A 144,179-nucleotide genomic window follows, 5' to 3' on the forward strand; every position below is an offset into this window, starting at 1 on the left:
CTCGCCATTTCCGTCAGTTCCATGACTGCGATGCCAGGGTCATTATGTGTCCGGGGCATTGACGTCGTCCACCTTGGGGCTAGAAGTGGAAATGTAAGATGCCTCCTGGCGCAACGTGAAGCTAGGTGGATCGTGACTTTGGATATGCTGGCTCCAAAAGGACTTAACAAGTTCCTTCGTTTTTCCTCATTCCTTTGAAGTTTTCCCTCAAGCGTGCTCTCCTCCTTTATTTTTTTACAATTGATATTTTCTTAAATTGTCAGTGTTGGATCAGGTAGTCTTATCTATATATTTTCTTAGTTTGCGTCTCTTTTTATGTTATAATTATTTATTTTTTATTATTTTCTTATGTCATATCTGCCCAGGCCCGGTCCTTCGCATTGGTCACAGAAGCTCTGGACTATGCTATACATTTATGCAGTTCTGCTCTGTTAAATGCATTGTGCTCATATATGAATTTGCATGTATGTTATTTGATGTTTTTCTTGTTTGTCCGTGGCTCTGTGCGCTATATAGATATTTATTCTGTATTTTGTTTTTCATGTCATCTACACTGCGCATAATTGTATGTCATTTTACACTGGTGTCGGTGCTCTGCACTGGTTTTACATTCTCACTTATCTCTGCTGGTCCTGTGGTGTGCGTGCGCCCACCGAGCTCGCGTCTCCGCCCTTGGATCCGGCATCTTGTTTCCGTGCCCGCGCAGCCCTTAGCTGCACGTCCCCGGATGTGACCGCTGGGTTCTCGGTGCGATTCCCGACTTGCGCATGCGTCGCTTGCACAGGACCATTGGCTGTGACCGTATCACGTGGTGCACCATGTGACCAGTCACCTGGGTATATGAAGGTCCTTCAGACACAATGGGGTACCTTCCCTTGATAAAGCCGAATACGCTCCACGCGAAACGTGCGTTGGGAAGCCGTGCTTTTTCTACCTATCACTCCTTGGGCATCCTGTTTTTTCAGGGTGAGTGTTTCTGGTCTGAGCTTATGTATTTGAACCCTCCTATCCGGGATCTTTCCCAGGTACTTTTTACCTATTTGGCCATTTGCTCCCCCAATTTCTTCTTTGATATATATATATATTTACCACTTGGTTTAAGGAGTTTTCGGCCATCCATTAATTTCTGGGTTCAGTATTCTCTTTTGTGAATTTTTATATTTGTCATTATGACCTTCCAGTTAGCCTGACCAGCCCCCTGTATCTCTGGCGCCCTTGTTACTACTACTGTCCTAGCCCTATTACACACATAAAAGTTTTGTATTGTTGATTTTTCATGTATTTAATAGAGTTATTTAATTTTATAAAAAACCTCAAAGCTCCTCATCTTTTGTTTTTTCCATGCAGATTGAGTGGTTTCCTAGTGGCGGCACACACTCGCTTGTGTGTGCTGATGTGCCAGTCACCATTATGCTTTTGGGATATTTTGTACTAATTATGGGTAATGTAGTCTGCATTACAAGAACCATATAGGAGAAGACCTCAATATGGAGGATAACGCAGACATGGCACATCCGCTACAGCAAGTACACAAGGCAGACACAAGGATCTCTAAATGTACGGCGTACGGTGCTGAGAAGCAACTGCAAAGCTCATGAAATAAACCTCCTAAGAGACGGACAATCCTTTACAAGTATCACTAGGATTATTATTATTCTTTATTATTATGGCTCCATTTATTACATGTGATAAGATGCATACATAGTAAAGACAAGCACAATAATCATGAGCAATACAAGTTACTGACTGGTACAGGAGGAAAGAAGACCCTGCCCGCGAGGGCCACAGTCTACAAGGGATGGGTGAGGGCAGAGCTGGTCGTGCAGCGGTATGGTGGAGCGAGGGTTACAGCAGGTTGTAGGCTTGTCGGAAGAAGTGGGTCTTCAGGTTCCTCATGAAGGTTTCCACAGTAGGCGAGAGTCTGATATGTTGGGGTAGAGAGTTCCAGAATAGGGGGGAAGCATGGGAGAAATCTTGTATGCGATTGTGGGAAGAGGAGATAAGAGGGGAGTAGAGAAGGAGATTGCAACATTCTAACATTTGCACAACTTTGGCAACTTATTGGACCGTTTTCTGCGGTCCCCAAATAAAGTAAAAACACTTCATATTTATCTCAGTGCCAACATTGTTGGAATGGTGCCATTCCAGGGGAGATGTGTTTTTTATTTTATTTCAGGCACTGCAGCATTTAAAGGGGCTATGCCACCAATGTTTTGACAACTAATCTGAGATATAATATATAGAGAGATATATAGATATATAATATATAAAATGTGTCACTTATTGGGCTGCTTGCTGCAGTTTTGATAAAATCACTGTTTTATCAGCAGGAGATTATTATTAGAGGACTGCTGCCAGGTAGTCATCCATATTCATGAGCTTTGTATAACCCTGCTCCCACCACTGATTGGGAGCTTTCTGCCTATGCACAGTGTACACACACAGAAAGCTTCCAATCAGTGTTGCTAACAGGGTTATACAGAGCTCAGCATTCGGAGAAGTGGTAAATCGGTAGCAGATAAAACTGTGATTTTATCAAAATGATACAATGTAGCTCAAAATGTCAGCATTTTCCATGTCTTTTGGTAAATTTCAGCAGAACTGAACCTGGACATTACACAATGATAAGAACATTTCATGATTTGGGAACAGATAACTCTGACCACTTTATATTGGTAAACTGCCTGCAGCCCCTCTAATCATCTGCTCTAATTTAAAACTGGTTTTGGTAATTTTTCATTATAAAGTTAGATTTGGAACCATTTTGGTGACTTTATTCCTGCATTACATGTGGAGATATAAAACATGTACAATAACGTTCCCTGTAATTACTAGTTACATTTCTCTTCTCACCTGAGCTTCCCACGTCTTCTTTCTTCTGACCATTGGTCTTAATGATTGGTGTCTTTCCTTCCTCTGAACAGTCCAGTTCGATCCTTCTGTTCTTCGGTCCTTTACTCTGGGCAATGACGTCTTCATCCACTCGCTCCATCTCTGGGGTGGGAGACATCTTCTGTCCTGAGTCTGGTTTCTTCCTCTTTTTTCCCTTCTTTTTGGGCTTTTTGATTGAAGACTTCTCATCAGCCGATGAGTCCAAATGTCTTCTGTTCTTCACTCCTTCACTCTGGGCAATGACGTCCTCATCCTCTCGCTCCATCTCTGGGGTGGGAGACATCTTCTGTCCGGAGTCTGTTTTTTCACTCTTTCTTCCTCTCCTTTTGGGTTTTTTGATAGAAGACTTCTCATCAGCCGATGAGTCCAAATGTCTTCTTTTCCTCTCTCTCTTCCTTCCTACAATCTCCTCTTTCTCCATATTATCGCTTTGATCACAGTCCACAGACAGCTTCTTCACTATCACCAGTCATCTCCAACTGTCACTTTCCTCAACTGTCAACTGAGCGCACGGGCACCTGGATAGCACTGGTCATGTGATCAGTAACTTACCAATAAGATTCCAAGGTATATGCTGCAGTATAAGTATGGGAATGTATCAGTTTGATATAAGAGCTATAATAAAATTAAATCTGTTTCTGTTCTACTGTTTTTAGTTAATTGATTTAAACTTTATCTTTTCCATTTCCTTCACTTCAGTATTATCTCACAGATAATATTAGGATTTTAGGGCCCATTTTAACAATATGCTGTATTATTTATCCACACTAAAATCAATAAACTATATCCCTGACTATTGTACTTATTGAGAAACAGTTGAAAGCTCTACATTAATTGCATCGAGTGGCTGCGAACAAAGCGAACGAGATGAGTTTCTCATCCACTTCTGTACTCAGTATAAGCAGCGGCTGAAGTGACAAAGCTAAGTATAATAATGTTTGTTTTGATTGCTGCCTATGCAGAGCGCAGAAGTCTATGACAAACTCATTTTGACTTAAGTACTTTGTATAAGCATGGACCAAAATGAGCAGCTAATTATTGAAGACAGCTCTAATCATGTGCTGGGCATATGACCAGTGTTCATTCATTAGCTACTCATTTTCTGCTGTCTCAGTCTCTGCCTACGTAGAATGAAGCATTCAAGATGAGTTTGCCATAGGCTGCTGTGCTCTGCGTAGGCAGTGACTTATATGATAGCTCACTTCATTATTCTAAGCTTTGTAATTTCGATCTTTGCTTATGTAGAGAGCAGCAGCCACTGGCAAACTCATCTCCCCTTCTGCGCTCTGCACAAGTAGCATTGGGGGGCATTCGCTTCGCCACTCAATACTGTCTTCATTTATTACATAGAGCTGCTTCTACAGTTTTACCTGTTTTCTAACTCAAACTAGTATTACAAGTAGGGCAAAGGACTGGTTTAGGATTCGGTTTATAGTTAGGGCTATGGCTAGGCTTATGGCCGAGGTTAGGGACCAGATTAGAAATAGAGTTAAGGATAGGATTAGGATTATGGTTAAAGTTAGGAATAGGGCTAAGGTAATAAAATTGTTACATATAAAATGTAATAAGAAAATACAAAGCAAACAAATAAAATAATGTAAAGTTTTATTTATTTTTTATGAATTTTTTCATCTGCAGCCAAAAAAAGAGCAGATAAATATCAAATGCACTACAAACATCAGGCTTTGTTACTGTGTGATAGTTCACTTTAGGTGTGTTTTTGACAAGCCCTAAGTGTGGCGTTTCTTTCATGTGTTTTCCCATAAGTTTCCTTGTAAGACTTAATAAGGCATCAAAAAGACACAAAAATGTCTGAATTGAATAAAATTAAATCTGGAAAAAGCTGGTAATAATATGCATGGACAAACACTTGGCAGATGAGGTTTAATGTAGATAAATGTAGAGTAATGCACCTATTGCTGCATATACATTAAATGGGAATATACTTGGGACTACAAAAGAGGGGAAGGACTTGGGTATTCTGGTTACAAGTAAGCTGAGCAGCAGTACTCAATGTCAGGCAGCAGCCGCAAAAGCAAACAAGATTTTAGGATGTATAAAAAGAGAAATAAGATCCCATGATCCCAACGTACTGTTGCTCCCTTATAAATCACTTGTATGGCCACATCTGGAATATGGGATCCAGTTTTGGGCTCTACATTTTAAAAAGGATATTCAGAAGTTAGAGTCAGTTCAAAGGCAGGCAACTAGATTATTACAAGGGATAGAAGGCCTCTCATATGATGAGAGGTTGGAAAAGTTAAGCTTGTTTAGTTTAGAAAAACGACGCCTCAGGCTAAGAGCCCACGATCCAGAAATTCTGCAGATTTTTTCTGCATCTCCCTGGCAGGAAAAACACATGCGGATTTTACTTGCGTTTTTCCTGCCAGGTAGAAGCGTTTGTCAAGCGTTTTTGCATGCATTTTTGCATGCGGGTTATCAAGCGCTTTTCCAAACGATTTTAGCATCACTTGGAAAAGTGCTTGACAACTTGGTCACACTATATAAATCCATGCAACCGGCATGGATTTATATAGTGTGACCAAGTTAACAGTTGAAAAAAAGAATTAAAATGGTAAAAAATAAAAAATAGAGATTATACTTACCTTCCGATAGCCCCCGGTCTCCTCAGAGATGCGTCCAGTCTCTTGTATGTCTCGCGATGGACTAAAAGGACCTTCCATGACGTCATTGAGTGATGTGACAGGTCACGCGACCGCCTACGTCAGCTAAATGACGTCATGGAAGGTCGTTTTAGACTATCGCGAGTCATACAAGAGACAGGACGCATCGCTGAGGAGACCGGGGGCCATCGGAAGGTGAGTATAATCTTTATTTTTTATTTTAAATTCTTTTTTTTACAGGTACTATGGTACCTGGGTCTGGAGGAGAGTCTCCTCTTCTCCAGACCCGGGTACCATCCGCACATTGAATCGCTTAATATCCGCATGTGCACATGTAGTCATGAGGATATTAAGTGATTCAATGCAAGTCAATGGCGGCAATTACGCTGCGTGTCCGCAAAATTAACGGACATGCTGCGTATTTTTCCGCAATGATAATCCGCAGCGGAAATTTCTGCAGCATGTGCATAGCACATGCGGATTATCATTGGGGACCATGGGGCACGTATTACCAAGCATTTTTTAAGCATTTTCGCTGTGGAAATTCCGCAGCAAAAACACTTGAAAAACGCATAGTGGGCACGCAGCCTCAGGGGATCTCATTTACATGTGTAAATATATGTGTGGTCAGTACAAAGGACTAGAAAATGACTCATTCCTTCCAAGGACCACACTAAGGACCAGGGGGCACTCATTACGGGTGGCAGAAAGGCGATTCCGGCACCTAAACAGGAAAGGGTTCTTTACAGTCAGAACAGTCGGATTGAGGAATGCCCGACCACAAGAGGTAGTAATGGCAGACACTATAACAGCTTTCAAAAAAAAGGGCTGGACCATTTCTCGATTCATATAACATTGTGGGTTACAGTTAAATTAGACAAAATTTTACATCTATAGTAGTATATTTAGTAAGGTAATAGTAATTCCATAGCTAGTATCATAATTAGGTTTGATTCACAGTTCTAAGACTGATCGCCTTTTCTCGGGGTCAAGAAGGAATTTTTCCCCGTGACGCAAATTGGCTGAATGTGTCCTGGGGTTTTTGCCTTCTCCTGGATCAATAGATTTAGGCATAGGGATTTTAGTAATACCATTATTAGAATCACAAGAGTAATACAAAATATAAAACTAATTTAAAAATTATAAACGGGTTCATTTTTAATTGTAAAATAGCAGAAATAATAAAAATTGTAATAATACATTTGTGAGGTCTAGTCCCAGTTAGTTAGTAAGTTAGTATAGTGTTAGTGTAGAAAGTACAATTGGGGAAGGAAGGTTGAACTTGATGGACCTAGGACTTTATTCAACCTACGTTACTATGTTACTATGAAAACAATGGGATTTCTTACAAGCAAAAAAAATCCACAAAAAAAAACTATGTCCACTCAATCGGCATAAAGGACACTGCTCTCTCCTGGTTCTCCTCCTACCTATCTGACCGCTCTTTCACTGTATAGTTCACTGGCTCCACTTCTTCACCCCTTCCTCTCACTATTGGGGTTCCTCAGGATTCAGTTCTTGGCCCTCTTCTCTTCTCTCTCCACACAGCCCCAATTGGACAGACCATCAGCAAATTTGGCTTTCAGTACCATCTTTATGCTGATTACACACAACTATACACCTCATCCCCTGACCTTACCCCCACTGTACTACTGAACACCAGTGACTGTTTGGCCGCAGTTTCTAACATCATGTCCGCGCTCTATCTGAAACTCAACCTTTCCAAAACTGAACTTCTTCTACTCCCGCCGTCTACTCAGCTCTCTAAATCTGACATCTCTCTCTCCGTGTGTGGCACCACAATAACGCCGAGCCAGCAGGCGCGTTGTCTGGGCGTTGTGTTTGACACCAATCTTTCCTTCACCTTCCATATACAATCTCTTGCCCGATCTTGTCGCTTGCATCTGAAGAACATCTCTAGAATCTGCCCCTTTCTCACCTTGGAAACAACAAAAACCCTCACTGTTGCCCTGATCCACTCCCGCCTTGACTACTGTAACTCTCTACTGTATTAATTGGTCTCCCCCTCACTCGACTTTCCCCTCTCCAGTCCATCATTAATGCTGCCGCCAGGGTCATCTATTTGGCTAACCGTTACTCAGACTCCTCCGCTCTGTGCCAGTTATTGCACTGGCTGCCCATGAATTATAGGATCCAATTTAAATTGCTTGTTTTCACCCACAAAGCTCTCCACAGTGCGGCACCCGCCTACATCTGCTCCCTCATTTCTGTTTATCGACCTACCCGTTCTCTATGCTCCGCAAGCGACTTTCGACTAACATCCGCACTAATCCGTACCTCTCACTCCCGGCTTCAAGATTTTACCCGAGCTGCACCTATTCTTTGGAATGCTCTACCCCAAGAAATTAGAACGAACCACAACTTACACAGTTTTAGGCGCTCCCTAAAAACACATCTGTTTAGGGCGGCCTATCACGTTCCCTAATCAAAGTCCTTTTATATTCTTATAGCCCATCCCTTATTTCTCCAAACATAAGTCTCCACCGAACCCAAAAGCACTACAGATACTGGCTGGTGATGAGCTCATCCCCTCAAGATGGCCAGACCATAATTGTAAAAAAGCCATTGTACTTTGTGTCACCCCCACCTCATTGTAGATTGTAAGCTCTTATGAGCAGGGTCGTCATTATTTTTGCTTTAATTATTGTATTATCTTTAGCTATGTTACTTATGACTGTTGAATATCAACCTCTGAATTGTAAAGCGCTACGGAATATGTTGGCGCTATATAATTAAAGATGATGATTATTTATTATTATTATTATTATTATTATTATTATTTTGTGTAAAAAGAGTCTACTGGGGTCTTTGTGCTCTTAAAGCGGTTGTCTCATCTTGTCTTCTGATGGACGCTGCTCTCCTGCCTCCTGGCTTCCTGCTAGCTGGGGATATTGTGCTCTTGCTTAAATGAGTTGTCCACTACTAGAACAACCAATTCTTAATCTGAATATTTGCCCCTGTTAAAACAAAAACACCAATACTCACCTCTGATGCCAGCACCGTTCCAGTAGTGCAGATATCAGCTTCCATTTTTGAAATTGCTCTGATAAAGTGAAAGCTGCATGTGAATGGCTGTTATGGGCAATTGTGAGATTAATTGGGTTTTTTAGGCCGTGTCTGTGAAATCCATCCCTAATGTATCTTTTCAGTGTAAATGGTGATATGTGTGTTATAAAACCATCTTATATTGATTACCAGGATCAGATAACGGTTTGCACTTACACACTGGAGTTACTGTACTGGGTGCATTCATTTCAGAAAGCTTTGTCTTCATTACACCTGGTCGGTTGCATTGTTGCACTTTCCCAGCATTTCTGCTCTTCTACACACATCTGGAATGATTTTGCTGGATAACAAACAGACAACCATAATTAAATAATCTATTCTCCAGAAGAAGTGAGTTGTGGTGCTATGAGTTTAGAGGTATGACCCTCTAAGCGTATTACAGTAATTTCTACAAAAGCTTATGGTTATAAAGCGGAGTCTATGCCTCATCAGGGATATATTTGTAGATAAAGTAAGATAATAATGAATAGGCAGGAGCATATTATTCAGTACTTAATTAATGTGTATTATGAAATCTAATTTATACAGTGGCATGTAAAAGTTTGGGCACCCCTGGTCAAAATTACTGTTATCATGAAGAATAAAGTTCAATTCTTCCTGGCAGCCAGGTTGCCAGTGTGGAGGCTGCATGGCATCAGAGCGCTTTTAACTTGCAGATTAAACCTTTATCTGCAGGTTAATGGCGTTTTTTTTACATGACAGACTCCCTGTAAAACCTACAGTGCAATTTCAATGTCCTTGTTTTTTGCAGACCATGTGTCCGCAAAAGTCATGGAGACATATTTGTTTTTGATCAAAGTCATGGCAAAACCATTCAGCATATGTCACCGAGAGCCCCCTGACGCACGTTTTGCATAGCTTCCTCAGAAGTTGAATGGTAATATTGATTCCTACTGCTTATACTGTTTATACTTTCCGATGAAATGGGTGTGTATGTGCTAATTGGTTCTTTGGCTGCGATGGTCATTATGCTTCACTATGCATAGGTCTCCATAAGGCTACATTCCCACGATAAGCTTCTGATTCGTTTTTGACGCTGTGTGTTAAAGTTTTACCAAAATGAATGGGATTTATAGAAATCTCATGCCCACTTTGTTTCTTTTTAATGCTGGTAAACTGAACTGCAGTGGGTGTTTCAAATCCACAGCATGTCCATTTCTCTTGTGGGTACACTGAGTTTTCTGTGCGGATTTTCCCCATAGGCTTACATTAGATGCAGAAAATCCGCAGCAAAAAAACACGTGTTTTTACTGCATTTCCGCTGCGGAAACAAATCAAAAACATGTGCAATCCGCACCTATATATGTCAATCAAGTTTTATCAAAGCCAAATACCAGGAAGTATCAAAAACAAAGCAGCTTTATTTAAAGCATGACACACCAAAAAGAGACAAAAATGCAATGAAAAACCGCAAGTAACCTAATTTAAATAATAGGAGCAGAAATGGTGCAGAAATTCTACAGCAAGTGGCGTACCGCCAATGGCAGCAGGCCACGCGCCTGCTATGGGGCCCGACGGGTGTTGGGGCCCGGTGACGTCCGACGGCTGCCCAGTGTACGTGCCTTTAAATGTCAGGGATGCGTACAGGCCGGCAATGTACTTTCTGCTCTGCCGCTGGCTCCACTCTCTGGTTGAATTTACATTAGCACGTCCTCTGGATGACATAGATATCCAGCCACAGAGGAGCTTTACGTCGGAACGAAGGCAGCCACTGAGCTCGCTCTGAGCGGGGAGGCGGGGGAGAGACTTGCCTCTGGAGACAGTGAGCCGGGCCCGGCGGCGGTAATAATAGTATTAAAGAGTTTGTCCACTACTATAGAACATGCCCCCATCCATGTAAATGGTGGAAATAAGATTTTTAGCAAATACCTTGCACTGTCAATCTTGCCTGTGAGCGGCGCTATCTCTGACCGCTCGCAGGCATCACGTGACCCCCGGTTGTAGACGGTTCTGACATCCGCTGATGTCACGTCAAGTTCTGGCGGCAACCGGGCGTGACACAGTGACGCGCTCCCCATGATTGATGGGCTGTGGGTGGGGTTTCCCCCCGCACCAGTGGCGTGCGGCCCATAGAGGCAGACCAGGTGACTGCCTACGGGCCGAGTGTTCAGGGGTCCTGCGTAGGCTGTCCTGACCATAGACACGCCCCTCTAGATCACTACGCTGGTGCACAGCAGAGAGGAGCTGAGGCTGAGCAGCCTGAGCGATCATCATTAGAGCTGCCTAGTGGAGGCAGAGGGAGCCGGCCGGGCTGCAGGGGGAAGCCTCTGACTGGCTCACTGCAGCACTCTGCACTGCGAGTGTGAAATGTAAACGAATTTCTTTTATCCTGGGTCCTGTTTTGGAAGTGCGGGTGTTAAGGCATGGGGAGGGGTCATGTTTGTTTGGAATTCTGCCAACTAGCTAGGGTATTTGGGGAGGAGGGCTGTGAACAAATAAAGAGTCAGGAAGCCCCTCACACCGAGCCACTGTCTTGTCACAGGTACGAGTGCTATCCTTGAAGATGATGGATAGCACTCGTATGCGAATATTGCACGTGTGATTGAAGCCTTTGGCTGATGGGAGGAGATCATATACTATTGGAGGTTGTGACTGTCTCCATATCTGACTGATCCCCTCCCATCAGCCTAAGACCTCATTCACACATCCATATTTTTGATCAGTATTTCTATGACTGCTTGTCATGGCTGGTGGGCTCCTATGTATTAGCCAATTTATGCGCTAAGTACCTTGATTTTATAAGTACAATAATATGTATGCATCATTATACTGTGTGGAGGGTTGTGTTGGGGTCACCGTTGGGGCATCATACTGTGTTAAGGTCACTATATATTTCCGGGGGGGGGGTACCGTAGGGTCATCATACTGTGCGTTTGGAGGGTACTGTGGAGGAATTCACTGTGGGAGTACCATATTGAGTTTCGGGGGCACTTTTGTTGGCATCGTACTTTATGGGGGCAGTGAAAGTGGAATCTAGGGGCTTCATTAGGTGTAAAATTACTTTGTAAGGGCTGAAAAATTGTAAGATATGCTCTTCTGTGACCCCACCGAATATTACTATTTTATTTTATGGGGGGCCTAATTAGAACTTCTGCTATGGGACCCCATGATTTCTATGTATGCCCCTGTCTGGAACCCATGAAAAGCGCCCCAAAAGCTCATCCCGGGAACGTAGCCTCAGGGAAACTGCGACTATGATCTACTAGGGAGTGTAATAAGGTGGATACACACACTCTTTCTTTGGACCATGCATACCACACTTGATTTCCAGTGTCTCATACACTAGGTATCTCTGAAACCTATACCTGGTGTGAGGCAGTGACCGGGATCGTATACGAGGGACGATATATATCCCCCAGAATGTGTACAGAGACCTATTAAATCCATTGGAGTGCATTGCAGTCACAGACACAGCTGCGGCTGCAATGCAGGAATGAAGGTATGCAATGACCTGGTCAGACTACCTGGCTAAGGCAGATTAAGTAAAACCCGGCAGGGCCTTCATTTCTTGGAGGAGGTCACAGAAGGCAGTGGGGCGGCCTCCTCCCTCCAACCCGGGTTTTCCAGTGGCTCTTGCCACAGGTCCTTTAAAACTCCTGCACTAACTATTAGTGTTGTTCTATGTTGCAACCTGCTAGGAGCACAGCAGGTTAGCTCAGCAGGCTGTGTGTGGCTGAACCACTGCCTAGGAAGGCTCTGCACCTGTCAGGCTCTGAGCGGCCCGGCGCGGCCGTTGTCCCCGGCAACCGTTGTTTATGGACTCATGTCAACCCGGCTGCGAACCGGAGGACTTTCTGTTTACCCGTGAGTTGCTGAATAAAAGCTGTTTATGTTGGACTTGTTTTGGGTCACTGCCTCAGTTACTACATGGTGTGAACACCGCCGCCTTACATATGGTGGAGAATGCGGGCATTGTGACTAAGGCATACCCCCACCGGCAGCTGCATGGCCACAATCCGGCCGGCCACCTTTCAGCCTAAACCTGTGGATAAAATGGAGGAGCTATTAAGGCAATTGGTCCATACGCAGCGGCAGCAACAGCAAACCAATGAGCTGATCATGCAGCAGCTCACAGCTCTGCGGGAGACGCCGACGGCACCAGCACCGGAACGTCGAGACGCCCGGGACAAGGTTCGATCAGCATTGAGGAAGATGGGACCGGAGGACGACGTGGAAGCCTTCCTTACCATCTATGAACGCACAGCAGAGCAGGAAAACCTACCGGCCGACTAGTGGGCGGAAGTGGTGGCTCCATTTTTGGTTGGCGATGCCCAGAAGACCTGTTTCGACCTCAGGAGGACGCCCGGGACTACCAGAGGCTCAAAGGTGAGATCCTTGCCCGCCTGGGGGTCAATACATACGTGAGGGCTCAGCGTGTGTTTTCGTGGGCCTATGTGGAGACCCGACCTGCCCGGTCTCAGGCTTATGACCTCCTGCAGCTGGTAAAGAGGTGGCTCCAACCTGAGACTTTATCCCCAGCCCAGATAGTGGAGAGGGTGGTGGTTGACCGGCTGGTGAGGACTCTGCCAGTCGCTATACAACGTTGGGTGGGGCAAGGGGACCCCGGCACCCTCGACCAGGTGGTCAGTTTGGTCGAGCGCTACTCGGCTACTCAGGACTTCATTCGAGACTCCGCCCCTTCTCGGCCGTCACGCCGATCCCTGCCAACCCAGGAGTCGGGAAAGGGGTCGCGTCCCTCTACTAGGGACAGTCAGCACCGTACCCGTGCTGAAGGGGAACCCCGGAGTGAGAGTGGCAGGAGACCGGTTCCCTCCCAAACTGTCATAAGACCTAACAGTACCACCACCCTTAGGTGCCGGCGGTGTCAGGGGCTGGGACATGTGATTGCTAATTGTCCCCTGACTACGGAACCCATGGACTGCGGATATAGCCGCCGGATCTCAATGTACGCCCAGACCGTCTGCACAGCGAGTGCCGAATCCCGGGACAGTGAACTCCAACTATGCCAGGTAATGGTTAATGGGTACCCCACGGAGTCCCTCCTGGACTCAGGGAGCCTCGTGACTCTGGTACATGGGTCGCTGGTGGCAGCAGACAACCCCAGTGGACGGTCAGTCGGGGTTGTGTGTATCCATGGGGACCTCCGAGAGTACCCAACTGCAAAGATAGTTTTGTCCACGCCATGTGGAGACATAAAACATGTGGTGGGAGTGGTAAAAACTCTTCCCTATGGGACTGTGTTGGGAAGAGACTTGCCCCTGTTCTGGACTCTGTGGAAAAACAAAATCCACTCTCCCCCGGTAAAATGTATTTCACACGCTGTGCCCGATGAACCTGCCGTAGGGGTGTCCAACCTAGGGACAGAGTGTGACCCCGATAGGTTTCCCTTAGAGGTGTTGGCAGGAGAGGTCGAGGACACCCCATCGATCCCCGAGCTGAAAGTGTCCCGGGGCACGTTTGGGACAGCTCAGCTACGGGATCCCACCCTGACTCAGGCCCGGGAAAGGGTGTTAGAGATAAATGGCGTAGCTCAACAGCCCGGTGCAGATACTGTATTTCCACGCATGGTAATCAACGGTGAGTTACTCTACAGGACAGATAAGATCAGGGACGAGGTTGTAGAACAGTTAGTGGCACCTCAGTCGTACCGTCGAGAGATTCTGGAGATGGCACACTCACACCTGCTGGGTGGACACTTAGGGGTGAAAAAGCCGCTAGACCATATCTTACAGCGGTTCTTTTGGCCTGGGGTTTACGCGGTAGTCAAAAGGTATTGCGAATCCTGCCCCGAATGTCAGTTGACCTCACCCACTGCAAGTTTCCGTAGCCCATTGGTACCTCTGCCAGTGATAGAGGTGCCTTTTGAACGGATTGCAATGGATTTGGTTGGACCCATTGTAAAATCCGCCCGTGGACACCAACATATACTGGTAGTCATCGACTATGCCACTCGGTACCCGGAAGCTATACCACTACGCCACACCTCGGCAAAACTGATTGCACGGGAGCTGTTTGCCATGTTTTGTCGCCTTGGACTCCCCAAGGAGATCCTGACGGATCAGGGGACCCCCTTTATGTCCAAAGTGACAAGGGAACTATGCAAATTGCTAAAAATTAAACAATTGCGCACCTCGGTGTACCACCCTCAAACCGACGGGCTAGTAGAACGGTTCAATAAAACCCTCAAGTCCATGTTAAAAAAGGTGGTTTCTAAGGATGGAAGGGATTGGGACATGTTGTTACCCTATTTGATGTTCACCGTCCGTGAGGTACCCCAGGCTTCCACAGGGTTCTCTCCCTTTGAGTTATTGTACGGCAGACACCCTAGGGGTCTGTTGGACGTAGCCAAATAGACATGGGAACAAGAGCCAACTCCGCATAGGAGTATAATTGAACACGTGGCTAGTATGCAAGACCGGATCGCGGCGGTCATGCCCATCGTGAAAGAGCATCTGTTAGATGCCCAGGCAGCTCAGAGGCGCACATATAATGAAAGAGCCAGAGTCAGAACTTTTAACAAGGGTGATCGGGTGTTAGTACAGGTACCCACAGCCAAGAGTAAGTTCATGGCCAAGTGGCAAGGACCATATGAGATTCGAGAAAAAGTGGGGGGAGGTAAATTACCGGGTGTATCAGCCCGGAAGGAGGAAACCTGAGCAGCTTTACCATGTAAACCTGCTAAAGCCTTGGAAAGATCGAGAGTGTTTAGTTACAGACGTCAACCCGGGCATAACACCAGAGAATTCTCCACCTTCAGACAGGAAAGCATCCACGGGGGAGGTCAGGATAAGTGATGCCCTCACTAAACAGCAGCGACGGGAGGCTCGCTCGCTGGTGCAGCACAATACCGACGTGTTCTCAGAGCTACCAGGTAGGACTACGGTTATCCAACATGACATTGTCACCGAACCTGGGGTACGGGTATGAATAAGACCGTACCGGGTACCCGAGGCCCGGAGGCAAGCCATCACGGCTGAGGTAAAACAAATGCTTCAGTTAGGCGTCATAGAGGAATCACGGAGTGAGTGGGCTAGCCCCATCGTACTGATTCCAAAACCAGACGGATCATTACGCTTCTGTAACGATTTCCGGAAATTGAATGAAGTGTCAAAGTTCGACCTTTATCCAATGCCCCGGGTGGACGAGCTGATTGAGAGACTGGGGCAGGCCCAGTACTTTACCACGCTCGATCTCACCAAGGGTTACTGGCAGGTACCTCTCACAGATTCGGCGAAGGAAAAGACCGCCTTTGTAACTCCAGAGGGTCTATACCACTATGTGGTCTTACTTTTTGGGTTACATGGGGCCCCGGCTACATTTCAGAAGTTGATGGACATAGTGCTCAAGCCTCATCAGGAGTATGCATCCGCGTATCTAGATGATATTATCATCTTTAGCACCAACTGGCATACGCACCTATCACAGGTACAGGCAGTGCTGGATTCTCTCAGAGCCGCAGGGTTAACGGCAAGCCCCAAAAAATGTGCGATAGGGCTAGAGGAAGCCCGATATTTGGGGTATATGATAGGCCGAGGAGCTATCAAGCCCCAAATCAATAAAGTTGAGGCTATATAAAACTGGCCTAAACCGTCAAGTATAAAACAGGTGAGGGTGTTCCTTGGCATCCTTGGGTATTACCGCCGGTTTATACCTAATTTTGCTGGGCGAACGGCGGCCCTGACCGATCTCTTGAAGGGAAAAAAATCGGTAATGGTTTGGTGGAACCCTCAGGCAGAAGAAGCTTTTCAGTCCATGAAGTTGGCCCTGTGTGGACAGCCGGTCCTCATCAGCCCCAACTTCAGTGAAACCTTCATTGTACAGACAGATGCCTCGGAGGTAGGCCTAGGGGCGGTATTGTCACAAAAAGTGAATGGTGAAGAGCACCCGGTCACCTACTTGAGTAGAAAACTTGTCCTGGCAGAGAAAAACTATAGCGTGGTAGAGAAGGAGTGTTTGGCTATAAAGTGGGCCTTGGAATCACTACGTTATTATTTGCTCGGGCGTCAGTTCCGGTTGGTGACGGACCACTCACCCTTGGTATGGATGAGGAATGCCAAGGAGAGGAATGCGCGAGTCACGAGGTGGTTCCTGTCTCTGCAAAATTTCAGTTTCTCTGTAGAACATCGCCCTGGGAAGTTGCAAGCAAATGCGGATGCCCTGTCCCGGGCATCCTGTATGGTGGCAAATGTTCAACCCCACAAGTTTGAACAGAGGGGGGGGATATGTGAGGCAGTGACCGGGATCGTATACGAGGGACGTTATATATCCCCCAGAATGTGTACAGAGACCTATTAAATCCATTGGAGTGCATTGCAGTCACAGACACAGCTGCGGCTGCAATGCAGGAATGAAGGTAAGCAATGACCTGGTCAGACTACCTGGCTAAGACAGATTAAGTAAAATCCGGCAGGGCCTTCATTTCTTGAAGGAGGTCACAGGAGGCAGTGGGGCGGCCTCCTCCCTCCAACCCGGGTTTTCCAGTGGCTCTTGCCACATGTCCTTTAAAACTCCTGCACTAACTATTAGTGTTGTTCTATGTTGCAACCTGCTAGGAGCACAGCAGGTTAGCTCAGCAGGACTGTGTGTGGCTGAACCACTGCCTAGGAAGACTCTGCACCTGTCAGGCTCTGAGCGGCCCGGCGCGGCCGTTATCCCCGGCAACCGTTGTTTATGGACTCATGTCAACCCGGCTGCGAACCGGAGGACTTTCTGTTTACCAATGAGTTGCTGAATAAAAGCTGTTTATGTTGGACTTGTTTTGGGTCACTGCCTCAGTTACTGCATGTGAACACTAGAGATGAGCGTTGTTCGACTCGAACTGTTCGCCAATCTCAAATTCGAGCTGTTTTGGGCGGTGTTCGAGCCGTTCGGCGAACACGAACGATTTGAGAAAAATTCGGCTGTTCGAGGTTATGTTCGATAACTGTTCGTGCACCAAAATCATAACTGGATTTTTTCTCAGTAATGATGAAAATTAATGTTAATACGCAGTTTGAGTGTACAGCGGGGTGGGGGGAGGGGCAGGGGATGGATCTCTGCAGGAATAATGAAGATCTCCATTTTTTTTTCTCTTTCCCGCATTTACAGTGGGGAGGTGCAATCTGTCAGCCTATCAGCAGCGCACACACGGAGCGAAGTGCTTTTTTTCACACAAGCAAGGGCATGTGTCATTGGCAGTGTATGTCACATGTCCTTGCCCTATAAGACCAAGCCATTTTCCCCGTCGCCACCATTTTCTCACTGCTGCAGCTGCGTGTTAGACGGCACCGCTGTTGCTGTGTGCGCTATACCTTGTTAATTTCAAGCCAATTTTCGCACAAATCTACAGATAGCTTTGGAGTAGGGAATAGTTGTGATTGCAGTCCTTTTAAGGACTAGGTTACAGCATTTCCTACGACTTTTATCAGGCAGGTCTGTGCTCTTAAATAGATAAATTGTGGGAGTAAAGACTAATTGTAATTGCAGTCCTTTTCAGGACTAGGTTACATCAGTTCCTATCAGTTTTTGCCAGGCAGGTCTGTGCCAGTGCTGTGCAAGTTTTTTTCACAGCATTTGGCTGAATCTAGCAAAGCTAATCCTTTTTGGCCTATTGCAGAGTGTGTTAGTCAGTGGAGTAGCCTATCTGTGTTGCAAGATATACCACCTGTGTATAGAATACCAATTTTTTTACTGCACCTAGTGAAGTAAAATCTTTTGGGCATAGCATCATTCTATTAGTCCATCTATACTGACCTCCATCAGGTTGCAAATTGAATATAATTTTTTTCTGCATCTAGCTCTGAAAAAATATTTTGGCTTCTAGCAGTGTGTGGGACTTGTTCTATTAGTCCATCTATACTGACCTCCATCAGGTTGCAAACTGAATATAATTTTTTTCTGCATCTAGCTGTGAAAAAATATTTGGGCTTCTAGCAGTGTGTGGGACTTGTTCTATTAGTCCATCTATACTGACCTCCATCAGGTTGCAAACTGAATATAATTTTTTTCTGCATCTAGCTCTGAAAAAATATTTGGCCTTCTAGCAGTTTGTGGGACTTTCTCGATTAGTCCATCTATACTGACCTCCATCAGTTTGCAAATTAAAAATAATTTTTATCTGCATCTAGATCTGAAAAAATATTTGGCCTTCTAGCAGTGTGTGGGACTTTCTCTATTAGTCCATCTATACTGACCTCCATCAGGTTGCAAATTAAAAATAATTTTTTGTCTGCATTTAGCTCTGAAAAAATATTTGGCCTTCTAGCAGTGTGTGGGACTTTCTCTATTAGTCCATCTATACTGACCTCCATCAGGTTGCAAATTCAAAATAATTTTGTGTCTGCATCTAGCTCTGAAAAAATATTTGGCCTTCTAGCAGTGTGTGGGACTTTCTCTATTAGTCCATCTATACTGACCTCCATCAGGCTGCAAATTAAAAATAATTTTTATCTGCATCTACCTCTGAAAAAATATTTGGCCTTCTAGCTGTGTGTGGGACTTGTTCTATTAGTCCATCTATACTGACCTCCATCAGGTTGCAAACTGAATATAATTTTTTTCTGCATCTAGCTCTGAAAAAATATTTGGCCTTCTAGCAGTGTGTGGGACTTTCTCTATTAGTCCATCTATACTGACCTCCATCAGGTTGCAAATTAAAAATAATTTTTTGTCTGCATCTAGCTCTGAAAAAATATTTGGCCTTCTAGCAGTGTATGGGACTTTCTCTATTAGTCCATCTATACTGACCTCCATCAGGTTGCAAACTGAATATATTTTTTTTCTGCATCTACCTCTGAAAAAATATTTGGGCTTCTAGCTGTGTGTAGGACTTGTTCTATTAGTCCATCTATACTGACCTCCATCAGGTTGCAAACTGAATACAATTTTTTTCTGCATCTACCTCTGAAAAAATATTTGGGCTTCTAGCTGTGTGTGGGACTTGTTCTATTAGTCCATCTATACTGACCTCCATCAGGTTGCAAATTGAATATAATTTTTTTCTGCATCTAACCCAGCCAATAGTTTTGGCCTAATACCACAGTTTGGCCACTCAGCTCTGCTCGGTTCCCATCCATTGTTTTTTTGTGCAAACAACTCCAGAGTTGTGAATTAGCTAACCACCAAAATGAGTGGAAAAAGGCCTGCTGCTGGTGGAAAGGGGAATAGGCGTGTTGGGAAGGGGAAAAAAGGTTGTGTCCGTGGGTTAGGTGTTAAAGCAACAGTAACATCTGCAGAAGAAAGACCATCTTCCAGCCAAACTAAAATTTCTACTTCTTTTAGCGGACAATGTGATAAGATCCCTTTCTTACGGCCACGCCAATCGCTACAAATTCCAGATGAGGCACAAAAACAGCAGGTGCTTCAACGGATATCAAGTGCTCCTATAAGTGGGCTCTCCTCCACATCAACTTCAACATCACAAATACTCCAGTCCTCAAAGGTGTCACCCAATCGCACTTGCTTCCTCACAGCTCCCAAATCTCCAGCTGCCCGTCTGAGTATGAGGTAGAACAGATGGTTGAGTCTGCAGAGCTGTTTACTCATACTATAGCCTGGGAATCAGAGGTCGACTCCAGCGCTTCTGTGAATCCAGACGAGGAAATGATCTGCACTGATGCCCAGAATCTTTATGAGTCGGATCCAGGACCAGACGCAGAAGGTTCTGACCATAATGTAGACCCTCATTCCCAAACTGTAACTCCTGTTGGTGGAGACAATGAGGAAGACGATGATGAGACTCAAATACCTGATTGGAGCGACAACTTTAGTTTTTTGTCAGGGCAGGAACAGGTTGGCTCTGAGGACGACGGGTGTGATAACGCACAGGGTGATGATGATGAGGTTGGAGATCCCACTTACTGTCAACCCACAGTCAGCCAAGAGATGAGGTCAGCAGAGGAGGTGGAGGAAGATGCTAGTGACGACGAGGTCAGGTTGCGCCTTCCTGGACAGAGACGTAGTACTGGAAGCACGTCAACAACTGCATCCTCAAACACAACTCTGCCTCTCACCACAAGTCGTGGTGGCTCTTCAGGTCGCATGGGTGCTAAGCCTTGCATAGCCTGGGCATTTTTTCAGATCGATAAAGATGACCCAACTCGTGTTATCTGTAACATTTGTCAGCAAAAGCTAAGTAGAGGCCAAAAAATACATAGTTTGAGTACTTCATGCATGAACCGGCACATGGACATGAAGCATAAGTTGCAGTGGGAAGCTCAGTGTGCTACAATGCGGCCTAGCCGGCCAGGCCAACCAACGTCTGCCATATCTTGTGCATCCGCGGCCTCTTCATCCTCTGTGACTGGGGGGACAGCAGTCACACCTGTTTTGGGGCGCAGACCTGCCACCTCTTTACCCGCAACAGCCAGCGTGATTGGCAGGTCATCATTTTCTTTGGAGGTGGTAACACCAGCTGGTGTTGAGCGCTGTCCGACATCGATAGCACCACCTTTGGATCAAGGCAACCTAACATGTCTGCCTGCATCTTCCTCACAGACCGGCAGTTTGCCGGGGACACCCTAATCAACCCCGTCTAAGCACAATAGCCAGCCCTCGGTCCCTCAGATGTGGACAAGTAAAAGACCATTTCCTCCTAGCCATGAGAAAGCTAAGAGGTTGAATTTCACCATCTGCAAGCTCTTGGCTACAGAAATGCTGCCTTTCCGCCTGGTGGACACAGAGGATTTTCGAGACCTTATGTCCGTCGCAGTGCCCCAGTACCAGATGCCCAGTTGGCACTACTTCTCAAAGAAAGGTGTGCCTGCGCTCCACCAGCATGTCGCACACAACATCACCGCTTCTTTGAGAAACTCTGTGTGTGACAGGGTGCATTTCACCACAGACACTTGGACGAGTAGGCATGGACAGGGGCGTTACATGTCGCTGACTGGGCACTGGGTAACTATGGTGACAGCAGTACAAGGGGCTGCTGTCCAAGTCTTGCCGTCCCCACGAGTTGTGCGTCAATCCTCTTTATGTCAAAGTTCCTCCACTGCTTCTGCCTCCTCAACCTCCTCTCGGTCTTCCACCTGCACCCAAAGCCTGTCTGGTCATGCCACAAGCTTTCTAACTGCGCAGAAGGGATCCTGCACACCTCCTTACTATGCTGGCAGTAGGGCTCAACGTCATCAGGCGGTTTTTACTTTGAAATGTCTGGGAAATGTGAGTCACACAGCTGAGGAGTTGTGGTCAGCTCTGGAGAACCAATTTCATGAATGGTTGTCTCCACTGGACCTGAAACCAGGGAAGGCCGTGTGCGACAATGCTGCAAACCTGGGTGCGGCCCTTCGCCGGGGCAATGTCACACACGTGCCTTGTATGGCTCACATGTTGAACCTGGTTGTCCAGCAATTTTTAGCCCACTATCCCAGACTAGATGGCCTTCTGCAGAGGGCACGGTCGCTGTGTGCTCACTTCCGCCGTTCGCATCCCGCAGCTCAGCGACTTACATCTCTACAGAAGTCGTTGGGCCTGCCACTTCACCGGCTAAAATGCGATGTGCCTACCCGGTTGAATTCAACTCTGCACATGTTGCAGCGACTGTGGCAGCACCGACAAGCCCTGGTGCAATACGTTCTGACGTATAGCCTGGGCCAACGAGATCCAGAGGTGGGGCAAATCACGCTGGAGGAGTGGTCTCAGATCAGGGACCTATGCACCCTTCTGCACAGTTTTGAAATGGCGACGAAGATGTTTAGTGCTGATGATGCCATTATCAGCATGACTATTCCGGTGATTTACATGCTGGAGCACATGTTAAACAGAATTCGGAGTCAGGTGGTGGCACAAGAGGAGGTGGAGGAAGTAGAGGAGGAGGAGTTGTATGCGGAAGGGCTAACATCTGCAAGGTCCAGACGGTCGGCAGCACCAAGGCGGCAGGCATGTGAGGGTGGGGGAGATAGTTTTACCAGGGCGCATGGTAGCAGCCAAACTAGTGAGGAAGGTGCAGGAGCCCAGGAAGAAGTGGAGGACGAACTGATGGAAGACTCATCAGATGAGGGAGACCTTGATCACATTTCTGTTGTGCGAGGTTGGGGGGAGAGAACAGAGGAAGGAAGCATGATTGTTACCTCGCCACCAACACAACAGGGACTTGGTGCTCTTGGATGCGCAACACACATGAGTGCCTTCTTGCTGCACTACCTGCAACATGACCCTCGAATTGTGAGAATTAGAAATAATCCTGACTACTGGGTTGCCACACTGTTAGATCCCCGGTACAAAAGTAAATTTGCAGAAATTATTCCTGCCATAGAAAGGGATGCACGCATGCAAGAGTATCAGCAGAGACTGTTGCAGAATCTTACATGTGCTTTTCCACAAAACACCAGTGGTGCACGTAGTGAATCTCACAGTTCCAACCTGCCAACCGTGGGACCGTCAAGTGTTCAGCACTCAAACCGTAACAGAACCACAGTATCTGCTGGTAACATCAATTTTGCGGAATCATTTCACCACTTTTTTAGCCCATCCTTTGCAAGGCCACAGGAGACAAGAAGTCTGAGACATAGTCAACGCCTAGAGACGATGGTACAGGAGTATCTCCAAGTAAACATTGAAGCCATGACTGTGTCACTGGACCCTTGCTCTTTTTGGGCTTCCAATCTGGATAAATGACCGGAGCTAGCCACTTAAGCCTTGGAGATCTTGTCATGCCCCGCAGCCAGCGTTCTGTCTGATTGTGTTTTCAGCGCTGCTGGTGGTGTGCTGACAGATAAGCGCACGCGGCTCTCCACTGACAATGTAGACAGACTCACGTTCATAAAGATGAACAAATCATGGATCCGAAACGACTTTTCTACCCCTGTGTCATCCTGGGGAGAGTAAAAGCTTGATGATTGGTTAAAATCACCCTGCCAACCGTTTTAAGCTTTCAAATTACTAATCATGTTTATCTGTATCTTGGCTGGAAAATAATTTGGGCTTTGTAGCAGTGTGCAGCACTGATTCTATTAGGCCATCTATAATAAGCTCCACCAGATTTAAAATTACTAATTATGTTTATCTGTATCTTGACTGGAAAATAATTTGGGCTTTGTAGCAGTGTGCAGCACTGATCCTATTAGGCCATCTATACTAAGCTCCACCAGATTTAAAATTAATAATAATTTTTAGCTGCATCTAGCCCGGAAAATAATTTTTGGGCTCCGAGATGCGCAAGACACATAAGTGCCTTCTTGCTACACTACCTGCAACATGACCCTCATATTGTCAGAATTCGAAGTAATCATGACTACTGGGTTGCCACACTCTTAGATCCCCCAAACTTTTCGATCAACCTTTTCATTTTAATAAAGACCAAAAAAATGGTCATTTTTGAAATTAGAAGCATTAGCAGGTTATTAGAAACTGAAATCAAACAGTTTTCAACTCAAAACTTTATTCTAGGTGATGTTACATTTTCACATAGGACCCCTTGTTCGAAAGGAGCTTCTGAACTCTCTTGTCCATTGAATTTGTCAGGTTTTGGATGGTTTCTGCTTCAATTGTTTTGCATGAGGACAGAATACCCTCCCAGAGCTGTTGCTTAGATGTGAACTGCCTCCCGCCATCATAGACACTCCTTTTGATGATGCTCCAGAGGTTCTGAATGGGGTAGAGGTCAGGGGAGCATGGGGGTCACACCATAAGTTTGTCCCCTTTTATGCCCATATCAGCCAGAGATGCAGATGTTTTATGTGCAGCATGAGATGGTGCATTATTATGCAAAAAAATGATCTTGCTGTGAAATACACGGTTCTTCTTCTTGAACCATGGCAGGAAGTGCTGTTTGAGAAAATCCACATACATTATGGAGTTCATCTTTAGCGCCTTCAGGGATCCTAAAGGGGCCGACAATCTCTCTCCACATGATTCCAGCCCAAAACATTACTCCACCTCCTCCTTGTTGGCGCTGTAGCCGTGTTTGCGTGGGGTGTCCATCAACCAGCCATCCTCCACTCCATCCATCTGGACCATCGAGCGCTGCACGGCACTCATCCGTGAACAAAACAGTTTTGAAATCAGTCTTCATATAATGTTTGGCCCACTGGAGCCGTTTCTGCTTGTGTGAAGTGGATAGAGGAGGTCGACAGGATGGCGTATGCACAGCTGCAAACCTCTGAAGGACCCTGCATCTTGTTGTTCGGGGGATGTTGGAGGCACCAGCAGCTTCAAAAACTTGTCTGCTGCTATGACAAGGCTTTTTTGCCGCTGCTCTTTTAACCTGATGTAATTGCCTGTAGGAAAGAGTCCTCAATTTGCCCTTATCAGCACGCACACGTGTGTACTGTGAATCAGCTACATACTTCTTGATTGCCAAGACACTTCATCCTGATCATCGCACAATGTTGATTGTAGTCATGCCTTGACCTAAACACTCCACAATTTGTTGCTTCTCAGCAGCCGACACATCCTTTTTCTTTCCCATTTTGGCAGAAAATGTAGGCTGCTTAATAATGTGAGACAGCCTTCTTAAGTAGTCTTGCCTTTCATTGGACACACCTGCCAAACTAATTAGCACAGGTGTCTGCAATTGCTTACAGTGATATAAAGAGCCCTGACACACATCACCATCAATGAGTTTAACTGACAAACAAACAAATTCTTCCCTTATCACTCCGAAACACTTTTTGCATAATAATTTGGAACACAGTGTACATGTGCTTTTCCACAAAACACCAGTGGTTCACGTAGTGAATCTTACAGTTCTAACTTGCCAACCGTGGTCTGTATGGAGTTGTTCAATAAAGGGCCCAAAATTAAGATAACATAGATGGGAGAGGTCTCTATGAATAGGAATTCCTAAGTATTTGATACCCTGTGAGGGCCAGGCAAAGGGAAAGTTGGACTGGATGGAATCCTATATGGATTTGGGGAGGGAGACATCAAGGGCCTCAGACTTCGCTGCATTGATTTTAAAATTTGACCATGTAACAAAGTGATCTATTTCAGCCATAACAGCATGGATGGATATATGTGATTGAGTGATATATACTAGGACATCATCAGCAAATAGAGAGCACTTGTACTCGGTGCCTCCCACCTCAATCCACCTAATATTGGGGTTATGGCGAATTGATGAGAGCAGGTGCTCCGTCACTAGGATGTATAAGAGAGGGGACAGAGGACATCCCTGCCTTGTCCCATTGGTGATTGTGAAAGGTGATGAAAATGTTCTGATGCACCCCCTGGGCCTTGGGACACCCGGAGCCGGACCCTTTTTGGTGGATGCTGGTGGTTGTAGTCTTCGTGGCGGCGACCCGGTTCCGTGGCTCAGGGTGGTCAAACCAGTGGCGGAACTATTTATGTGGTTTTGATGTTTAAATGTCCGACTACGCCACCCGTGGATTGCGGTCAGAATGAACCGCCGCTGCAGGGCAGACCGCTGAGGCTGGTGTTGTGGGTGCAGCAGAGCGTAGCATAACTCCCCATGGGAGGAGTATAGCCTCAGGGCAGTGTATGCGGAGGATGGGGGTGATGGTGCAGGGCAGCAGCAGTAACGACACGGAGTCAGTGATGCAGTCCAGGGCCTTTACTCACAGTTCTTATTATCCAGACCACGTCTGCAGGTAACGGCTGCCCACGTCATACTGTGCTCACCAGGTGAGGGGCTCAGACAACTCCCAGATAACTTTGGAGCGCTTCACAGGACCCCCTTTGTGTGTCCTTTGTCTGGCCTTTCTTACTAACCCTTCTGTCCGGCTGCCTCGGGCCTCCTCTTGGTAAACTTGGCGCCAGTTTCCCTGACCCTATGTGGTGCCTTCCTAGCGGGTGTAGCGAGGGGCTGCGCCACATAAAATGTCACAGTCTCCGGTTTCTAGCTGAGGGTCGTTTCCTGCCTCCACTAGTTTCGGGGACCGGTCTCGCCCTTTGGCCTGACCCATCCACGCAGGTGGATTCGGGCGTGCGGTGGCGACTCGCCCGTCTGCACCCCTGGGATCCCTTCATTCCTCGTTCCTGGAGCCTTCTCCGCTCCTCTTCCTTCCTTCTCCCTCTTCCAGGCCTGGGCCTCTGTTACTAGGCCCGCCTCCGGAGCAGAGCTCATGCAGAGCCCCTGCTCCCTGCCACTTCTGCTCAGACTTCTCTGCACTGAACTAAGATGGTGCCCACCTTTTATACTCCCTTCTCAATGCACCCAGGAACTGCTTCCTCCCTGCTCCTGCACTACAGGGTTCCCCTTCCTCAGTGTTCCCTCCCCCCACTCCAGCCAGGGACAGGGACTGTCGTGCCCATCTCAGAGGCATATTGGTCGCCCTGCCCCACGGTAATGTGGTGTAATGCATGCAGGTGTCGGGTCCTGATCCACACTCCATCCTTACCTGAGAGTGAGATATCACACCTCTGGGTGAGGTGCAATACCTCTGTAGCAACCGAGCCCTCAGGGTGCTACAGTTCCATTCATCTTCAGCCTAGGTGACGTATTGTGATACAGGGCCGTGATTTTGGCTATAAAAGGGTCCCCTAGACCCCTACCCCAAGCTTTTTAAGAGAATCATATATGGCGTGCCAGGAGACTCTATGGAATGCTTTCTCAGCATCCAACGAGAGTATCTAATTACAAATTTTTAACTGCATCTAGCCCAGGAAATACTTTGTGCCTAGTAGCAGTGTCTGCTAGTCAGCGGATTATCCCGGCTGTTAAGCAAGCTACACCACCTGTAGTTTGGACACTTAATTTTTTCAAAGGAAATGCTTCGGGACCACGGGATACTCAGTGAAGAGCATCAGGAGGCACCCCAAGGCATAGGGGCTGGGACTGGCAGTAGGATGCCTTGCGGTGGACAGCCGAGCTCGATCCTTATAAAAGCTTTTTAACTGCAGCAGCTTTAGTGGACGCTACTGGAGCTGGAATTACGCGGCTGCTGGCATGAGACTTGCCCTCCAATAGATCCTTGTAAATGGATTTAAAGTGTATTCATTCAAATTAGAGAGACAATTTAAATTAAAAAGTTTAGAGCTGCCTCCACCACAGGGGGGCTCGCTCGACCCACCAGCGGACAGGCACCAGTATTGAGAGAGGGGGGCTGGCCGTCAGTGTTCACCGCGGCTCTGGCACAAACCCGGCGACACGGAGGTGGCACGGGCAGGAGCGGACTGAACGTGTCGGCTTCTCACTTTTTGGATTTTAGAAGGGCATGACATGCCTATATCTGTGTCTCCCCCTCCTTTTACTCCTCCACCTCTTTTCTTTTTGCATGACTATATGTACTTGTCACTTTTCCATGTGTTAGTTGTGTCTTCTGAGCAGTTTGTCAGCTTTTGGACACCTTTGAAGGTGTTTTCTATGTGTTTCTATGTGTTTTTGTTTGCCTGCCATTGGTTTTAACGGTGTTCGAAGGTGTTCGACGAACAGTTCGACGAACAGTTCGGCGAACACACGGGTGTTCGACGAACCGAACCGAACTCGAACACTACGGGGGTGGCTCAACACTAGTGAACACTGCCGCCTTACACTGGATATTTGCAAAAGGCCACATTCTCATGATCTGTATTTATCTCCTACTCCTGGTTTTACTTACAAATACAGAAGTGGTGACTTGTTTCTATTATACTTTTCCTCTGACAGTTCCACTCTTGATTTTGAAAATAGAAAAACACCAGCTCACCTAGACTCAGGCCTCCTGAAGCACGGAGTACGAGGGACCACTCGTGGTACAAAATCCAAGGAAGAAAGGGAAAGGATTCCAGCTTCATAAATATTCCAAAATTTATTCTTTAAAAACAGATTCCAAAATCAGAAAAGAGCAGCGTGTTTCGAATGCAACAGACCTGCGTTCTTTATCCCCTCCTGATTTTCACTTACAAATACTGATGTTAAATACTGACCAAATACTGAACGTCTGAACGTGGCCTAACACTTAATATTTATTATTTTGTGTTTCCTTGTTATCTTTGTCTAATATTTAAATCTGTTTTGTGATCTGAAACATTTAATTGTGACAAACATGCAAAAGAAGAAGAAATCAGGAAGGGGGCAAACACTTTCACACCACTGTATGTCCCCCGTTTTGCCTTTGTATAAAAAAAAAACAAAACCCATTCTTTTCACCTTCCGCAGCTCCCATTACGTGCTGTGTCCTTTTCTGTAGCCAGCGCAGAGGCCGGCAGCTGACATCAGCGTGCCTGCTATGGTGACGCATGATGTCATTACCGCACGATGCCAATGCCTAGCATGTCAGCTGCCAGACTCTGGTTGGCCGGCAGCATGTATTGCAGTGCAGGGGACTTGCAACCGTAGGATCAAAATTGTACATGTCGCTCCGATTTTCCACAGACCTCTCATTCCACGAGCAACCACGGTCATGTGATAGCACTCATACCTGTGATAGTCTATAGACTATCTGTGAAATCCACGGCTAGCACTCAGGCTCTCACAAGGTGTGAACAGAGCCTTACAAGAAGTTATCTTATAGAAATGCTGTGCATTTGTAGAAAAGGATGACTGTATTGTTCTTCTATGTCTAACAATGCCTGCATTTCGCATAACTCCATTGCTACATGTCATATGAATATTTAGAGAACATGTCATGAGGTTCGTGCTGTCCAAACCATGAACAGCATGAATCGGACACCGGTTGCGTTACTTCAGCCTTGTATGTTTTACTCTGAAACACTGCAGCATTTCAGAGAGAACCCACTGAAAAGTTTCTCTCTTCCCCTCTCCTCTAGAATGACAGGTCTCCTGTCTATGTATAGAGACCTGCCAGTCTAGGGAGATGGTCGGGACCAGCCTCTGACTGATCATCCACGATTCTTACAGCGTTCCTGAGTAAGACACACACAGCTGCAATAACTCAGTGTCTGATTCATGTTACCTGTGGTTCAGGCAGCATGGATCTCCTGTCAGGTACCCAATGATATTAGTTAATTTTGTATAAGGTATAATTTAGGTTTTATGCCACTGATATAATGCCCATGGGGGCCTCCTGATTGTCCTCAGCAGATGTTGGGTAAAATACTTCAAAATGCCTGATGCTTTCTTGTGCTTTGATATAAGCTATCAGATGTATATGGCAGCCGCCTGTCTCCTTCTGCTTAGCTAAGTGTTCATGTGTTGTAGAGTTTGATTGGAGCCAGCTGTCCTATGACAGAGTGCTTGTATAAAAGCTATTTCACACTAGAATGTTTGTCGTTTAGTGTACCATGAACAAACTTTGCATAAATCAATAGTATAAGCAGAGGCGGACATGTGATTGGTACAACATATCAGCCACACAAGAGCCAACTTTCACCTTCAAATTAGCAGGCAGATCCTGTTCAAGACAAGTTGGACTGCCAGCACAGTGATGTGTCAGGTTACACCTTCTATTATACTCTATGGAGAAGGGAGAAGGAGAGAGGAGCAGAGTGAGAGACAGAAAGATTGTGCTCTGCTTTTTACCAAGTCTTTTACCTCATCCCAAAGCTGGATTTAGATCTACACAGCTCAGGACTATAATGTCCTCCATGCTGCGGAGGAGAGTGAGAGACAGAAAGATTGTGCTCTGCTTTTTACCAAGTCTTTTACCTCATCTCAAAGCTGGATTTAGATCTACACAGCTCAGGACTATAATGTCCTCCATGCTGCTTCTCTCTGCCTTCTAAGGAATGAAGAGCAGGAATCCATCTCTGTTAGATGTGATGTGTATAGTTGACCTCATTATTGCTAATCTCCTCTCGTCAAATTAGAGTCAGATGCAAATTTACCATCCTTTTTGTGAGGTACAACATATTTCCCTCACAGAAAACAGCAACTACTATCCCATGCTGTCCTCCCCTGCCCAGGAGCTGTGGTATTATCAGATGATGTTCCTGCACGGTCACATACAGCCATTAAACAGTATATAGCAGGGGCACATTTATAAGATTATCTCGGTACAGGAACATTTTTTAACAAATCCAAATGTGGAACTTATTATTCCAAAATGTACTTTGTGGGAAAAACCCTTTAAGAAGCATGGGCTGCAGAGGAGAGAAATTAGTGAAAATGCAGGATGTAAGGCTGAGAGCACACAATGCGGTTTTATTGCATTTCCGCGGCATTTAAATCGCCGCGTAAATGCATTAAAACCGCATTGTAAGAGGTCTGCCATGATTAGCAATGATAATCCGCATGTGCTGTGCACATGATGCGGAAATTTCCGCTGCGGATTATCATTGCGGCACAAACCACAGCACAACCAATTTAGGCGCGATTTAGTGGCGAAATTGCGCCCATTGACTTGCATTGAATCGCAGCAAACCCGCATGTATAATATCTATACATGCGAATTTGCTGCATTTCAAGGTAAAACAATAGGTGCAAAATCGCCGGAATCGCGTCGTGGCTGGTACCCGAGTCGGGAGAGGAGGCTGCTACTTCTCTCATTCGACCGCTACTCTGGCTGATAACAGCGAGAGCAGAGTGGATGGGAGAAGTGGCAGCCTGCTTATCCCAGCCCGCGTGCCAGCAGAAGTGTAAAAAAAGAATCAAAAAGTAAAAATAAAAAAATAAACCTTCATACTCACCTGTCCGGCGGCCTCCGGTGTCCTCCTTGGCGATGATGTCCCGTCGGCAGCTCGCTGCACACTAACCTGGGCTTCACGTCAGCTGACGTGAACCCCAACCCCATTACCCCCTGCCACTGCTACAGGGCAGTGTGGAAGAGCGAGGCTAAGCGCCAGATTTGGCGCATCTTATGGATGTGCCATTTCTGGGACTGCTGAGGGGTGATATTAATAGCCACGGAGGGGGCTAGTATTCATGGCCCCGTCCATGGCTATTAATATCAGCCCGCAGCTGTCTAGTTTAGCCTTTGCTGGCTAGATTCTATAGGGGTACCCCACATCAATTTTTTTCTGGGGTCCCCCTGTAATCTAGCCAGTAAAGGATAAACAAACAGCTGTGGGCTGATATTAATAGCCATGGAACATTGTTGGCTAATGGCCCCTTCCGCAGCTAATATCAGCCTCCAGCAGTCGGCTTTACCTCTGCTGGTTATAAAAATGACGCGGGAGCCCATGCCATTTTTTTTTTATTTTAGGCTTTGTGCCCATAATTCAGACGTAGCACCGCTTTGGACGCAAATTTTTGCTGAGTCCAAAACGTTGCAGGTAAATCCACGTGTTCACTGAACCATGCGGATTTACCACATTCAATACTTGCTAGTGGTCAAATTTCTGTTCTGGAGACTAGCGACTCCACAAGAGAATTTGCCATGCTGCGTTCCTGAAAGACGCACCGCATGTCAGTGTCCACGGGTGATCCGCAGCCTCGTATGCACGCATAGTGGACATGGGATTTCTAGACGTAACATCAGGACGCTGCGGGTTTGGCGCTGTATAAGCATGCAGCGTCAAACCTGCAACGACTCCTGACCGTGGCCACGTACCCAATCTCACCCGCAACATGTGAACTTCTGTAGCGGACACGCTAGTCTCCGCTGCAGATTTTGACCGATTGAAGTGTCATTATATGTGGTGGATTCACATTTACCGACAGCAAAAGTATGGCATTATAACTCCGCGTTTTAGATGCAACATAAATACGTTGCATCCAAAGCGCTGCGGAGTGCTGATCGGGGAGGTGGAATGTAAGGGCTAACGAACCAGCAGTGAGATGTTAATTATGGCAAGGGAAAATGTTTGCCTAGTGGCACATTCCCAGGCTAAAAAAAACAGCTCACAGCAGTCGCATAAATTATGTGAATAGAAATGCTAATGAAGATTGGGTAAATGGGACTAGCTGACACCCAGCTCTTTTTTTTGGTGACTTCAAAGTGTCAATCAGACCTTTTCATGACCAAACAAAGCAAAGAAACACACAGACACAGTGTAAACACTTTATTTGAAATACAACAGACCCATTCTTTAATCATTTAAAAGAACCAATATACTCACCCAAGTTCTTGGGTAATCCAAGGGCTTAAGCAATGTTCCACCAACTTTATTTAGCTCCAAAAATCATTTATTGATGCTCAAAAATGCTTCAAAAAACGCATGTAAAACGCGTCAAAAGCGCATGTAAAAACCACATGCGTTTTTTCTGGCAAGGAGAGACAAAAACGCTCAGGAAATTTCTGCTTCAAATCTGCATCGTGGGCACATACCCTTAGTCATGTATGTGTTAGGGGGACGGTTGCAAACAACTTTATTAAATAATGGAAAGCAACCGAACCCGGGGTCCGCGATGCAGCCTGGAGGACTGCGGCCAAACACCTTCTGGGTAAGAAGGTTAAACAACCAACTGAAATAACAATCCTTTCCGTGTTACTGCACACCGGAACGGGAATACGGATTCGCACTATCTCCGTTAACTGCACGAGAGATGTGCGATAAATAATATATCTGTAGCCCTGTTTACAGCACAGGGACTACACAGCAAGCGCTAGGATGCGTGTGTGATTCACGCCGGCGTATACGTGCTCCCAGCCGGCGTGCTACCGGACTGAGGAGTATCTCTCCACGTGGCTTACAGGCGGTGCCGGGAATAAGGCGTCTGCAGACTGCTCGGGGTGTATGGCGACCCCTTTGTCGGAGCCAGACTGTCAGATGAAGCTACCTGCCTCCCTCCATCTAAGGCTGCCTATCCCCCGCTAAACCTGCCTGACAGAAGCTAAAGCACACGTGGAGCCCAAACGACCAAGCGTCCACACAATAACACCATCATAGCTCAATTATGAGAGCGCGCCGCCATGTTTGTGGGCGGGCTATTTAAAGGTTAAGTCCTGCCCACCATCGCATTATTGGTGACGTCACCCGCGACCAATCAGGCGGTGCCAGGTCACCGGATCAGCTGACTCCTACACCACCAATCACGGTCCGTCATGTCACGGGCATGCTCAGTGCAGTGAATCCTGGACTTAGGCTGTAGCAGCCCTGTTTCTCTCCGCAACCTACGCTTCATGTTGGTAGGAATAAAGACCCAAGGGACACCTTGTATATCTCGTGCACCAGCTAGGTGTTGGGACTGACAACGAGGCTGAGCAGCATCACCCCCAGCTGGTCCAGATTGGGAGACCACAGAATCCAATGATGGTTCTGAACTTATTTCAGATCTAGCAAACGCCCGACACCTAATAGTATGTGATGGAAATGTACATACAATGGCTTATTGTGAAAAGGTACTTGAAGGTGTAGATCTACAATTACAGAAAAAAATGTTATTCTATAAGAATACTTCTAGGCCAATTCACAAACACTATTTGCATGAGTTTCAATGATTTTGCGCATTACTAATTCTTGCAATTTATGCCCTTTTGTTAAAAAAATAGCATCCCTATGAGTGGTGTATTTTTTTTTTACATGTGGTTTCAGCCTTTAAATAATCGATGTTAATGAACCTCCTAATCAAAGAATGAAACACAAGGTAAGAAATGGCATGTGGAAAGCTCGGACACAGTCTGTGGACCTTGGGGTGATCTCCATATGCTATATACAGTTGTGCTCAAAAGTTTACATACCCTGGCAGAATGTTTCCTCTCTTGGCCTTGTTTCAGAGAATATGAATGATAACAAAAAAAACTTTTTCTCCACTCATGGTTATTGGTTGGGTGAAGCCATTTATTGTCAAACTACTGTGTTTTCTCGATTTAGAGTTTTTTAAAATTGCGCCAGCGATAGTGGAATGGATTAGGGAGACGAGGTAATTAGTTAAAATTCCTTTATTGGGTTACAAATTATTAAAATGTGTAAAATTGGAATAGAATTGGATATAAGATAGTCCGTAAAAAGTACACTAGGTCCGGGTGTGTACAATAGATTTTCAATAGATAAAATATAATAAAATAGAGTTCGTAGATTTCAATATATGAATATCAGTTCAATAGGCCAGTAGGTAGTTCAATGGAAATGGATCAGTACTGGCATATGATCCCGGTTTTCCTTGATGGAGGTATTGGTGCGGAGACCTGGTCAGACGTGGTGATCGATCCTCAGCGTAGTAGGTTTTTTTATGTGTCAGCTGCATCTTTTTGGATTTAGCTAGGGAGGAGGGGGGAGGGGAAATATTATGGGAGTAAGACGATTTTTTAGTATAGAGTTGTGCATACAGTTTGGTGATCAGGGGTGTGATCACGTACCTCCTGCCGGATGTGATTGGCCCACTTTTTCGTTGATCCTGTCTGTGGAGCCTGTAGGGCCTGTAGACTTCACAGTGTATTAGTCATATTCAACCGCTTTGTCAGATTCAAACATGGCCAATGTCCTGAGAAGGAAGAAGCAGGGTGAGCTGAGTGCTGTCTGGGGAACCCTGTTTAAGTGGGGTCCGACCTTGGTGAGGTACCCGCCCTTTTGTGGACGTGTTTTAGTGTGTAAGTTCACTGACCTGTGATGGGACCAGAGGATGGGTGTCGTTGCTGAGAGTCACCTGGGTCTGAGCGTGGTGGGTGCAGCAGGAGGCCCTGGCTGAGCTGTCCGTGGCGGCTGCGATTGAGGTTAGCGTCCTGAGGGGCTGAGCAAAAGTGAGCAATGGAGGTGGTCACAGAGTGATGCAAAGCAAACACAGAGGGGTTACTGTAGTGCGAGGAGTACTTACACTGAGTGGTCGTGCCTTAGGTAAGCCAAGGGGCTTAATGGTGGTCCAGAGGGGTGTTAGTAGAGTGTTATGGAGAAGCACTCGGTGTCATATAGTTAGATGCTGCAGAAGATGCACTGGGTTTCCTAGGGTAACATGTAGCAGGAGGCTCTGGCTGCACTATAGGGGAACAATGGTAGGCAGTCAAGAAGTTGTCACAGAGTGATGTAAGGCATATACAGAGGGGTTGATGCAGTGCAGGAAGTACCTTAGATGAACTGCGAGGCTTATTGGTGGTCCAGAGGAGTGGCACTGGGTCTCATATGGTCAGGTGCAGGAGGAGAGGCACCTGGTCTCGTACAGTCAGGTGCAGCCAGGTGCAGCAGGAGGCTCCGGCTGCGCTATAGGGAACAGTGGTAGGTAGTCAGACAGTAATTTCACTTTTGGGGTTGGGTAGTATACGTTAGGGGGCCTAAGCCCACTGGTACTCACGGTCCTGACGGTCCTGGAGGTACAGTCGTGACGTCTGATGCCCGGAGCGGGTGCGGTGTCCCGGCCTGTGACTGCCGCAACCCGCGTAGTTCCGGTGTGAGTGTGACGCCCTGCTGTGCATGGAGTCACAGACCAAAGGGGGGTGCATTTCAGGTTTTCTCCACAAGAGGCCCTCAGAGCATACACACACCTCCACCCTACCTCAGAACCACCAGAGGGAGCCCTTTAGGGAGTATATAAAGGAGTGTGGAGGCAGGAAGAGAGAGAGTTCAGTCAGTTGTCTAAGGAGTGAGTCCAGTCAGGAGTCTCTGCTGAGACACAGAAGGTTAGTAACTCAGCAGGTTTCTGCTGAGAGGAGTTGTTCGGAGTCTGCTGCAAGCAGCTCAGAGAGAGACAGCTAGGAGCGTTGCCGACGCTCTAAAGAGCGGCAGAAGAGGCAGCCAGCTTACTGCCAGTGTGTATAGCTTAGTGAGGGCTCAGAGTAGGCCGAAGGCTAGTGGAACAGTAGCATCGGCGACTGAGGTGCTTCATAAGCTCACCCCAGAAGTATACCGGACACCGGCTCCGAGTCTGCAGAGCAGTATGCCCTCTGTGGAAAACAACCGGATCTTTCCTGGAAGACTTCAGGTCTCAGGATAGCCCAGGAGCTGACACGTAACAGGACCAGGAGGCATGGAGGCTCTGCCATACCAGGAGCGTGCTCTTCAGCAAAAGGCCCTAACACCAGGTCAGCCGGCGCAACACAAGGACTAAGTTAGGCCTAGTTTCAGACAGGCCATAAACTACACAAGCGGCAAGGATACAGGAGGCCCTATACCTGCTCACTGGGGAGAGACCTGCAGTGCACCGCTCACCCTACAGTGCTCCGGGCGGTACTGCAACTCCACCAGTAAAAAGGTACTGAAGCCAAACGTGAGTGTGTCTCACATTTTTTTCCTTGGACCCGGCTGGGTCACCGCCATATAGTGCACCTTACCGAACACCGCTGCCCTGAGGCCTAGCTCCACCTGTGGGGAGCTACCCCATCATAGCTGCCGTAACACCGGCCTCAGTGGACTGCCGCAGCGCTGGTGGTCCTCACCAGACACAACAGGTGGCGTCACGAACTTTAATTTTCCATTTAACCCCTTTTTTTTAAGAGAGACCCCAGGGTACGGGCCCGGGAGCCGACCACCGCGACATCCCCCAAGGCCAGGCAATAAGGCCCGGGCGCCGAGTAGTCCCCTTCCCCTGGGTGCCACATCTCTCTAACTGGCGTCACGAACAGGATTGCGTGCCCTTGGCAACGGAAGGAGTTGTGCCCGTTGCCACCGGGTACTGTGCGCCTTAATAAACTGTAAAAAACTCACAGTGGTGAAGCTTTTCCCGCCATTTTCTGGAGTTTCCCGCCATTGGCCGCCATCTTTCCGGTCGCCATGCGAGAAGAAGGGCGTAACCGCGGGAAAACTAGAGAGCGTAACCGCTGAAAGCGCGCGAAGTCGAGGACACGCCCCACGCACTGACGCAGCGTCAGGTCCTGGCAGGAAGCCCAAGCGAACGCTCTGATGTGGAACGTAAGCGACGCAAGGTCCCATCAGAAGACCTCCGCCTGCGGAGCTGCGGCCTACAGAAGGAAGGTAGGCCACGGTTCACTAGGGGGGCGCCATGATGCTGCAGCAACAGCCCGACGTCGCTGACCAGGCTGACAGCCCCGATGATGCGCCCGCAGCCGCCGCCGCGCAAGACGGAGCAGCCGCCCCATTACCAGGGCCTGTAGCCCCTATTGTACCATTGACTTTACCGTACATGCCTGGAGCAAAGTGGCTCCCCCAGTACAACGGCAAGCCGGACACCCTGTCCGGATTCAAGCGCAAAATATGCAGCATCCTGGACATGTATTCTATGACCGGCAAACAAAGAGCTGCAGTAGTTGTGGGATACTTGACTGGTGCTGCGGAGAGAGAAGTAGAGACTTGGTCGGCCGCAGACCAGGAATCAGTGTCCACAATTTTCAAAAAGTTACAGACTGTCTTTGAGGACCGCACTGAGGCAGACCTCCGGATGAGGTTCTACCAATGCTCTCAGAAGCCGGAGGACAGCGTTCGGGACTATGCCTGCCGTTTACAGGTGGCCCTGCGAGCTCTAAAACAGGTTAGTCCAATTAGCATAACCAATGAGAGTAAAATGCTAAAAGAACAATTTGTCCGGGGGCTGAGGTCCCAAGCGGAGAGCAGGACTGTGCGTTGGTGGTCCTTGGACCATCCAGATGCTACCTTTGACATCCTTAAGGACATGGCTATCAAGGGACTGCAACCCCTGGAGACAGCAGATACGTCTATCCAGTTTTACCAGGGTGGGGCCACTCCAACGCCAGCAGCACCCACCTTTTCCCCGCTGGCTGCTGAAGCCAAAGTGCAGGCAGCGCCCCCTACTGAGCTGGACTGTCTGCGCTCAGAAGTGCGCCAGCTGACCAAAAACCTGGCCACTGTGATGAGTGCCCTGCAACTACGGACTGAGCCAGAGACGGAGGGAAAGATCCTGCTAGCCGACTGCCCTGAGGATGTCCCCTGGATGAACCAGAGGAGAAGGAGGACGTCGCCACCCCGGAGGAGGACAACGCCACCCCCAGGAAGGACCAACAACCAGCGCCATCCTCACCAAGAGTTCGTCTGCCACCGCTGCCAGAAGGCAGGTCACACAGTGCACCAGTGTCCTTTAAACGAGCAAACCCTGGGTCTGAGGGCTAGCACCCAGGAATAGACTCAGCAGGCCCCTCAGACTGGCACCGCAGGTTCGTGGGAGGAAGACCTTTCCTATCCATCATACTTGACGGCATTGCGATACCTGCCCTGCTGGACACCGGATCCCAGGTAACAATCATACCTGATATCCTCTATAGCAAATACTTGTCCATGGACAGTCTCCAACCCCCAAACCCAGACTTTTCAGTATATGCCTCTAACGGCCTCCCTCTTGACCTACTCGGGGTTAAGAATGTAGCAGTAAAAGTGGGGAGAGTGGAGTTAAAGGACCAGGGACTCATTGTAGTGAAGACTGTCAATGAGGAAAATGGACTGAATATGGTACTAGGCACTAACATTGTTGGTAACTGTTTGGAGGAGGTTGTGTTTTTACTCCCAACAGCTCGCTAACGTTGCCAGACCAGGGCAGAGGAGAGCGATCCAGAAGGAGATCCGAGCCCTGACGTCTCAGCAGCAAGCGCAGCTGACCGGCGGTGAGATTGGTAATGTGCGGGTAACTGACCCGATACTCATTGTAATTCCCCCAATGAGTGAAATGCTTATCTGGTGTAGAGCAGCAATAGGTCTTAAAGGACAGAGCTACCAGGCGGTAGTAGAACCCCTTAGCTCAGAGCACAGACCTACACTCTTAACCGCCAGGGGGGTAGTAGATGTATGCAATGGGAGGGTGCCCGTCCGTCTTCTTAACTATGGGGAAGACGAGGTTAAATTACCACGTTATGCCACTATTGCCAAACTCTACACTGTAAATAATAACTCTATTCACACGGCGGAGTGCTTAGCCTCCCCAGACCAAGTGGAGGATAATGACCCTACAACACAGGAGGGGGATTGGTGTCAACAGTTCCACATTGGGACAGACACCACTCCTGCCCACCAGAAACAGGGAGCACACCGGGTGGTTCAGGAATACGAGCAGGTATTCAGCAAACACCCGCTTGACTTTGGGAGGATTAAGGGGGTGCAACATCACATCCCCACAGGCAACCATCCCCCCATCAAGGAACGGTACAGGCCTATACCTCCAGCACACTACCAGAAAGCCAAGGAGATGTTGAATGACATGAAGAAGGCAGGGGTAGTAAGGGATAGTTGTAGTCCCTGGGCAGCTCCCCTAGTTCTAGTCAGGAAGAAGGATGGAAGCATGAGAATGTGCGTAGATTACCGTCAAGTAAATCGCATTACACATAAAGATGCATACCCTTTACCACGTATTGAGGAATCCCTGGCTGCCTTGAAGTCTGCAAATTACTTTTCCACCCTTGACCTCACTAGTGGGTACTGGCAAGTAGCTGTGGCTGAAGAGGATCGGGAGAAGACGGCCTTCACCACCCCGATGGGACTCTGCGAGTTCAACAGTATGCCGTTTGGACTCTGCAATGCCCCTGGAACGTTCCAGAGATTGATGGAGTGCTGCCTGGGACACCGCAACTTCGAGACTGTGTTATTATACCTGGATGACGTGATTGTGTACTCCAAGACGTATGAGGACCACTTGAAGCACCTGGCGGAGGTATTTGAGTCACAGTCCCAGTATGGGATGAAGTTGAAGCCCTCCAAGTGCCACCTGCTCAAGAAGAAGGTACAGTACCTGGGACACATTGTCAGTCCAGAAGGGGTAGCACCAGACCCGGAGAAGGTCACTGCCATCCAGAAATGGCCGGAGCCGAAGAACCTCAAGGAGGTGCGTCAGTTCCTGGGACTGATAGGATACTACCGGAGGTTTGTAAAAGATTACACCAAGAGAGCAGCACCTCTGCAAGACCTCCTGGTAGGACAGTCCCCCAAGGGCAGAAATCCCCCGTTCCACTGGGGTAAAGAACAGGCTGAATCATTTCAAGAAATGAAGGAGATCCTGACAGGTGATGAGATCCTAGCCTACCCTGACTACAGTCAACCGTTCCTGCTGTATACTGATGCCAGCAATGAAGGATTGGGAGCTGTCCTAAGTCAGAAGCAGAATGACCAGGAGAAAGTCATCGCGTATGCAAGCAGGAAGCTCCGCCCGACCGAGAGGAACCCAGAGAACTATAGCAGCTTCAAGTTGGAGTTTCTGGCCTTGGTCTGGGCCATTACAGAAAGGTTCAAGCACTACCTAGCCTCCAACAAGTTCACTGCCTACACTGACAATAACCCCTTAACTCATCTTGAAACTGCCAAGCTGGGAGCCATGGAACAATGATGGATGGCTCGGCTGTCAAACTACCAATTCACCATAAAGTACCGGGCGGGCTGCAAGAACGCCAACGCCGATGCCCTGTCCAGGATGCCTCACCAGTCAGACACAGAAGAAGAAGTGGATGACCTGGAAGAGGTTGAACTACCTGCCTTCCACCGGAATGGGATGACCCACGAGCTACGAGCCTCCAGGAGGCAACGTGGTAAGACGTTAAACCCCTTGCCTCACCACAGCTGGAAAGAGACCCAGGACAGCGACCCGGTTGTCAGCCGTATCAAGGAACTGAAAACCCAAGAAGGTTCCTCCCTGGAGAAGGATGCGTCTCTCCAAGCAAAGCAGCTGTGGAATGAGAGAAGCCGGCTGTTTATCTACCGTGAGAAGTTGTGCCGGAGGTACGTCAATCCCAAAACCCACGAGATGGTGTGGCAGATAGTGGTCCCCAAGACGGACATCCAGATGGTGTTGGAGGCCTACCAAGATCAAGCGGGGCACTTTGGCTGGAAAAAGCTAGAGACCCTGTTGAAGTGCCGATTCTACTGGGTGGGGATGCGCAGCTCCATTGAGAGGTGGTGCAGAGACTGTGGACTCTGTGGCCTCAGAAGAAGAGACTACAGCAGCCAGAAGGCACCTCTGCAACCCATCAAGACGACTCGCCCTTTGGAGATCGTGGCCCTGGACCATGTCAAGTTGTCACCTAGTCGGTCAGGATACTCCTATGCCCTGACCATGGTGGATCACTACTCCAGGTTCCTGGTGGTCGCCCCTGTCAAAGACTTGACAGCAGAGACAGCAGCCAAGACGTTTCAAGCATACTTCTGCAGACCCCATGGATACCCTGAGCAGGTACTGACTGACCAAGGCCCGGCCTTTGAGGCTGAAGTGTTCAAAGAGTTCTGCCATCTGTACGGGTGTAAAAAGATCAGGACTACACCGTACCACCCCCAAACTAACGGTCTCTGTGAAAAGATGAACAACATCATCATCGATCTACTGAAGACCATACCACTAGAAGAGAGAAACCAGTGGCCAGACCTACTACCTGACTTAGTGGATCTGTATAATCACATACCAGTAAGCTCCACCAATTGCACTCCGGCATATCTAATGCGGGCAAGACCTGGGAAGTTGCCCATGGACCTGGAGCATGGTGTGGTAGAACCTGAAGCTGATGCGACCACTGAGGACTGGGACACAGCCAGACAGGAGCAGTACAGAAGAGTACAAGCCTGTGTCGAAGACAGTCTCACTCGGGTGAGGGATAAACAAGAGGCGCAATACAACAGAAGTGCACCAGCAGAACCCTTCACACCAGGAGAAGTGGTATTGAAAAGGAAGCGGAGGAACCACAAGCTTGATGACCAGTGGGAGAGAGAACCATACACTGTGTTGAATTCAAGGTTTGACAACAGGAAGATGTGTTTGATCAGCAAAGATGGAGGGAGAACCACTGCAACAGTATCTCGGGACCATCTAAAGTTGTGTCCGGATCTGCTAAAACCCCAAGAAGAAGTGCCCCTCATCATCCAGGAGGAACCTGAAGAAGCAGTAATCCATACTGACTTAGGTGACTTCCCGGCAGATTGGCCTCAAATAGGAGGAGCGGTGATCCTCCCAGTACTCCACTTCTTCCAGCAACCAGAAAACTCTCTACAGCAAGTTGGACCTGTAAGTGCTGCTGAAGAGCCAGCTCAAGAAGGATCTCCGGCTGGAGCAGAGCAAGAAGGCCCAGCCAGTGGTACACTTGCCAGTCCCATAGAGAGGTTAAGGCAATTTTACAACTTACCCACACGAAGGGCAGACAGGGTAACTGATGATACAGACATTGATACCCCACAGACCACTGCATTACGCAGATCAGTACGCAGCACGAGAGGTAAACCCCCTGCTAGGTACATTGAATAAAATAGTACAATTTCTGAGAATGTAGATAGTTACCCCTGAGGTATTATGTATTATACTACATATTGTATTAATGTGTGTAACTTATATTTCTTCCCTTTGAATGGACAATTCAAGTGATATGGACACTTTAACCCTAACCTGTTTATTCCTTATATATGAACTCTGAGGCTGAGGACTTTGTGCAGCCCAAAGATTTTCTTTGTAAATATTTGCGCTCCCTGGAGTGCCCCTTTGAGCAACCTCTCCGGAAGAGACTTGGACTTTCTGGTTTCTCACTGCCTACTGCTTTTGCAATGTATATATATATTTTTATTCATGATTTGTTATGCAATGTTCAAGTGTTCTAACCTCCCATAAAGGGAAGCTTGTTATTTCTATTGTTTACAAAATGTGCTTCAGCCCGGGAGTGCTCACTTTAACTAGGGGGGAATGTGACGCCCTGCTGTGCATGGAGTCACAGACCAAAGGTGGGTGCATTTCAGGTTTTCTCCACAAGAGGCCCTCAGAGCATACACACACCTCCACCCTACCTCAGAACCACAAGAGGGAGCCCTTTAGGGAATATATAAAGGAGGGTGGAGGCAGGAAGAGAGAGAGTTCAGTCAGTTGTCTAAGGAGTGAGTCCAGTCAGGAGTCTCTGCTGAGACACAGAAGGTTAGTGACTCAGCAGGTTTCTGCTGAGAGGAGTTGTTTGGAGTCTGCTGCAAGCAGCTCAGAGAGAGACAGCTAGGAGCGTTGCCGACGCTCTAAAGAGCGGCAGAAGAGGCAGCCAGCTTACTGCCAGTCTGTATAGCCTAGTGAGGGCCCAGAGTAGGCCGAAGGCTAGTGGAACAGTAGCATCGGGGACTGAGGAGCTTCATAAGCTCACCCCAGAAATATACCGGACACCGGCTCCGAGTCTGCAGAGCAGTATACCCTCTGTGGAAAACAACCGGATCTTTCCTGGAAGACTTCAGGTCTCAGGAGCTGACACGTAACAGGACCAGGAGGCACGGAGGCTCTGCCATACCAGGAGCGTGCTCTTCAGCAAAAGGCCCTAACACCAGGTCAGCCAGCGCAACACAAGGACTAAGTTAGGCCTAGTTTCAGACAGGCCATAAACTACACAAGCGGCAAGGATACAGGAGGCCCTATACCTGCTCACAGGGGAGAGACCTGCAGTGCACCCCTCACCCTACAGTGCTCCGGGCGGTACCGCAACTCCACCAGTAAAAAGGTACTGAAGCCAAACGTGAGTGTGTCTCCCATTTTTTTCCTCGGACCCGGCTGGGTCACCGCCATATAGTGCACCTTACCGAACACCGCTGCCCTGAGGCCTAGCTCCACCTGTGGGGAGCTACCCCATCATAGCTGCCGTAACACCGGCCTCAGTGGACTGCCGCAGCGCTGGTGGTCCTCACCAGACACGATAGGTGGCGTCACGAACTTTAATCTTCCATTTAACCCCTTTTTTTTAAGAGAGACCCCAGGGTACGGGCCCGGGAGCCGAACACCGCGACATCCCCCAAGGCCAGGCATTAAGGCCCGGGCACCGAGTAGTCCCCATCCCCTGGGTGCCACATGAGGAGATGGAGAGGAGGAGGTAGGGACGCGCGCTTCCTGCAGAGAAGCGCGCGAGATGCTGGGCGTGTGACGCGGCGTCACGTGGTGCACGGAGTGCACGAGGTACGGAAGCCTGGGTGTGCTTCCTGGTCTGGGTTAGGGACAGTCCGTCCAACGCGTTTCAACAGCTACGGCTGTCTTCATCAGGGATAGCACTACCCAGCAATATGGTGCCCTTATATACCTGGTGATGGTATAGTATACGCAGTCCACCTGTCAATCATTAAAGGCGAATAGCTCCAATTCAGTGTTCAGTCCCTTTGGTTTTAGTGTATTTAATTTGAAGATCCATTCACTTTCTTTTCTAGACATATTTTTAATATGGTCACCCAGTCTCCAATTCCTATGGACTACCTGTATGCCAACTACTTTGATCCCTTTAGTGGATCCACTGTGTTTTTCCATAAAATGTTTGGAGAGTGGGTGGCCCGTGAATTTGTGTTTAATGTTCCTGAGGTGCTCATTGATTCTAGTGTGCATGGGTCATTTAGTTCTCCCTATGTACATTTTTTCACACGGGCATGATAGCCCATAGATAACCCCTGTGGTGGTACAGGTTATAAATTCTGTGATGGGGTATGACTCTTCCTGGTGTTTGACCGTGTGTTGTTTTTGTGTTATTACTGTTTTGCACATTTTGCATTTTTTACATGGGAAGAAACCTTTAATCTTTTGTTGGAATGGGCTATGTGGTATCTTGTTAATTGTGTAGTTTCTAACAGTAGGTGCTACAATGGACCCTAGGTTACGGGCTTTTTTAAAGATGAAATTGGGTCTGTTGGTCATTTGGTCCCCAATTACTTTGTCGTCCTTTAGTACGTGCCAGTGTCTTTCTACAATTTTCCTGAATAGATGAGTATTGGCACAGTAAGGTGTAATGATGGGGATATTGGCATTATAATTGGCTTCTTTCTGTTTGTTTGTCCTAGTTGCACTTAGGAGGTTTTCTCGTGGTATGGCTGTTATTTCTTTTACTGTTTTTTCGAGAAATTGTGCGTTATAGCCCTTCTCTAGTAGTTTGTTTGTTAATTGTTCTGCTTCCATGTGGAAGTCTTGATATTTTGTGCAATTTCTATGTAGCCGTAGGTATTGGCTGCGGGGTACGTTAAGAAGTCAGTTTGGGAGATGGCAGCTATCTATGGGGATATAGCCGTTTGCGTCGGTGGGTTTGTGGTAGGTGCGGGTCTGAATGTGATTGTCCTCGATGTAGATACTGAGGTCTAAGAAGTTTATGGTAGTAGTGCTAGTGGTGGCTGTGAATTCTAAAAAGAAGTCGTTATTGTTAATTTGTTGTAGGAATGTATTTAGAGAGGGTTGGTCGCCTGACCAGATGAAGAGGATGTCATCTATGAATCTCCGCCATAGGACCAGGCTCGTGTGTGGGGTGCCTCCGGGGTGGATGGCTGTTTCTTCCCATCTGTCCACATAGAGGTTTGCATAACTAGGTGCGAACCTGGTTTCCATGGCGGTACCCCACTGCTGGGAGTAGTAGTTTCCTTCGTAAAAAAAGTAGTTATGTGTGAGTATGAATAGCATGCAGTCTTTGGTAAAGACACTTTGTTCAAAAGACATTTTTTGTTGGAGATAGTGAAGTGATGCCTCGCAGCCTTTATGATGTTGGATGTTGGTGTACAGAGATGTGATATCTAATGTACCCAGGATATAATGGTTTTGCCACGGAATGTCATTTAGTAACTGAATTGCGTGTTTGCTATCTTTTAAGTGGGAGGGTAGGGTTGGGACTAAGTCTTGTAAATGGTGGTCAACTAGCCTTGATAGATTTGCTGTTAGGCATTGGATACCAGAAATAATTGGTCTTCCTGGGGTTTTTTTTTGGTCCTTATGTATTTTTGGCAGATGGTAGAAGGCAGCTAATCTGGGGTATCGAATGTTAACGTATTCGTATTCGTTTTTATTGAGGTATCCTTCCTGGAGTCCTTGTTTGGTTAGGGTTTGTAGTTCCTCCTGATAGATTTTTGTGGGGTCAGAAGGGATGACTTGGTTAGTTCTGGAGTCACTAAGTAGTCTTAGTGATTCTTTGTTGTAGTACTCCTGATCCAGGATTACTATGCCCCCTCCTTTGTCAGCACGTCTAATGACAATGTTATTATTAAGTTGTAGTTGTTTCATGGCAATAATTTCAGATTTATTCAGGTTGTTTCAGAATTTCTGGCATTTTTTGATGTTAAGTTTACGGATGTTGTCTGTAACGTTCTTTTCAAAGGTGTTCAAGGCTTCTGAGTATTCTTGGAGGGGGTGAAAGTTGTATTTGTTTTTTAGAGAAGTGTGTATATATTGAGATTCGTAGGTTGGATCACATGTTTTTGGTTCTCCTTTTTTAGCATAATACTTTTTTAGGGCTAGTTGATGCATGAATTTTTTAATACCTATGTAGGCCTGGAAATTATCTAGTTGGGTCGAGGGGGCGTATTTGAGGCCTTTGTTCAGGAGGTCGTTTTCGTTCTTTGTCAATATATGTTGGCTAAGATTGAAAATTGACGATTTACTACTGTTTACTTTTTGCGATTTGTTCTTTTTCTTTTGGGTGAGTTTCCCTCCTCTAGTGCCTCTTTTGCGTTTTTTCTTGTGGCCATGTGAAAAAAATCTACATTGCGGATTCGTTTTTGTACTAACGGTCGTAGAACTGAAGTTTCGACAGAGGTTGATGGTAGCTGAGGAGGGGTTTTTCTCACAGGTGGGGGAGTTGCTCTTCCGGTTGAGGATGGTGTTGCTATTGGGTTTTCAGTTGTTTCATTGATGGTTCTAAGGGGTATGAACCTGTTTTGGGTCGTAATCGGGGTTTCGGTTTCTTCTTGAGGGGGGTTTGGGTGGTTAGAGTCTGCTTCATATGTCGGGTTTTGAGTGGGGGGGGACTCGGTATCCGTAGTGGGGTGAACCGAGAATCTGTCAATAGAGCTGATGGAGCTGGTTGGGTTTCCCACTAGTTCGTCCAGGGTTTCAAAGAAGTTAAGTTGTACCCTCCCAGGTTGTTGGTCAGGGAGGGGTACTGCGTCTCTTGCTACCATCAACCTCTGTCGAAACTTCAGTTCTACGACCGTTAGTACAAAAACGAATCAGCAATGTAGATTTTTTTCACATGGCCACAAGAAAAAACGCAAAAGAGGCACTAGAGGAGGGAAACGCACCCAAAAGAAAAAGAACAAATCGCAAAAAGTAAACAGTAGTAAATCGTCAATTTTCAATCTTAGCCAACATATATTGACAAAGAACGAAAACGACCTCCTGAACAAAGGCCTCAAATACGCCCCCTCGACCCAACTAGATAAATTCCAGGCCTACATGGGTATTAAAAAATTCATGCGTCAACTAGCCCTAAAAAAGTGTTATGCTAAAAAAGGAGAACCAAAAACATGTGATCCAACCTACGAATCTCAATATATACACACTTCTCTAAAAAACAAATCCAACTTTCACCCCCTCCAAGAGTACTCAGAAGCCTTGAACACCTTTGAAAAGAACGTTACAGACGACATCCGTAAACTTAACATCAAAAAATGCCAGAAATTCCGAAACAACCTGAATAAATCTGAAATTATTGCCATGAAACAACTACAACCTAATAATAACATTGTCATTAGACCTGCCGACAAAGGAGGGGGCATAGTAATTGTAGCGCCAGCGTCCCTGCCCTCTGCTAGGCAGGGACGCTGTTCCCCTCACCCCTCTGCTCCGAGCCTGGCGTCCTCCTCCCGCTCTGCTGTCAGCGCGCGCTCCTTCCCGGCCACTGTGCTTAGGGCGCGCGCGCTCCCTCCCTCTTAAAGGGGCCGCGCGAGCCGTCCTAAGGAGTCCCCGGCCAATGGCCGGAGGACTTCACCATATATAAGGCACCTCCTCCAAAATGGAGGTACCCGAGCAATGTTGTAGCACTGTTCACTACTCTGCTTCAGCCCTCAGGTCCCGTTGCCTGTTACCTGCCAGTTACCTGCCAGAATCCTGCCAGTTTGCTGTCTGTTTCCTGCCTGATATTCCTGCTACCTGCTTGCTAGCCTGAGGTCCGACGGTCTGCCTTCCTACTCCTGTCAGTCTGTCTATGGACCAGCTTGCCCGCTCACCTGGGAGCGCACATCTGCTACCTGCCTGCTTGTCTACCTGGAGGCTCCGCCGTCACGTGCTGTGACCACCTGCCATTCCAGAGACTTCTGTCCGCTCACCTGGGAGCGCTCATCTGCTGCCTGTCTGCTGGCCTACCTGGAGGCTCCGCCGTCACGTGCTGTGACCACCTGCTATTCCAGAGACTCTTGCCCGCTCACCTGGGATCGCTCATCTGCTACCTGCCTGCTTGCCTACCTGGAGGCTCCGCCGTCACGTGCTGTGACCACCTGCTATTCCAGAGACTCTTGCCCGCTCACCTGGGAGCGCTCATCTGCTACCTGCCTGCTAGCCTACCCGGAGGCTTAGCCATCACAGGTCGTACCTACCCTTTACACCAGAGACTGCCCCGGTCACTTGCCGTGTCCTCCTGCCCGTTCATCCAGAGACTGCCCCGGTCACTTGCCGTGACCTCCTGCCCGTTCATCCAGAGACTGCCCCGGTCACTTGCCGTGACCTCCTGCCCGTTCACCCAGAGACTGTCCTGGTCACCTGCTGTGACTGCCTGCCCGTCTACCCTGGTCGCCACCCGCTCCCTTACAAGGACCGCCCCCTTGTATAGTAGCTCAGAGGTTCCGCCTCCCAGACCCGTTACAGTTTGCTCGGGCCATGGAACCCGGTGGCACCCAAGCTCCCTCGCTCTCGGACCTGTGTCATGAACTGTCCCGTCAGAGGTCCCAACAGGAGTCCATCCTGGGTCACCTGCGGAATGTCAATTCTCGCCTGGACACTCTGACTGCTCCACCAGCAACCACCGCCAGTGCCATGACTCGCAATCCGGCAGCTCCGCTGCCCACCAATACCATGGTATCCTACCCCGGCTTTCTGCACCTCCTCGCTTCGGAGGCGACTCCGCTCTGGCTCGGGGCTTCATAAATCAGTGCACCCTGCACTTTGAACTCCTGTCCCACCAGTTTAACTCCGACCGGGCCAAAATTGCCTTCATCATGTCCCATCTCACCGGGGAGGCCCTGGCCTGGCTAAATCCTCTATGGGAGAGAGGAGACCCCCTGGTGTCCGACTTGCCTGCCTTTCTCACGGCTTTCCGGAAAGTCTTCGACGAACCCGGACGGAAGACCTCATCCGCATCATCTCTGCTACGCCTCCGTCAGGGAAGTCTCACCGTGGGCCAATATGCCATACGGTTCCGTACCCTTGCCTCGGAGCTGGCCTGGGATAACGATGCTCTGGTATCTGTCTTCTGGGAGGGTCTGTCCGGCCGTATTAAAGATGAACTCGCCGGTCGGGACATTCCTACCACTCTCGATGACCTAATAACTCTTGCCACCCGGATTGACCTACGGTTCCAGGAGCGTGCCAAAGAGGTCACCCGTGAGAGGAGGTTTCCACGTCTAGCTCCTACTTTTCAGAAACCCGTCACTCCCTCCGTTTCTCCCCAGGTACACTCTCCTGAGCCTATGCAGGTCGACCAGACCAAGATGGTTAAAACCCGTCAGGACTTACGCCGTGCCGAGGGGAGCTGCTTCTACTGTGGCAGTAAGGAGCACCGGATCCGTACCTGCCCGGAGAGGTCGGGAAACGCCTGTGTCTAGGTTCGCTCAGAGAGGTCGACCTAGACAAGAATAAATCCTCTCCATCTCTGCTGCTGTCAGTCTCAATTATCGTCGGGGAGAATCGTTATTTCGAACTAGCCCAACTTGACTCTGGAGCGGCCGGGAATCTTATTTCACAGTCCCTGGTAGAAAAATACCGCATTCCCACCAAACCTCTGGCTGTACCATTATCTGTCGCTGCTGTGGATGGGGGCCTCTTTCCATGTCCCATCCAACTCATCACCGAATCCATAACTCTGCAGGTGGGAATGCTGCATTCTGAGAGCATCTCTTTTCATGTTCTGCCTGGACTCTCTCACGCCCTCTTACTAGGTCTACCTTGGCTCCAGAGACATGCACCCGTGCTTGACTGGCAGACCGGAGAGGTCCTTCGCTGGGGACAGGACTGTCATAAGACTTGTTTGGTTCCTGTTCATCCCGTCCGTCCTTCTCCTACCCCAACTAATCTACCTGGACTTCCGATTCCCTATTGGTCATTTGCTGATGTCTTTAATAAAAATGAGGCAGAGACATTACCCCCTCATAGACCATACGACTGTCCTATCGACCTGTTACCCGGTACTACGCCTCCCCGTGGGCGTATTTACCCATTGTCCGCTGCTGAGACCCGGTCGATGTCCGAATATATTGAGGAGAATTTGGCCAGGGGATTCATCCGGAAATCTACCTCCCCGGTGGGAGCAGGCTTCTTTTTCGTAAAAAAGAAGGACGGCTCTCTCCGTCCCTGTATAGACTATAGAGGCCTTAACCAGATCATGGTGAAGAATAAGTACCCCCTTCCGCTCATTCCAGAATTATTTGATCGTCTGAGGGGGGCTAGGATCTTCACCAAACTGGACCTCCATGGGGCGTACAACCTGGTCCGTATCCGTCAAGGGGATGAATGGAAGACTGCATTCAACACCCGGGACGGCCACTATGAATATCTGGTAATGCCCTTTGGTCTCTGTAACGCTCCTGCCGTCTTTCAAGAGTTGGTCAATGACATCTTCCGGGACCTTCTCTACTCCTGCGTAGTGGTGTACCTGGACGACATCTTGGTCTTCTCTCCGGATCTCCAGACTCACCGGAGGGACGTTCGTCAGGTCCTGCTCAGGCTCAGGCAGAATCACCTCTTCGCTAAATATGAGAAGTGCCTCTTTGAGCAGACCTCGCTTCCGTTTTTGGGCTACATTATTTCTCAGACCGGCCTACGAATGGATCCAGAGAAACTGTCTGCCATCGAGAAATGGCCCCAACCGGAGGGGTTGAAGGCCATTCAGCGGTTCCTGGGCTTCGCCAACTACTACCGTCTCTTCATACCGCACTTCTCTTCCCGGACTGCCCCAATTTCCGCGCTCACCTGTAAGGGCACTAATCCCAAGGAGTGGATGCCCGAAGCAGAGGAGGCCTTTCTTTCCTTAAAACAGGCCTTCTCTTCCGCCCCTGTGCTGCATCGCCCGGACGGCAACAAGCAGTTCTTCCTGGAGGTTGACGCCTCCTCCTCTGGAGCCGGAGCGGTACTTACTCAAAAATCATCTTCCGGGAGGATGGTAACTTGCGGTTTCTTCTCCAAACTCTTCTCCTCTTCTGAGCGCAATTATTCCATAGGAGACCGAGAGTTATTGGCCATCAAGCTGGCATTGGAGGAGTGGCGTTACCTACTCGAGGGGGCTCTTCATCCGGTAATAATTTACACTGACCACAAGAACTTGGCTTACCTCCAGCATGCCCAGAGACTTAACCCGCGCCAAGCCCGGTGGTCCTTGTTTTTTGCTCGCTTTGATTTTGTTCTTCATTTTCGCCCGGCTGACAAGAACATCAAAGCGGACGCCTTGTCCCGGTCCTTTCTGGTGTCTGATCTCGAAGAGGAACCTAAACATATCATCGATCCCACCAGAGTAATGCAGGTGGCTCCCGTGAGCCTAAATCGTCTCCCTCCCGGTAAGACGTTCGTATCGGTACCCGATCGGGAGAGGATCCTACACTGGGGTCATTCGTCTAAACTAGCTGGCCACGCCGGTCAGAAAAAGACCCTCCAGCTTATTACCCGGCACTGCTGGTGGCCTACCCTACACAAGGACGTAATAGACTTTGTTTCTGCCTGTGCCTCCTGTGCCCGCAACAAAGTTCCGAGACACCTGCCTGCCGGTCGCCTCCTTCCGCTTCCTGTACCCGCTGCCCCCTGGCAGCATATAGCTATGGACTTCATAACTGATCTCCCCGTCTCTGCCGGTTGTACGATCATTTGGGTGGTCGCTGACCGCTTTTCCAAGATGGCTCACTTTATTCCCCTGCCAGGCGTCCCGTCTGCACCCGAGCTGGCTAAAGACTTTATCCGCCACATCTTCCGTCTTCATGGCCTGCCACGTCACATCGTGTCGGATCGTGGGGTACAGTTCACCTCACGTTTCTGGAGAGCCACTTGTAAATTGCTAGACGTCACCCTGGACTTCTCCTCCGCTTACCACCCACAGTCCAATGGTCAAGTGGAGCGGATCAATCAGATCCTGACCAGTTACCTCCGGCACTTCGTTAATGCCCACCATTCTGACTGGGTGGATCTCCTGCCATGGGCCGAATTTTCGTACAACAATCACGAGAGCGAATCTTCCTCCAAATCCCCGTTTTTTGTAGTTTTCGGTCAGCATCCTCGGATCCCATTTCCCGTCGCCACCTCGGTGGACAATCCGGCTGCGGAATCTCTTGTTAACAAATTTTCCTCCATATGGGAGAGTACCCGGTCCGCACTCCTTCTATCATCCGAGCGTATGAAAAGACATGCTGACAAAAAACGTCTGGATCCTCCTCAATTCCGTCCAGGGGATAAGGTCTGGCTCTCGTCCAAGTATGTCCGGCTCAAGATTCCTTCCTATAAGTTAGGGCCTCGGTTCATCGGTCCCCTGGAAGTCATCAGTCAGATCAACCCGGTGGCCTATAAATTGAAACTCCCGGCCAACTTGCGGATCCCTAACTCCTTCCATGTTAATCTCATCAAACCTGTGGTACTTAACTCTTTTTCCAAGTCTACAGGTACGCCTCCTGCTCCGGTTTCCGCTGAAAACGAATTTGAGGTAGAGAACATTCTGGCCACCAAAAGGGTAAGAGGGAAGTCCTTTTTTCTAGTAGATTGGAAGGGGTTTGGTCCTGAAGAGAGAACGTGGGAGCCCCGGGAGAACATCCATGCCCCTCTCATCCTAGCTAAATTTCTCTCTGGCCTAAAAAAGGGGGGCCTAAAGGGGGGGGTACTGTAGCGCCGGCGTCCCTGCCCTCTGCTAGGCAGGGACGCTGTTCCCCTCACCCCTCTGCTCCGAGCCCGGCGTCCTCCTCCCGCTCTGCTGTCAGCGCGCGCTCCTTCCCGGCCACTGTGATTAGGGCGCGTGCGCGTGCGCTCCCTCCCTCTTAAAGGGGCCGCGCGCGCCGTCCTAAGGAGTCCCCGGCCAATAGCCGGAGGACTTCACCATATATAAGGCACCTCCTCCAAAATGGAGGTGCCCGAGCAATGTTGTAGCACTGTTCACTACTCTGCTTCAGCCCTCAGGTCCCGTTGCCTGTTACCTGCCAGTTACCTGCCAGAATCCTGCCAGTTTGCTGTCTGTTTCCTGCCTGATATTCCTGCTACCTGCTTGCTAGCCTGAGGTCCGACGGTCTGCCTTCCTACTCCTGTCAGTCTGTCTATGGACCAGCTTGCCCGCTGACCTGGGAGCGCACATCTGCTACCTGCCTGCTTGTCTACCTGGAGGCTCCGCCGTCACGTGCTGTGACCACCTGCCATTCCAGAGACTTCTGCCCGCTCACCTGGGAGCGCTCATCTGCTGCCTGTCTGCTGGCCTACCTGGAGGCTCCGCCGTCACGTGCTGTGACCACCTGCTATTCCAGAGACTCTTGCCCGCTCACCTGGGAGCGCTCATCTGCTACCTGCCTGCTTGCCTACCTGGAGGCTCCGCCGTCACGTGCTGTGACCACCTGCTATTCCAGAGACTCTTGCCCACTCACCTGGGAGCGCTCATCTGCTACCTGCCTGTTTGCCTACCTGGAGGATCCGTCGTCACATGCTGTGACCACCCGTTTATCCAGAGACTCTCGCTTGCTCACCTGGGAGCACACATCTACCATCTGCCTGCTAGCCTACCCGGAGGCTTAGCCATCACAGGTCGTACCTACCCTTTACACCAGAGACTGCCCCGGTCACTTGCCGTGTCCTCCTGCCCGTTCATCCAGAGACTGCCCCGGTCACTTGCCATGACCTCCTGCCCGTTCATCCAGAGACTGCCCCGGTCACTTGCCGTGACCTCCTGCCCGTTCACCCAGAGACTGTCCCGGTCACCTGCTGTGACTGCCTGCCCGTCTACCCTGGTCGCCACCCGCTCCCTTACAAGGACCGCCCCCTTGTATAGTAGCTCAGAGGTTCCGCCTCCCAGACCCGTTACAGTAATCCTGGATCAGGAGTACTACAACAAAGAATCACTAAGACTACTTAGTGACTCCAGATCTTACCAAGTCATCCCTTCTGACCCCACAAAAATCTATCAGGAGGAACTACAAACCCTAACCAAACAAGGACTCTAGGAAAGATACCTCAATAAAAACGAATACGAATACGTTAATATTCGATACCCCAGATTAGCTGCCTTCTACCATCTGCCAAAAATACATAAGGACCAATAAAAACCCCCAGGAAGACCAATTATTTCTGGTATCCAATGCCTAGCAGCAAATCTATCAAGGCTAGTTGACCACCATTTACAAGACTTAGTCCCAACTCTACCCTCCCACTTAAAAGATAGCAAACACGCAATTCAGTTACTAAATGACATTCCGTGGCAAAACCATTATACACTGGGTACATTAGATATCACATCTCTCTACACCAACATCAAACATCATAAAGGCTGCGAGGCATCACTTCACTATCTCCAACAAAAAATGTCTTTTGAACAAAGTGTCTTCATCAAAGACTGCATGCTATTCATACTCACACATAACTACTTTTTTTACGAAGGGAACTACTACTCCCAGCAGTGGGGTACCGCCATGGGAACCAGGTTCGCACCTAGTTATGCAAACCTCTATGTGGGCAGATGGGAAGAAACAGCCATCCACCCCGGAGGCATCCCACACACGAGCCTGGTCCTATGGCGGAGATTCATAGATGACATCCTCTTCATCTGGTCAGGTGACCAACCCTCTCTAAATACATTCCTACAACAAATTAACAATAACGACTTCTTTTTAGAATTCACAGCCACCACTAGCACTACTACCATAAACTTCTTAGACCTCAGTATCTACATCGAGGACAATCACATTCGGACCCGCACCTACCACAAACCCACCGACGCAAACGGCTATATCCCCATAGATAGCTGCCATCTCCCAAACTGGCTTCTTAATGTACCTCGCAGCCAATACCTACGGCTACATAGAAATTGCACAAAATATCAAGACTTCCACATGGAAGCAGAACAATTAACAAACAAACTACTAGAGAAGGGCTATAACGCACAATTTCTCGAAAAAACAGTAAAAGAAATAACAGCCATACCACGAGAAAATCTCCTAAGTGAAACTAGGACAAACAAACAGAAAGAAGCCAATTATAATGCCAATATCCCCATCATTACACCTTACTGTGCCAATACTCATCTATTCAGTAAAATTGTAGAAAGACACTGGCACATACTAAAGGACGACAAAGTAATTGGGGACCAAATGACCAACAGACCCAATTTCATCTTTAAAAAAGCCTGTAACCTAGGGTCCATTGTAGCACCTACTGTTAGAAACTACACAATTAACAAGATACCACATAGCCCATTCCAACAAAAGTTTAAAGGTTTCTTCCCATGTAAAAAATGCAAAATGTGCAAAACAGTAATAACACAAAAACAACACACGGTCAAACACCAGGAAGAGTCATACCCCATCACAGAATTTATAACCTGTACCACCACAGGGGTTATCTATGGGCTATCATGCCCGTGTGAAAAAATGTACATAGGGAGAACTAAACGACCCATGCACACTAGAATCAATGAGCACCTCAGGAACATTAAACACAAATTCACGGGCCACCCACTCTCCAAACATTTTATGGAAAAACACAGTGGATCCACTAAAGGGATCAAAGTAGTTGGCATACAGGTAGTCCATAGGAATTGGAGACTGGGTGACCATATTAAAAATATGTCTAGAAAAGAAAGTGAATGGATCTTCAAATTAAATACACTAAAACCAAAGGGACTGAACACTGAATTGGAGCTATTCACCTTTAATGATTGACAGGTGGACTGCGTATACTATACCATCACCAGATATATAAGGGCACCATATTACTGGGTAGGGCTATCCCTGATGAAGACAGCCGTAGCTGTTGAAACGCGTTGGACGGACTGTCCCTAACCCAGACCAGGAAGCACACCCAGGCTTCCGTACCTCGTGCACTCCGTGCACCACGTGAGGCCGCGTCACACGCCCAGCATCTCGCGCGCTTCTCTGCAGGAAGCGCGTGTCCCTACCTCCTCCTCTCCATCTCCTCACACCGGAACTACGCGGGTTGCGGCAGTCACCGGCCGGGACACCGCACCCGCTCCGGGCATCAGACGTCACGACTGTACCTCCAGGACCGTCAGGACCGTGAGTACCAGTGGGCTTAGGCCCCCTAACGTATACTACCCAACCCCAAAAGTGAAATTACTGTCTGACTACCTACCACTGTTCCCTATAGCGCAGCCAAAGTCTCCTGCTGCACCTGGCTGCAACTGACTGTACGAGACCAGGTGCCTCTCCTCCTGCACCTGACCATATGAGACCCAGTGCCTCTCCACTATACTCTGCCACTCCTCTGGACCACCAATAAGCCTCGCAGTTCATCTAAGGTACTTCCTGCACTGCATGAACCCCTCTGTATATGCCTTACATCACTCTGTGACAACTTCCTGACTGCCTACCATTGTTCCCCTATAGTGCAGCCAGAGCCTCCTGCTACATGTTACCCTAGGAAACCCAGTGCATCTTCTGCTGCATCTGACTATATCACACCGAGTGCTTCTCCATAACACTCTACTACCACCCCTCTGGACCACCATTAAGCCCCTTGGCTTACCTAAGGCACGACCACTCAGTGTAAGTACTCCTCGCACTACAGTAACCCCTCCGTGTTTGCTTTGCATCACTCTGTGACCACCTCCATTGCTCACTTTTGCTCAGCCCCTCAGGACGCTAACCTCAATCGCAGCCGCCACGGACAGCTCAGCCAGGGCCTCCTGCTGCACCCACCACGCTCAGACCCAGGTGACTCTCAGCAACGACACCCATCCTCTGGACCCATCACAGGTCAGTGAACTTACACACTAAAACACGTCCACAAAAGGGCGGGTACCTCACCAAGGTCGGACCCCACTTAAACAGGATTCCCCAGACAGGACTCAGCTCACCCTGCTTCTTCCTTCTCAGGACATTGGCCATGTTCCAATCTGACAAAGCGGTTGAATATGACTAATACACTGTGAAGTCTACAGGCCCTACAGGCTCCACAGACAGGATCAATGAAAAAGTGGGCCAATCACATCCGGCAGGAGGTACATGATCACACCCCTGATCACCAAACTGTATGCACAACTCTATACTAAAAAATCGTCTTACTCCCATAATATTCCCCCCCCCTCCTCCCTAGCTAAATCCAAAAAGACGCAGCTGACACATAAAAAAACCCACTACGCTGAGGATCGATCACCACGTCTGACCAGGTCTCCGCACCAATACCTCCATCAAGGAAAACCGGGATCATATGCCAGTACTGATCCATTTCCATTGAACTACCTACTGGCCTATTGAACTGATATTCATATATTGAAATCTACAAACTCTATTTTATTATATTTTATCTATTGAAAATCTATTGTACACACCCGGACCTAGTGTACTTTTTACGGACTATCTTATATCCAATTCTATTCCAATTTTACACATTTTAATAATTTGTTACCCAATAAAGGAATTTTAACTAATTACCTCGTCTCCCTAATCCATTCCACTATCGCTGGCGCAATTTTAAAAAACTCTAAATCTACAATACATACATCCATACGGACAGGCCTCGGTTCCCTGTCTACAAATTCGCAGCCACCATAGTGAGTGGCCTAATAGCGCCTTCTTTCTCCCAATCTACTGTGTTTTCTCTTTTTAAATCTTAATGACAACCAAAAACATCCAAATGACCCTGATCAAAAGTTCGCATGCTCCAGTTCTTAATACGGTGTATTGCCCCCTCTAACATCAATGACAGCTTGAAGTCTTTTGTGGTAGTTGTGGATGAGGTTTTTTTATTTTCTCAGATGGTAAAGCTGCCCATTCTTCTTGGCAAAAAGCTCCAGTTCCTGTAAATTCCTGGGCTGTCTAGCATGAACTACACGCTTGAGATCTCCCCAGAGTGGCTCAATGATATTGAGGTCAGGAGACTGAGATGGCCACTCCAGAGCCTTCACTTTGTTCTGCTGTAACCAATGAAAGGTTAACTTGGCCTTGTGCTTTGGATCGTTGTCATGGTAGAACATCCAAGTACGTCCCATGCACAGCTTCCGGGCTGTTGAGTGCAAATTTGCCTCCAGTATTTGCTGATAAAGTGCTGCATTCATCTTTCTTTCAACTTTTACCAAGTTTCCTGTACCTTTGTAGCTCACACATCCCCAAACCATCAGCGATCCACCTCTGTGCTTTGCTGTAGGAATGGTGTTCCTTTCATCATAGGCCTTGTTGACCTATCTCTAAATGTAACGTTTATGGTTGTGGCCAAAGAGTTCAATTTTGGTCTCATCACTCCAAATTACCTTGTTCCAGAAGTTTTGCGGCTTGTCTCTGTGCTGTTTGACGTATTGTAGGCGAGATACTTTGTGGCATTTGGGCAGTAAGGCCTTTCTTCTGGCGACTCGACCATGCAGCCCATTTTTCTTCAAGTGCCTCCTTATTGTGCATCTTGAAACAGCCACACCGCTAGTTTTCAGAGAGTCCTGAATTTCAGCTGATGTTATTTGTGGGTTTTTCTTTGCATCCCGAACAATTTTCCTGGCAGTTGTGGCCGAAATTTTTGTTGGTCTACCTGACCGTGGTTTGGTTTTGACAGAGCCCCAGATTTTCCATTTGTTAATCACCATTTGAATGCTGCTGACTGGCATTATCAATTCATTGGATATCTTTTCGCATCCCTTTCCTGTGTTATACAGTTCAACTACCTTTTCTCATAGATCCGTTGACAATTCATTTGCTTTCCCCATGACTCACAATCCAGAAACGTCAGTGGCTGGATGAAAGATGCAAGAGTCTGTCTGGATCCCAGAAACTCACTCAGCTTTTATGCACACTCACTGATTACAAGCAAATAGGTCACAGGTGAGGATGTTACCTTTAGTAGCCATTCAAACCCATTTGTGTCAAATTCTGTGTATGTTATCAGGCCAAAATCATCAAGGTATGTGAACTTTTGATCAGGGTCATTTGAATGTTTTTGGTTGTCATTGAGATTTAAAGAAAGAAAACATAGTAGTTTGACAATAAATGGCTTCACCCATCCAATAACCATGAGTGGAGAAAAAGTTTTTTTGTTATCCTTCATATTCTCTGTAACAAGGCCAAGAGAGGAAAAATTCTGCCGGGGTATGTAAACTTTTGAGCACAACTGTACAATGTGTATGGAGCCCTGAGTTCAAATGCCACTAAGGACCTCATCTACAAGGAGTTCGTATGTTCTCCCCATGTCTGAGTGGATTTCCTCCCACACACTGAAGACATACTGATACAAAATTTAGATCATGAGCCCTAGTGGGAACATTGAGAATAGAATGATAATCGCTGTGGTATATATTGCCATGTACGACCGGGACACATTTGAGACGGACGGCGACAAACTGGAAGTTGTAAATGACGTCAACCTACTTGGATCAATGATCACTCAGGCTGCAGCAACAACAACACCGGAAGTCAATAGGAGAATAGCTATGGGCAAATCAACAATGAAGTCACTGGACAAGGTCTTCAAATTGAGGAACATTTCACTGGCGCCGAAGACTCGGCTCGAACATTATTGGTGTTTTCTGTGGTAACATGGAGATGCTAAACCTTGACAATAAAACAGACAAGACAGAAGAATTGATGCCTTCAAAATGTGCTGGGGACGGATGTCATCAATACCATGGATGGCAAGAACAAAAAAAACAAATCAAACCAGACATGTCACTTGAAGAAAGGATCACCAAGCTACGACTTGCCTATTTTGGACACATCATACGAAGAGAGCAAACACTGAAGGACAACAGGGTTGGAAAAATAAAGGAAATTAACACAGATAGGATTGTTACCCCACACATATCACCGCTACCAATGCGACTTCCTCAGGGGCTGCATTTACCCCTGATGAAGCCGCATTGGTAGCGGTGATACGCGTGGGGGAACAATCCTCTGTTTGTTATTTTCCATGGGACTTGAATATGATAGCTTTCTCAAAACACATTGGTCATACTGATATAGTATTCTTTCTTAGAAAGTACACCATATGAAATGAATAGTTTTTGTATGGATATTGGAACGAAAAGTGATGTACATGTAATGATATTTGTATTTTGCACTTTAAGATGAACATATTGCATTATAATCTATCGATAGTAAGTTTTGTGTAGACAGCCCTCCTCTACACACATCGTTTTAGTGTGCTTATTCATATTATTATATCCACTAGTTGTGAAGGTTATAGCCCTGTACCAAACATGTTTATGTGTCGAGACTAATATACATGGTGATAATTGCACTATGCTCTTTGTATAAATCTAGTGCATTTTATGGTGCTAGAATATATTGATAAATCATGTAAGCATATTAAGCTATTGTTGATTGGGGACCACAGGATAGGTATACCTGGTCTCTATATAGACTAGGTTGGTGGCTGTTGTACTATACCCAATTTTGTGTATTTTAAATGATTTTAAAAAAAATTGTGGCCTGTTTTTGAAGGGTGGCTTAGGCCGCTTTAGTTTCTGTCAAGTGAAATCTTAATGCTTCAACGTACAAAGAAATTTTGGAGGAACCTTTGTAGGAACAGTTTTGATTGTATTCTATTTTCCTTTTCTATTCTAAATGCTCAGAGCAATGTCCATAAAGGCATGGTTGGCTGAGTTTGGTGTGCAAGAACTTGAATGTGCCTCAAAGTCATTACCTCAACCCCATTGAACATCTTTGGGATGAACTAGAACAGAGAGTTAGCCAGGCTCTCTCATCTAACAAATGCTCTTCTGTAGGGATGAGTGAACCCATGGAAGTTTGGGTCCGAACTTTTGTCCAAAGTTTGGATATCAGAACTGTACACAAATTTGAACCCAAACCCTATAGAAATTAAAGGCGAACCGAATTTTGTAGCTGGAAAATCTCTCTCTCCAAACTCCCAAATTGTAAAATGGACTTACACAAAATGTCTGTGTTCGCAGTTCAGTAACAGACACTCAGACAGGTATGAGTGAACACTTTACAGTTTGTGGAAATTGTTGCCCATTCATATAGAATAGTAGGGATGAGTGAACCCAGACACTCCAAAATCTTGTAGAAAGCCTTCTAAGAAGAATGGTAGCTGGTTTAGCTGCAAAGTGGTGACCACCTACAATGTTTATGGTGTTTGCCAGGACAGGATTGTTATAACATCACAAGATACATATAAATACTGATCACTTTTTGCATTTTTCTCCAATTTATATAGTTATTTTAGGCTATGCAAGTGTTTTTTCAGAAATAATTTTGCTATTTGAAATAAAGACTAAACAGTTTTTAAAGTTGTGTAGTAGAACTTCTCTACAGTTACAATTTTGGGAAGGATCACTCTCTAGTACACAGTGTTCTGGAACAACTGTGAATCCAAATCCTCTGCATAGAAAGTTAATTACAACTTGGAGGGGCTATTTTGAACATTAATAAGGAGGGACCTGTAGTATGTGTGTTAAATGCAAATTTATTTTTTAACACCACTGTGACAACACAGCTTTTCTTCTTAATTATGCCAGTAGGCCAGGAGCCATACACCTTTATGATGACTTTTAAATGTGTGTTCCTACAGACTATTATTTGTAGAAACTGAATGTTGATCACTTGAGTTAATATTTGTTATTTGATGAATGGTTGTTATTTACATCTTAGGCTGTGTGCCCACGATGCGTTTTTTTAAGCATTTTTGCAGTGGCAATTCCGCTGCAGAAACACTTAAAAAACACATGGTAGAAGGCCTGCCATGTTCCCCAATGATAATCCGCATGTGCTGTGCACATGCTGCGGAAATTTCCGCTGCGGATTATCATTGCGGAAAAAAACGCAGCACTACCAATTACTTTGCGGAAGCGCTGCATTTTCGCCGCCATTGACTTGCATTGGAGCGCATGGATTACGCATCACTTCATATGTAGATGTGCATTCCATGCGTTTCAATGTGCGGATGGTACCAGGGTCTGCAGGAGAGGAGACTCTCCTCTGGACCCGGGTACCAAAAAAACTGTAAAAAAAAGAATAAAATAAAAAATAAAGATTATACTTACCTTCCGATGTCCTCCCGGTATTTTCTCCGCTCCGTCTGGTCTGCTGTATGGGTCGTGGTGGTGTGGGGGACCTGCCATGACGTCATTGAGTCATGTGACCTGACAAATGACTCAATGACGTCACCGCAGGTCCTTCACACCACTGCGAGCAGTGCAAGAGACCGGACGCGGCGGAGAAAACACCGGCGGACATCGGAAGGTAAGTATAATCTTTATTTTTTACCATTCTTATTCTTTTTTTTTTTAACTATCTTGGTCACACTACTATAAATCCATGCCGGTTGCATGGATTTATATAGTGTGACCAAGTTGTCAAGCACTTTTCCAAGTGATGCTAAAATTGCTTGGAAAAACGCTTGATAACCCGCATGCAGAAATGCATGCAAAAACGCTTGACAAACGCTTCTACCTGGCGGGAAAAAAGCACGTAAAATCCGCATGCGTTTTTCCTGCCAGGGAGAAGCGGAAACAATCTGCAGCATTTCTGCATCGTGGGCACTTAGCCGAATTCTGCTTGGATTTTGCTGGATACGGATTCTTGTACTTTGCTCCACACAAATTCAGAAAGATGGCAGTCAGGTGGAGACCATTTTGCTGGTCTGTAGTGGTCAGGAAAAAGTTAGTTTTTTTTTTTCTCTTAAGCCCCCTCTCCAGCCACCTGCACTGCTCGCGGTTCCGCCATACAGTCCTCAGCTCCTCCTCTTATCGCTGTCGCACACTGAAACCCTGGGCCTCTTCCCGCTAAGCCGGGACTCTTGGCAGCGACCAATCCCAGGATGTCCCTAGCGGCTCGGGGGGCTTAGCGCATGGCGGCAGTAAGGAGAGACACCAAGGAATGTACGGGGGCAGCGAGCAGTGGGGGGCCAGAGAAGTGAGCTGGGAGGTATTAGTTGTATTTGTCTACATATTACATATATTATGCTCTGGGGGTCTCTGCGGAGACATTCAATTTGCTGCAAATAAAATTTCTCGGTAAAATCAGCACGATTTGGTGAATGTGAATCTCATCAGAGTGACAGCCAATATGGACCTTATTATAGCTCACTCAGTGCTTGACGCTCTCATGGAGATGTTACCTGGGCAGAGGTCCACAAATCATGTGTATGCTCCTTCCCCGACCCCATAATGGCAGCTGGTGCGCCCCCACATGGAGGCTGAGACAAGGGCATAGAGTTGTCAGCCTCTACATTTCTCCATGTGACACGCCATAGTCACTGGCATCGTTGCTGTCATGCAAATATAGTCTGGCAATGGATGGAGGGTATAATATGGGCAGCTGGATGATGATTCAAGAATAGAGGGAAAGATTAAACCTCAAAATACCAGAACTTAAGTATAAGGTCAAATGGCCAAAAGAGGTGACCGATAATATGGAGAAAATAATGGGCAGACCGGACAAACACACCAGAGGAACGAGAACAAGCGGACATATACCCACTAAGAAATAAGGTAAAATGTAACAAAAGAAATGTTTTATTACTAAATATCATCAACAAGGTTTAAAAGCGTGACACAGTACAGACTGGCATCACAGAAAGTAGAGGGCACAGGATGGCACAGAGCGGGTGTAATGTGCTAAATTCAATCCCATTTCACAGGTAGTAAAAGCCATATGGTGACAGACAGGAGCACCACCCGTCTGGGGAGAACAGGGCACACAGACAAGTAACACGACCATAGTCCCACAGATAAAATGCTGTCACTAGGGATGCACACAGTGTCAGACAGATAAGGTGGGCAGCACTACAGGTAAGTAGATAGTAATAGTCCAGAGTGTCATGGAGTTCACCACATGGAGATGAGGTTGGAGGAGAGAGAGAAGAAATACACTGCTCAAAAAAATAAAGGGAACACTCAAATAACACATCTTAGATCTGAATGAATGAAATATTCTCATTGAATACTTTGTTCTGTACAAAGTTGAATGTGCTGACAACAAAATCACACAAAAATCATCAATGGATATCAAATTTCTTAAACAATGGAGGCCTGGATTTGGAGTCACCCCCAAAATTAAAGTGGAAAAACACACTACAGGCTGATCCAACTTTGATGTAATGTACTTAAAACAAGTCAAAATGAGGCTCAGTATTGTGTGTGGCCTCCACGTGCCTGTATGACCTCCCTACAACGCCTGGGCATGCTCCTGATGAGGTTGCGGATGGTCTCCTATGGGATCTCCTCCCAGACCTGGACTAAAGCATCCGCCTACTCCTGGACAGCCTGTGGTGCAACGTGACGTTGGTGGATGGTGCCAGACATGATGTCCCAGATGTGCTCAATCGGATTCAGGTCTGGGGAACGGGCGGGCCAGTCCATAGCTTCAATGCCTTCATCTTGCAGGAACTGCTGACACACTCAAGCCACATGAGGTCTGGCATTGTCCTGCATTAGGAGGAACCCAGGGCCAACCGCACCAGCATATGGTCTCACAAGGGGTCTGAGGATCTCATCTCGGTACCTAATGGCAGTCAGGCTACCTCTGACGAGCACATGTAGGGCTGCTTGGCCCTCCAAAGAAATACCACCCCACACCATTACTGACCCACTGCAAAACCGGTCATGCTGAAGGATGTTGCTGGCAGCAGATCGCTCTCCACAGCATCTCCACACTCTGTCACGTCTGTCACATGTGCTCAGTGTGAACCTGCTTTCATCTGTGAAGAGCACAGGGCGCCAGTGGCGACTTTGCCAATCCTGGTGTTCTGTGGCAAATGCCAAGCGTCCTGTACGGTGTTGGGCTGTGAGCACAACCCCCATCTGTGGATGTCGGGCCCTCATACCACCCTCATGGAGTCGGTTTCTAACCGTTTGTGCAGACACATGCACATTTGTGGCCTGCTGGAGGTCATTTTGCAGGGCTCTGGCAGTGCTCCTCCTGTTCCTCCTTGCACAAAGGCGGAGGTAGCGGTCCTGCTGCTGGGTTGTTGCCCTCCTACAGCCCCTCCACGTCTCCTGGTGTACTGGCCTGTCTCATGGTAGCACCTCCAGACTCTGGACACTACGCTGACAGAGACAGCAAACCTTCATGCCACAGCTCGCATTGATGTGCCATCCTGGATGAGCTGCACTACCTGAGCAACTTCTGTGGGTTCTAGAGTCTGTCTCATGCTACCACGAGTTTGAAAGCACAACCAACATTCAAAAGTGACCAAAACATCAGCCAGAACGCATTGGTACTCAGATTGGTCCCCACCTGCAGAACTACTCCTTTATTGAGGTTGCCTTGATAATTGGCAATAATTTCCATCTATTGTCTATTCCATTTGCACAACAGCATGTGAAATTGATTGTCAATCAGTGTTGCTTCCTAAGTGGACAGTTCGATTTCACAGAAGTTTGATTTACTTGGAGTTATATTCTGTTGTTTAAGGGTTCCCTTTATTTTTTTGAGCAGTGTAGCAGAAAGGAGAGGATTCTAAAGGTGATAGATGGAGGAGAAGGAAGGGAGAGGAGACTAAAGGAGGAGAGAAGGGATTAAGGAATAAATGAAGATAACTACCATAGAGCAGATTTCACTTATCGAGTGGAGAAAATTCCCCCCTTTTTTTTACATTCATCATTCCCCTTCACTCCCCCTCTCCTTAAGCAGAGGTCATGTTTATAATTATCTATTCTATATAATATTATGTGGTCCTCTCTCTTTCTTTTCTCTTGCAGCCATGTTTTGCTGTTCTCTATTTTCTCCATTTTTTCTTTTCTGTTTTTTACGTTTAGTGAATTTGCATCAGGCCACCATCTGTACCATCCAATGAGTTTTGGTTGTGTTTTTATGTTGCACTTTTGTCTCCTGTGCACCTTGCACTCTTTGTCATTGTACTGTGAATCAATTTTTTTATTTATTTTACTCACTTATATAGCTCCATTAATTCCACAGCGCTTTACAGACATTGTGGGCACTGACCCCATTGGGGCTCACAGTCTAAATTCCCTATCAGTATGTCTTTGGAGTGTGGAAGGAAACTGGAGAACCTGGAGGAAACTCACACAAACATGAGGAGAACATACAAACTCCTTGCAGATATTGTCCTTGGTGGGATTTATACCCAGGACCCCAGCACTGCTAACCACTGAACCACCACGCTGCCCATACTTATCTTTTTCTTGGATCTGACAAAAATGGCATGAGAATGTGATTGCATTATCATTTAACATTTGTGCAAACGTATTTTTTCCATTCTCTTTTTTGTATTACTTTTTGTAATTCTATGTTAGGATGTATTGTATATATTGTTCTATAGCACTTTGCACTTTTATCTTTTGCACTTTCTACTTGTAGCCACTAGATATCACTATACTCACATTGTATTGATACTATAGAGCATGGATTCCTCCTATGGACTCCATAAAAATGGCGCCTGTGAGCGCATGCGCTCTAGACCCGGCATTTCCTGCTATTGCCTCTGCAAACCACCAGTGGGCGTCATTGACGTCATGGAGGTATTTTCCTTCTGACACACGCTGGACCATATGGGAGTACTATTAGGTACATAAGGGTGGTAGGTGAGGTTATCTGAAACACTCCCCTTGATAAAGCATCAGTTACATGTTTTTAAATGTAACAAATAAAATGTATTTTATTTTACTATTTTGTAAGTATTTTAGTGATTAACTAGGTATTCACATGTAGGCTGTTATATGGAGTAACCCACTCCTGACTTTTTCCTGGTAATTAATGGGAAGACAGATACTGATATGCCTCTAGCCATAAATATATATGCTCTTTGAATATTAGTAGGATTGTAGATTTCCTTAAGACAATAAAGCAATTAAAGGGAATGTGTCATCAGAAATGACCTATTGTTTAATGAGGACTTGTCAGTAGGTGAAAAGTGGCCAGTGTTTACTTTTATTTTGTTCCTGCTGCTCCCCTTAGTATTCTAGATTAAAAAAAATAAAATCCACCACGCAGAGGCAACCTCGCTTCATAACGTTACCCACATGGTCTTTAGGCCAATCTCTGGCTATCACTGCATCATAGAAAAAGGCAGGACTCATCACATCATAGCCTATGAGAGTGGTGGCGTGAGGCCAATGAAGGAAAGTCACACTGGTTGTACTCCTCGGGTTATGGTGTGTGGTGGGATAAAGTATGCTAGCCGGATCCCTCTAGTCTTAATTCTAGGTACACTATCTGCTCAGCTTTACATTGATTTAGTCGTGGATCCAATGGTAAGATCATTTCTCCAAAGTGTCCCTGGAGCCGTTTTGTTGTAGTTCTCCTACATGTGTAATTAATGAATTGACTATTACACGTGAGTGCCGGGATCTTTCTACTTTGCTTGCAATCTATTCCTCCACATGCACCACCAACCACCAACAAGGACTATGGATTGCCGACTATTTCTCTATATATTGGCTCTTTTTTAAAAACTGTCCAGATAACCCAAAAAAGGCCATTTGCAACCTCTGCCATGCCAGCATCATCAGGGGCAGCATAACTAGCAGCCTGACCACTACCAGCATGCTAAGCCACATGACAGAAAAGCACCCGACTAGTTGGGCAGAACGTCAGGGTCCAGAAACAGTGTCTGCAGGTGACACCACTGTCTGTTCCGCTGTTGTGCGTGCACACCAATCCCCTATCCCTGGCGCAGTCAAAGATGCCTCCCACCCAGCACCTGTTGTTGCACACTTGAAAGCATCAGCATCCACGGCCTTGTCGCAGTGCAGCGTTTAGTTGTCCCTACCCCAGTTCTTTGAATGCAAGCACAAATTCGTAGCCAATGCCCCACTTGCCACAATACTAAACTCCCACATTTCTCGAATGCTTGTACTTGAAATGTTGCCTTTTAGGCTTGTGGAGAAGGAATCTTTCCACAACCTGATGTTCGCGGCTGTGCCTTGGTACTCGGTCCCCACCTGCCACTATTTCTCCTGATGTGCCGTTCCCGACTTACACATGCACGTGTCCCAGAACATTACCCGTGCCCTCAACAACACAGTTACTGGGAAGATCCACCTAACCACGGACACATGGACAAGTGCTTGTGGCCAGGGATGGTACATCTTGCTGATGGCACACTGGGTTAATATAGTAGAAGCCAGGACCCAGTTGGACCATGGGATGGAACAGGCCCTCCCGAGGATTGTGGGCCCTGGGTCAATCAGGGTTGCCCCCACATTCTACAGCTCCTGCACCTCCTCCTCAGCCTCCATCTCTGAAATGACCACATTAGTCGGAAGCTGGAAGCACTGCAGCACTGCCTCGGCCAAGCGGCAACAGGCCGCGCTGAAGCTAATATGCTTAGGTGACAAACCACACACCGCTGCAGAGTTATTGACAGCTGTAAAAGAGCAGACAGATCTGTGGCTGTCACCTCTGAACCTACAGCCAGGCATGGTTGTGTGTGACAATGGCTGGAACCTGGTGGCGGCTTTGAAGATAGGCAAGCTCACACACATACCATGCCTGGCCCATGAGCTCAACCAAGTGGTTCAGTGGTTTCTCAAAACCTATCCAGATCTTCCTGAGCTGCTTGTGAAAGTATGACGCGTGTGTGCCCATTTTCAAAAGTCATCTACAGCTTCCGCCGCACTTACCGTGCATCAGCAGAGTTTGCAGCTTCCAGCTCATCGACTGGTGTACTTTGCAGATGTTGGGAAGGATTTGTGAGCAACAGAGGGCAGTAGTTTGTACCAGCTTCAACACGCCAGTCATTTTCAGGTCAGCCTCCGCACATAAGAGCTGATGAGTGGGCATGGATGTCAGACAAAACTTTGAGGACTCCCCAAGATGGTGAGCTGCGATGACGCCATAATTAGCGTCACCATCCCGCTTCTCTGTCTACTGAAACGCTCGCTGCTCACAATTAAAGAGGAGGCATTGCTGGCTGAGCACGATGAGATGGAGCAAGGAACCATACAGGGTGATGCCACACTGCCCAGCCTCATCTCATCCCAATGCGGATTGGGTGATAATGAGAAGGAAGAACAAGAACTGGTTTAATGTGCGACATTAGTCCTCTTGGTCAGTACAGGGAAGATTTGGCTGTTGGCAGTCTGACTCACATGGCTGACTATATGTTCCTCTGCCTTTCCTGTGACCCTCGCGTTGTACACATTTTGGGCGACAGTAATTACTAGTTGGTTACACTTCTAGACCCATGCTACAAGGAGAACTTTCTATCTCTCCTTCCCATGGTGGAGAGGTCTAATAAAATGCCAGAAGGCCCTTGTCGAGAAATTATTAAAAAATATTCCATCTGTAAACGCTGGCAGCAGATGTCACAGTTCCTTGGAGAACCAAGGAGTACAGACGAAGGAGACACAGATACTATGCAGCAGAGGCAGGGGAACACTGTCAAATGTGTTGGACAGTTTTCTCAGACCCTCCCAGTGTACAGGCCCTGATGCACTGGGTACTCTGACAAGGAGAGAAAAACACAATGTCCTCCGTGATTCATCTGTGCCTTGTAACTAGTGTTGAGCCACCCCCGTAGTGTTCGAGTTCGGTTCGGTTCGTCGAACACCCGTGTGTTCGCCGAACTGTTCGTCGAACTGTTCGTTGAACACCTTCGAACACCGTTCAAACCAATGGCAGGCAAACAAAAACACATAGAAACACATAGAAAACACCTTCAAAGGTGTCCAAAAGCTGACAAACTGCTCAGAAGACATAACTAACACATGGAAAAGTGACAAGTACATATAGTCATGCGAAAATAAAAGAGGTGGAGGAGTAATTTGAATGAATACACTTTAAATCCATTTACAAGGATCTATTGGAGGGCAAGTCTCATGCCAGCAGCCGCGGTAATTCCAGCTCCAGTAGCGTCCACTAAAGCTGCTGCAGTTAAAAAGCTTTTATAAGGATCGAGCTCGGCTGTCCACCGCAAGGCATCCTACTGCCAGTCCCAGCCCCTATGCCTTGGGGTGCCTCCTGATGCTCTTCACTAAGTATCCCATGGTCCCGAAGCATTTCCTTTGAAAAAATTAAGTGTCTAAACTACAGGTGGTGCAGCTTGCTTAACAGCCGGGATAATCCGCTTACTAGCAGACACTGCTACTAGGCACAAAGTATTTCCTGGGCTAGATGCAGTTAAAAATTTGTAATTAGATACTCTCGTTGGATGCTGAGAAAGCATTCCATAGAGTCTCCTGGCACGCCATATATGATTCTCTTAAAAAGCTTGGGGTAGGGGTCTAGGGGACCCTTTTATAGCCAAAATCACGGCCCTGTATCGCAATACGTCACCTAGGCTGAAGATAAATGGAACTGTAGCACCCTGAGGGCTCGGTTGCTAAAGACGTATTGCACCTCACCCAGAGGTGTGATATCTCACTCTCAGGTAAGGATGGAGTGTGGATCAGGACCCGACACCTGCATGCATTACACCACATTGCCGTGGGGCAGGGCGACCAATATGCCCCTGAGATGGGCACGACAGTCCCTGTCCCTGGCTGGAGTGGGGGGAGGGAACACTGAGGAAGGGGAACCCTGTAGTGCAGGAGCAGGGAGGAAGCAGTTCCTGGCTGCATTGAGAAGGGAGTATAAAAGGTGGGCACCATCTTAGTTCAGTGCAGAGAAGTCTGAGCAGAAGTGGCAGGGAGCAGGGGCTCTGCATGAGCTCTGCTCCGGAGGCGGGCCTAGTAACAGAGGCCCAGGCCTGGAAGAGGGAGAAGGAAGGAAGAGGAGCGGAGAAGGCTCCAGGAACGAGGAATGAAGGGATCCCAGGGGTGCGGACGGGCGAGTCGCCACCGCACGCCCGAATCCACCTGCGTGGAGGGGTCAGGCCAAAGGGGGAGACCGGTCCCCGAACTAGTGGAGGCAGGAAACGACCCTCAGCTAGAAACCGGAGGCTCTGACATTTTATGTGGCGCAGCCCCTCGCTACACCCGCTAGGAAGGCACCACATAGGGTCAGGGAAACTGGCGCCAAGTTTACCAAGAGGAGGCCCGAGGCAGCCGGACAGAAGTGTTGGTAAGAAAGGCCAGACAAAGGACACACAAAGGGGGTCCTGTGAAGTGCTCCAAAGTTATCTGGGAGTTGTCTGAGCCCCTCACCTGGTGAGCACAGTACGACGTGGGCAGCCGTTACCTGCAGACGTGGTCTGGATAATAAGAACTGTGAGTAAAGGCCCTGAACTGCATCACTGACTCCGTGTCGTTACTGCTGCTGCCCTGCACCATCACCCCCATCCTCCGCATACACTGCCCTGAGGCTATACTCCTCCCGTGGGGAGTTATGCTACGCTCTGCTGCACCCACAACACCAGCCTCAGTGGTCTGCCCTGTAGCGGCGGTTCACTCTGACCGCAATCCACGGGTGGCATAGTCGGACATTTAAACATGAAAACCACATAAATAGTTCCGCCACTGGTTTGACCGCCCTGAGCCACGGAACTGGGTCGCCGCCACGAAGACTACAACCACCAGCATCCACCAAAAAGGGTCCGGCTCCGGGTGTCCCAAGGCCCAGGGGGTGCGTCAGAACATTTTCATCACCTTTCACAATCACCAATGGGACAAGGCAGTGATGTCCTCTGTCCCCTCTCTTATACATCCTAGTGACGGAGCACCTGCTCTCATCAATTCGCCATAACCCCAATATTAGGTGGATTGAGGTGGGAGGCACCGAGTACAAGTGCTCTCTATTTGCTGATGATGTCCTAGTATATATCACTCAATCACATATATCCATCCATGCTGTTATGGCTGAAATAGATCACTTTGTTACATGGTAAAATTTTAAAATCAATGCAGCGAAGTCTGAGGCCCTCGATGTCTCCCTCCCCAAATCCATATAGGATTCCATCCAGTCCAACTTTCCCTTTGCCTGGCCCTCACAGGGTATCAAATACTTAGGAATTCCTATTCATAGAGACCTCTCCCATCTATGTTATCTTAATTTTGGGCCCTTTATTGAACAACTCCATACAGACCACGGTTGGCAAGTTAGAACTGTAAGATTCACTACGTGAACCACTGGTGTTTTGTGGAAAAGCACATGTACACTGCGTTCCAAATTATTATACAAAAAGTGTTTAGGAGTGATAAGGGAAGAATTTGTTTGTTTGTCAGTTAAACTCATTGATGGTGATGTGTGTCAGGGCTCTTTATATCACTGTAAGCAATTGCAGACACCTGTGCTAATTAGTTTGGCAGGTGTGTCCAATGAAAGGCAAGACTACTTAAGAAGGCTCTCTCACATTATTAAGCAGCCTACATTTTCTGCCAAAATGGGAAAGAAAAAGGATGTGTCGGCTGCTGAGAAGCAACAAATTGTGGAGTGTTTAGGTCAAGGCATGACTACAATCAACATTGTGCGATGATCAGGATGAAGTGTCCTGGCAATCAAGAAGTATGTAGCTGATTCACAGTACACACGTGTGCGTGCTGATAAGGGCAAATTGAGGACTCTTTCCTACAGGCAATTACGTCAGGTTGAAAGAGCAGCGGCAAAAAAGCCTTGTCATAGCAGCAGACAAGTTTTTGAAGCTGCTTGTGCCTCCAACGTCCCCCGAACAACAAGATGCAGGGTCCTTCAGAGGTTTGCAGCTGTGCATGCGCCATCCTGTCGACCTCCTCTATCCACTTCACACAAGCAGAAACGGCTCCAGTGGGCCAAACATTACATGAAGACTGATTTCAAAACTGTTTTGTTCACGGATGAGTGCCGTGCAGCGCTCGATGGTCCAGATGGATGGAGTGGAGGATGGCTGGTTGATGGACACCCCACGCAAACACGGCTACAGCGCCAACAAGGAGGAGCTGGAGTAATGTTTTGGGCTGGAATCATGGGGAGAGAGATTGTCGGCCCCTTTAGGATCCCTGAAGGCGCTAAAGATGAACTCCATAATGTATGTGGATTTTCTCAAACAGCACTTCCTGCCATGGTTCAAGAAGAAGAACCGTGTATTTCACAGCAAGATCATTTTTCTGCATGATAATGCACCATCTCATGCTGCACATAAAACATCTGCATCTCTGGCTGATATGGGCATAAAAGGGGACAAACTTATGGTGTGACCCCCATGCTCCCCTGACCTCTACCCCATTCAGAACCTTTGGAGCATCATTAAAAGGAGTGTCTATGATGGCGGGAGGCAGTTCACATCTAAGCAACAGCTCTGGGAGGGTATTCTGTCCTCATGCAAAACAATTGAAGCAGAAACCATCCAAAACCTGACAAATTCAATGGACGAGAGAGTTCAGAAGCTCCTTTCGAACAAGGGGTCCTATGTGAAAATGTAACATCACCTAGAATAAAGTTTTGAGTTGAAAACTGTTTGATTTCAGTTTCTAACAACCTGCTAATGCTTATAATTTCAAAAATGACCATTTTTTTGGTCTTTATTAAAATTAAAAGGTTGATCGAAAAGTTTGGGGGATCTAAGAGTGTGGCAACCCAGTAGTCATGATTACTTCGAATTCTGACAATATGAGGGTCATGCTGCAGGTAGTGCAGCAAGAAGGCACTTATGTGCCTTGCGCATCTCGGAGCCCCAAAATTATTTTCCGGGCTAGATGCAGCTAAAAATTATTTTTAATTTTAAATCTGGTGAAGCTTTAGTATAGATGGCCTAATAGGATCAGTGCTGCACACTGCTACAAAGCCCAAATTATTTTCCAGTCAAGATACAGATAAACATGATTAGTAATTTGAAAGCTTAAAACGGTTGGTAGGGTGATTTTAACCAATCATCAAGCTTTTACTCTCCCCAGGATGACACAGGGGTAGAAAAGTCGTTTCGGATCCATGATTTGTTCATCTTTATGAACGTGAGTCTGTCTACATTATCAGTGGAGAGCCGCGTGCGCTTATCTGTCAGCACACCACCAGCAGCGCTGAACACACGTTCAGACAGAACGCTGGCTGCGGGGCATGACAAGATCTCCAAGGCGTAAGTGGCTAGCTCCGGCCATTTATCCAGATTGGAAGCCCAAAAAGAGCAAGGGTCCAGTGACACAGTCGTGGCTTCAATGTTTACTTGGAGATACTCCTGTACCATCGTCTCTAGGCGTTGACTATGTGTCAGACTTCTTGTCTCCTGTGGCCTTGCAAAGGATGGGCTAAAAAAGTGGTGAAATGATTCCGCAAAATTGATGTTACCAGCAGATACTGTGGTTCTGTTACGGTTTGAGTGCTGAACACTTGACGGTCCCACGGTTGGCAAGTTGGAACTGTGAGATTCACTACGTGCACCACTGGTATTTTGTGGAAAAGCACATGTAAGATTCTGCAACAGTCTCTGCTGATACTCCTGCATGCGTGCATCCCTTTCTATGGCAGGAATAATTTCTGCAAATTTACTTTTGTACCGGGGATCTAACAGTGTGGCAACCCAGTAGTCAGGATTATTTCTAATTCTCACAATTCGAGGGTCATGTTGCAGGTAGTGCAGCAAGAAGGCACTCATGTGTGTTGCGCATCCAGGAGCACCAAGTCCCTGTTGTGTTGGTGGCGAGGTAACAATCATGCTTCCTTCCTCTGTCCTCTCCCCCCAACCTCGCACAACAGAAATGTGATCAAGGTCTCCCTCATCTGATGAGTCTTCCATCAGTTCGTCCTCCACTTCTTCCTGGGCTCCTGCACCTTCCTCACTAGTTTGGCTGCTACCATGCGCCCTGGTAAAACCATCTCCCCCACCCTCACATGCCTGCCGCCTTGGTGCTGCCGACCGTCTGGACCTTGCAGATGTTAGCCCTTCCGCATACAACTCCTCCTCCTCTACTTCCTCCACCTCCTCTTGTGCCACCACCTGACTCCGAATTCTGTTTAACATGTGCTCCAGCATGTAAATCACCGGAATAGTCATGCTGATAATGGCATCGTCAGCACTAAACATCTTCGTCGCCATTTCAAAACTGTGCAGAAGGGTGCATAGGTCCCTGATCTGAGACCACTCCTCCAGCGTGATTTGCCCCACCTCTGAATCTCGTTGGCCCAGGCTATACGTCAGAACGTATTGCACCAGGGCTTGTCGGTGCTGCCACAGTCGCTGCAACATGTGCAGAGTTGAATTCCACCGGGTAGGCACATCGCATTTTAGCCGGTGAAGTGGCAGGCCCAACGACTTCTGTAGAGATGTAAGTCGCTGAGCTGCGGGATGCGAACGGCGGAAGTGAGCACACAGCGACCGTGCCCTCTGCAGAAGGCCATCTAGTCTGGGATAGTGGGCTAAAAATTGCTGGACAACCAGGCTCAACACGTGAGCCATACAAGGCACGTGTGTGACATTGCCCCGGCGAAGGGCCGCACCCAGGTTTGCAGCATTGTCGCACACGGCCTTCCCTGGTTTCAGGTCCAGTGGAGACAACCATTCATGAAATTGGTTCTCCAGAGCTGACCACAACTCCTCAGCTGTGTGACTCACATTTCCCAGACATTTCAATGTAAAAACCGCCTGATGACGTTGAGCCCTACTGCCAGCATAGTAAGGAGGTGTGCAGGATCCCTTCTGCGCAGTTAGAAAGCTTGTGGCATGACCAGACAGGCTTTGGGTGCAAGTGGAAGACCGAGAGGAGGTTGAGGAGGCAGAAGCAGTGGAGGAACTTTGACATAAAGAGGATTGACGCACAACTCGTGGGGACGGCAAGACTTGGACAGCAGCCCCTTGTCCTGCTGTCACCATAGTTACCCAGTGCCCAGTCAGCGACATGTAACGCCCCTGTCCATGCCTACTCGTCCAAGTGTCTGTGGTGAAATGCACCCTGTCACACACAGAGTTTCTCAAAGAAGCGGTGATGTTGTGTGCGACATGCTGGTGGAGCGCAGGCACACCTTTCTTTGAGAAGTAGTGCCGACTGGGCATCTGGTACTGGGGCACTGCGACGGACATAAGGTCTCGAAAATCCTCTGTGTCCACCAGGCGGAAAGGCAGCATTTCTGTAGCCAAGAGCTTGCAGATGGTGAAATTCAACCTCTTAGCTTTCTCATGGCTAGGAGGAAATGGTCTTTTACTTGTCCACATCTGAGGGACCGAGGGCTGGCTATTGTGCTTAGACGGGGTTGATAAGGGTGTCCCCGGCAAACTGCCGGTCTGTGAGGAAGATGCAGGCGGACATGTTAGGTTGCCTTGATCCAAAGGTGGTGCTATCGATGTCGGACAGCGCTCAACACCAGCTGGTGTTACCACCTCCAAAGAAAATGATGACCTGCCAATCACGCTGGCTGTTGCGGGTAAAGAGGTGGCAGGTCTGCGCCCCAAAACAGGTGTGACTGCTGTCCCCCCAGTCACAGAGGATGAAGAGGCCGCGGATGCACAAGATATGGCAGACGGTGATTGGCCCGGCCGGCTAGGCCGCATTGTAGCACACTGAGCTTCCCACTGCAACTTATGCTTCATGTCCATGTGCCGGTTCATGCATGAAGTACTCAAACTATGTATTTTTTGGCCTCTACTTAGCTTTTGCTGACAAATGTTACAGATAACACGAGTTGGGTCATCTTTATCGATCTGAAAAAATGCCCAGGCTATGCAAGGCTTAGCACCCATGCAACCTGAAGAGCCACCACGACTTGTGGTGAGAGGCAGAGTTGTGTTTGAGGATGCAGTTGTTGACGTGCTTCCAGTACTACGTCTCTGTCCAGGAAGGCGCAACCTGACCTCGTCGTCACTAGCATCTTCCTCCACCTCCTCTGCTGACCTCATCTCTTGGCTGACTGTGGGTTGACAGTAAGTGGGATCTCCGACCTCATCATCATCACCCTGTGCGTTATCACACCCGTCGTCCTCAGAGCCAACCTGTTCCTGCCCTGACAAAAAACTAAAGTTGTCGCTCCAATCAGGTATTTGAGTCTTATCATCGTCTTCCTCATTGTCTCCACCAACAGGAGTTACAGTTTGGGAATGAGGGTCTACATTATGGTCAGAACCTTCTGCGTCTGGTCCTGGATCCGACTCATAAAGATTCTGGGCATCAGTGCAGATCATTTCCTCGTCTGGATTCACAGAAGCGCTGGAGTCGACCTCTGATTCCCAGACTATAGTATGAGTAAACAGCTCTGCAGACTCAACCATCTGTTCTACCTCACACTCAGACGGGCAGCTGGAGATTTGGGAGCTGTGAGGAAGCAAGTGCGATTTGGGTGACACCTTTGAGGACTGGAGTATTTGTGATGTTGAAGTTGATGTGGAGGAGAGCCCACTTAAAGGAGCACTTGATATCCGTTGAAGCACCTGCTGTTTTTGTGCCTCATCTGGAATTTGTAGCGATTGGCGTGGCCGTAAGAAAGGGATCTTATCACATTGTCCGCTAAAAGAAGTAGACATTTTAGTTTGGCTGGAAGATGGTCTTTCTTCTGCACCTACCCCACGGACACAACCTTTTTTCCCCTTCCCAACACGCCTATTCCCCTTTCCACCAGCAGCAGGCCTTTTTCCACTCATTTTGGTGGTTAACTAATTCACAACTCTGGAGTTGTTTGCACAAAAAAACAATGGATGGTAACCGAGCAGAGCTGAGTGGCCAAACTGTAGTATTAGGCCAAAACTATTGGCTGGGTTAGATGCAGAAAAAAATTATTTTTAATTTGCAACCTGATGGAGGTCAGTATAGATGGACTAATAGACCAAGTCCCACACACCGCTAGAAGCCCAAATATTTTTTCAGAGCTAGATGCAGAAAATTTTTTTATTCAATTTGCAACCTGATGGAGGTCAGTATAGATGGACTAATAGACCAAGTCCCACACACTGCTAGAAGCCCAAATATTTTTTCAGAGCTAGATGCAGAAAAAAATTATTTTTAATTTGCAACCTGATGGAGGTCAGTATAGATGGACTAATAGACCAAGTCCCACACACTGCTAGAAGCCCAAATATTTTTTCAGAGCTAGATGCAGAAAAAAATTATTTTTAATTTGCAACCTGATGTAGGTCAGCATAGATGGACTAATAGACCAAGTCCCACACACTGCTAGAAGCCCAAATATTTTTTCAGAGCTAGATGCAGAAAAAAATTATTTTTAATTTGCAACCTGATGGAGGTCAGTATAGATGGACTAATAGACCAAGTCCCACACACCGCTAGAAGCCCAAATATTTTTTCAGAGCTAGATGCAGAAAATTTTTTTATTCAATTTGCAACCTGATGGAGGTCAGTATAGATGGACTAATAGACCAAGTCCCACACACTGCTAGAAGCCCAAATATTTTTTCAGAGCTAGATAAAGAAAAAAATTATTTTTAATTTGCAACCTGATGGAGGTCAGTATAGATGGACTAATAGACCAAGTCCCACACACTGCTAGAAGCCCAAATATTTTTTCAGAGCTAGATGCAGAAAAAAAATATTTTTAATTTGCAACCTGATGTAGGTCAGTATAGATGGACTAATAGACCAAGTCCCACACACTGCTAGAAGCCCAAATATTTTTTCAGAGCTAGATGCAGAAAAAAATTATTTTTAATTTGCAACCTGATGGAGGTCAGTATAGATGGACTAATAGACCAAGTCCCACACACCGCTAGAAGCCCAAATATTTTTTCAGAGCTAGATGCAGAAAAAAATTATTTTTAATTTGCAACCTGATGTAGGTCAGTATAGATGGACTAATAGACCAAGTCCCACACACTGCTAGAAGCCCAAATATTTTTTCAGAGCTAGATGCAGAAAAAAATTATTTTTAATTTGCAACCTGATGGAGGTCAGTATAGATGGACTAATAGACCAAGTCCCACACACCGCTAGAAGCCCAAATATTTTTTCAGAGCTAGATGCAGAAAAAAATTATTTTTAATTTGCAACCTGATGGAGGTCAGTATAGATGGACTAATAGACCAAGTCCCACACACTGCTAGAAGCCCAAATATTTTTTCAGAGCTAGATGCAGAAAAAAATTATTTTTAATTTGCAACCTGATGGAGGTCAGTATAGATGGACTAATAGACCAAGTCCCACACACCGCTAGAAGCCCAAATATTTTTTCAGAGCTAGATGCAGAAAAAAATTATATTCAGTTTGCAACCTGATGGAGGTCAGTATAGATGGACTAATAGAATGATGCTATGCCCAAAAGATTTTACTTCACTAGGTGCAGTAAAAAAATTGGTATTCTATACACAGGTGTTATATCTTGCAACACAGATAGGCTACTCCACTGACTAACACACTCTGCAATAGGCCAAAAAGGATTAGCTTTGCTAGATTCCGCCAAATGCTGTGAAAAAAACTTGCACAGCACTGGCACAGACCTGCCTGGCAAAAACTGATAGGAACTCATGTAACCTAGTCCTGAAAAGGACTCCAATTACAATTAGTCTTTACTCCCACAACCTATCTATTTAAGAGCACAGACCTCCCTGATAAAAGTCGTAGGAAATGCTGTAACCTAGTCCTTAAAAGGACTGCAATCACAACTATTCCCTACTCCCAAGCTATCTGTATATTTGTGCGAAAATTGGCTTGAAATTAACAAGGTATAGCACACACAGCAACAGCGGTGCCGTCTAACACGCAGCTGCAGCAGTGAGAAAATGGTGGCGACGGGGAAAATGGCTTGGTCTTATAGGGCAAGGACATGTGACATACACTGCCAATCACACATGCCCTTGCTTGTGTGAAAAAAAGCACTTCGCTCCGTGTGTGCGCTGCTGATAGGCTGACAGATTGCACCTCCCCACTGCAAATGCGGGAAAGAGAAAAAAAAATGGAGATCTTCATTGTTCCTGCAGAGATCCATCCCCTGCCCCTCCCCCCACCCCGCTGTACACTCAAACTGCGTATTAACATTAATTTTCATCATTACTGAGAAAAAATCCAGTTATGATTTTGGTGCACGAACAGTTATCGAACATAACCTCGAACAGCCGAATTTTTCTCAAATTGTTCGTGTTCGCCGACCGGCTCGAACACCGCCCAAAACAGCTCGAATTTGAGATTGGCGAACAGTTCGAGTAGAACAACGCTCATCTCTACTTGTAACTATTGGGTATCCAAGCTGGACATGTGGCATGAACTAGCTTTCTACGCCTTGGAGTTCCTGGCCTGTCCTGTCCTTTTTGTCAGAGCGGGTTTTTAGTGCCGCCGGGGGTATTATAACTGATAGGTGCATCCGCCTGTCAACTGAAAATGCTGACAGGCTGACTCTTATCAAAATGAACAAGGGCTGGATTGGGCCAGACTTCTCAACACCATCGGGTGATAGCAGCGGAACATAAAGTAAAATCAAGTGGCTTTTTTTTGGGGGGGGGGGGGTGTTCCATTCCCATGCACCTCTTCACACCCAGACATGGGTATGTGCTTCCTGATTTTGTCTAATTTCTGTTGTCCTCCTCTTTCTCCTCCTCATCTACCACCATATCACCGGGGTGACCGTGATGCAACACCCACATAATTTTTTTTGAAGGGTGTTTATGATGCCCGTAGGAAATTTTTTTAGAGGCCTACCGCTAACTTTCTGTATGTTATACATTATGTTCATGTACAGTACAGACCAAAAGTTTGGACACACCTTCTCATTTAAAGATTTTTCTGTATTTTCATGACTATGAAAATTGTACATTCACACTGAAGGCATCAAAACTATGAATTAACACATGTGGAATTATATACTTAACATAAAAGTGTCAAACAACTGAAAATATGTCATATTCTAGGTTCTTCAAAGTAACCAATTTCTGCTTTGATGACTGCTTTGCACACTCTTGGCATTCTCTTGATGAGCTTCAAGAGGTAGCCACCAGAAATGGTCTTTCAACAATCTTGAAGGAGTTCCCAGAGATGCTTAACACTTTTTGGCCCTTTTGCCGTCACTCTGCGGTCCAGCTCACCCCAAACCATCTTGGTTGGGTTCATGTCTGTTCAGGTGACTGTGGAGGCCAGGTCATCTGGCGTAGCACCCCATCACTCTCCTTCTTGGTCAAATAGCCCTTACACAGCCTGGAGGTGTGTTTGGGGTCATTGTCCTGTTGAAAAATAAATGATGGTCCAACTAAACGCAAACCGGATGGAATAGCATGCCGCTGCAAGATGCTGTGGTAGCCATGCTGGTTCAGTATGCCTTCAATTTTGAATAAATTCCCAACAGTGTCACCAGCAAAGCACCCCCACACCATCACACCTCCTCCTCCATGCTTCACGGTGGGAACCAGGCATGTAGAGTCTATCCATTCACCTTTTCTGCGTCGCACAAAGACATGGTGGTTGGAACCAAAGTTCTCAAATTTGGACTCATGAGACCAAAGCACAGATTTCCACTGGTCTAATGTCCATTCCTTGTGTTCTTTAGCCCAAACAAGTCTCTTCTGCTTGTTGCCTGTACTTAGCAGTGGTTTCCTAGCAGCTATTTTACCATGAAGGCCTGCTGCACAAAGTCTCCTCTTAACAGCTGTTGAAGAGTGTTACGGGTCCGGGTGGTGGAACCTCTGTGCCACGGTGCAAGGAGGGACCCAGAGGGGCGTAACTAAGTATCAACCCGGACCGACCCTGGTCGGACGGCGGCAAACGACACCGTAACCAGGGAGGGACCGAGCAGAGGGACCAGGTGCTACTCTGGGGACGACCTTGTAAGAGAGCAGGTGGCTCCCACGGGTCAGACAGCTGGGACTGACCGGTATAGCGGAAGGACACAACAGGCAGGCAGGAGTCTCTGGGTTAGCAGATGGGAGATCACGGTACGTGACGGAAGAAGTCTTTTTGCAAGCAGGCAGGTGGTCACGACAAGTGACAGCGGGAGCCTCCAGGTAGGCAATCAGGTAGTCACGGCAAGTGACAGCGGGAGCCTCCAGGTAGGCTATCAGATGGTCACGGCAAGTGACGGCAAGCAGGCTGTAGTCTCTAGGCTGGCAGGCGGGTAGCAGACGTGCGCTCCCAGGTGAGCGGGTTTAGCAGACACGACAGTTAGCAGGCAGGTAACTGGCAGGTGCTTCCTGGTATGCAGGTGGACTTGCCCATAGACAGACTGGCGGTTGACCGGAGGCAGACTGTCGGGCTGGAGAGTAGACAAGCTGGCAGACAGGACTGGTAGTCAGGCTGGCAACGGGATCTGAGGGCTGAAGCAGAGGTAAGTATTCTGTGCAACAACTTTGCTCGGGCACCTCCATTTTGGAGGAGGTGTCTTATATATGGGAGGTCCTCCGACTATTGGCCGGGGACTCCTTAGGACGGCGCGCACGGTCCCTTTAAAAGAGGGGGGGCGCGCGCGCGCCCTAAGCACAGTGCCGGGGAAGGAGCGCGTACCGGCAGCAGCGGGGAGAGGAGCGCTGGAGGACGCCGTGCCAGGAGCGGGAAGGTGAGAAGGATGGCGTCTCTGCCTGGCAGAGGGCAGAGACGCCGATGCTACAAAGAGATGTGTCTGCTGCTAGAACTCTGTGTGGCATTGACCTGGTCTCTAATCTGAGCTGCTGTTAACCCGCGATTTCTGAGGCAGGTGACTCGGAGAAACATCCTCAGAAGCAGAGGTGACTCTTAGTCTTCCTTTCCTGGGACGGTCCTCATGTGAGCCAGTTTCTTTGTAGCGCTTCATGGTTTTTGCAACTGCACTTGGGAACACTTTCAAAGTTTTCCCAATTTTTCGCACTGACTGACCTTCATTTCTTAAAGTAATGATGTCCACTCGTTTTTCTTTACTTAGAATTTGTATTATGGCAAGAAAAAAGCAGCTAACAGTCTATTCAGTAGGACTATCAGCTCTGTATCCACCAGACTTCTGCACAACACAATTGATGGTCACAACCCCATTTATAAGGCAAGAAATCCCACTTATTAAACCTGACAGGTGAGTTCATGTCCAATGATCTCAGCTCACCTCATGTACGTCACTGACAGCGTGGGAGAATTCTCACGCTGTAGCGCTGAGTGCAGGAGAATTTTCCCACGCTGTCAGTGACGTGCATGAGGTGAGCTCATGTCCAATGATCTCAGCTCACCTCATGTACGTCACTGACAGCGTGGGAGAATTCTCACGCTGAAGCTCTGAGTGCAGGAGAATTTTCCCACGCTGTCAGTGACGTGCATGAGGTGAGCCGAGTTCATTGGACATGACCTCGGCTCATCTGGATGCCGTCACAGCCAGACACTGAGGAGCGCAAGCATGCCTGCGCTTCTCAGTGTCTGCGGGATGACAGGCTGGATGGCAGCGTTCTGCAGGTCCAGCCTGTCATCTCGATGTAGCAGAGCTGGAGCTGTCCTGGGAACCATGGAAAGGTAAGGATGATGTTGCTTTATTATTTTTCTTTTATTGCAGGAGATCGTTGGCTTCAGCTGGAATGGGCGTGATGGTAAGTATAGTTTAATTTAGAACAATAAAGAATTGTGTCTTTATTTCAATTAAAGGACTTTTTTCTGGGTGTTGTGTTTTTTTTTAAATACTTTACTAGAAATTCATGGCGGTCATGTCTAATATTGGCGTGACCCCATGAATTTCGGGCTTAGGGGCAGCTGATAATTCCAAGCTGGCCCTAACCCCTTTATTACCCAGTGAGCCACCGCACCAGGGCCCTGGATGAGTTGGATACAGCGCCAGAAGATGGCGCTTCTATGAGCGCGCCATTTTCCGGGGTGGCTGCGGACTGCAATTTGCAGCGGGGGGGGCAGAAAGCTTGGGACTCCCTGCGCTGCGGATTCCAGCCCCCAGCTGCCTAGTTGTACCTGGCTGGACACAAAAATAGGGCGAAGCCCACGTATTTTTTTTTTAATTATTTCATGAAATTCATGAAATAATTAAGAAAAAAAAGCCTTCCCTATATTGTTGTGTCCGGCCAGGTACAAATAGGCAGCTGGTGGTTGGGGGCAGCCCGTTCCTGCCTGCTGTACCTGGCTGGACACAAATATAGTGCGAAGCCCCACTTCAATTTTTTTCAATTATTTCAGGAAATTCATGAAATAATTTAAAAAAAATTGACGTGGGGCTTCGCACTATATTTGTGTCCAGTCAGGTACAGCAGGCAGGAACGGGCTGCCCCCAACCACCAGCTGCCTATTTGTACCTGGCCGGACACAACAATATAGGGAAGCCCTTTTGTTTTAATTATTTCATGAAATAATTAAAAAAAAATTGACTTGGGTCTTCGCACTATATTTGTGTCCAGCCAGGTACAGCAGGCAGGAACGGGCTGCCCCCAACCACCAGCTGCCTATTTGTACCTGGCCGGACACAACAATATAGGGAAGCTCTTTTTTTTTTTAATTATTTCATTAAATAATTTAAAAAAAATTGACGTGGAGCTTCGCACTATATTTGTGTCCAGCCAGGTACAGCAGGCAGGAACGGGCTGCCCCCAACCACCAGCTGCCTATTTGTACCTGGCCGGACACAACAATATAAGGAAGCCCTTTTTTCTTAATTATTTTATGAAATAACTTAAAGAAAATTGACGTGGGGCTTCGCCCTGTTTTTGTGTCCAGCCAGGTACAACTAGGCAGCTGGGGGCTGGAATCCGCAGCGCAGGGAGGCCCAAGCTTTCTGAGCCACCCCCGCTGCAAATTGCAGTCCGCAGCCACCCCGGAAAATGGCGCGTTCATAGAAGCGCCATCTTCTGGCGCTGTACCCAACTCATCCAGGGCCCTGGTGCGGTGGCTCACTGGGTAATAAAGGGGTTAGGGCAAGCTTGGCATTATCAGCTGGCCCTAAGCCCGAAATTCATGGAGTCACGCCAATATTAGACATGACCACCATGAATTTCTAGTAAAGTATTTAAAAAAAACCACAACACCCAGAAAAAAGTCCTTTAATTGAAATAAACACAGAATTCTTTATTGGTCTAAATTAAACCATACTTACCATCACGCCCATTCCAGCTGAAGCCAACGATCTCCTGAAATAAAAGAAAAATAATAAAGCAACATCATCCTTACCTTTCCATGGTTCCCACGACAGCTTCAGCTCTGCTACATCGAGATGACAGGCTGGACCGCAGCAGAACGCTGCCATCCAGCCTGTCATCCCGCAGACACTGAGAAGCACAGGCATGCTTGCGCTCCTCAGTGTCTCTCTGTGACGGCATCCAGATGAGCCGAGTTCATGTCCAATGAACTCGGCTCACCTCATGCACGTCACTGACAGCGTGGGAAAATTCTCCTGCACTCAGCGCTTCAGCGTGAGAATTCTCCCACGCTGTCAGTGACGTGCATGAGGTGAGCTCATGTCCAATGAACTCAGCTCACCTCATGCACGTCACTGACAGCGTGGGAGAATTCTCACGCTGAAGCGCTGAGTGCAGGAGAATTTTCCCACGCTGTCAGTGACGTGTATGAGGTGAGCTGAGTTCATTGAACATGAGCTCACCTCATGCACGTCACTGACAGCGTGGGAGAATTCTCACGCTGAAGGAGCGCAAGCAAGCCTGCGCTTCTCAGTGTCTGCGGGATGACAGGCTGGATGGCAGCGTTCTGCTGCGGTCCAGCCTGTCATCTCGATGTAGCAGAGCTGAAGCTGTCGTGGGAACCATGGAAAGGTAAGGATGATGTTTCTTTATTATTTTTCTTTTATTGCAGGGGATCGTTGGCTTCAACTGGAATGGGCGTGATGGTAAGTATGGTTTAATTTAGAACAATAAAGAATTGTGTCTTTATTTCAATTAAAGGACTTTATTCTGGGTGTTTGTGTTTTTTTTTAACTTTGACTATGGGGTTAGTAATGGGGGTGTCTTATAGACGTCTCTCCATTACTAACCTGGGCTTGATGTCAGCTGGCATTATAAGCTGACATCAACCCCAACCCTATTACCCCACTGCCACCGCTACAGGGCAGTGGGAAGAGCGAGGCCAAGTGCCAGAATTGGCGCATCCTATGGATGCGCCATTTCTGGGGCGGCTGACGGCTGGTGTTTCTAGCCTGGGAGGGGGCCAATATTCATGGCACCCTTCCTGGGCTATTAATGTCAGCCCCCAGCTGTCTGCCTAGCCTTTGCTAGCTATTAAATTAGGGGGGACCCCACGTCATTTTTTTTGGGGGGTCCCCCATTTTAATAGCTAGTAAAGGCTAGGTATTCAGCTGGGGGCTGATATTAGTAGCCTGGGAAGCTCCGTGGGTTTTACCCCTTCCCAGGCTTCAAACATCTGCCCCAGCTGTCTGCTTAACCTCCGCTAGAGCCTAAAATTATGGGGAACCCCACGCCAATTTTTTTTTAAATAAATCCTTTATTTTAACGCTAAATGACAAGTACAGTAATCAACACTGTCACTGTACTTCATATATATGTGACTGACATGTTTCTATCTATCTAATCTATGTGTGATTCTCTATTCCCTCTATTCTAAATTGTCGGGTACCGCTGCTGAATTGCCGGCCGGCTTTTTTAAAGAGACGGTGCATGAAAACACTATTATTTTTTTAATAAATCCTTTACACTAAATGACAAGTACAGTAAGCAACACTGTCACTGTACTTCATATATATGTGACTGACATGTTTCTATCTATCTAATCTATGTGTGAAGCTCTATTCTTTCGGTTCTAAATTGTCGGGTACCGGTGTATGCCGCTGCTGAATTGCCGGCTTTTCATGTTTCACTGTGAGCACTGTTCCCATCGATTTGGGCAATCACTGTAATGCCACAACCACCATGGCTGTGGCATTACAGTGAGTGGCAGACAATCCCTGCATGATTGGTGCTCTAAATAGTGCCAGACATGCAGGACACGCTTTTGGTGCACAAACAGTTATCGAACATAACCTCGAACAGCCGAATTTTTTGTTAATCGTTCGGGTTCGTCGAACAACTCGAACACCGCCCAAAACAGCTCGAATTTGAGATTGGCGAACAGTTCTAGTCGAACACCGCTCATCTCTACTCCCCTCGTTCACCATACTGTTTATTCACACATCTCCCCAAACTCCTAAAATTTCTCCCCCATCTCTCCCCAAATATAATAAATCTTGGGAAAAGCACACAGGCATGCACAAAGACACACATAGACATGCAGAAGCGAGCTTACACACACAAAGACACGCACTAATATACACAAGCAGACACACACTCGCAGAAATGGGGACATGCACACATATACACGCAAGCAAACACACAGAAATGCACACACAGTCATGCACAGACACACGCAGATACGCACACAGAAATGCACACGTAAACACACACATAAAAATGTGGACACGCACACAGATGCAGGGAAGCATCTGCAAACAAGTGAAGACACATATACACACTGTAGGGTTGGTACTCACTTAGTCTCGTTAGAGGTAGGCACAGGACACTGTTTCTTTAAAATGTCCAAGGCAGGTTTATTATGCTGCATAAACCACACTTCCATAAGTAACAAAAGAAAGCCTTGTCAGGCACAGTGTAACAAAACCAGAAAATAAACAGTCCAATATAATATGGCGGTTTCACCTGGTCACGGTCAGTGTCTTTTTGGCACAAACAGGCTTAGTGCCCACGATGCAGAAATGAAGCAGAAATTTTCCTGAGCATTTCTGCATCTCCTTGGCAGAAAAACGCATGCGTTTTTGACACGTATTTGACGCGTATTTGCATGCTTATTTGCCATGTGTTTCTCCAATGCATTGTATAGGATAATACGCATGCAGAAAAGCACAAGAATTGGTCATGTCCGTATTTTTTCTGCGAATAAAAACTGCGCAAAAAAAATACAGACCATGTGCACAGAACTTGCAGAATGTTATAGGAAGTCATGGGATAAGGTATGCAATGCGTTTCTGGAGCGTTTACGCACTGCAAATACGCTCCAAAATACGCACCAAAAACGCATCGTGGACACACATCCACACTCTGGAGGTCTCCACACCTCCAGCCACAGACACTGAATGAGACACTTGGTCTCCATTTTATACACGTGCCCTGGGGGGTGGGGATATGTGGGCAGCCAGTCCCACCCCCCCCCCCATCTCTTATGACAGTTCGAAAAAAACAGACCTGATACACTTAATTAACCCTCTCAGTACTACTTGTACTGGAGAATGGTCACTCGGGCATTGTTCCCATTCTTCTCTCTCATCTAGTGTTGAGTAGTGTTGAGCCACCCCCGTAGTGTTCGAGTTCGGTTCGTCGAACACCCGTGTGTTCGCCGAACTGTTCGTCGAACTGTTCGTCGAACACCTTCGAACACCGTTAAAACCAATGGCAGGCAAACAAAAACACATAGAAACACATAGAAAACACCTTCAAAGGTGTCCAAAAGCTGACAAACTGCTCAGAAGACACAACTAACACATGGAAAAGTGACAAGTACATATAGTCATGCGAAAAGAAAAGAGGTGGAGGAGTAAAAGGAGGGGGAGACACAAATATAGGCATGTCATGCCCTTCTAAAATCCAAAAAGTGAGAAGCCGACACGTTCAGTCCGCTCCTGCCCGTGCCACCTCCGTGTCGCCGGGTTTGTGCCAGAGCCGCGGTGAACCCTGACGGCCAGCCCCCCTCTCCCAATACTGGTGCCTGTCCACTGGTGGGTCGAGCGAGCCCCCCTGTGGTGGAGGCAGCTCTAAGCTTTTTAATTTAAATTGTCTCTCTAATTTGAATGAATACACTTTAAATCAATTTACAAGGATCTATTGGAGGGCAAGTCTCATGCCAGCAGCCGCGTAATTCCAGCTCCAGTAGCGTCCACTAAAGCTGCTGCAGTTAAAAAGCTTTTATAAGGATCGAGCTCGGCTGTCCACCTCAAGGCATCCTACTGCCAGTCCCAGCCCCTATGCCTTGGGGTGCCTCCTGATGCTCTTCACTGAGTATCCCGTGGTCCCGAAGCATTTCCTTTGAAAAAATTAAGTGTCCAAACTACAGGTGGTGTAGCTTGCTTAACAGCCGGGATAATCCGCTGACTAGCAGACACTGCTACTAGGCACAAAGTATTTCCTGGGCTAGATGCAGTTAAAAATTTGTAATTAGATACTCTCGTTGGATGCTGAGAAAGCATTCCATAGAGTCTCCTGGCACGCCATATATGATTCTCTTAAAAAGCTTGGGGTAGGGGTCTAGGGGACCCTTTTATAGCCAAAATCACGGCCCTGTATCACAATACGTCACCTAGGCTGAAGATAAATGGAACTGTAGCACCCTGAGGGCTCGGTTGCTACAGAGGTATTGCACCTCACCCAGAGGTGTGATATCTCACTCTCAGGTAAGGATGGAGTGTGGATCAGGACCCGACACCTGCATGCATTACACCACATTGCAATGGGGCAGGGCGACCAATATGCCTCTGAGATGGGCACGACAGTCCCTGTCCCTGGCTGGAGTGGGGGGAGGGAACACTGAGGAAGGGGAACCCTGTAGTGCAGTAGCAGGGAGGAAGCAGTTCCTGGGTGCATTGAGAAGGGAGTATAAAAGGTGGGCACCATCTTAGTTCAGTGCAGAGAAGTCTGAGCAGAAGTGGCAGGGAGCAGGGGCTCTGCATGAGCTCTGCTCCGGAGGCGGGCCTAGTAACAGAGGCCCAGGCCTGGAAGAGGGAGAAGGAAGGAAGAGGAGTGGAGAAGGCTCCAGGAACGAGGAATGAAGGGATCCCAGGGGTGTGGACGGGCGAGTCGCCACCGCACGCCCGAATCCACCTGCGTGGAGTGGTCAGGCCAAAGGGGGAGACCGGTCCCCGAAACTAGTGGAGGCAGGAAACGACCCTCAGCTAGAAACCGGAGGCTCTGACATTTTATGTGGCGCAGCCCCTCGCTACACCCGCTAGGAAGGCACCACATAGGGTCAGGGAAACTGGCGCCAAGTTTACCAAGAGGAGGCCCGAGGCAGCCGGACAGAAGGGTTGGTAAGAAAGGCCAGACAAAGGACACACAAAGGGGGTCCTGTGAAGCGCTCCAAAGTTATCTGGGAGTTATCTGAGCCCCTCACCTGGTGAGCACAGTACGACGTGGGCAGCCGTTACCTGCAGACGTGGTCTGGATAATAAGAACTGTGAGTAAAGGCCCTGGACTGCATCACTGACTCCGTGTCGTTACTGCTGCTGCCCTGCACCATCACCCCCATCCTCCGCATACACTGCCCTGAGGCTATACTCCTCCCGTGGGGAGTTATGCTACGCTCTGCTGCACCCACAACACCAGCCTCAGTGGTCTGCCCTGCAGCGGCGGTTCACTCTGACCGCAATCCACGGGTGGCGTAGTCGGACATTTAAACATCAAAACCACATAAATAGTTTCGCCACTGGTTTGACCACCCTGAGCCACGGAACCGGGTCGCAGCCACGAAGACTACAACCACCAGCATTAACCAAAAAGGGTCCGGCTCCGGGTGTCCCAAGGCCCAGGGGGTGCATCAGAACATTTTCATCACCTTTCACAATCACCAATGGGACAAGGCAGGGATGTCCTCTGTCCCCTCTCTTATACATCCTAGTGACGGAGCACCTGCTCTCATCAATTCGCCATAACCCCAATATTAGGTGGATTGAGGTGGGAGGCACCGAGTACAAGTGCTCTCTATTTGCTGATGATGTCCTAGTATATATCACTCAATCACATATATCCATCCATGCTGTTATGGCTGAAATAGATCACTTTGTTACATGGTCAAATTTTAGAATCAATGCAGCGAAGTCTGAGGCCCTCGATGTCTCCCTCCCCAAATCCATATAGGATTCCATCCAGTCCAAATTTCCCTTTGCCTGGCCCTCACAGGGTATCAAATACTTAGGAATTCCTATTCATAGAGACCTCTCCCATCTATGTTATCTTAATTTTGGGCCCTTTATTGAACAACTCCATACAGACCACGGTTGGCAAGTTAGAACTGTAAGATTCACTACGTGAACCACTGGTGTTTTGTGGAAAAGCACATGTACACTGTGTTCCAAATTATTATGCAAAAAGTGTTTAGGAGTGATAAGGGAAGAATTTGTTTGTTTGTCAGTTAAACTCATTGATGGTGATGTGTGTCAGGGCTCTTTATATCACTGTAAGCAATTGCAGACACCTGTGCTAATTAGTTTGGCAGGTGTGTCCAATGAAAGGCAAGACTACTTAAGAAGGCTGTCTCACATTATTAAGCAGCCTACATTTTCTGCCAAAATGGGAAAGAAAAAGGATGTGTCGGCTGCTGAGAAGCAACAAATTGTGGAGTGTTTAGGTCAAGGCATGACTACAATCAACATTGTGCGATGATCAGGATGAAGTGTCTTGGCAATCAAGAAGTATGTAGCTGATTCACAGTACACACGTGTGCGTGCTGATAAGGGCAAATTGAGGACTCTTTCCTACAGGCAATTACGTCAGGTTAAAAGAGCAGCGGCAAAAAAGCCTTGTCATAGCAGCAGACAAGTTTTTGAAGCTGCTGGTGCCTCCAACGTCCCCCGAACAACAAGATGCAGGGTCCTTCAGAGGTTTGCAGCTGTGCATACGCCATCCTGTCGACCTCCTCTATCCACTTCACACAAGCAGAAACAACTCCAGTGGGCTAAACATTACATGAAGACTGATTTCAAAACTGTTTTGTTCACGGATGAGTGCCGTGCAGCGCTCGATGGTCCAGATGGATGGAGTGGAGGATGGCTGGTTGATGGACACCCCACGCAAACACGGCTACAGCGCCAACAAGGAGGAGGTGGAGTAATGTTTTGCGCTGGAATCATGGGGAGCGAGATTGTCGGCCCCTTTAGGATCCCTGAAGGCGCTAAAGATGAACTCCATAATGTATGTGGATTTTCTCAAACAGCACTTCCTGCCATGGTTCAAGAAGAAGAACCGTGTATTTCACAGCAAGATCATTTTTTTGCATGATAATGCACCATCTCATGCTGCACATAAAACATCTGCATCTCTGGCTGATATGGGCATAAAAGGGGACAAACTTATGGTGTGACCCCCATGCTCCCCTGACCTCTACCCCATTAAGAACCTCTGGAGCATCATCAAAAGGAGTACTATGATGGCGGGAGGCAGTTCACATCTAAGCAACACCTCTGGGAGGGTATTCTGTCCTCATGCAAAACAATTGAAGCAGAAACCATCCAAAACCTGACAAATTCAATGGACGAGAGAGTTCAGAAGCTCCTTTCGAACAAGGGGTCCTATGTGAAAATATAACATCACCTAGAATAAAGTTTTGAGTTGAAAACTGTTTGATTTCAGTTTCTAATAACCTGCTAATGCTTATAATTTCAAAAATGACCATTTTTTTGGTCTTTATTAAAATGAAAAGGTTGATCGAAAAGTTTGGGGGATCTAAGAGTGTGGCAACCCAGTAGTCATGATTACTTCGAATTCTGACAATATGAGGGTCATGTTGCAGGTAGTGCAGCAAGAAGGCACTTATGTGTCTTGCGCATCTCGGAGCCCCAAAATTATTTTCCAGGCTAGATGCAGCTAAAAATTATTATTAATTTTAAATCTGGTGGAGCTTAGTATAGATGGCCTAATAGGATCAGTGCTGCACACTGCTACAAAGCCCAAATTATTTTCCTGCCAAGATACAGATAAACATGATTAGTAATTTTAAATCTGGTGGAGCTTATTATAGATGGCCTAATAGAATCAGTGCTGCACACTGCTACAAAGCCCAAATTATTTTCCAGCCAAGATACAGATAAACATGATTAGTAATTTGAAAGCTTAAAACGGTTGGTAGGGTGATTTTAACCAATCATCAAGCTTTTACTCTCCCCAGGATGACACAGGGGTAGAAAAGTCGTTTCGGATCCATGATTTGTTCATCTTTATGAACGTGAGTCTGTCTACATTATCAGTGGAGAGCCGCGTGCGCTTATCTGTCAGCACACCATCCAGCAGCGCTGAACAGACAGAACGCTGGCTGCGGGGCATGACAAGATCTCCAAGGCGTAAGTGGCTATCTACGGCCATTTATCCAGATTGGAAGCCCAAAAAGAGCAAGGGTCCAGTGACACAGTCATGGCTTCAATGTTTACTTGGAGATACTCCTGTACCATCGTCTCTAGGCGTTGACTATGTGTCAGACTTCTTGTCTCCTGTGGCCTTGCAAAGGATGGGCTAAAAAAGTGGTGAAATGATTACGCAAAATTGATGTTACCAGCAGATACTGTGGTTCTGTTACGGTTTGAGTGCTGAACACTTGACGGTCCCACGGTTGGCAAGTTGGAACTGTGAGATTCACTACGTGCACCACTGGTGTTTTGTGGAAAAGCACATGTAAGATTCTGCAACAGTCTCTGCTGATACTCCTGCATGCGTGCATCCCTTTCTATGGCAGGAATAATTTCAGCAAATTTACTTTTGCAACGGGGATCTAACAGTGTGGCAACCCAGTAGTCAGGATTATTTCTAATTCTCACAATTCGAGGGTCATGTTGCAGGTAGTGCAGCAAGAAGGCACTCATGTGTGTTGCGCATCCAGGAGCACCAAGTCCCTGTTGTGTTGGTGGCGAGGTAACAATCATGCTTCCTTCCTCTGTCCTCTCCCCGCAACCTCGCACAACAGAAATGTGATCAAGGTCTCCCTCATCTGATGAGTCTTCCATCAGTTCGTCCTCCACCTCTTCCTCGGCTCCTGCACCTTCCTCACTAGTTTGGCTGCTACCATGCGCCCTGGTAAAACCATCTCCCCCACCCTCACATGCCTGCCGCCTTGGTGCTGCCGACCGTCTGGACCTTGCAGATGTTAGCCCTTCCGCATACAACTCCTCCTCCTCTACTTCCTCCACCTCCTCTTGTGCCACCACCTGACTCCGAATTCTGTTTAACATGTGCTCCAGCATGTAAATCACCGGAATAGTCATGCTGATAATGGCATCTTCAGCACTAAACATCTTCGTCGCCATTTCAAAACTGTGCAGAAGGGTGCATAGGTCCCTGATCTGAGACCACTCCTCGAGCGTGATTTGCCCCACCTCTGGATCTCGTTGGCCCAGGCTATACGTCAGAACGTATTGCACCAGGGCTTGTCGGTGCTGCCACAGTCGCTGCAACATGTGCAGAGTTGAATTCCACCGGGTAGGCACATCGCATTTTAGCCGGTGAAGTGGCAGGCCCAACGACTTCTGTAGAGATGTAAGTCGCTGAGCTGCGGGATGCGAACGGCGGAAGTGAGCACACAGTGACCGTGCCCTCTGCAGAAGGCCATCTAGTCTGGGATAGTGGGCTAAAAATTGCTGGACAACCAGGTTCAACACGTGAGCCATACAAGGCACGTGTGTGACATTGCCCCGGCGAAGGGCCGCACCCAGGCTTGCAGCATTGTCGCACACGGCCTTCCCTGGTTTCAGGTCCAGTGGAGACAACCATTCATGAAATTGGTTCTCCAGAGCTGACCACAACTTCTCAGCTGTGTGACTCACATTTCCCAGACATTTCAAAGTAAAAACCGCCTGATGACGTTGAGCCCTACTGCCAGCATAGTAAGGAGGTGTGCAGGATCCCTTCTGCGCAGTTAGAAAGCTTGTGGAATGACCAGACAGGCTTTGGGTGCAGGTGGAAGACCGAGAGGAGGTTGAGGAGGCAGAAGCAGTGGAGGAACTTTGACATAAAGAGGATTGACGCACAACTCGTGGGGACGGCAAGATTTGGACAGCAGCCCCTTGTCCTGCTGTCACCATAGTTACCCAGTGCCCAGTCAGCGACATGTAACACCCCTGTCCATGCCTATTCGTCCAAGTGTCTGTGGTGAAATGCACCCTGTCACACACAGAGTTTCTCAAAGAAGCGGTGATGTTGTGTGCGACATGCTGGTGGAGCGCAGGCACACCTTTCTTTGAGAAGTAGTGCCGACTGGGCATCTGGTACTGGGGCACTGCGACGGACATAAGGTCTCGAAAATCCTCTGTGTCCACCAGGCGGAAAGGCAGCATTTCTGTAGCCAAGAGCTTGCAGATGGTGAAATTCAACCTCTTAGCTTTCTCATGGCTAGGAGGAAATGGTCTTTTACTTGTCCACATCTGAGGGACCGAGGGCTGGCTATTGTGCTTAGACGGGGTTGATAAGGGTGTCCCCGGCAAACTGCCGGTCTGTGAGGAAGATGCAGGCGGACATGTTAGGTTGCCTTGATCCAAAGGTGGTGCTATCGATGTCGGACAGCGCTCAACACCAGCTGGTGTTACCACCTCCAAAGAAAATGATGACCTGCCAATCACGCTGGCTGTTGCGGGTAAAGAGGTGGCAGGTCTGCGCCCCAAAACAGGTGTGACTGCTGTCCCCCCAGTCACAGAGGATGAAGAGGCCGCGGATGCACAAGATATGGCAGACGTTGGTTGGCCCGGCCGGCTAGGCCACATTGTAGCACACTGAGCTTCCCACTGCAACTTATGCTACATGTCCATGTGCCGGTTCATGCATGAAGTACTCAAACTATGTATTTTTTGGCCTCTACTTAGCTTTTGCTGACAAATGTTACAGATAACACGAGTTGGGTCATCTTTATCGATCTGAAAAAATGCCCAGGCTATGCAAGGCTTAGCACCCATGCGACCTGAAGAGCCACCACGACTTGTGGTGAGAGGCTGAGTTGTGTTTGAGGATGCAGTTGTTGACGTGCTTCCAGTACTACGTCTCTGTCCAGGAAGGCGCAACCTGACCTCGTCGTCACTAGCATCTTCCTCCACCTCCTCTGCTGACCTCATCTCTTGGCTGACTGTGGGTTGACAGTAAGTGGGATCTCCAACCTCATCATCATCACCCTGTGCGTTATCACACCCGTCGTCCTCAGAGCCAACCTGTTCCTGCCCTGACAAAAAACTAAAGTTGTCGCTCCAATCAGGTATTTGAGTCTCATCATCGTCTTCCTCATTGTCTCCACCAACAGGAGTTACAGTTTGGGAATGAGGGTCTACATTATGATCAGAACCTTCTGCGTCTGGTCCTGGATCCGACTCATAAAGATTCTGGGCATCAGTGCAGATCATTTCCTCGTCTGGATTCACAGAAGCGCTGGAGTCGACCTCTGATTCCCAGGCTATAGTATGAGTAAACAGCTCTGCAGACTCAACCATCTGTTCTACCTCATACTCAGAAGGGCAGCTGGAGATTTGGGAGTTGTGAGGAAGCAAGTGCGATTGGGGTGACACCTTTGAGGACTGGAGTATTTGTGATGTTGAAGTTGATGTGGAGGAGAGCCCACTTAAAGGAGCACTTGATATCCGTTGAAGCACCTGCTGTTTTTGTGCCTCATCTGGAATTTGTAGCGATTGGCGTGGCCGTAAGAAAGGGATCTTATCACATTGTCCGCTAAAAGAAGTAGACATTTTAGTTTGGCTGGAAGATGGTCTTTCTTCTGCAGATGTTACTGTTGCTTTAACACCTACCCCACGGACACAACCTTTTTTCCCCTTCCCAACACGCCTATTCCCCTTTCCACCAGCAGCAGGCCTTTTTCCACTCATTTTGGTGGTTAACTAATTCACAACTCTGGAGTTGTTTGCACAAAAAAACAATGGATGGGAACCGAGCAGAGCTGAGTGGCCAAACTGTGGTATTAGGCCAAAACTATTGGCTGGGTTAGATGGAGAAAAAAATTATATTCGATTTGCAACCTGATGGAGGTCAGTATAGACGGACTAATAGAACAAGTCCCACACACAGCTAGAAGCCCAAATATTTTTTCAGAGGTAGATGCAGAAAAAAAATATATTCAGTTTGCAACCTGATGGAGGTCAGTATAGATGGACTAATAGAGAAAGTCCCACACACTGCTAGAAGGCTAAATATTTTTTCAGAGCTAGATGCAGACCAAAAATTATTTTGAATTTGCAACCTGATGGAGGTCAGTATAGGTGGACTAATAGAACAAGTCCCACACACTGTTAGAAGGCCAAATATTTTTTCAGAGCTAGATGCAGAAAAAAATTATATTCAGTTTGCAACCTGATGGAGGTCAGTATAGATGGACTAATAGGACAAGTCCCACACACAGCTAGAAGCCCAAATATTTTTTCAGAGGTAGATGCATAAAAAAATTATATTCAGTTTGCAACCTGATGGAGGTCTGTATAGATGGATTAATAGAACAAGTCCCACACACAGCTAGAAGCCCAATATTTTTTCAGAGGTAGATGCAGAAAAAAAATTATTTTTAATTTGCAACCTGATGGAGGTCAGTATATATGGACTAATAGAGAAAGTCCCACACACTGCTAGAAGGCCAAATATTTTTTCAGAGCTAGATGCAGAAAAAAATTATATTCAGTTTGCAACCTGATGGAGGTCAGTATAGATGGACTAATAGAACAAGTCCCACACACAGCTAGAAGCCCAAGTATTTTTTCAGAGCTAGATGCAGATAAAAATTATTTTTAATTTGCAACCTGATGGAGGTCAGTATAGATGGACTAACAGAGAAAGTCCCACACACTGCTAGAAGGCCAAATATTTTTTCAGAGCTAGATGCAGATAAAAATTATTTTTAATTTGCAACCTGATGGAGGTCAGTATAGATGGACTAATAGAGAAAGTCCCACACACTGCTAGAAGGCCAAATATTTTTTCAGAGCTAGATGCAGATAAAAATTATTTTTAATTTGCAACCAGATGGAGGTCAGTATAGATGGACTAATAGAGAAAGTCCCACACACTGCTAGAAGGCCAACTATTTTTTCAGAGCTAGATGCAGAAAAAAATTATATTCAGTTTGCAACCTGATGGAGGTCTGTATAGATGGATTAATAGAACAAGTCCCACACACAGCTAGAAGCCCAATATTTTTTTAGAGGTAGATGCAGAAAAAAAATATATTCAGTTTGCAACCTGATGGAGGTCTGTATAGATGGATTAATAGAACAAGTGCCACACACAGCTAGAAGCCCAATATTTTTTCAGAGGTAGATGCAGAAAAAAAATATATTCAGTTTGCAACCTGATGGAGGTTGTAACGGGTCTGGGAGGCGGAACCTCTGGGCTACTATACAAGGGAGCGGTCCTTGTAAGGGAGCGGGTGGCGACCAGGCAGGCAGTCACAGCAGGTGACTGGGACAGTCTCTGGGTGTACGGGCAGGAGGTCACGGCAAGTGATCAGGGTAGTCTCTGGAAGAACGGGCTGGAGGTCACGGCAAGTGACCGGGGCAGTCTCTGGAAGAACGGGCTGGAGGTCATGGCAAGTGACCGGGGCAGTCTCTAGGTAAAGGGTAGGTACGACCTGTGATGGCTGAACCTCCAGGTAGGCTAGCAAGGCAGATGGAGGATGTGTGCTCCCAGGTGAGCAAGCGAGAGTCTCTGGAATAGCAGGTGGTCACAGCACGTGACGGCAGAGCCTCCAGGTAGGCAAGCAGGCAGGTAGCGGAGAAGCGCTCCCAGGTGAGCGGGCAAGAGTCTGGAATAGCTGGTGGTCACAGCACGTGACAGCGGAGCCTCCGGGCAGGCAAGCAGGCAGGTAGCGGAGAAGCGCTCCCAGGTGAGCGAGCAAGCTGGTCCATAGACAGACTGACGGGAGTTGTAAGGCAGACCGTCGGACCTCAGGCAAGCAGGCAGGTAGCTGATGTGCGCTCCCAGGTGAGCGGGCAAGTTGGTCCTTAGACAGACTGACCGGAGTTGTAAGGCAGACCGTCGGACCTCAGGCAGGCAGGCAGGTAACAGGAAATCAGGCAGGATTAGGACAGCAAGCTGGCAGGAATCTGGCAGGTAACTGGCAACGGGACCTGAGGGCTGAAGCAGAGTAGAACGGTGCAACAACATTGCTCGGGCACCTCCATTTTGGAGGAGGTGCCTTATATATGGTAAAGTCCTCCGGCCATTGGCCGGGGACTCCTTAGGACGGCGCGCGCGGCCCCTTTAAGAGGGAAGGAGGGCGCACGCGCGCGCGCGCCCTAAGCACAGTGGCCGGTAAGGAGCGCGCGCTGCCAGCAGAGCGGGAGAGGGACGCCGGGCACGGAGCAGAGCGGTGAGGGGAACAGCGTCCCTGCCTAGCAGAGGGCAGGGACGCCGGCACTACAGTACCCCCCCCTTTAGGCCCCCCCTTTTTTAGGCCAGATAGAAATTTAGCTAGGATGAGAGGGGCATGGATGTTCTCCCGGGGCTCCCACGTTCTCTCCTCAGGACCAAACCCCTTCCAATCTACCAGAAAAAAGGTCTTTCCTCTTACCCTTTTGGTGGCAAGAATGTTCTCTACCTCAAACTCGTCCTCAGCAGAAACCGGAGCAGGAGGCGTACCTGTAGACTTGGAAAAAGAGTTAAGCACCACGGGTTTGAGGAGAGATACATGGAAGGAGTTAGGGATCCGTAAGTTGGCCGGGAGTTTCAATTTATAGGCCACCGGGTTGATCTGACTGATGACCTCCAGAGGACCGATGAACCGAGGCCCTAACTTGTAAGAAGGTATCTTGAGTCGAACATATTTAGATGAGAGCCAGACTTTATCTCCTGGCCGAAATTGTGGAGGATCCAGGCGTTTTTTGTCAGCGTGTCTTTTCATACGCTCGGATGACAGAAGGAGTGCGGACCGGGTACTCTCCCATATGGAGGAAAATTTGCTAACGAGAGATTCCGCAGCCGGGTTGTCCACAGAGGTGGAGACAGGAAAAGGAATCCGAGGATGCTGACCAAAGACTACAAAAAACGGGGATTTGGAGGAGGATTCGCTCTCGTGATTATTATAAGAGAACTCGGCCCATGGTAGGAGATCCACCCAGTCAGAATGGTGGGCATTAACGAAGTGCCGGAGGTAACTGGTCAGGTTCTGATTGATCCGCTCCACTTGACCATTGGACTGTGGGTGGTAAGCGGAAGAGAAGTCCAGGGTGACGTCTAGTAGTTTACAAGTGGCTCTCCAGAAACGTGAGGTGAACTGTACCCCACGATCCGACACGATGTGGAGGGGCAGGCCATGAAGACGGAAGATGTGGCGGATAAAGTCTTTAGCCAGCTCGGGTGCAGACGGAAGGCCTGGCAGGGGAATAAAGTGAGCCATCTTGGAAAAGCGGTCAGCGACCACCCAAATGACCGTACAACCGGCAGAGACGGGGAGATCAGTTATAAAGTCCATTGCTATATGCTGCCAGGGGGCAGCAGGTACAGGAAGCGGAAGGAGGCGTCCGGTTGGCAGATGTCTCGGGACTTTGTTGCGGGCGCAGGACACACAGGCAGAAACAAAGTCTATTATGTCCTTGTGCAGGGTAGGCCACCAATAGTGCTGGGCAATAAGCTGGAGGGTCTTTTTCTGACCGGCGTGGCCAGCTAGTTTAGACGAATGGCCCCAGTGTAGGATCTTCTCCCGATCAGGTACTGAAACAAACGTCTTACCGGGAGGGAGACGATTTAGACTCACGGGAGCCACCTGCATTACTCTGGCGGGATCGATGATATGTTTAGGTTCTTCCTCGAGATCGGACACCAGAAAGGATCGGGACAAGGCGTCTGCTTTGACGTTTTTGTCAGCCGGGCGAAAATGAAGAACAAAATCAAAGCGAGCAAAAAACAAGGACCACCGGGCTTGGCGCGGGTTAAGTCTCTGGGCATGCTGGAGGTAAGCCAAGTTCTTGTGGTCAGTGTAAATTATTACCGGATGAAGAGCCCCCTCGAGTAGGTAACGCCACTCCTCCAACGCCAGCTTGATGGCCAATAACTCTCGGTCTCCTATGGAATAGTTGCGCTCAGAAGAGGAGAAGAGTTTGGAGAAGAAGCCACAAGTTACCATTCTCCCGGAAGATGATTTTTGAGTAAGTACCGCTCCGGCTCCAGAGGAGGAGGCGTCAACTTCCAGGAAGAACTGCTTGTTGTCGTCCGGGCGATGCAGCACCGGGGCGGAAGAGAAGGCCTGTTTTAGGGAAAGAAAGGCCTCCTCTGCTTCGGGCGGCCACTCTTTGGGATTAGTACCCTTACGGGTGAGCGCGGAAATTGGGGCAGTCCGGGAAGAGAAGTGCGGGATGAAGAGGCGGTAATAGTTGGCGAAGCCCAGGAACCGTTGAATAGCCTTCAACCCCTCTGGTCGGGGCCATTTCTCGATGGCAGACAGTTTCTCAGGATCCATTTGTAGGCCGGTCTGAGAGATAATGTAGCCCAGAAACGGAAGCGAGGTCTGCTCAAAGAGGCACTTCTCATATTTAGCGTAGAGATGGTTCTGCCTGAGCCTGAGCAGGACCTGACGAACATCCCTCCGGTGAGTCTGGAGATCCGGAGAGAAGACCAAGATGTCGTCCAGGTACACCACTACGCAGGAGTAGAGAAGGTCCCGGAAGATGTCATTGACCAACTCTTGAAAGACGGCAGGAGCGTTACAGAGGCCAAAGGGCATTACCAGATATTCATAGTGGCCGTCCCGGGTGTTGAATGCCGTCTTCCATTCATCCCCCTGACGGATACGAACCAGGTTGTACGCCCCACGGAGGTCCAGTTTGGTGAAGATTCTAGCCCCCCTCAGACGATCAAATAACTCCGGAATGAGCGGAAGGGGGTACTTATTCTTCACCGTGATCTGGTTAAGGCCTCTATAGTCTATACAGGGACGGAGAGAGCCGTCCTTCTTTTTGACGAAAAAGAAGCCTGCTCCCTCCGGGGAGGTAGATTTCCGGATGAATCCCCTGGCCAGATTCTCCTCAATATATTCGGACATCGACCGGGTCTCAGCAGCGGATAATGGATAAATACGCCCACGGGGAGGAGAAGTACCAGGTAACAGGTCGATAGGGCAGTCGTATGGTCTATGAGGGGGTAGTGTCTCTGCCTCCTTTTTATTAAAGACATCAGCATAAGACCAATAAGGAATCGGAAGTCCAGGTAGATTAGCTGGGGTAGGAGAAGGACAGACGGGATGAACGGGAACCAGACAGGTCTTATGGCAGCCCTGTCCCCAGCGAAGGACTTCTCCGGTCTGCCAGTCAAGAACGGGTGCATGTTTCTGGAGCCAAGGTAGGCCTAGCAAGAGGGCGTGAGAGAGTCCAGGCAGAACATGGAAGGAGATACTTTCAGAATGCAGCATTCCCACCTGCAGAGTAATGGATTCGGTGATGAGTTGGATGGGGCGTGGTAAGAGCCCCCCATCCACGGCAGCAACAGACAAGGGTACAGCCAGAGGTTTGGTGGGGATGCGGTATTTCTCTACCAGGGACTGTGAAATAAGATTCCCGGCTGCTCCAGAGTCCAGTTGGGCTAGTTCGAAATAACGGTTCTCCCCGTAGACGATTGAAACTGACAACAGCAGGGATGGAGAGGATTTATTCTTGTCTAGGTGGACCTCTCTGAGCGAACCTAGACACAGGCGTTTCCCGACCTCTCCGGGCAGGCACGGATCCGGTGCTCCTTACTGCCACAGTAGAAGCAGGTCCCCTCGGCACGGCGTAAGTCCTGACGGGTCTTGACCATCTTGGTCTGGTCGACCTGCATAGGCTCAGGAGGGTGTACCTGGTTAGAGACAGAAGGAGTGACGGGTTTCTGAAAAGTAGGAGCTAGACGTGGTAACCTCCTCTCACGGGTGACCTCTCTGGCACGATCCTGGAACCGTAGGTCAATCCGGGTGGCAAGAGTTATTAAGTCATCGAGAGTGGTAGGAATGTCCCGACCGGCAAGTTCATCTTTAATACGGCCGGACAGACCCACCCAGAAGACGGAAACCAGAGCGTCGTTATCCCAGGCCAGCTCCGAGGCAAGGGTACGGAACCGTATGGCATATTGGCCCACGGTGAGACTTTCCTGACGGAGGCGTAGCAACGATGATGCGGATGAGGTCTTCCGTCCGGGTTCGTCGAAGACTTTCCGGAAAGCCGTGAGAAAAGCAGGCAAGTTGGACACCAGGGGGTCTCCTCTCTCCCATAGAGGATTTAGTCAGGCCAGGGCCTCCCCGGTGAGATGGGACATGATGAATGCAATTTTGGCTCGGTCGGAGTTAAACTGGTGGGACAATAGTTCAAAGTGCAGGGTGCACTGATTTATGAAGCCCCGAGCCTGGGCTGAGTCGCCTCCGAAGCGAGGAGGTGCAGAAAGCCGAGGTCCGGGGTAGGATATCATGGTGTTAGTGGACAGCGGAGCTGCCGGATTGCGAGACATGGCACTGGCGGAGGTTGTTGGTGGAACAGTCAGAGTGTCCAGGCGAGTATTGACATTCCGCAGGTGACCCAGGATGGACTCCTGTTGGGACCTTTGACGGGACAGTTCATGACACAGGTCCGAGAGCGAGGGAGCTTGGGTGCCACCGGGTTCCATGGCCCGAGCAAACTGTAACGGGTCTGGGAGGCGGAACCTCTGGGCTACTATACAAGGGAGCGGTCCTTGTAAGGGAGCGGGTGGCGACCAGGCAGGCAGTCACAGCAGGTGACCGGGACAGTCTCTGGGTGTACGGGCAGGAGGTCACGGCAAGTGATCAGGGCAGTCTCTGGAAGAACGGGCTGGAGGTCACGGCAAGTGACCGGGGCAGTCTCTGGAAGAACGGGCTGGAGGTCACGGCAAGTGACCGGGGCAGTCTCTAGGTAAAGGGTAGGTACGACCTGTGATGGCTGAACCTCCAGGTAGGCTAGCAAGGCAGATGGAGGATGTGTGCTCCCAGGTGAGCAAGCGAGAGTCTCTGGAATAGCAGGTGGTCACAGCACGTGACGGCGGAGTCTCCAGGTAGGCAAGCAGGCAGGTAGCGGAGAAGCGCTCCCAGGTGAGCGGGCAAGAGTCTGGAATAGCTGGTGGTCACAGCACGTGACAGCGGAGCCTCCGGGCAGGCAAGCAGGCAGGTAGCGGAGAAGCGCTCCCAGGTGAGCGGGCAAGCTGGTCCATAGACAGACTGACCGGAGTTGTAAGGCAGACCGTCGGACCTCAGGCAAGCAGGCAGGTAGCTGATGTGCGCTCCCAGGTGAGCGGGCAAGTTGGTCCTTAGACAGACTGACCGGAGTTGTAAGGCAGACCGTCGCACCTCAGGCAGGCAGGCAGGTAACAGGAAATCAGGCAGGATTAGGACAGCAAGCTGACAGGAATCTGGCAGGTAACTGGCAACGGGACCTGAGGGCTGAAGCAGAGTAGAACGGTGCAACAACATTGCTCGGGCACCTCCATTTTGGAGGAGGTGCCTTATATATGGTAAAGTCCTCCGGCCATTGGCCGGGGACTCCTTAGGACGGCGCGCGCGGCCCCTTTAAGTGGGAGGGAGGGCGCGCGCACGCGCCCTAAGCACAGTGGCCGGGAAGGAGCGCGCGCTGCCAGCAGAGCGGGAGAGGGACGCCGGGCACGGAGCAGAGCGGTGAGGGGAACAGCGTCCCTGCCTAGCAGAGGGCAGGGACGCCGGCACTACAGAGGTCAGTATGGATGGACTAATAGAGAAAGTCCCACACACAGCTAGAAGCCCAAATATTTTTTCAGAGGTAGATGCAGATAAAAAATATTTTTAATTTGCAACCTGATGGAGGTCAGTATAGATGGACTAATAGAGAAAGTCCCCCACACTGCTAGAAGGCCAAATATTTTTTCAGATCTAGATGCAGATAAAAAATATTTTTAATTTGCAACCTGATGGAGGTCAGTATAGATGGACTAATAGAGAAAGTCCCACACACTGCTAGAAGGCCAAATATTTTTTCAGAGCTAGATGCAGAAAAAAAATATATTTAGTTTGCAACCTGATGGAGGTCAGTATAGATGGACTAATAGAACAAGTCCCACACACTGCTAGAAGCCCAAATATTTTTTCAGAGCTAGATGCAGAAAAAAATTATATTCAATTTGCAACCTGATGGAGGTCAGTATAGATGGACTAATAGAATGATGCTATGCCCAAAAGATTTTACTTCACTAGGTGCAGTAAAAAAATTGGTATTCTATACACAGGTGGTATATCTTGCAACACAGATAGGCTACTCCACTGACTAACACACTCTGCAATAGGCCAAAAAGGATTAGCTTTGCTAGATTCAGCCAAATGCTGTGAAAAAAACTTGCACAGCACTGGCACAGACCTGCCTGGCAAAAACTGATAGGAACTGATGTAACCTAGTCCTGAAAAGGACTGCAATTACAATTAGTCTTTACTCCCACAATCTTTAATTTTTATTTAAGATCTTTATTTAAGAGCACAGACCTGCCTGATAAAAGTCGTAGGAAATGCTGTAACCTAGTCCTTAAAAGGACTGCAATCACAACTATTCCCTACTCCCAAGCTATCTGTAGATTTGTGCGAAAATTGGCTTGAAATTAACAAGGTATAGCGCACACAGCAACAGCGGTGCCGTCTAACACGCAGCTGCTGCAGTGAGAAAATGGTGGCGACGGGGAAAATGGCTTGGTCTTATAGGGCAAGGACATGTGACATACACTGCCAATGACACATGCCCTTGCTTGTGTGAAAAACAGCAGTTCGCTCCGTGTGTGCGCTACTGATAGGCTGACAGACTGCACCTCCCCACTGCAAATGCGGGAAAGAGAAAAAAAAATGGAGATCTTCATTATTCCTGCAGAGATCCATCCCCTGCCCCTCCCCCCACCCCGCTGTACACTCAAACTGCGTATTAACATTAATTTTCATCATTACTGAGAAAAAATCCAGTTATGATTTTGGTGCACAAACAGTTATCGAACATAACCTCGAACAGCCGAATTTTTCTCAAATCGTTCGTGTTCGCCGAACGGCTCGAACACCGCTCAAAACAGCTCGAATTTGAGATTGGCGAACAGTTCGAGTAGAACAACGCTCATCTCTAGTGTTGAGCCACCCCCGTAGTGTTCGAGTTCGGTTCGGTTCGTCGAACACCCGTGTGTTCGCCGAACTGTTCGTCGAACTGTTCGTCGAACACCTTCGAACACCGTTAAAACCAATGGCAGGCAAACAAAAACACATAGAAACACATAGAAAACACCTTCAAAGGTGTCCAAAAGCTGACAAACTGCTCAGAAGACACAACTAACACATGGAAAAGTGACAAGTACATATAGTCATGCGAAAAGAAAAGAGGTGGAGGAGTAAAAGGAGGGGGAGACACAAATATAGGCATGTCATGCCCTTCTAAAATCCAAAAAGTGAGAAGCCGACACGTTCAGTCCGCTCCTGCCCGTGCCACCTCCGTGTCGCCGGGTTTGTGCCAGAGCCGCGGTGAACCCTGACGGCCAGCCCCCCTCTCCCAATACTGGTGCCTGTCCGCTGGTGGGTCGAGCGAGCCCCCCTGTGGTGGAGGCAGCTCTAAGCTTTTTAATTTAAATTGTCTCTCTAATTTGAATGAATACACTTTAAATCCATTTACAAGGATCTATTGGAGGGCAAGTCTCATGCCAGCAGCCGCGTAATTCCAGCTCCAGTAGTGTCCACTAAAGCTGCTGCAGTTAAAAAGCTTTTATAAGGATCGAGCTCGGCTGTCCACCTCAAGGCATCCTACTGCCAGTCCCAGCCCCTATGCCTTGGGGTGCCTCCTGATGCTCTTCACTGAGTATCCCGTGGTCCCGAAGCATTTCCTTTGAAAAAATTAAGTGTCCAAACTACAGGTGGTGTAGCTTGCTTAACAGCCGGGATAATCCGCTGACTAGCAGACACTGCTACTAGGCACAAAGTATTTCCTGGGCTAGATGCAGTTAAAAATTTGTAATTAGATACTCTCGTTGGATGCTGAGAAAGCATTCCATAGAGTCTCCTGGCACGCCATATATGATTCTCTTAAAAAGCTTGGGGTAGGGGTCTAGGGGACCCTTTTATAGCCAAAATCACGGCCCTGTATCACAATACGTCACCTAGGCTGAAGATAAATGGAACTGTAGCACCCTGAGGGCTCGGTTGCTACAGAGGTATTGCACCTCACCCAGAGGTGTGATATCTCACTCTCAGGTAAGGATGGAGTGTGGATCAGGACCCGACACCTGCATGCATTACACCACATTGCCGTGGGGCAGGGCGACCAATATGCCTCTGAGATGGGCACGACAGTCCCTGTCCCTGGCTGGAGTGGGGGGAGGGAACACTGAGGAAGGGGAACCCTGTAGTGCAGGAGCAGGGAGGAAGCAGTTCCTGGGTGCATTGAGAAGGGAGTATAAAAGGTGGGCACCATCTTAGTTCAGTGCAGAGAAGTCTGAGCAGAAGAGGCAGGGAGCAGGGGCTCTGCATGAGCTCTGCTCCGGAGGCGGGCCTAGTAACAGAGGCCCAGGCCTGGAAGAGGGAGAAGGAAGGAAGAGGAGTGGAGAAGGCTCCAGGAACGAGGAATGAAGGGATCCCAGGGGTGTGGACGGGCGAGTCGCCACCGCACGCCCGAATCCACCTGCGTGGAGGGGTCAGGCCAAAGGGGGAGACCGGTCCCCGAAACTAGTGGAGGCAGGAAACGACCCTCAGCTAGAAACCGGAGGCTCTGACATTTTATGTGGCGCAGCCCCTCGCTACACCTGCTAGGAAGGCACCACATAGGGTCAGGGAAACTGGCACCAAGTTTACCAAGAGGAGGCCCGAGGCAGCCGGACAGAAGGGTTGGTAAGAAAGGCCAGACAAAGGACACACAAAGGGGGTCCTGTGAAGCGCTCCAAAGTTATCTGGGAGTTGTCTGAGCCCCTCACCTGGTGAGCACAGTACGACGTGGGCAGCCGTTACCTGCAGACGTGGTCTGGATAATAAGAACTGTGAGTAAAGGCCCTGGACTGCATCACTGACTCCGTGTCGTTACTGCTGCTGCCCTGCACCATCACCCCCATCCTCCGCATACACTGCCCTGAGGCTATACTCCTCCCGTGGGGAGTTATGCTACGCTCTGCTGCACCCACAACACCAGCCTCAGCGGTCTGCCCTGCAGCGGCGGTTCACTCTGACCGCAATCCACGGGTGGCGTAGTCGGACATTTAAACATCAAAACCACATAAATAGTTCCGCCACTGGTTTGACCACCCTGAGCCATGGAACTGGGTCGCCGCCACGAAGACTACAACCACCAGCATCCACCAAAAAGGGTCCGGCTCCGGGTGTCCCAAGGCCCAGGGGGTGCATCAGAACATTTTCATCACCTTTCGCAATCACCAATGGGACAAGGCAGGGATGTCCTCTGTCCCCTCTCTTATACATCCTAGTGACGGAGCACCTGCTCTCATCAATTCGCCATAACCCCAATATTAGGTGGATTGAGGTGGGAGGCACCGAGTACAAGTGCTCTCTATTTGCTGATGATGTCCTAGTATATATCACTCAATCACATATATCCATCCATGCTGTTATGGCTGAAATAGATCACTTTGTTACATGGTCAAATTTTAAAATCAATGCAGCGAAGTCTGAGGCCCTCGATGTCTCCCTCCCCAAATCCATATAGGATTCCATCCAGTCCAACTTTCCCTTTGCCTGGCCCTCACAGGTTATCAAATACTTAGGAATTCCTATTCATAGAGACCTCTCCCATCTATGTTATCTTAATTTTGGGCCCTTTATTGAACAACTCCATACAGACCACCGTTGGCAAGTTAGAACTGTAAGATTCACTACGTGAACCACTGGTGTTTTGTGGAAAAGCACATGTACACTGTGTTCCAAATTATTATGCAAAAAGTGTTTCGGAGTGATAAGGGAAGAATTTGTTTGTTTGTCAGTTAAACTCATTGATGGTGATGTGTGTCAGGGCTCTTTATATCACTGTAAGCAATTGCAGACACCTGTGCTAATTAGTTTGGCAGGTGTGTCCAATGAAAGGCAAGACTACTTAAGAAGGCTGTCTCACATTATTAAGCAGCCTACATTTTCTGCCAAAATGGGAAAGAAAAAGGATGTGTCGGCTGCTGAGAAGCAACAAATTGTGGAGTGTTTAGGTCAAGGCATGACTACAATCAACATTGTGCGATGATCAGGATGAAGTGTCTTGGCAATCAAGAAGTATGTAGCTGATTCACAGTACACAAGTGTGCGTGCTGATAAGGGCAAATTGAGGACTCTTTCCTACAGGCAATTACGTCAGGTTAAAAGAGCAGCGGCAAAAAAGCCTTGTCATAGCAGCAGACAAGTTTTTGAAGCTGCTGGTGCCTCCAACGTCCCCCGAACAACAAGATGCAGGGTCCTTCAGAGGTTTGCAGCTGTGCATACGCCATCCTGTCGACCTCCTCTATCCACTTCACACAAGCAGAAACGGCTCCAGTGGGCTAAACATTACATGAAGACTGATTTCAAAACTGTTTTGTTCACGGATGAGTGCCGTGCAGCGCTCGATGGTCCAGATGGATGGAGTGGAGGATGGCTGGTTGATGGACACCCCACGCAAACACGGCTACAGCGCCAACAAGGAGGAGGTGGAGTAATGTTTTGGGCTGGAATCATGGGGAGAGAGATTGTCGGCCCCTTCAGGATCCCTGAAGGCGCTAAAGATGAACTCCATAATGTATGTGGATTTTCTCAAACAGCACTTCCTGCCATGGTTCAAGAAGAAGAACCGTGTATTTCACAGCAAGATCATTTTTTTGCATGATAATGCACCATCTCATGCTGCACATAAAACATCTGCATCTCTGGCTGATATGGGCATAAAAGGGGACAAACTTATGGTGTGACCCCCATGCTCCCCTGACCTCTACCCCATTCAGAACCTCTGGAGCATCATCAAAAGGAGTGTCTATGATGGCGGGAGGCAGTTCACATCTAAGCAACACCTCTGGGAGGGTATTCTGTCCTCATGCAAAACAATTGAAGCAGAAAACATCCAAAACCTGACAAATTCAATGGACGAGAGAGTTCAGAAGCTCCTTTCGATCAAGGGGTCCTATGTGAAAATGTAACATCACCTAGAATAAAGTTTTGAGTTGAAAACTGTTTAATTTCAGTTTCTAATAACCTGCTAATGCTTATAATTTCAAAAATGACCATTTTTTTGGTCTTTATTAAAATGAAAAGGTTGATCGAAAAGTTTGGGGGATCTAAGAGTGTGGCAACCCAGTAGTCATGATTACTTCGAATTCTGACAATATGAGGGTCATGTTGCAGGTAGTGCAGCAAGAAGGCACTTATGTGTCTTGCGCATCTCAGAGCCCCAAAATTATTTTCCGGGCTAGATGCAGCTAAAAATTATTATTAATTTTAAATCTGGTGGAGCTTAGTATAGATGGCCTAATAGGATCAGTGCTGCACACTGCTACAAAGCCCAAATTATTTTCCAGCCAAGATACAGATAAACATGATTAGTAATTTTAAATCTGGTGGAGCTTATTATAGATGGCCTAATAGAATCAGTGCTGCACACTGCTACAAAGCCCAAATTATTGTCCAGCCAAGATACAGATAAACATGATTAGTAATTTGAAAGCTTAAAACGGTTGGTAGTGTGATCTATTAAATAAATTTTTTTCGTCAACTTTCACAAAGGAAAAAGAACTAACAGGCGAAATGAGAAGTGACAAACTTAATCCTCCACTAAGTATGACAAATCTAACCCAAGCTGGGGTACAGAAACGCCTCAGTAACATTAAAATAAACAAATCACCAGGACCTGATGGCATACACCCACGGGTACTAAGGGAACTAAGTAATGTGATAGACAGACCGTTATATCTTATATTTAAGGACTCTGTTGAGACTGGGTCTGTACCACTTGATTGGCGACAGGCGAATGTAGTGCCAATATTCAAAAAGGGAGCAAAAAGTAACACCGGAAACTATCGGCCGGTGAGTCTGACGTCCGTTGTGGGCAAAATTTTTGAAGGCTTTATTAATGAGGCAATCATGGAGCATCTTGATGCTAATAATCTATTAACCCCGAACCAACATGGATTCATGAGGAATCGCTCCTGCCAAACAAACCTGATTGACTTCTACGAGGAGGTTAGCTCTCGAGTAGATCAGGGGGAACCAGTGGATGTCGTGTATCTCGACTTCTCAAAAGCGTTCGATAGCGTGCCACATAATAGGTTGGTATACAAAATGAGAATGATGGGGCTGGGGGAAAATGTCTGCAAGTGGGTAGCTAACTGGCTAAAGGATAGAAGGCAGAGGGTGGTTATAAATGGAATATACTCAGATTGGGTAAGCGTCACTAGTGGGGTACCACAGGGGTCTGTACTAGGCCCAATGTTATTTAATATCTTTATTAACGACATAGTCAACGGGATAAATAGTAAAATATCAATATTTGCAGATGACACAAAGTTATGTAAAACAATTAATACAAAAGAGGATAGTGAAGACCTACAGAGGGATTTGGATAAGCTGGGTAGGTGGAGCATTAAATGGCAAATGAGGTTTAACGAGGAGAAATGTAAGGTCATACATATGGGAAGGAAAAATGGAAGTCACCAGTACTCACTGAATGGGAAATCATTGGGGAATTCAGAGATGGAGAAGGACTTGGGCATCTTGATTGATAGCAAACTAAATTGGAGTGCCCAAAGTCAGGCCGCTGCTGTAAGGGCAAACAGGGTAATGGGATGTATCAGAAGAGGTATAGCTGCAAAGGATGAGAACATTGTTCTTCCACTGTACAAAGCTCTGGTCAGACCACACTTGGAATACTGTGCTCAGTTATGGGCCCCAATATATAGAAAGGATATAAATGAGCTTGAAAAGGTACAAAGGAGGGCAACAAAATTAATAAGGGGAATGGAGGGACTGCAATACCCAGAGAGGTTGGCAAAACTAGGACTATTCAGCCTGGAAAAGAGAAGGTTGAGGGGGGACATAATAAATGTGTACAAATATGTTAGGGGACAGTATAGAGACCTTTCCCGGGATTTGTTCAAAAGGAGGGATATTACGGTAACAAGAGGGCATTCACTAAGACTGGAAGAGAAAAGGTTTCAGCACCAGCATAGGAAGGGGTTCTTTACGGTAAGAGCAGTGAGAATATGGAATTCACTGAGTGAGGAGACGGTAATGTCGGATTCACTAAACCAGTTCAAGCGGGGACTGGATGCTTTTCTAGATACCAGGCAGATTTCTGCATATACTTAAAAATAGAATAAAATAGTAGGTTGATACAGGGATTTATTCTGACTGCTGGTTTCAGAGTCGGGAGGGAATTTTTCCTCAGGTGAAGATTGGCCAAATCATTTGTGGTTTTTGCCCTCCTCTGGATCAACTTTAGCAATTACAGAACTAACAGGTCGAACTTGATGGACGCAAGTCTTTATTCGGCTTTACTAACTATGTAACTATGTAACTATGTGATATTCACCAATCATCAAGCTTTTACTCTCCCCAGGATGACACAGGGGTAGAAAAGTCGTTTCGGATCCATGATTTGTTCATCTTTATGAACGTGAGTCTGTCTACATTATCAGTGGAGAGCCGCGTGCGCTTATCTGTCAGCACACCACCAGCAGCGCTGAACACACGTTCAGACAGAACGCTGGCTGTGGGGCATGACAAGATCTCCAAGGCGTAAGTGGCTAGCTCCGGCCATTTATCCAGATTGGAAGCCCAAAAAGAGCAAGGGTCCAGTGACACAGTCATGGCTTCAATGTTTACTTGGAGATACTCCTGTACCATCGTCTCTAGGCGTTGACTATGTGTCAGACTTCTTGTCTCCTGTGGCCTTGCAAAGGATGGGCTAAAAAAGTGGTGAAATGATTCCGCAAAATTGATGTTACCAGCAGATACTGTGGTTCTGTTATGGTTTGAGTGCTGAACACTTGACGGTCCCACGGTTGGCAAGTTGGAACTGTGAGATTCACTACGTGCACCACTGGTGTTTTGTGGAAAAGCACATGTAAGATTCTGCAACAGTCTCTGCTGATACTCCTGCATGCGTGCATCCCTTTCTATGGCAGGAATAATTTCGGCAAATTTACTTTTGTACCGGGGATCTAACAGTGTGGCAACCCAGTAGTCAGGATTATTTCTAATTCTCACAATTCGAGGGTCATGTTGCAGGTAGTGCAGCAAGAAGGCACTCATGTGTGTTGCGCATCCAGGAGCACCAAGTCCCTGTTGTGTTGGTGGCAAGGTAACAATCATGCTTCCTTCCTCTGTCCTCTCCCCCCAACCTCGCACAACAGAAATGTGATCAAGGTCTCCCTCATCTGATGAGTCTTCCATCAGTTCGTCCTCCACTTCTTCCTGGGCTCCTGCACCTTCCTCACTAGTTTGGCTGCTACCATGCGCCCTGGTAAAACCATCTCCCCCACCCTCACATGCCTGCCGCCTTGGTGCTGCCGACCGTCTGGACCTTGCAGATGTTAGCCCTTCCGCATACAACTCCTCCTCCTCTACTTCCTCCACCTCCTCTTGTGCCACCACCTGACTCCGAATTCTGTTTAACATGTGCTCCAGCATGTAAATCACCGGAATAGTCATGCTGATAATGGCATCGTCAGCACTAAACATCTTCGTCGCCATTTCAAAACTGTGCAGAAGGGTGCATAGGTCCCTGATCTGAGACCACTCCTCCAGCGTGATTTGCCCCACCTTTAGATCTCGTTGGCCCAGGCTATACGTCAGAACGTATTGCACCAGGGCTTGTCGGTGCTGCCACAGTCGCTGCAACATGTGCAGAGTTGAATTCCACCGAGTAGGCACATCGCATTTTAGCCGGTGAAGTGGCAGGCCCAACGACTTCTGTAGAGATGTAAGTCGCTGAGCTGCGGGATGCGAACGGCGGAAGTGAGCACACAGCGACCGTGCCCTCTGCAGAAGGCCATCTAGTCTGGGATAGTGGGCTAAAAATTGCTGGACAACCAGGTTCAACACGTGAGCCATACAAGGCACGTTTGTGACATTGCCCCGGCGAAGGGCCGCACCCAGGTTTGCAGCATTGTCGCACACGGCCTTCCCTGGTTTCAGGTCCAGTGGAGACAACCATTCATGAAATTGGTTCTCCAGAGCTGACCACAACTCCTCAGCTGTGTGACTCACATTTCCCAGACATTTCAAAGTAAAAACCGCCTGATGACGTTGAGCCCTACTGCCAGCATAGTAAGGAGGTGTGCAGGATCCCTTCTGCGCAGTTAGAAAGCTTGTGGCATGACCAGACAGGCTTTGGGTGCAGGTGGAAGACCGAGAGGAGGTTGAGGAGGCAGAAGCAGTGGAGGAACTTTGACATAAAGAGGATTGACGCACAACTCGTGGGGACGGCAAGACTTGGACAGCAGCCCCTTGTCCTGCTGTCACCATAGTTACCCAGTGCCCAGTCAGCGACATGTAACGCCCCTGTCCATGCCTACTCGTCCAAGTGTCTGTGGTGAAATGCACCCTGTCACACACAGAGTTTCTCAAAGAAGCGGTGATGTTGTGTGCGACATGCTGGTGGAGCGCAGGCACACCTTTCTTTGAGAAGTAGTGCCGACTGGGCATCTGGTACTGGGGCACTGCGACGGACATAAGGTCTCGAAAATCCTCTGTGTCCACCAGGTGGAAAGGCAGCATTTCTGTAGCCAAGAGCTTGCAGATGGTGAAATTCAACCTCTTAGCTTTCTCATGGCTAGGAGGAAATGGTCTTTTACTTGTCCACATCTGAGGGACCGAGGGCTGGCTATTGTGCTTAGACGGGGTTGATAAGGGTGTCCCCGGCAAACTGCCGGTCTGTGAGGAAGATGCAGGCGGACATGTTAGGTTGCCTTGATCCAAAGGTGGTGCTATCGATGTCGGACAGTGCTCAACACCAGCTGGTGTTACCACCTCCAAAGAAAATGATGACCTGCCAATCACGCTGGCTGTTGCGGGTAAAGAGGTGGCAGGTCTGCGCCCCAAAACAGGTGTGACTGCTGTCCCCCCAGTCACAGAGGATGAAGAGGCCGCGGATGCACAAGATATGGCAGACGGTGGTTGGCCCGGCCGGCTAGGCCGCATTGTAGCACACTGAGCTTCCCACTGCAACTTATGCTTCATGTCCATGTGCCGGTTCATGCATGAAGTACTCAAACTATGTATTTTTTGGCCTCTACTTAGCTTTTGCTGACAAATGTTACAGATAACACGAGTTGGGTCATCTTTATCGATCTGAAAAAATGCCCAGGCTATGCAAGGCTTAGCACCCATGCGACCTGAAGAGCCACCACGACTTGTGGTGAGAGGCAGAGTTGTGTTTGAGGATGCAGTTGTTGACGTGCTTCCAGTACTACGTCTCTGTCCAGGAAGGCGCAACCTGACCTCGTCGTCACTAGCATCTTCCTCCACCTCCTCTGCTGACCTCATCTCTTGGCTGACTGTGGGTTGACAGTAAGTGGGATCTCCAACCTCATCATCATCACCCTGTGCGTTATCACACCCGTCGTCCTCAGAGCCAACCTGTTCCTGTCCTGACAAAAAACTAAAGTTGTCGCTCCAATCAGGTATTTGAGTCTCATCATCGTCTTCCTCATTGTCTCCACCAACAGGAGTTACAGTTTGGGAATGAGGGTCTACATTATGGTCAGAACCTTCTGCGTCTGGTCCTGGATCCGACTCATAAAGATTCTGGGCATCAGTGCAGATCATTTCCTCGTCTGGATTCACAGAAGCGCTGGAGTCGACCTCTGATTCCCAGGCTATAGTATGAGTAAACAGCTCTGCAGACTCAACCATCTGTTCTACCTCATACTCAGACGGGCAGCTGGAGATTTGGGAGCTGTGAGGAAGCAAGTGCGATTGGGGTGACACCTTTGAGGACTGGAGTATTTGTGATGTTGAAGTTGATGTGGAGGAGAGCCCACTTAAAGGAGCACTTGATATCCGTTGAAGCACCTGCTGTTTTTGTGCCTCATCTGGAATTCGTAGCGATTGGCGTGGCCGTAAGAAAGGGATCTTATCACATTGTCCGCTAAAAGAAGTAGATATTTTAGTTTGGCTGGAAGATGGTCTTTCTTCTGCAGATGTTACTGTTACTTTAACACCTACCCCACGGACACAACCTTTTTTCCCCTTCCCAACACGCCTATTCCCCTTTCCACCAGCAGCAGGCCTTTTTCCACTCATTTTGGTGGTTAACTAATTCACAACTCTGGAGTTGTTTGCACAAAAAAACAATGGATGGGAACCGAGCAGAGCTGAGTGGCCAAACTGTGGTATTAGGCCAAAACTATTGGCTGGGTTAGATGGAGAAAAAAATTATATTCGATTTGCAACCTGATGGAGGTCAGTATAGATGGACTAATAGAACAAGTCCCACACACAGCTAGAAGCCCAAATATTTTTTCAGAGGTAGATGCAGAAAAAAAATATATTCAGTTTGCAACCTGATGGAGGTCAGTATAGATGGACTAATAGAGAAAGTCCCACACACTGCTAGAAGGCCAAATATTTTTTCAGAGCTAGATGCATACAAAAAATAATTTTGAATTTGCAACCTGATGGAGGTCAGTATAGGTGGACTAATAGAACAAGTCCCACACACTGCTAGAAGGCCAAATATTTTTTCAGAGCTAGATGCAGAAAAAAATTATATTCAGTTTGCAACCTGATGGAGGTCAGTATAGATGGATTAATAGAACAAGTCCCACACACAGCTAGAAGCCCAAATATTTTTTCAGAGGTAGATGCAGAAAAAAATTATATTCAGATTGCAACCTGATGGAGGTCTGTATAGATGGATTAATAGAACAAGTCCCACACACAGCTAGAAGCCCAATATTTTTTCAGAGGTAGATGCAGAAAAAAAAATATTTTTAATTTGCAACCTGATGGAGGTCAGTATAGATGGACTAATAGAGAAAGTCCCACACACTGCTAGAAGGCCAAATATTTTTTCAGAGCTAGATGCAGAAAAAAATTATATTCAGTTTGCAACCTGATGGAGGTCAGTATAGATGGACTAATAGAACAAGTCCCACACACAGCTAGAAGCCCAAATATTTTTTCAGAGGTAGATGCAGATAAAAATTATTTTTAATTTGCAACCTGATGGAGGTCAGTATAGATGGACTAATAGAGAAAGTCCCACACACTGCTAGAAGGCCAAATATTTTTTCAGAGCTAGATGCAGATAAAAATAATTTTTAATTTGCAACCTGATGGAGGTCAGTATAGATGGACTAATAGAGAAAGTCCCACACACTGCTAGAAGGCCAAATATTTTTTCAGAGCTAGATGCAGATAAAAATAATTTTTAATTTGCAACCTGATGGAGGTCAGTATAGATGGACTAATAGAGAAAGTCCCACACACTGCTAGAAGGCCAAATATTTTTTCAGAGCTAGATGCAGAAAAAAATTATATTTAGTTTGCAACCTGATGGAGGTCAGTATAGATGGACTAATAGAACAAGTCCCACACACAGCTAGAAGCCCAAATATTTTTTCAGAGGTAGATGCAGATAAAAATTATTTTTAATTTGCAACCTGATGGAGGTCAGTATAGATGGACTAATAGAGAAAGTCCCACACACTGCTAGAAGGCCAAATATTTTTCAGAGCTAGATGCAGATAAAAATTATTTTTAATTTGCAACCTGATGGAGGTCAGTATAGATGGACTAATAGAGAAAGTCCCACACACTGCTAGAAGGCCAAATATTTTTTCAGGGCTAGATGCAGATATAAATTATTTTTAATTTGCAACCTGATGGAGGTCAGTATAGATGGACTAATAGAGAAAGTCCCACACACTGCTAGAAGGCCAACTATTTTTTCAGAGCTAGATGCAGAAAAAAATTATATTCAGTTTGCAACCTGATGGAGGTCTGTATAGATGGATTAATAGAACAAGTCCCACACACAGCTAGAAGCCCAATATTTTTTCAGAGGTAGATGCAGAAAAAAAATATATTCAGTTTGCAACCTGATGGAGGTCTGTATAGATGGATTAATAGAACAAGTCACACACACAGCTAGAAGCCCAATATTTTTTCAGAGGTAGATGCAGAAAAAAAATATATTCAGTTTGCAACCTGATGGAGGTCAGTATAGATGGACTAATAGAGAAAGTCCCACACACTGCTAGAAGGCCAAATATTTTTTCAGATCTAGATGCAGATAAAAATTATTTTTAATTTGCAACCTGATGGAGGTCAGTATAGATGGACTAATAGAGAAAGTCCCACACACTGCTAGAAGGCCAAATATTTTTTCAGATCTAGATGCAGATAAAAATTATTTTAATTTGCAACCTGATGAAGGTCAGTATAGATGGACTAATAGAGAAAGTCCCACACACTGCTAGAAGGCCAAATATTTTTTCAGAGCTAGATGCAGAAAAAAATTATATTCAGTTTGCAACCTGATGGAGGTCAGCATAGATGGACTAATAGAACAAGTCCCACACACTGCTAGAAGCCCAAATATTTTTTCAGAGCTAGATGCAGAAAAAAATTATATTCAATTTGCAACCTGATGGAGGTCAGTATAGATGGACTAATAGAATGATGCTATGCCCAAAAGATTTTACTTCACTAGGTGCAGTAAAAAAATTGGTATTCTATACACAGGTGGTATATATTGCAACACAGATAGGCTACTCCACTGACTAACACACTCTGCAATAGGCCAAAAAGGATTAGCTTTGCTAGATTCAGCCAAATGCTGTGAAAAAAACTTGCACAGCACTGGCACAGACCTGCCTGGCAAAAACTGATAGGAACTGATGTAACCTAGTCCTGAAAAGGACTGCAATTACAATTAGTCTTTACTCCCACAATCTATCTATTTAAGAGCACAGACCTGCCTGATAAAAGTCGTAGGAAATGCTGTAACCTAGTCCTTAAAAGGACTGCAATCACAACTATTCCCTACTCCCAAGCTATCTGTAGATTTGTGCGAAAATTGGCTTGAAATTAACAAGGTATAGCGCACACAGCAACAGCGGTGCCGTCTAACACGCAGCTGTAGCAGTGAGAAAATGGTGGCGACGGGGAAAATGGCTTGGTCTTATAGGGCAAGGACATGTGACATACACTGCCAATGACACATGCCTTTGCTTGTGTGAAAAACAGCAGTTCGCTCCGTGTGTGCGCTGCTGATAGGCTGACAGACTGCACCTCCCCACTGCAAATGCGGGAAAGAGAAAAAAAAATGGAGATCTTCATTATTCCTGCAGAGATCCATCCCCTGCCCCTCCCCCCACCCCGCTGTACACTCAAACTGCGTATTAACATTAATTTTCATCATTACTGAGAAAAAATCCAGTTATGATTTTGGTGCACGAACAGTTATCGAACATAACCTCGAACAGCCGAATTTTTCTCAAATCGTTCGTGTTCGCCGAACGGCTCGAACACCGCCCAAAACAGCTCGAATTTGAGATTGGCGAACAGTTCGAGTAGAACAACGCTCATCTCTACTCTCATCCACCTGGGGATGGTCTGACACCAGCCTGAACTTCCTGCCTAAGAGGTAGTATTTCAGGGTGTTCAACGCCCACTTGATGGCCAAACATTCCTTCCCCACTATGGAGTAGCTCTTCTCACAAGATGTCAGCTTCCGGCTTAAATACATTATGGGGTGCTCCTCCCCATTCACCTCTTGTGATAAGACAGCCCCAGTCCAATATCTGACGCGTCAGTCTGGACCACAAACTCCTTTGAGAAATCCGGCGCCACCAACACTGGCTGTTTACACAGAGCCTTCTTCAGCTCCTGGAAAGCCGTCTCAGCTTCTGGAGACCACTTAGCCATAGCCAACTTTGTCCCTTTAAGGTCTGTCAATGGGGCGGCTATCATTGCGAAGTTAGGGATGAGCCGGCGGTTGTAGCCCACGATGCCTAGGAAGGCTCTGACCTGTTTTTTGAGAGAGGTTGTGGCCAACCCTGGATCGCTTTAATTTTATTTATTTGGGGCTTTATCACGCCTCTGCCTATGACATAGCCCAAATATCTGGCTTCTTCCATGCCCATGGCACATTTCTTGGGGTTGATTGAAAATCCCGCCTTTCGCAGATCATCGAATATTGCCTGGATTTTACTCAGATGGCTTCCCCAATCCTGGCTGTAGATCACGATAACATCCAGGTAGGCCGCTTCATACTTCTTATGGGGAGCTAGGATCCGGTCCATGACTCTCCAGAAGGTAGCTGGAGCTCCTTGCAACCCAAACGACATCTTGGTGTACCGAAAACACCCATTTGGAGTTGAAAAGGCCGTCTTCTCCTTGGCATATTGGGCCATAGGGACCTGCCAATACCCTTTTGTGAGGTCAAGGGTGGTAATGTACCTGGCCGGCCCTAGCCTTTCAATTAGTTCATCTACCCTGGGCATTGGGTATGAATCGAATTTAGAGACCTCATTCAGTTTCCTATAGTTGTTGCAAAACCGCCATTCTCCATCTAGTTTCAGCACAAGGACTATGGGACTTGACCAGCCACTCTTGGATTCTTCAATGACTCCCAGACCTAGCATCCGCTTTACTTCTTTCGAGATTACCTCTCGGCGCGCTTCCGGAATCCAATACAGTTTCAGGTTTACCCGGACATGAGGTTTTGTAAGGACCTCATGCTCTATGGTCTGGGTACAACCTGGTAGTTCGGAGAACAGGTCCCTGTTCCACTGCAGCAACTCTCGCTGTTGCTTTTGGGCACGTGAGAGCGACTCAGTCACCTTGACCTCTTCCACATCGGCTTCAAACTTTGCCACCAAACACGGAGCTACCACGGGCTCCCTCTCTCGCCATGGCTTGATTAAGTTGACGTGGTACATCTGGTAGGGCTTTCTCCTCCCTGGTTGGTGAATTTTATAAATGACATCACCAACCTTTTCCACTACTTCATAGGGACCCTTCCACTTGGCCAGGAATTTGCTCTCCACTGTAGGCACCAGCACAAGTACCCGATCTCCAGGGTCGAAGTGTCTCACCTTCGCCGACCTATTGTACACCCTCAACTGTGCCTCTTGTGCTTCGAGGATGTGTTCTTTCACAATGGGCATTACTTCTGCAATTCTCTCTTGCATCTGTGCCACATGTTCACTTATGCTCCTGTAGGATGTAGACTCAGCCTCCCAGGTCTCCTTTGCTACGTCCAGGAGTCCACGGGGGTGTTGGTCATACAACAGCTCGAAAGGGGAGAATCCAGTAGAGGCCTGTGGGACTTCTCTGATGGAGAACAGAAGGTACGGCAGTAGGCAGTCCCAATCCCGGTCGTTTTTCTCTATGACCTTCTTCAACATGGCCTTCAAGGTTTTATTGAACCGCTCCACCAAGCCATCTGTCTGCTGGTGGTAAACTGAGGTCCTTAGTTGTGTGATTTGCAGGATCTGGCACAACTCCCTCATCACTAGAGATGAGCGTTGTTCGACTCGAACTGTTCGCCAATCTCAAATTCGAGCTGTTTTGAGCGGTGTTCAAGCCTTTTGGCGAACACGAACGATTTGAAAAAAATCCGGCTGTTCGAGGTTATGTTCGATAACTGTTCGTGCACCAAAATCATAACTGGATTTTTTCACAGTAATGCTGATAATCAATGTTAATATGCAGTTTGAGTGTACAGCGGGGCGGGGGGAGGGGCAGGGGAAATAATGAAGATCTCCATTTTTTTTTCTCTTTCCCGCATTTACAGTGGGGAGGTGCAATCTGTCAGCCTATCAGCAGGGCACACACGGAGCGAACTGCTTTTATTCACACAAGCAAGGGCATGTGTCATTGGCTGTGTATGTTACATGTCCTTGCCCTATAAGACCCAGCCATTTTCCCCGTCGCCACCATTTTCTCACTGCTGCAGCTGTGTGTTAGACGGCACCGCTGTTGCTGTGTGCGCTATACTTTCAGTGTTAATTTCAAGCCAATTTTCTCTGAAATATACAGATAGCTTGGGAGTAGGGAATAGTTGTGATTGCAGTCCCTTTGAGGACTAGGTTACAGCATTTCCTACGACTTTTAGCAGGCAGGTGTGTGCTCTGAAATAGATAGGTTGGGAGTAGGGATTAATTGTAATTGCAGTCCTTTTGAGGACTAGGTTACAGCATTTCCTACGACTTTTAGCAGGCAGGTCTGTGCTCTGAAATAGATAGGTTGGGAGTAGGGACTAATTGTAATTGCAGTCCTTTTGAGGACTATTTTACAGCATTTCCTAGGACTTTTTGCCAGGCAGGTCTGTGCCAGTGCTGTGCAAGTGTTTTTCACAGCATTTGGCTAAATCTAGCTAAGCAAATCCTTTTTGGCCTCTTGCAGTGTGTGTTAGTCAGTGAAGTAGCGTATCTGTGTTGCAAGCTACACCACCTGTGTATAGAATACAATTTTTTTAACTGCACCTAGCCAAGTAAAACCTTTTGGGCATAGCATCATTCTGTTAGGCCATCTATACTAAGCTCCACCAGCTTGCAAATTAGTAATATTTTTTATCTGCATCTAGCTCGGAAAATAATTTTGGGCTTGTAGCAGTGTGTGGGACTTATTCTTAGTCCATCTATACCAAGCTCCTCCAGCTTGCAAATTACAAATAATTTTTATCTGCATCTAGCTGGGAAAATAATTTTGGGCATATTAGCAGTGTGTGGTACTCATTGTATTAGGCCATCTATACCAAGCTCCACCAGCTTTCAAATTACTAACAATTTTTAGCTGCATCTTGCCTGGAAAATAATTTTGGGCATAGTAGCAGTGTGTGGTACTCATTGTATTAGGCCATCTATACCAAGCTCCACCAGTTTTGAAATTACTAGTAATTTTTAGCTGCATCTTGCCTGGAAAATAATTTTGGGCATAGTAGCAGTGTGTGGTACTCATTGTATTAGGCCATCTATACCAAGCTCCACCAGTTTTGAAATTAATAATAATTTTTAGCTTCATCTTGACTGGAAAATAATTTTGGGCATAGTAGCAGTGTGTGGTACTCATTGTATTAGGCCATCTATACCAGGCTCCACCAGTTTTGAAATTACTAATAATTTTTAGCTGCATCTTGCCTGGAAAATAATTTTGGGCATATTAGCAGTGTGTGGTACTCATTGTATTAGGCCATCTATACCAAGCTCCACCAGTTTTGAAATTAATAATAATTTTTAGCTGCATCTTGCCTGGAAAATAATTTTGGGCATAGTAGCAGTGTGTGGTACTCATTGTATTAGGCCATCTATACCAAGCTCCACCAGTTTTGAAATTACTAATAATTTTTAGCTTCATCTTGCCTGGAAAATAATTTGGGGCATAGTAGCAGTGTGTGGTACTCATTGTATTAGGCCATCTATACCAAGCTCCACCAGTTTTGAAATTAATAATAATTTTTAGCTGCATCTTGCCTGGAAAATAATTTTGGGCATAGTAGCAGTGTGTGTTACTCATTGTATTAGGCCATCTATACCAAGCTCCACCAGCTTTCAAAGTACTAATAATTTTTAGCTCCATCTTGCCTGGAAAATAATTTTGGGCATAGTAGCAGTGTGTGGTACTCATTCTATTAGGCCATCTATACCAAGCTCCACCAGTTTTGAAATTAATAATAATTTTTAGCTGCATCTTGCCTGGAAAATAATTTTGGGCATAGTAGCAGTGTGTGTTACTCATTGTATTAGGCCATCTATACCAAGCTCCACCAGCTTTCAAAGTACTAATAATTTTTAGCTGCATCTTGCCTGGAAAATAATTTTGGGCATAGTAGCAGTGTGTGGTACTCATTGTATTAGGCCATCTATACTAAACTCCACCAGCTTTCAAATTACTAATAATTTTTAGCTGTATCTTGCCTGGAAAATAATTTTGGACATAGTAGCAGTGTGTGGTACTGATTGTATTAGGCCATCTATACCAAGCTCCACCAGCTTTGAAATTAATAATAATTTTTAGCTGCATCTTGCCTGTAAAATAATTTTGTGCATATTAGCAGTGTGTGGTACTCATTCTATTAGGCCATCTATACTAAGCTCCACCAGCTTTCAAATTACTAATAATTTTTAGCTGCATCTTGCCTGGAAAATAATTTTGGGCATAGTAGCAGTGTGTGGTACTCATTGTATTAGGCCATCTATACCAAGCTCCACCAGTTTTGAAATTAATAACAATTTTTAGCTGCATCTTGCCTGGAAAATAATTTTGGGCATATTAGCAGTGTATGGTACTCATTCTATTAGGCCATCTATACTAAGCTCCACCAGCTTTCAAATTACTAATAATTTTTAGCTGCATCTTGCCTGGAAAATAATTTTGGGCATATTAGCAGTGTGTGGTACTCATTCTATTAGGCCATCTATACTAAGCTCCACCAGCTTTCAAATTACTAATAATTTTTAGCTGCATCTTGCCTGGAAAATAATTTTGGGCATATTAGCAGTGCGTCGTACTCATTCTATTAGGCCATCTTTACTAAGCTCCACCAGCTTTCAAATTACTAATAATTTTTAGCTGCATCTTGCCTGGAAAATAATTTTGGTCTTGTAGCAGTGTGTGGTACTCATTCTAACCAACCGTTTTAAGCAACTCTGGGGCAATTGATGCCACTTAAGTGGTGTCTGTGCCACAAATTTTTGGAAAAAATGGAGACTCTTTTTGGAGTCCCCTTGCTTTGTTTTACGTGACGTTGCCATCGTAAATTAGAGGTGGGTTGGGTCTCCCCCCCCCCTTTTAACCGTAAGAAAATACATACACTATGGCTTGGGGTAACACAGATGGTTGAGTATGAAGAGCAGTTTACTCAGAGGTCTGCTCCAAAGCTTCAGTGTCTGCTAGTCAGCGTAGTAACCCAGCTGCGAAGCAAGCTGCACCGCCTGTGTATCTAATAATGATTTTTAAATGCATCTAGCCTAGGCAGACTGTGGGGACCCCTAACCAAACCCAGACGCTCAAACCCTTAACGCCCCCCTTTCATTAACAATACAATCATGTAACTCTTACAACTGGATGGGTGAGGATCGGTCACAGCTTTATTAACTGTTTATACTCATTCCATTAGAAATGCATTTTATTTCTAAAATAATTCAGCTTGTTGCAGCATGCCCTGTGTCTCCAGTCTCCACAACGGCAAGTTGGCCAACAAGTGTAACTCTCCAACATGTCCTTTCTATTTCCAGGCCACGGAGGATCCTGCTTACTCGTATGCAGGACTCCGACTCCCATCCATCACTCAACGCTTGTTCCACTCCTTCCTGGAGTCCTGACAGGAATATGTCCAGTCCAATATCCATTAAGTGAACACCGTCGGGCCGTATGAGGCCTGCTTTATCTCCTTCCAGTTGTCGGTGTCGTATCACTACACAGCCTCTGTCTCTTATAAATTTTGCCATCTGAATATTTATTACCTGCCTTGTCCGTTCGATGGCCGTGATGTCTCACGCACCTTGCCATACCGTTCTCGGCACAATCTCTGACCATACTATAGTTAGTTTTGTGAAAAATTCTCTGAAGCGCTCAGTGTCTAGTTTCATTATTGCCATTAGTTATGCGCTCTTGTGATAAGCTATGTCGTTTCCCCCGGCCTGTATAACTAAGATGACCGGACCTCTTGCCTCTCTCCCTACCTTGATTACCTCCATTAGTACCTGTGGCCATTGCAGGCCTCTAATACCTCTCCAGTTCAAATATTTGTTATGAAACTCCTATTTCCTCCCGCCTGGGCGGACTTTCACCCTTCTTTCTGCACAATATATATACAAGTTCTTAATCATTGCATAGCAAAAAAACAGCAAGGAAGTGGTATTTATTTGTCATATCCTGCTATGCACCTGTTCAAGGCTGAGTTAATCAGAAATTTAAACACACATACCATGTTAAAACCATATAGCATGGAAACAATGCATATAAATGTAAATAATCAAAAAGAAAAAGAAAAGAAGAAAAAAGGAACATATATAATAATAATCTATAAATGATCACTCATAATGATACATCAAATCATGTCTGATGTTTAAACCCGCTGGTACATGTGTATTTAAAGTATAAATCCACCAACTTTCTCTATTAAGGAGCTTTCTCCTATAATCATCCACCAAATCTCTACCAATCGCCACGGCCCACGGAGGGGCCACCACAGTCAGTGAATCCTTCCTTATTTAGTATAGAGTCTACCAATACTTTGGGCGTATTAGCCCAGCTGCGAAGCAAGCTGCACCGCCTGTGTATCTAATGAGAATTTTTAACTGCATCTAGCCTAGGCAGACTGTGGGGACCCCCAACCAAACCCAGACGCTCTGCATGTAACCCAGCCAATCATTTGATAGTATTGCTAGTAGCCGAGTCGCATGGGCTCTAAACCTTGCATAGCCTGTGCATTTTTTCCGATTGCTAAGGATGACCCAACTCGTGTTATCTGTAACATCTGTCACCAAAAGCTAAGAAGAGGCCAAAAAATCCATAGTTTGAGCACTTCATGCATGAACTGTCACATGGATATGAAGCATAAGTTGCAGTGCGAAGCTCACTGTGCTACAATGCGGCCTAGCGGGCCGGGACAACCACCATCTGCCCCACCTGTGTCATCCTGGGGAGACTAAAAGCTACTGCGTAGTCTTTTCCAAAAATTTGAGGGAACTACCATGGGAATGGTTTGGAAGAGGTATAAGAGTTTAGGTAGGACGTTCATTTTTAGTATACTTATTCTGCCGAACCAGGAAAAATCCTTCATCGTCCAAGAAGTAAGATCTTTATGGAGTTGTTCAATAAAGGGCCCAAAATTAAGATAAAATAGACGGGAGAGGTCTCTATGAATAAGAATTCCTAAGTATTTGATACCCTGTGAGGGCCAGGCAAAGGGAAAGTTGGACTGGATGGAATCCTGTATGGATTTGGGGAGGGAGACATCGAGGGCCTCAGACTTCGCTGCATTGATTATAAAATTTGACCATGTAACAAAGTGATCTATTTCAGCCATAACAGCAGGGATGGATATATGTGATTGAGTGATATATACTAGGACATCATCAGCAAATGCAGAGCACTTGTACTCGGTGCCTCCCACCTCAATCCACCTAATATTGGGGTTATGGCGAATTGATGAGAGCAGGTGCTCCATCACTAGGATGTATAAGAGAGGGGACAGAGGACATCCCTGCCTTGTCCCATTGGTGATTATGAAAGGTGATGAAAATGTTCCATTTATCTTCAGCCTAGCTGACGGATTGCGATACAGGGCCATGATTTTGGCTATAAAAGGGTCCCCTAGACCCCTACCCCAAGCTTTTTAAGAGAATAATATATGGCGTGCCAGGAGACTCTATGGAATGCTTTCTCAGCATCCAACGAGAGTATCTAATTACAAATTTTTAACTGCATCTAGCCCAGGCAATACTTTGGGCCTAGTAGCAGTGTCTGCTAGTCAGCGGAGTAGCCACCACCTGTAGATCTAATTACAAATTTTTAAGTGCATCTATCCCAGGAAATAATTTGGACCTAGTAGCAGTGTCTGCAAGTCAGCGGATTATCCCACCTGTTAAGCAAGCTACACCACCTGTGGTTTGGACACTTAATTTTTTCAAAGGAAATGCTTCGGGCCCCCGGGACACTCAGTGAAGAGCATCGGCGAGGCACCCCAAGGCACAGAGACTGGGACTGGCGGTAGGACGCCTTGCGGTGGAACGCCAAGCTCGATCCTTATAAAAGCTTTTTAACTGCAGCTGCTTTAGTGGACGCTACTGGAGCTGGAATTCCCGTGGCTGCTGGCATCAGACTTGCCCTCCAATAGATCCTTGTAAAAGGATTTAAAGTGTACTCATTCAAATTACAGAGACAATTTAAATTAAAAAGCTTAGACCTGCCTCCACCACAGGGGGGCTCGCTCGACCCACCAACGGACAGGCACCAGTATTGGGAGAGGGGGGCTGGCCATCAGGGTCCACCGCAGCTCTGGCACAAACCCGGCGACACGGACTGGCCATGTCAGCTTCGCACTTTTTTGGTTTTAGAAGGGCATGACATGCCTATATCTGTGTCTCCCCCTCCTTTTACTCCTCCACCTCCTTTCTTTTCGCATGACTATATGTACTTGTCACTTTTCCATGTGTTAGTTGTGTCTTCTGAGCAGTTTGTCAGGTTTTGGACACCTTTGAATGTGTTTTCTATGTGTTTCTATGTGTTTTTGTTTGCCTGCCATTGGTTTTAACGGTGTTCGAAGGTGTTCGACGAACATACGGGTGTTCGACGAACCGAACCGAACTCGAACACTACGGGGGTGGCTCAACTCTACTCATCACCTTTGACATAAACGGAGTTCCTTGGTCCATTAGAATCTCTTTAGGTAACCCCATCCTGGAAAGGATATGGACCAGTTCCCAGGCTATACACTTGGAGGAGGAGTTTCGTAGGGGCACAACCTCCGGATACTGCGTAGCACAGTCCAGTACCACCAGGACGTACTGATGTCCTCTGGCGGACTTGACCAGGGGTCCCACTAGATCCATTGCGATGCGTTCAAAAGGGATCTCTATGACAGGTAGAGGCACTAAAGGGCTACGGAAGTGAGCCACCGGGGAGTTCAGCTGACAGTTGGGACACGACCTGCAATAATTCACTATCTCTCGGTGACACCCGGGCCAGTAGAACCTCTGGATGATCCTTTCCTGGGTTTTTTCTACTCCCAGATGTCCACCCAAGACATGTGTATGGGCCATATCTAACACCCTGCGTCTGTACGGCCCAGGCTCTAGTAACTGCTCGATTACTTCCCCTCTGAGCTTGGTGACCCGATATAGTAACTCCCCATTTACAGCAAAGTTCGGATATCGGGTGTCAGCACCCGGCTCTTGAGCAACACCATTAAGAACCGTTACATTATTAAACGCCCCCTTTTAGAGTTAAGTCCCTGAGCTGGGCAGTTCTAAAGCTTCCCCCAGACACCTCCAGTTCAGGGATGTTAGTCTCCGGGGATGCTGCTTCATCCTCATTCCCAACCAGCACACAAAAAGGAAACCCATCTTTGGCTACAGCCTGTGATGAGGTTTCCTCAGGGGTGACTTGGTTGTTGCCCGGACAACCCGGCTTCCTCCCATTCTCCTACAAGTCCCAAAACAGGGCAAAGACCCGCCCTATTATAACCGGATGTAACATGTCTTTGACTACGCCGACCTCATGGGACTTGGCGCCACAGTTTGTGTCTATGACCGCTTGGGCCACAGGGTATTCCTTAGCGTCCCCATGGATACAATGGATGGCGACATTTTTCCCCAGAACCAGCTGATGAGGGACTGTGGCTCTCACTAGGGTTACTAAACTCCCCGAGTCTAGCAGAGCAGTCACTTGCATACCATTCACTGACACAAGGCATGCCTGTGGTCCCTCGCCTGGTTGAGGGACAGCACTGCAGGCAGAATATGCAAAATATGAGCCACGCCGTTCTGCGCTGCAGTCTATTGGTTCAGTTGTCATGGGGCACCGAGCGGCTATGTGACCTGGGGTATGACACCTCCAGCATACTACGTTATGGGGCGGGACCTTGGGCAGCAACTCAGACCCCTCCGGAGCTCTAGGACGCCCCCCAGTTGTGGCTCTAGCTCCCCTCTTTTGGGTGTCCGCCCCCTTTTGGAAACCCCAGTATGGAGACGCTACTATCCCTTGTTTCCCCAAGGAACTCTCAACCGCCTGGTACCTTTCCACCAACCACACAAAGTCATCTGCATTGCGGGGATCTCCCTGGGAACACAGGATTGCACCGACCTCGGAAGGGAGTGTATGAACCTGTCCATGACAACTTTCTCAACCATTTGTGCAGGGGAGGAAGATTCAGGTTGCAAGCACTTTTGAACCAGGTATAGGAGGTCTAACATCTGGGACCGGGGAGGTTTGTCATTGCAATAGGCCCAGTGGTGCACCCGTTGTGCCTTGACAATCAGAGCCACTCCCAAGCGTGCCAAAATCTCATTTTCCAACTTGGCGTACTCCTTTGCATCCTGCCAGGTCATAATAGGCCTTCTGCGGCTCCCCTGTTAAGTATGGCACCAGCACCTCCACCCACTGCTCCGGAGGCAATTTTTCCCGTTCCGCCACCCTCTCAAAGACCGTCAGGAATGCCTCGACATCATCACCTGGGGTCATCTTTTGCAATGCTCTCCTTATCGTCTTCCTGACGTGTGAGTCATCACCTGGAGTAGGGAGTCGGGCGGTTTCACCTCGTCCAGGAGCTCCATCTGCTGCTTGTGCTGTAGTTGTTGCATCTGCTGCTGCTGATGCCACTGCTGCTGCTGCGCTTGCTGCTGCTGTTGGTGCTGCTGGAGATTAGCCTGCACCAGTTGCTTAATCAGCTCCTCCATGCTGCCGGACGTCCCTGGCTGGCTGGCGGCCTTCACCCAGGACATAAACTGTTTCTTATAGCAGTCACACTGCCCCTTGGGATTCGTGCTAGCATTCTCCACCAATTGTAGGGTTCAGTACTCACTTAGCCACGTTACAGGTAGGCACGGGACACTGTCTCTTTAAAATGGCCAAGGCAGGTTTATTATGCTGCATAAACCGCACTTCCAGAAGTAACAGAAGAAAGCCTTGTCCGGCACAGAGTAACAAAAACAGAAAATAAACAGTCCAATACAATATGGCGGGTTCACCCGCTCACGGTCAAGGTCAGTGTCTTTTTGGCACAAACACCCTGGAGGTATCCACACCTCCAGCCACAGACACTGAATCAGACACTTGGTCTCCATTTTATACACAGGCCCTGGGGGTGGGAATATGTGAGCAGCCAATCCCCCCCATCTCTTAAGACTGCTCGAAAAAAACAGCCCTGATACACCTAATTAACTCTCTCAGCACTACTTGTGCTGGAGCATGCTTTTCTGGTTTGACATCACTGAACTTGCCAACCTCAGCGATACATATCTCCCCTCAACGACATGTCCGGTGGCCATTTTACAACACGTAGACACACATAAGCACACCCAGGCAGACATGCACACGTGCACACACTGACATTCAAAGACATACACACATAAATGCAAACGGACAGAAATACATACACAGACACACACACATAGACATGCACACACAGGCAGACATGCACATGTTCACACACAGACATGCAGATGTGGCACCCTGCTACCCACAGGTACCACAGGACCCAAAAGGGTGCATGGATGGACTTCTCCACAAGAGGCCCTCAGTACACACAGACACCTCCATCCTTCTACCTCAGACCACAAGAGGGAGCCCTGTTAGGGATATATATACTGGAGGGTGGAGTTAGGTAGGGAGAGTGTGCTGACACTTTAGAGCAGTGAAGAAGCATCACATGTTAGCTGCTGTGCAGAGGGCAAGTTAAGGCCTAAAGCACGTGCTGAAGCCTGAGGGGCTAGAGCGTGGCCGGAGGCAAGTAGAGGAGAGAGAAGTGTTGGGGGGGCAGAGGAGCATCTTAGGCTCACCCCAGAACACAAGCAGGACACCAGGTCCGCGCCTACATTGTCCTCTACTCCCAGTAGGATTATCCAGTATACCAAGGGAATGCTAGACCCCTGGTCAACCTGAAGCTGCAACCATCCAAAGAACTAGGAACCACGAAAGCTCCAGTGTCCAGGGATAGTGGTAGCCAGAGAAAAGTTCTTACCACCAAGCAGAGGGGTGAGAGAGTGAGAAAGAGTACAGAAGCTAGGCCTAGTTCCAAGCAGGTCAGTAGCTTCAGAGAGAGAGAGGAAGAAACAGACAAGGAGGCCTTATACCTGCTCACTGGGGAGAGTCCAGAAGTGCACCCTTCCTACCAAGTACCCTGGACCGTACCTGCCATCTACACCAGTAAAGGTACTGAAGCGAATCCCCTGTGTGCATGTCTGTTATTCTCCCCTGACCCGGCTGGGCCACCTCCCACCTGCATCCCTTCCATCAACCCTGCCCCTGGGGGCCAGCTCCACCTGTGGGGAGCAGAAACATCTCAGCTGCCATCCCATCACCCCCAGAGGTCTGCAGCAGTGCTGGTACCCATTACAAGGAACCACAGGTGGCGTCACGAGACAAAACCGTTTATCATCCCTTCAAGCAACAACTCCTTTTAAGAGGGACCCCAGGGTACGGGCCCGGGAGCCGACCACCGTGACATCCCAAGAAGGTTAAGGCCCGGGTACCGAGTCCCCCATATCCCCCTGGGCGAGTCACAGACACTCAAAGACATACACACACAGAAATGCACACGTAAACACAGACACACACATGCAGACATGCACAGAAATGCATATGCAGACACGCCCACCCAGGTAGACACACACACATTGACATGCACACACGCACACATACACACATGCAGGCATATACATAAAAATTATTATAAACACACACAAATATTAACCTACCTTGGCTTGTCTCCAGTCCGGCCCGTATGCTTTATTGAAGCGCTTCTACGGTGCAGGACTGTAGTGCAGGGCGCGCTGAGTGATGTCACTTTTAGCAGATGCGGCTGCAGCTGTGTCTACCAACTGTGAAGCAGCTGTGCAACCTCTGCTCTCCCGCTTCCCTGCTCTCCTGCTCCCTGGCCCCACCCGCCAATGTCCTGGGCATCGCATTGGTGAAGGTGCGTGCGCACGCCCTTAAAGGGCCCGTGGCCAATGTTTTCTTCTCTGACTCTTGCTCTCCTCTGCAAAGGCCCACCGGGGATTTCTCCAGCACCCCACCAGGCCAGTCCAACCATATTCCTGGTTCTTCTGTTTTGTCATCCACAAAAAGTAATTTTACAATATTTCTCTTTATGGGTTTTTTTTGTAGTTGCTTTTATAATTTTTTTTTTGAAGTGTTGGCATAAGATTTTCCTTAAATATATTTGGAAAAGGAATGAATAACATAAGTTAAAGTGTACAAGTCACCAAATTTCATGATACAAACTGAATACATTATCTTAGACCTTGAAAATCCTTTCATAAAAGGCTGTATGATGCAATATGAAAGTTTTCCTGGCTAATCTGAAAATCATTTTTTTATGAGTCTAGGTCTAGTGGGGCTGATAAAATGCTGTTTTAAATTTGAAGATTAGACAACCATTTTGATATTGATTTTCATGGTAAGTACATCAGTCTCATCAGAATAAATTGACATCATTAATGAGTTTTGCAGTGCGTAATGTGAAAACTACATTTGTCTGACAAATGCCGTTTTCACATTTGTATTCCACAGCTTTTTTCAGAATGGGTGTTCCCTCTCCTGCATTCACGACTTTTTCCGTAACTCACATGAAACTCAATGAAGAGGACCACGAATATTCACGGCCATCTCTCTATTCATTGGAAATTGGAGTGCATCTATCAGACAGTGATCACATATCCTGTGGATAGGCAATAACTATTTATGGTTCAAAAACCCTTTATTAGACTGTTTAATGAGGTTTTCTATGAGTTTCTTAACCTGAAACTATTTAAATGCATTTTGTCTTGCTTTGATATATTATTTCTGGTCCCATTATCCTGGGCACATGCCACTCATTTGCTTTCAGGCTTGTGGTCCTGTTGCCAGTTCAGCTTACTACAATTATAACTTTACATTGTGGCTTCCCGTTCCCATCATCTTTATCCTGCCACTATACCTCCTTGTTCTGTAAGACCAATGACACCTTCTTTTTCCATTCAGATCCACCGAATACATCTCTTGCTGCACTAATATATTCTATTCCCATTACATCCCCTTGCACCAGGTCCACCTTTCCATATGTGAAGGGCTGGAGGCTACTGAAATGGTGCACAGTTTGGACCTACTGTGGGGTAAGTACAGTGACTATGAAATATGACTGTCCTCTACATGATCTGTGATATGCAGGGACTCTAGTGGAGATATAGGAGAAATACATCCAGCTCACCAAACGTTCAAAATTTAAAATTCAAAAGATTTTATTTTATATATATAAAAAAATCCATCTTGATAGTGTGAACAATCAAAAATCCATATCTGGAATTAGAGAAACATGAGATACGATGCTGGTTACCATACGGTTTCGAACAGCACTTGTTTTTAAACTTGGTATAAATCTGAACTAGTAAGTAGGGAGGCACCATATATATCCAGTTCATTAGGAAAATCAGTCAACAGGTGTACATTCCAGAAGAAAACAGAGACAAAATAACATTGATAAAAACAAAGCTTATAAAAACAATAAGTATATAAGTATAAATAAGTATACCAATAGAATTAATATTGTTACATATTCTCTCTTCTCAGATTATGACCCGAGGGGACTCTGGTATTTAATGCAAATATCCAATATGCTTCTCTATTATGAAGCAATTTCTCCCTGTCTCCACCACAAAGTTTCTTTGGAATATGTTCGATTCCATAGACAAAAAGCCCATTTAATTGTCTAATATGATTAGAAATAAAATGTCTAGAAATATTAGATATATTACGTGTTGAAGGATGTTCTATATCATATATGTGTTCTCTTATGCGTGTTCACATTTTTCTGGTTGTAGATCCTATAAATTTCAGATTGCGTGAAATGCACTCTATGACATAAATAATATGATCCGTATTACAGTTGAGAAAGCTTTTAATATTATAAGTACGGTCATTGTTGCGATTAGAATAAGTAGATATTGTTTTTTTAGTGTGTGAAACCGCATTTATGGAAACCGGGGGATTTGTAAAGGCTGGGAGATAATTGAATTCCTATAACTGGAGCTTTGCGAGATACTTTTCTTATTCCTTTCTCTAAAATAGAGTCCATTGTATCTTCGTCTCTTAAAATATTTAAATTTGGTTTGACTATGTCTGAAATGGATTGAAAAAATGTACTAGAGTGGGGAAAAAAAGTATTTAGTCAGCCACCAATTGTGCAAGTTCTCCCACTTAAAATGATGAGAGAGGCCTGTAATTGACAGCATAGGTAGACCTCAACTATGAGAGGCAAAATGAGAAAACAAATCCTGAAAATCACATTGTCTGATTTGGAAAGAAATTTTTTTCAAATTTTGGTGGAAATTTTGGTCAATTACAAAAGTTCATCTCAATACTTTGTTATATATCCTTTGTTGGCAATGACAGAGGTCAAACATTTTCTGTAAGTCTTCACAAGGTTGGCCCATTCCTCCATGCAGATCTCCTCTAGAGCAGTGATGTTTTGGGGCTATCGCTGGGCAACACGGACTTTCAACTCCCTCCAAAGTTTTTCTAAAGGGTTTAGATTTGGAGACTGGCTAGGCCACTCCAGGACATTGAAATGCTTCTTACGAAGCCACTCCTTTGTTGCCCTGGCAGTGTGCTTTGGATCATTGTCATGCTGAAAGACCCAGCCACATTTCATCTTCAATGCCCTTGCTGATGGAAGGAGGTTTGCACTCAAAATCTCACGATACATGGCCTCATTCATTCTTTCATGTACACGGATCAGTCGTCCTGGTCCCTTGGCAGAGAAACAGCCCCAAAGCATGATGTTGCCACCCCCATGCTTCACAGTAGGTATAGTGTTCTTTGGATGCAATTCAGCATCTCATTTGAGACATATGACGTCACAGGGGGGGCGGCGCCCTCAGCCGAATATAGTGTATCGTCACTTCCGGTTGCGTTCCACTGTGTGATCCAGGTGGAGCGCATGTGAAGTAGGAAGTGGCTGCATGGCGTCCCATGTGGACGCAGTATTCATATGAGGGTATGGACCCTCACCTGAAAGAGGTCACGCCAAATTGATCACAGTATTTAGGAGCATGTATGCTCATCTACAATTTACTCCTAAAGAAGCTGCTATACAGCAGCGTAATGCGTAGGGCTTCCAGTGCCAGCAGGTAACTATCCCAATTCATTCCCTCAATGCACTTTCACTTGTGACATGGTCATCCAGGGAGACCTGGCTCACTATGCGCATATATGTGCATCTTGTTATTTATAATCTGAATTATGTGGTATGCATTTACCTGCGGCTTTAAGGGGATTTATTGCCTTGGATTGTCACATTGATATCCTACCCCTTTCTGTTGACATTATCTGAGGCAATGTTTTGCCTATTTTTAAATGATTTTACTTCATGTACTGTGATAGATGGTCATGTAATATTTCAATAAAGATTTTGTGGGTCTCAGAAAATGGCGCATTTTTTATTTATTTTTTTTTAGCAAACTTTGGAATTTTATTTCTCCACTTAAATTAAAAAGAATCTATACATGTTTGGTATCTACGAACTTGTAATGACCTGGAGAATAATATTGGCAGGTCAGTTTTAGCATTCAGTGAATGTGGAAAGAAAAAAAAACAAAAAACAACAGTGGAATTGCATTTTTTTAGCAATTTCACCGCACTTGGAATTTTTTTCCCATTTTCCAGTACACGATATGGTAAAACTAGTAATCGTCCCGCAAAAAATAAGCCCTCACATGGCCATATTGACCTAAAAATTAAAAGGCTATCGCTCTGGGAAGAAGGGAAACAAAAAACAAAAACTCAAAAATAGAAAATGATCCGGTCAGGAATATAAAATAACATTTTTTGAATTTTAAGTTTTGGACGTTTGGTGAGCTGGATCTATTTCTTCTATACCTTTGTATCCTAGCGCTGGCAGAGCGCTTGATTGCGTGCTCCTGGTTGGACTGAAGCCGCTGGAGGGTGAGCCGGTTAAACCCCTTTTTTTCTGTATATTACTCTAGTGGAGAAACTACACTTGGGTTACAGAGCAGGAGGTAATGATGTTAGCCCTATTCCATGTCCAACATGTGATTGATGATGTGGTGCATAATGGAGCAGTGACATTAGTCTGGGAAAGGCATATGACAGGTGGCCATAATATCACTGTCATGATGGAAAAGAATCGGCAGCAAGATCATGTGGACCAGCTGCCCGCAAAAAAAAAATCAGATTAACTCTTAATTCCTTGCCATTTGTAACATTCACTACAGCAGTCCAAAATTAAAATAATAGTCACAGCAGAATGAACAGAATATAAAGAAGACACAGACACAATGAATAGAGTTTATTCATTTTTATTCTTATTTATTATCAAATTAAATTTAATTGAATCATCCAGTGCCATTTATAGGATTTACTGCATAAAAAGGATGTGAACCAGAGGAAGGCAAAACAACCCCATATGTGGGGAAAAATTCCTTCCTGACCCCAAGTACTGGCGATCGGCTAATCCCTGGTTCACTGCAGTGTCAGCTCTGGATGGGGCCCTGTCACACCTTTACGTGGTATATTTTATACGTAACTAATACATATATGTATATCTTATCTTTATATCTAGTCTATTTAAAGCTTATGTCTAACTAAGGGCACACTTGCACTGGTCGATTATCGGGAATTGAAGTTTCTTATCTATACTTATTACATACCTATGCTTAGCCTTTCTTATATATACTTTTCTTTACTTACCTATGCTTATTCTTTTTGATTTTTTTTATTGAATGCTAAAAATACTTAAACTTTTTCCAGTGCTTATCCTTTCTACCTATACTAATCGTTTCCTACCTATACTTCTCCTTTTTTACCTATAATTAATTTTTTATTAAATTTTAAATATACTTCCCCTTTCTTACCCATTATCTTTTTTCCTATATTTATATTACTTACATATGCTTATCCTTCCTTTATTGATTAAATATTAAATATACTTATCTTTTTTTTCCATTATTTGTCTTTTTTTACCTATATTTGCATTTTTTTTTACTTATACTTATCCTTTCCTACTTATACTTATCTTTTTTTATTTTGTTGAATTTTAAATATATTGATCCTTTCTTTCCTATTGTCATCCTTTTTTTCTATATGTATCCTTTCTTACTTATATTTACCTATATTTATCCTTTCTTACCTATATTTACCTATACTTATACATATTTATCTAAACTTATCCCTTCTTTCTTCTATATTTAATTTTACTTTTCTTAGCTATATTTACCTATAATAATTCCTTCTTACCTATTTTTACCCACTTATACTTTTTTACCTATATTTACCTAAACTTATACTTATTTACCTACACTTATCTCTTCTTACCAATATTTAATTTCACTTATCTTTTCTTACCTATATTTACCTATAATTATCCTTTTTACCTATTATTATCCTTTTTTGTCTATACTTATCTTTTCTTACCTATATTTACCTATATATCCTTTGTTATCTATATTTACCTATACTTATAGTTTTTCACCTATATTTAACTACATCCTCTTACATATATTTAATTTTACTTATCCTTTTTTACCTATACTTTTTTTTTCTAGCCTATATTTATCTATACTTGTACTTTTTCACCTATATTTACCTATAGTTATCCTTGTACTTTTTCACCTATATTTACATATAGTTATCCTTTCTTACCTATTCTTTACCTTTTTTGTCTATAATTATCCTTTCTTCTTACCTATACTTATACTTTCTTACTTATACTTACCTATATTTATTCTTTCTTACCTATACTTATAGCTGTTTTACCTATACCTATCCTCTCTTTCCAATATTTATCAATACTTATCATCTGCAGTTATCCATGTGGAGGTAGGTCCCTGAAGATATTGGACATCCAATCCTCTGGTCATCCTTCACTTCATGGTCTTCTGGAAGCTCAGGTACACAGCTTGCTCTGATAATATTGAGCTGGTGTCTTGTTTAGGGTTTTCTAGTTGACAAATGAAAACCCTCTGAACACGGCCTGGTCCTCTGGTGTTATAGATAACGCAGCCTCTGCCGCTTGGATTTTGTCAAGCTTGAAAGCACGGAACCTGGGTTTAGGCTTAGTTGGCTATAGAAAAAGATGCAGAAAAAAGTCATGGTGAACTTGGTGGCTTATCAAAACAGTCTTGTATTGAAGTATTGAAAAAAATTGCTCAATAATAAAGGAAAGTTTTCAAAATGTAAATAGTGACAAAATCAGCACCACGAGCTTCAGCACCACTAATCATCTCTATGGCCAATCATACTTCTATCTCACCATACATAGGATGCAGAATTATGTGCAGGTAACATGCAGTAGCTCAAGTATGGTTAGAATAAGAAGTTTTTTAAATAAGTGCAGTACAATCATGGGCTCTGAACACTTTGACATGTTAAGAGACTCTTTAAGAATTGGTCTAACTCCATCAGTTATGTTTTTTTGACAAAATTGGATCAAAGTTTTTGTTTTATTTTTCTTCTGGTCAAAATCAGGAGTGGAGACTATAAAAAGGAGAAGTGTTATTAAAAAATGTAAACTAATCTTCTTTAGATTCACTTCCAGGTCTGCCTGAAAAATGATCAAAATGTTGTGAACTGGTCCTTATGGAGAGCTCATTTAAATTTTTTTTAGTCAAGAATCTTCTTCTCTAGCGCTAGCCACAGATGCCTATGCAATGCTTTGCCAGATTAAATGACAGAATGTATAACTAATTAATTATTTGCATATTGCTTTAAAAAAAAGTCTGAAAGAAGCCCAATACTATAGACTAGACTTGCACCGTTAATAAATTAAATTGTCCAACCAGCCCAACCGTCTATAATAGTAATGTAAACATTAACGCCGTCCAAATTATTTTCCAACCCTGACATTAAACATAATGTATCACAGAGCCAAAAGCCTAGAAGATTGTGGGAGAGTATCTTATTCAGATCCATGTGACAATTCTGTACATATACTTACTACATGGATGTATGGTGGGGCCATCCTAAGGGCTTCCACTGAGACCCAATCAATTCGCTGGAAGAAGGGGTGTTCTCGGATGTTACCATTGACTCCTAATCTCTGGACAGGATCTTCCTGGAGGAGCTGTTCAATGATGTCCTTGGCGCCGGAGGAAGATTCATCAAAGAGTGAGGGATGGTAGCTACACTCACTGGTAAGCATTTCGTTTAAGATGACACCAAACGAGTACCAGTCTACTCCGGCGTTATACTCCTCCTTGTCCATGATCTGCCATAGAGAAGCATTATTAGTAGTGCTACCTCTTGTATGTCACCATTCTTATGCCACTCATATTGTTATGGGATTCTATAGTAAATGACTGTAAGTCTTATTACTTAATCAAGAGACAAAAAGGATCTTTCAAAATTATACTCCATAAATGAAATTAATAAATTATATTAAAAATAAGAATGAATGTAATATATATGATTGTGGCAACGCTGGGCTCACTGTGTTTCCAGTTCAGACTTTAACCCCTTCACCCCAGGGGGATTTTCATTTTGTCATCCCCTTCCTACAAGAGTCATAACTTTTTTATTTTTCCATCCACATAACCGTATGAGGGATTGTGTATTACAGGACGAGTTGCACTTTTGAATGACACCATTCATTTTATCATGTGATGCACTTGAAAGTGGTAAAAAAAAATTCCAAGTGCGTTGAAATTGTAAAAAAAAGTGCACTTTCACAATTTTTTTTTAATTTTACCATGTTTTACCTATACGGTATATCTGACCTGGGAATACGATTAACCAGGTCAGTACAATTACGCAGATACCAAACATGTGATGACTTTTTTATTGATACCATTTTGGGGTAGATACAATGTTTTGATAACCTCTTATTGCATTTCATTACAATGTTGCAAGGGCCCAAAAAACATAATTCTGGTGTTTTGATTTTTTTTTCATTATGCCGTTTAGTGATCAGATTAATTTATTTTATATTTTGAGTGATCGGACTTTTATAAACACTGCAATACCAGATATGTGTATTTTTATTTATTTTAATTGTTTTTTTTTTAATTGGGCAAAAGTGGGGCGATTTGAACATATCTGTATTTTTTAGTTTCCTTATATTTTTAAAAACATTTTTTTTACTTTTTGCTGTATTTACAGGTCCCCTTAGGGGAATTGAAGCTGTGATTGTCTGATCGCTGATGCACTGCTATGTATAGCTAAAATCACAATCTCCTATGAATGCCAAGCTAAACACTGGCTTTCACAGGAGTACTGTCATGACAAGCATGGATGTCTTCAGCAGACCCCCGAATGTCATGGCAAACGATCAGTGCCGCGTAATCACGTCACCGGCAAACCAATGAAAGTGTGGAAAAATGCACCCCGCCTTTCGGTGCGTTTTAAATGCTACTGTCAAAGATTGACAGTGAGATTTAACAGGTTAATGGTCGCAGTGGGAGTAGTGTTACACCCGAAGCTGTTAAAAGCCCATGATGGCTGATTAAATCAGCCATCATCCACAGAAAAAGATGCGGGCTCGGCATGCGACCCTGCATCAAAGGCAGGGACATGACATATGACCGTCATGTACGCCATATGTCATGAATGGGTTAAGGACATTATGGCTCATAGTATTGAGGTGGCGGCTTGTCTTGTCTTATATACACAGAGCAGCTTACTCCGATGTACTTGATACTTCAGATACTTGTTATCTAATAAATGCACATAAAAGAATACATTTTTCTGTATCATTATTACACATTTTATTGCCACTTTAGGACATCTATGGTCTGGATAACTCAGCATTAAACCTGGTCGGTCAAAGTTCACTATGCATGTAGACATGCAGACTAGAAGGAATAGGAGACTCTGCTCCTCCTATTTTGGGATTGTGGGGTACATAGCACCCAGAGGTCACATATTTTTCACCTGTTCTGTTGATGGGTGATATATTGAAAATCCTTTACAGGGGGTTTCAAGTACTTTTATATTGATAACTATTGATAAGATCATCAATATAAGATTGGTGGGGGCCAAAACCAGTCAGTCCCACTGATTAGCTCAGCCAGTGATTGGATATAACTAACAGACAGACATCACAGCTCCATTCACTGATGAGTGGCGGCTGCTGGTACTACAGATTAGCCCCTATTGAAAGAAACACGGACTGATCTGCAGATCTCGGTACTGACCGCTAAACAGTGCAGAGGTGCGATGTTCTGCTCTGTTTACATCAGGTTGCTGCCAGAAGGAAGAATAGCTAATCAGTGGGATCGGACCCTCAATGATTTTATATTGATGAACTAGCCTAAATAAAGCTCATCAATGTGAAAGTGTCAGAAAAACCTTTTAAGGCTGAGTGCACACGATGCGTTTTTTATGCGTTTCCGCAGCGTTTCTGCAGCTTCGGAAACGCTGCGGAAACGCATTAAAAATGCATGGTAGAAGGGCAACAATGTTCCCCAATGATAATCCGCATGAGCTGTGCCCATGCTGCGGATTTTTCCGCAGTGTTTATGCTGCGCTCAAAAATCCGCAGCATGTCCATTAATTTTGCGGAAACGCCGCGTTTTCGCCGCCATTGACTTGCATTAGAACGCGCCAATTTTGCAAGACTGCATTTGTACTTGTGTTATTGGCGCGTTCTAATGTGCGGATGGTACCCGAGTGTGGAGAAGATGAGACTCTCCTCCACACCCAGGTACCATTAAAAAGCTGTAAAAACAAGAATAAAATAAAAAATAAAGATTATATTCACCTTCTGACGGCCCCCGGTCTCCTTCCCTCTGCTCGCGTGCAAGACTGAAGGACCTTTGGTGACATCACAGTCATGTGACCGCAGGCCCTTCAGCGCAGTGTCTCGCGATATCCCGGCAGCCAGGAACAAGCCAGGAACGAACGCGGCAGCACACGCCGGGGCATCAGAGGGTAAAGTATAGCTTTATTTTTTTATTTTTAAACATTCTTATACGGTCACACAATATAAATCCATGCCGGTTGCATGGATTTATATAGTGTGACCTAGTTGTCAAGCACTTTCCAGGTGATGCTAAAATCGCTTGGAAAGCGCTTGTCAATCCGCAAGCGGAAACGCATGTGAATCCGCATGTATTCCGCAGGAAAAACGCATGTACAATCCGCATGCGTTTTTTCTGCCAGGGAGATGCAGAAATGATGCAGAAATTTTCTGCTTCATTTCTGCATCGTGTGCACATACCCTAAATACACAAAATAAAAACTTTCTATTCTCACCTCAGGAGCCATGTAACCCATGGTCCCAGCGAAACTGGTGGCTGTCCGGTCTCCGTGCATGTTCTCAAGTGCAAGACCGTAATCCGTGATCTTAACGTGGCCCGTATCAGTCACCAGGATGTTCTCGGGCTTTAGGTCTCTGTAAGAAAAGAAAAGTAACCTGAGTATAAAGTAAGTGTTCTTCCTTTATCTGTGGTGAAATGAATAAACATATTTTCTCTCACTGCTGTACTTTCCTCTGAGATAACTCCTTTACTATATGCCCTAACTGTACCACTGTAGGGATCACTGTATTACATGTGACGGCCGCTCAGCTGCAGCTTCCTGACAGTGATACCATATAGGACTAATAGACACCAGCTACAGGGCATCAGTCTGCAGGTCACCAGGATGGAGGGACTAAGTGCAGCTAAGCTTTAAGGCTTTGTGCACATGATCATATTTTCGGTAAGAGTGTGATCTGACAAAACATCAGATGGCACTCTGACCAATATTATTCTATGGGGCCATGTACATGTCAGATTTTTTCCTCGGACCGATTGCAGCATGCCCGAGTTGGATCCAATAATCAGAACATACTAGGCAATGTACGTCAATGAGTCCATGGAAAACATCGGACTGCACTCAGATGACAGTCCGTTTTCCACAGACTGACAGAATGGAGAAGATGAAGACATTTTTTTTCATCTTCTTCTTATCAGAAAAAATCGGATCACGCTATGATCACACTGATCGAATTCTGTTCAGAGTTTAATGAAAGTGTGATTTGCATAATCGTCCGGATTAGATGAGAGAATATACGCTGGTGTGACCCAGCCTCACACTGACTTCATTACCTGTGGATGATGCCCTTAGAATGGAGGAACTGGATCCCACACACTAGTTCGGCGGCATAGAATCTGACAAAGAGAAAATGAATAAGTATCAGGTCCCATAGAGAGTAAACTTGGGAATTCATATTAGTCAATAGGAGCATTATTCTATATTATTCCCTCATAGGACAATTTTCTATCATTATATTATATATAACGTAGCTTAGAGGTCTTTTCTTAAAGGGGTTATTTGGCCCCAGAAGAAAAGTCTGCAGTCACTCTATGTGACTGCCGGATCGTGACGTGTAAAAAGCGCACACTGTCAATACTGCAGTCTCCAGAATACATGTGTGAAAATTACATACTTATGATTATATGCCGACTAAACTCCTGCAGGTCTCTCAATTCTCTCCTATTGAGAGAAGCCGGTGAGGCTAGTCAGCACGTGACCAAAAGTATGAAAATTGTACCAGTAATCACAGGATTGCCCACCTGTACGGGGTATACAGGGAAATCTTGACCGTGTGCACATTGTACACTTTCACAATTTGTCAGTCTGCAGTCACATAGACAGACTGCTGATTTTTCTTCTGAGACCGGACAACTCCTTTAACACATTACCTGGCACTGGTGATGTCAAGCGGCCCCTTCCTGTGTAGAAGTTGGTAAAAGTCCCCGCAGCTCATGTATTCCATACCAAGGAAAACATTCATCTGTAACATGGAACATTAGCATTTATTATACAGTAAAGACAAATACACATTTCACTACTTGAAGGGGTTTTCCATCCAAGAAAGTTAGAGCATGTTGCTAATATATGTAGTCACTCAATAAAAAAGGTGACCTAACTGCTGTGACCCCTAACATTCTCAACAATGATATATAATACATTAATAAATGTAGAAATTCTAGTTGCAGCCAATGTTTTGTAATTATTTTTCTTTTAATAATAGACTTAGGCCCAGATTCATCATTTGCATTTTTTTAATCACTTTCCTTTTTGGTCTTGTGGATATTTTTTGATTCCGAATTCTTCAAAGTGGCGCACATAATTCAAGAATTTGGTGCAAAGTCAAAAATGGTCTTTTTCTGCCTTGAACCGTTTCTGCAACTTTTTTGGTCCCAAATGTAAC

This window comes from Phyllobates terribilis, unplaced genomic scaffold, assembly GCF_046119375.1.
Source record: "Phyllobates terribilis strain yellow unplaced genomic scaffold, ASM4611937v1 Scaffold_11__3_contigs__length_659146591, whole genome shotgun sequence".
NCBI classification, from domain to species: Eukaryota; Metazoa; Chordata; class Amphibia; order Anura; family Dendrobatidae; genus Phyllobates; species Phyllobates terribilis.